This window comes from Lithobates pipiens, unplaced genomic scaffold, assembly GCF_037356315.1.
Source record: "Lithobates pipiens isolate NorthernLeopardFrog02 unplaced genomic scaffold, aLitPip1_a1.2 Scaffold_18, whole genome shotgun sequence".
NCBI classification, from domain to species: Eukaryota; Metazoa; Chordata; class Amphibia; order Anura; family Ranidae; genus Lithobates; species Lithobates pipiens.
This window is the reverse complement of record NW_027507758.1, coordinates 83,766,248-83,910,426: the sequence shown is the minus strand read 5'-3', so window position 1 is coordinate 83,910,426 and position 144,179 is coordinate 83,766,248. Positions and strand designations below refer to the sequence as shown.

Genomic DNA, 144,179 nt, shown 5'->3' with positions numbered 1-144,179 from the left:
TGCGGTCGTGCGACGTTGTACCCAAATAAAATTATGTCCTTTTTTCCCCACAAATAGAACTTTCTTTTGGTGGTATTTGATCACCTATAAATAAAAAAAATTTAGAAAAAAAAACTTTTTGCTATAAAATATCCAATAAATCAGTTTAGGTTAATATGTATTCTGCTACATATTTTTGGTTAAAAAAATCCCAATAAGTGTATTGATTTTGGTTCACAAAAGTTATAGCATCTACAAATATGGGATATTTAAATAAAAAAAAAAAAGTATTACTAGTAATGGCGCTAATCTGCGACATTGCAACATTGCAGTAGACAAATCAGACACTAATGCCCTGTTCACACAAGCGGATTTTCCGTCGGAAAAATCTTGGATGTTTTTTCTGACGGAATTCCACTCAAGCTTGGCTTGCATACACACGGTCACACAAAAGTTTGCTGAACGCCAAGAACGCGGTGACGTACAACACTACGACGAGCCGAGAAATTGAAGATCAATGTTTCCGAGCATGCGTCAAATTGTTTCCGAGCATGCGTAGGAATTTAGCATGTCGGAATTGCTACAGACGATCGGAATTTCCGATCGCCACTTTTTCCGACCGAAAAATTGTTGGTTTATTGTTTTATGTATAGAAACAAATAAAAATATTTTTGATATTAATCAAATGTCCTATGTGTTCACCAAAACCTAAGGTAGCTAGTTTTCTTTTTTCCGTCATGTAACGGTATAAATAGTGCAGATGGAGCATACACACAGTCGCATTTTCCAACCAAAAGTTCTAATCGGTCTTTTGCTAGCCAAATTTCCGATCGTGTGTACGGGGCATAAGTGACACTTTTGACACTTTTTGGGGACCAGTGACACCAATACAGTGATCACTGCTAAATTATATGCCCTGTCACTGTACTACTGACACTGGCAAGCAGGCCCGGACTAGCCATAGGGCAGACCGGGCGTTTGCCCGGTGGGCCGTGGGTCACCGGGCCGCATGTCTGTCTGTGACATGCAGGGCCGGCTGCGACCGTGGGTTCCAAAAGGCAGGGCCGGCCGCTAATGTTCTGCGCTGCATGCAGGGACATGCAGGGCCGGCCGCAGGTGGTGGGAGAAGCAGAGGCATTCTCCGCCTACTAAGCCCATCCATGACAACCCAGGCCGCCGCTTCACGAATGCGCCCGGCAGCCGACGGGCACCTGGCAACCGGAGCAGCCGCTCTGCATCTCTCGGTGTCTATATGTGACAAGGGGGAGGCGAGCTGTGTGATGTCAGCGTATCCCCCCTGCTTGCCCCCCCCCCCCCCCCCTTCTCCTCTCAGCAGAGCACAGCTCTAATCTCATTTGGCTGCTCGGCTTGTTGCCGATTTGTTTCTGGACCCATTGGCCACAGTGGAGGGCCAATCAGCAGAGGTTAGCCATGCATCATGGGACATGTAGTACTGAAGGAGATAAGCCTCATTGTTATCCACAGGCAGCAGACTTCAGCCCCCAGCATGCACTCTGCTGGGGGAAAGAGAGCCTGGAACCCAGGAAGAAGCTGAGTGGACTACTAAAGGAAAAAGAGAGGACTGTGTCGGGGAAGCCAGAGAGAGAGCCATGCTGTATCCACACCACCAGAGAGAAAGCGCCACCACCATGCTGTACCCACACTTCCAGAGACAGAGAGCCATGCTGTACCCGCACCACCAGAGAGAGCCACACTGTACCCACACCACCAGAGAGAGCCACACTGTACCCGCACCACCAGAGAGAGCCACGCTGTACCCGCACCACCAGAGAGAGCCACACTGTACCCGCACCACCATAGAGAGCCACACTGTACCCGCACCACCATAGAGAGCCACACTGTACCCGCACCACCAAAGAGAGCCACGCTGTACCCGCACCACCAGAGAGAGCCACGCTGTACCCGCACCACCAGAAAGAGAGCCACACTGTACCTGCACCACCAGAGAGAGCCACACTGTACCCGCACCACCAGAGAGAGCCACGCTTTACCCGCACACCACCAGAGAGAGAGCTACGCTGTACTTGCACCACCAGAGAGAGCCACGCTGTACCCACACCACCAGAGAGAGAGCCACACTGTACCTGCACCATCAGAGAGAGCCACGCAGTACCTGCACCACCAGAAAGAAAGCCACGCTGTACCTGCACCACCAGAGAGAGCCACACTGTACCCGCACCACCAGAGAGAGAGCCACACTTTACCTGCACCATCAGAGAGAGCCACGCTGTACCTGCACCACCAGAAAGAGAGCCACGCTGTACCTGCACCACCAGAGAGAGCCACACTGTACCCGCACCACCAGAGAGAGCCATGCTGTACCTGCACCACCAGAGAGAGAGCCACACTATACCCACACCACCAGAGAGAGCCACACTGTACCTGCACCATCAGAAAGAGCCACGCTGTACCTGCACCACCAGAGAGAGAGACACGCTGTATCCGCACCACCAGAGAGAGCCACGATGTACCGGCACCACCAGTGAGAGCCACGCTGTACTTGCACCACCAGTGAGAGCCACGCTGTACTAGCACCACCAGTGAGAGCCACGCTGTACCGACACCACCAGTGAGAGCCACGTTGTACCAGCACCACCAGTAAGAGCCACGATGTACCGGCAGCACCAGTAAGAGCCACGCTGTACCGGCACCACCAGTGAGAGCCACGCTGTACCCACACCACCAGAGAGAGCCACACTCTACCCGCACCACCAGAGAGAGCCACACTGTACCTGCACCATCAGAGAGAGCCACGCTGTACCTGCACCACCAGAGAGAGAGACACGCTGTATCCGCACCACCAGAGAGAGCCATGCTGTACCGGCACCACCAGTGAGAGCCACGCTGTACTTGCACCACCAGTGAGAGCCACACTGTACCGGCACCACCAGTGAGAGCCACGCTGTACCGGCACCACCAGTGAGAGCCACGTTGTACCGGCACCACCAGTAAGAGCCACGCTGTACCGGCACCACCAGTAAGAGCCACACTGTACCGGCACCACCAGTGAGAGCCACGCTGTACCCACACCACCAGAGAGAGAGCCACGCTGTACCCGCACCACCAGAGAGAGTGATGCTCTCCAGCACCACCAGAGAGAGAGTGCCATGCTGTCCAGCACCACCGGAGAGAAAGAAGGTCAGTGTCACTGGTCAGTGTGGGCACAATAGGAGACAGACAGTACAAGCATTGTATGGCCATAATAGGATTGGGACATCGTAATATAAAAGGGGACTGCACTGTAATCATTGCAGTGCCCCTTTACAGTGCAGTCCCCTTTATATCACAGTGTTCCTGCACATTACAGGTGGAGGAACGATACCAGCCACCCCGCGAATGTCTACTGAGGACCAACCCCCCCCCCCCCCCCCCAGTGTTCCCTCGACGATCTCTCCGGCCGGAATGCCAGGGACGCACTGCGCGGCCACTTATATAGGGCCAAGGGGTGGTGTCACATGGCTTTATGTCACATGGGTTGGTCACATGGGTTGATGTCACATGGGGACTATGACATCGTAAGGGGGCGGGGTCACCATGTGACACCAACCCATGTGACATAAAGCCATGTGACACCGCCCCTTGTCCCTATATAAGTGGCCGTGCATTCCGGCCGGAGAGATCGTCGAGGCAACATCTCCTAGAGAAGAAGAAGAAGAAGAAGAAGAACGGAAGGCGGCGGCGACAGAAGACCGGGCCACCGCCTGTAAAAGAGCTATAAGAAGGCGCGGTGGCCCGGCAGAAGAACCGAAGAGGGGGACAAGACCCCCGAAGTCGGGAGAAGAGGCCGGCGGCGAGGAAGAAAGCCGGACTCCTCCGCTAGCAAAAGAGCTACAAGAAGATAGCGGAGGAGTCCGGCGAGAAGAACCCCGAAGACGGAAGACCCCCGGAGCTGTGCAATAAAGTATTTTATCTCGTGTGTTGTGTTTTTTTTGTACTTTTATTTTACAGGTGAATGGGTAGGGGTACATTGTACCCCATACTCATTCACATAGGGTGGGGGGCCGGTATCCGGGGGCCCCCTTATTAAAGGGGGCTCCCGGATTCCGATAAGCCCCCCACCCGCAGACCCTGACAACCAACGGCCAGGGTTGTCGGGAAGAGGCCCTTGTCCTCATCAACATGGGGACAAGGTGCTTTGGGGTGGGGGGGCCGCGCGGCCCCCCCTTCCCCGAGGCACCCCCCCATGTTGAGGGCACGCGGCCTGGTACGGATCAGGAGGGGGGGGGGGCGCTCGCTCGCCCCCCTTTCCTGGCCGGCCGGGTAGCGTGCTCGGACAAGGGTCTGTTGTGGACTTGGGGGTGACCCCCTCGCCAATTTTTTTCGGCGTTGGGGTTCCCCTTTAAGTCCATACCAGGCGGCGGGGCCAGCGACGTCTCCTTCGCGGGCCCCGCCTACCTGGATACCCGCTCGAAATGAGCGGACTTTTCTCCGGGCGGGAAAAGTCCGCTCATTTCAAAAGTACGGCGGACTGGCACACACACGGGCAGATTGTCCGCCGAAATGCGAGTCCGACGGACAGTATTACGGAAATTCCGAAATACTTAGTCCGCCAGACTGCACGCTGAAAAAGTCCGCTGAAGCCCACACACGAGCGGACTGTCCGCTGAAATGTGTTTCGGCGGACTAAGTAGGCCAGACAGTCCGCCCGTGTGTACGCGGCTTTAAGCGCCTGGAAGTCCTTCCAACAGGATAAGGCAAGATACAGCATCTCAAAACTTTAAGCTGAAGAATAAACTATATTTGGTAGAAATATTGGTGAGGTGCACACTAGGTATTGACACTGCATTACTTTAAAGAGGAGGTCCACCTAAAAAAAAAAATATTGCAGCTGCTGACTTTTAATAAATGGACACTCGCCTGTCCCATGGTCCATCGATGTCAGCAGTTGAAGCCGATCAATCGCTCTGCTCTCCACAGCTGCCGCCGCCATCCTTGGTGAGGAAATTAGGAAGTGAAGCATTGCGACTTCATTTCCCAGTTCCCTACTGCGCATGCGTGAGTCACGCTACGTGTCCTAACTGGTCCCCGCTATCTCCTGGGACCCTTGTGTTTCCCAGGAGACAGCGGGGGGGGGGGGGGGGATGACTTTTTTTCCTTTTTTTCCCACAAATAGAGATTTCTTTTGGTGGTATTTGATCACCTCTGCAGTTTTTATTTTTTGCAATATAAAGAAACAAAAAAAATCAATCTATTGATCAATCTATCAATTCTACTTCATGTCTTTGGTAAAAAATAAAAATAAAAAATAAATCCCAATAAATGTACACTGATTGGTTTGCGCAAAAGTTATAGATTATACAAGCTATGGGATATATTTATTTATTTCTTTATTTTTACAAGTAATGACAGCAATCAGCGACTTGACTATGATATTGTGGCAGACAAATCAGACACTAACTGACACTTTTAACACTTTTTGGGGACCAGTGACACTAATACAGTCATCAGTACTAAAAATATGCACTGTCACTGTACTAATGACACTGGAAGGAAGGGGTTTACATCATGGGCGCTCAAATGGTTAAATGTGTTCCTAGCCTGTGCTGTCTCACTGTGGGGGGTGCTTTGACCCTTCTAACAGAACAGCGATCGGCTTTGTTTACATAGGGAGATCGAAGTTCTGCCTGTGTATTGTATAATCTGCAGGTGCCGGCAGACATCGTGTCTGTGGTACCTGCCGGGTCGCCAGCGGCACGTGCAATCCCCAGACCCGGAAGGGTCAAATTATGTACTAGGTATGAAATCTGGCACAGAGCGGCCGCCCTGCCGCACTTTATGTATGGTGGGCGGTCCGCAAGCGGTTAAATAGTCATCTCGGACCGGCGGTTGCAAAATGACCCCATTCACTTAAATGAAAGCGACAGGGGGTATAATTCCTGCAAAGCAACATTGCAGTGACATGTGTATACCCATGGCCGTTGCCCCTGCAGACAAAGAGGGTAGCAATAGGGGTGGATGTTTTACTGCACTCCATCCACTAGTGTAAATGAGCCCTAACAGATGCAGTGTGCTACCAGTATCTCACAAAATGAATACACCCCTCACATTTTTGTAAATATTTTATTCTCTTTTCATGTGACAACACTGAAGAAATGACACTTTGCTACAATGTAAAGTAATAGCGTACAGCTTGTATTCAAAAGTGAGTACGCCCCTAAGTGAAAATGTCCAAATTGGGCCCAATTAGCAATTTTCCCTCCCCCAATGTCATATGACTAGTTAGTGTTAGGTCTCAGGTGTGAATGGGGAGCAGGTGTGTTAAATTTGCCAATCAGCTCTGTCCTAATAGGATACCAGAGATGAGATTGTGGTGTCTCCCAGCACTGAGAAGAGCAGAGGAACCAACACTGGAGATACCCCCCCCCCCCCCCGAGGGGGCAGAGGCCAGGTGTGCTGTACAGGGATTGTCAGCATAGGAGCGGGTATAATAGAAAGCCTCCTTCCCCCATAGTGTGACTTTTTTTGATGACCCCCAGACATGAACAAGTCTGACCTTCTCCTATGGATGGGGTGATGGGGAAACATGTGAGAGGAGAACGTGACACCGTTCAATTCAGCAAACCGTGGGCCACCCTCATCCCAGCCAAGCGTGGTTCCCACTGTCCCGATCCACAGCATCCCAAGGGCCCATCCCACTCATCCCAAACACTCCGAGGGCCCACCCCCTCACCCCGAGAGCCCATCTCCCTCACCCCAAACACCTTGAGGGCCCATCCCCCTCGCCCCGAGAGTCCATCCCCCACACCCCGAGAGCCCATCCCCCTCACCCCGAACACCTTGAGGGCCCATCCCCCTCACCCCGAACACCTTGAGGGCCCAGCCCCCTCACCCCGAACACCTTGAGATCCCACCCCCTCACCCCAAACACCTTGAGATCCCACCCCCCTCACCCCAAACACCTCGAGGGCCCATCCCCCGTCTCCCTCACCCCAAACACCTCGAGGACCCCATCCCCTCTCACTGCCTGTAAAAGCAATCATACAGATAAACAGATGCTATGATGGCTTTTACATTGCAGGGAATCACTGGCTGAAACAAAGATACAGTATGTGGATGATGCCTGCAGCTGCACCCGTCACCCCGTTATCTCCACTGAAAGTCTAGGCCGTCATATGACAGCGACCCAGGGAAGTGATTAATAATAATAATAATATTATTTATTTTCTTTTTTTTTTTAATTATTATTATTTTTTAATTTTTTTATTTACAGGAGACAATCAGATGAGTTGTGTGCCAATATGATGACAGGAAAGAGCAGAGTGATGCTGGCTATGAAATGTTCCCAGATACCTGCAGCAGGATTCCTGTTATCAGCACACAATAGGTCGGTATACTCTGAGAGTGACCGATATACCAGTGAGAATCCTGTGTGCCCAGATGGTGACATTGGGAGATGCCAACTCCAAGCAGCAAAGTGCCTTACAGACGAGGGAAACAATCCTGAAGGGCCTATGTGATGGAACACTGCGGGATGCCAGGACCTGGTATCGTACCCTCAGTAGAGATCCCCATCAGTGTCAGGATGGCGGGGTGTCGGTGCAATATTCCTGCTGGGGGGAGTATAGGAGTAATATTCCTGCTGGGAGGGGGGGGGGAGTATCGGTGTAATATTCCTGCTGGGGAAGTATGGGTGTAATATTCCTGCTGGGGGCGTATGGGTGTAATATTCCTGCTGGGGGAAGTATGGGTGTAATATTCCTGCTGGGGGGAGTATCGATGTAATATTCCTGATGGGGGAGTATGGGTGTAATATTCTTGCTGGGGGACGTCTGTGCAGGAAAATCTTGTCATACGATGGACACGGCGAAGCTCTGTTCACACCTAGGTGTTCCGAACTCCTGCAAATCGCGGGACATGCTTGCGATTCGTTTACTTTTACCCAGGGCTGTTACTGATTAAAAATGTCGTGTTCGATTAATCAGTTTTTTTTTTCTCAATTAATCAACTAATTTCGATTAATTATAACGCACATACAGTTTTTAAAATTTTTTTTTATTAAACTTTAAGAAAATATCCACATCTGCCCCCATACTGTAATATCCACATCTGACCCCAAACTGTAATGTCCACATCTGCTCCATACTGTAATATCCATATCTGACCCCAAACTGTAATGTCCACATCTGCCCCCATACTGTAATGTCCACATCTGCCCCCATACTGTAATGTCCACATCTGCTCTCATCTCCCCCCATACCGTAATGTCCACATCTCAGATTGTCTGCTCTTTTAGGAATAGACAGCAGGCAGACCTGTCCGCAGAGTAGACGGCACAAGCAGGCGGGTGATGATAACGTCAGCGTGCCACTACTAGGCCGCCGCTGGGTGGACCAAGATGGCCGCCGCTCCGGAGCTAGGTCGAAGGGCGAGACCGCGGAGCTCAATCCGCGGATTGTCCTCAATCAAAATTATTTTGATCGATCAAAGAAATTAACTATTAATCGAGCAATTAATCGTTCACTTCCGCAGCCCTACTTGCAACATCACCCCAATCGAGGCGTGATTTTGCAGAGATTTTCACCTGACAAATCGCAACAAAATTGAAGGACTGGTTTTGGGAAACAGGCATCCCACGACTTTGTTTGCCTGATGTGTCAGGTGACAATATTGTCCTTTGATTAGGTTGCCATTGAAAGTAACGGTATCACAAGCGTGTCCCATGTTTTTCCGGCAATTCCAGTAATTCCGCCCGCGATCCGGAAGGCCTAGGTGTGAGCACAGCCTAAGCGTCTTCCATCAGTTGCTGGGTTCACTTTCTATAGATTTTGGGGGAACATTTTCTTCCACAAACATATCACACATTTGCTTCATCCTAATATATACTCAGCAATGACCTTGTATAGCGCTTTTCTCTCTGAGGACTCCAAGATGACATTGGCCGGGAATCAAACCCGGGTCAGCTGCTGGGAAGGCAGCTATGCTCACCAACGCAAGGTAGCATGGCTTTGTAGTGTGGGAGGAAACCGGAGTACCCGGAGGAAACCCACGCAAGCACAGGGAGAACATGCAAACTCCATGCAGATAGTGTCTTGATCAGAATCTGAAACAAGGACCCCAATGCTGCAAGGCTAACCCCTAAGGGCCGGTTCACACTGCGGCGCGAGGCGAGGCGACACGGCTCGCCTCGCCTCGCTCCCGCAAGTTGTCCCCATTGAGTACAATGGAACCGTTCTGAGAGGAGCGACTCGAGTCGCTCCGACTCAGAAAAAAGGTTCCTGTACTACTTCGGGGCGACTTCGGGGGCGACTTGCATTGACTTCTATGCAGAAGTCCTCTGCAAGTCGCCGCTGACCCCCCTGCAAGTCGCGGCGAGGAAGTCGGAGACGCCTCGCCGCGGCTCGCAGTGTGAACCGGCCCTTAGCCTCTGTTCTCTAAGGCCCACCCCGATGAGTGGAGTAAATCAGTTCTATCCACTTAAAGCGCCTCCAGAAGAAATCCAAACTTATCCTAAACTACAATCTATACATTTATACATATATATATATATATATATATATATATATATATGTAGCACTGACCCCTGAAGGAGTGGCTGAATTTTAGCTCGTCACTCGTTATTCTTGTCTAGGGTTCCCAGAGTTGATGACCCAGTAACTGTAGAGACCGACACTTGAATTCCCTTTTAGGATTTTTATTTGCATAAAATGGTTGAACAAACTCAGTTTGTTGGGAATAGAGGGTATAAGGGTAAAGTTTAGCTCAGGTGCTTGGAACTGGTAACTTCAATAAAAGTCTCTCTGTATATAATCCAGGGAATAGCCACTCGCAACTGGATTATTTAACTGTTGGATAAATCCTTGACCTTGGATCTAGCAGCCATCAAGTGATTCTAGCTTTGCAAAGTCTCTCTCTCAGACTTGGTTGAAAAACTTAGTTGCAAACGGAAGGATAGAGATAGGAACTTTTCTTACTGTACAAGTACATATGTTGCAGCCGGTCCGGCAATACCGTAATAAATATGGATTCAATCAATGTCCATGGCAGCTCAGCTTCCAGGCTCTTACCAAGCCGCCAGCCTCGTGCGTTGCCCTCTTACTGAAGACTCCTCCCCTGGTTGCATGTAGAGTTGCTGGGCCTCTCCAAACCTGAGACGGCACTGGAACACCTTAGAATCCTCCTTCCAGTTACTGCGCCTCGAACTAGCCAGTTCCGAGGCTCGGAAATGGATGGATCCGCACCCCAGGCAATGAGGGCCTCTGAGGGCTGGTCACGAGGACCAGGACCACAGAGTTAGCAACAACTTCTGGACCGGAACCCAGAAACACGGGACTTCAGCACCTTAAGTACCCCCTCCCGGAATACACAGCGAGACAACGCACCCACTGATTGGCTCAGAGAAAGAGATTGGTACCCAATGCGTCCAACCAGACTGCGTTCTAATGTCTCTCACAAGTGCCAAACCCCACTTATGACCAAGCAGAACCTCAATACAGCCCAGCCAAACTGATGCCAAAGCACAATTTAGAACAATTAACCCCAAAACTCAACTATAGTTTTAGCCAAAAACTAAATTTACAGAAATAGCGGGTACTCATCAGGAGTACCGGCGCTACATATATATAAACCATTCCAAAACACACCCAAAGAATAACGCACACACAACATATACAAACGTATCCTAATCTACAATATATAACACTCCTATAATAAAACACACCCGAATAACAATAAAGAGGGGTACAGTGGTCCCCAAATTAGCAACACAATGGAGCTAAATATTCCATTCACCTTTAGGCCTCATTCACACGGGAGTATGAATCCGTACCCCATGGAAGGGCCGTGTTTACCAGAATGGGGATGCACTGCTGTTCCCAGCATCCTGTGTAGGCAGTCCCAATGCTGTCAACTGGGTTGCAGCGGCTGTACCCGAATGGTGCACCCGCACAACTGCACCCACATAAATTTCCTTTTTGGGATTAACTCCCAACCCCCACACAGGGTACAGATTCATACACCCCGTGTGAGCAAGGCCTTGGACTTCTCCATGAAGGACCTCACTGGTGGGAAGAGTTCTCATTTCTCCATCAGAGAAAGCCTAAAGAAAGCTGGAAAGATTCCTCCCGCCTCTGAAGACAAAAAGAGTTCCAACCTCCCCTCATAGCCGGTCCAACACACGCCACAAAAACATACCGGCCTTCAACCTCCCCATATAGCTGGTCCAACACACGACTCAAAAACATACCGGCCTTCAACCTCCCCATATAGCTGGTTCAACACACGCCTCAAAAACATACCGGCCTTCACCCTCCCCATGTAGCTGGTCCAACACACGCCTCAAAAACATACCGGCCTTCAACCTCCCCTCATAGCCGGTCCAACACATGCCTCAAAAACATACCAGCCTCCAAAAGTGCCCCTGTGCTTCATGCAAAGTGGGGGCACTCTAATAGAGGAGGTGTGTTACAGGCCAGATCATCAAGTTAAAAACAGTGAAAAAATCCTAAGAAAAAGAAAACTAATGCAGCCACCACATCTAATGATTGGTAAACTGCAATATATTGCTTTTTTCGGTTTTGGGTTTAATACCCCTTCAACTTGTTAATGCCTATGTGTGTTTTTTTTTTCTGTGATTGTAAAGTCTTGTTTTTTTTTCTATTAAAATAACAAACATGTTATACTTACCTCTTCTGTGAAATGGTGTTGTGGTTAGGCCCCACCCCTTCCTTCTGATTGGCTAACTGAGTTTGATTGACAGCAGTGGGAGCCAATGGCGCAGCTGCTGTGTCTCAGCCAGTCAGCAGTGGGAGCCAATGGCGTCGCTGCTGTGTCTCGGCCAATCAGGAGGTCTCGGATGGCTGAGGCACTCGTAGATGGGGCTCAGGTAAGTGTTAGCAGGGCTGCTGCACAAAGGTTTTTTATCTTAAAGGCGTTGTAAACACTCGTTTTTTTTTTTTTTTTTTTAAATAACAAACATATCATACTTACCTTCACTGTGTAGTTAATTTTGCATAGTGTGGCCCCGATCATCTTCTTCTGGGGTCCCCCAATGCGCCTCCTCGAATCGGTAAACCCCCTAGGAGAAGCGCTCTCCCTGGGGGTTACCTTGTGGGCGTGTTCCCGAGTTCAGCATTCGGCGTCAATAGACACAGAATGCCGGACTCTGCTCCGCCCCCCAGCGCCCACGTCATTGGATTTGATTGACAGCAGCGGGAGCCAATGGGTGCTCTGCTATCATTCTATCCAATCAAGAGCCAAGAATCCCGGGCAGAGAGGTACAGTGCAAAGGTCTGACAAACCAATGGTCTATACAGTATGTGTGGGAGGCAAAGCCAAAGGAAATTGCGAGAGGTGACGCTAGGTGTGTATGATGAATAAGGATTGTTGTGTAAGATTGTACAGCGGGAGGTGCAGGATAGTTAGGTCAGTGCGGTGGGAGTATATTGTGATGGATATGGTACCTGAGACACTTGGTATGTATGCTGCCACTGAGATTAGTCCTTCTGCTGTTCCCTGTTAGCCGCCCACATCAGTCTGCCTCTGCCTGCTGCACTGATGTTATTGATAGCTGAAAGCCTGCTCTGAGCCTGATTCTTATTCCCTCAGTCTGTCCTGTCCTCAGCACTTACTTGCTGAAGGAGGCAGGCAGCAAGAAAGTAGAGTATATCACTCTGCCAGCAGCAGGAACTGTGAGCCAGGACTTTATGCAAGTGTGGCACTGGTTGTTGTGTAAGTTCGCCTGTACCGTAAAGGAAAAAAAAGTCCCTCTATCCTGCAGTCTCCCATGCCCCTCTGGATGAACTGAATGCCCCCCCCCCTTTCACCCAGGGAATATGATTTACCACCAGGGGGCCATGGGGGAACATTATTTGTTCACAGTATATATGCCCTTGTATACTACATTATGAAGTTTGAAGCTACCGTCTGGCTGGGCCCCCCTGTAAAAGTGGCAGCCCAGCCAGGCCTCTTACAAGAGCCTGGTGGTACCCCCCTATCAGCAGCCCCAGCTGCGGAGACACCCCCCCTCCCTGGTTATTAGATCATCTCAGGGTGGGCATATCAGCTACTATATCTATATTCAGTGGTGGATGGGCGCAAACAAACAAACAAAACTATTCCGAAAAATACTGGAAAAAAACATCAAATGCAGCCACTGTGCCCATCAATTGCAGCCAATGTGCCCCATCAATTGCAGCCACTGTGCCCCATCAATTGCAGCCACTGTGCCCCATCAAATGCAGCCACTTGTACCCCATTAAACGCAGTCACTTGTGCCCCATCAAATGCAGCCGCTTGTTCCCCATCAAATGCAGCCACTTGTGCCCCATCAAATGCAGCCACTGTGCCCCATCAAATGCAGCAACTGTGCCCCATCAAGTGCAGCCACTGTGCCCGTCAAATGCAGCCACTTGTGTCCCTCAAATGCAGCCACTGTGCCCTTCAAATGCAGCCACTTGTGCCCTTCAAATGCAGCCACTTGTGCCCCATCAAATGCAGCCTCTGTGCCTGTCAAATGCCGCCACTGTGCCTGTCAAATGCCACCACAGTGCCCGTCATATGCAGCCACTTGGGCCCCATCAAATGCCGGCACTGTGCCCTATCAAATGGCCCCTGTTCACATCTGAGCGTTTTGTCGCCTAAAGCAAAATGCTTGTCACTCAAAAAAGTACATCAGCTTGTTTTTGGCAGATTAAAAACAATTTTGGCCATATAGACTTCAATAGAAATGCCCGACTTGAGCATTTTCTGCTCAAATAGCAAGTCTTCACCCCCAATTCCTCTCCCTCTCCTCCCCCTAGTGCTTTCTATTGGCTAAACAAAAACACCTGAAGCTATAAAATGCTTGTAATACACTTCACAAAAAAAGCTTGTAAAAAGCTGCAAAACGCTTTAAAAATGCCTGTAAAAAGCTGCAAAATGTTCTTTAAAAAATGGGCAAAAACACCAGGAAATCACAACGCTCAAGTGTGAATGGAGGCTTATGCAGCTGAGATCAGAGGGAATGTGATCACTTATATAAGAAGGCAAAAAGGGTATTTATAATGATTTTATTTTTTTATATCTATGCACAAATGTTTTCCCTTTCATTTCAGTTTGAGACTGAGTTCACATTTATGCAATGCCAGACATCGCATGTGATTCGCTACCCATAGCTGTGCACATTACATGTGATGTCTGTGCGATGCAAATTCAGCCATACAGTTTGTATGGCTGAAATCGCATTCGCACCAAGATGGTGCAGGATCCATTTTTTTGTCCGCACTGGAATCTGATCGCATGGGTGCTCATACCAGTTTCCATCCGATTTCACAGTTTGCACTGCATTCTGCGAACCGATTTGGGGCTGTTCTTAACTTTATATTGACACCCGCAGCGGTTTGCAGAGAGCAGTGTGAACTGCCTGCGAGTCAGATGCGATGCAGGACTCGGCACAGGAATCGCTGTGGTTCCCACATCGCACCACTGTGAACCCAACCTTAAACCGAATGGATTGTTTTACAAGGTGATCGTTTACAATCACTTTAATTTTATTGCCATTCATATTTGTATCACTGATATAAGTCATATAATAAGAGTAATAATCCAGCTTTTCAAAAACAGTATTTGTTTAATAAGGAATTCAATTGCTTGTTTATAAATGAAACCAGTGGTGGGTATGTAATGGAACAGTACGAATGAGGAAACCAGGCAGCAGAATGTGGACACACCTTGGCTGTGTGATAAACATATTTAAGGTTATGCCAGGCGGGTGTTTTCCTGTATAAATGTGTGTGTTCTGGATCAGTGCCATGTATTCACTATCACTGCAACATTTTTCCATAGCACTTCCCACAGGATAATTACATGAAGGGATTTAAAAGCAAATAAACAATGCTCACCAATAGAGCTATATATATATTTTACAAAGCAAACTTTATTTCATATCATGTACCTTCTTCTGTTCTGTAGATCTTGACATAGGCAATAACAATGTATATGCTCAATTTTTTATGTACTTAGTTCTAAAAGAGTACTAGATGAAAGGGTCTCCTGAACGTAGGAAGACTTAAAAGAGAAGTATGGGGTTGGGATTTTTTCCAGATCAAAACTTATCTAGGTGAATGCAGCATCGGTCCCCCCGGTGCCTCTACACTGAGAACTGAGCGATCGAACACCACCGATCGCTCGGTTCTCACAGCTCTACGACTGTCAGTCATAGCTCTCTGCTCTGCCACCTCCTCGCTCATTGGAGCGCTGGGCTGTGGAGGGGGCGGCCAGCTCAGGCTCTCATTGGCTCGCTAAGGCCCCTTTCACACTGGGGCAGGAGGTGCGTCGGCTACTCTTAGCGGCGATTTATCGTTGTATTTGCGTTGCTATCCGGCCGATAGCGGTGCGGTTTTACACCCACTAGCGGCCATGAAAGGGTTAAAAACTACCACAAAGTGCCTCTGCAGAGGCGCTTTGCTGGCGGTATAGCCGCAGTGTCCCATTGATTTCAATGGGCAGGAGTGGTGGAGGAGCGGTATACACACCGCTCCTTCACCGCTCCAAAGATGCTGCTAGCAGGACCGCTAGGCACCGCTCCAGTGTGAAAGCCCCTGGGGCTTTCACATTGGAGACACAGCAGCGGCTGTTTCAAGTCAGTTTGCAGGCGATATTTTTAGCGCAATAGCGCCTGCAAAACGACCCGGTGTGAAAGGGGTCTTAGGGGCAGAGCCGGGTGTCAGTCCAGGCATCTGGCGGATCCTGACTTCCATTGTCACGATGGTGTGGAGCCTGGACCAACTTCTGTGACATCAGCAGAGAGCGAACTTCAGTCTGATGAAAAATGGGTCACAGGAGTGCAAAATGAACTGCACTCCTGTGATCAATAGAAGAAGTACAGCCAAACAAGCTTTGGCTGTACTTCTCCTTTAAAGCGATTGTAAAGGTTAAAATTAAAAAAAGAAAATCAAACATTTCTATATTTACTTCCTCTTCTTGGGTTCACCGCCGGCGCTCCTGGCCCCTCCTCTCTGTCCAGTGCCCACATGGCAAAAAAGGAATGCATTAATGTAAGAAATGTTTAGCCTTTAGAGCCACTTTAAAGCTGAAGTTTAACCACTTCAGCCCCGGAAGAATTTACCCACTTCCTGACCAGAGCACTTTTTGCGATTCGGCACTGCGTCGCTTTAACTGACAATTGTGCGGTCCTGCAAGCTTTCTTTTGGTGGTATTTGATCACCTCTTTATTTTTTATTTTTTGCGCTATAAACAAAAAAGAGCGACAATTTTGAAAAAAACACATTATTTTTTACTTTTTGCTATAACAAATATCCCCCAAAATATATATAAAAAAAATTTTTTCCTCAGTTTAGGCCGATATGTATTCTTCTACATATTTCTGATAAAAAAATCGCAATAAGCATATATTGATTGGGTAAAAGTTATAGCGTCCACAAAATAGGGGATAGATTTATTGCATTTTTATTATTATTATTTTTTACTAGTAATAGCGGCGATCTGCAATTTTTATCGTGACTGTGACATTATGGTGGACACATTGGACAATTTTGACACATTTTTGGAACTATTGGCATTAATACAGTGATCAGTAAAATTAAAAATGCATTGATTACTGTAAAAATGTCACTGGCAGTGAAGGGTTTAACACTAGGGGCGGTGAAGGAGTTAACTGTGTAACCTGGGAGGTGATTCTAACTGAAGGGGGAGGGACTAACTACAGGCAGTGACAGATCGTGGTTCCTAGCTAATAGGAACACACGATCTGTCACTTCTGTCAGAAAAGGACAGAGAAGTGTGTGTTTACACACACTCGTCCCTGTTCTGTCTCCTCGTGGTCAGCGCTCATAGCGACCGTTGACCCCCGAGCATCGGCACCCCCGATGTTCAGCGGGCGCGCGCGTCTGCTATCCGGGCCCCGCGAGATCACATACAGTAATGTGATTTTGCACAGGGGAGCCAACCCGCTGCAGTAAAACTGCGACGGCTGGTCCGAAAGTGGTTAATCTATCTATATTTTGCCTTCCTTGGTTCCTTCTTTCCCCCTTCAATAACATGCTACTGATATATTTAACCACTTAAAGCGTTTGTTAACCCAAAAACATTGGGGACCCCCAGGTCATCAGAACTACTGTCCCCATGGGAAGATGTCATCTATATTACTTTTCTTGGGATAACCCAAAAATGTGGGATTTTTCTTTTACTTCCACTTTCAATGATAATGGTAAACAGGACAAATAGGGAGGATGAATCTCCTTAACGGGGGGGGGGGCACAGACAGCAATAAAAATTGTCAGGAGTTCTAATCCATCTCTACTCTATCCAAAACTAAAAAAAAAATTTGCCTTTAGTTATATTGTAACTAAACCTATGATTAGATACATGATGAGCAGCATATCAGAGATTTTGTATTGTTACATATAGCCTTGGAAGCTAAAAGTAAATAAATAAGAAATAAACAATCTACAAGATCTAAATACTCCACTGCTGGTCAACACTCCCAACTATATACAGAATCAGCATCCCAGCATGCCTGTTAAATCCCAGCAAGGATAAATAAATATGTACATAAGCCAATGAACCCTGGACTCCCAACTTGAAGTAGAACTATAGACAAGACTTATTTTTTTAATTTTGATAGAGTTAGGGTTATAACCCCTGTCCATTTTTTTTGCCAGCTGTGTCCCATTGGGGAGATTGACCTTCACTTCCTGTCCCATAGCCAAAACAGGAAGTGAGAGAAAATCCCTGCAAATGAAGGGAATCCATTTGGCACCCCAGATGACCAGAATTAGTGGCCCCATTGGAAGATTTCCCTTCTATCGCTGTTTTGAGGACAACCCAAAAGTTTTCTTTTACTTTCACTTTTAATAATAATGGTAACCGGGATAAATATGGGCAGAGTAAGCAATAAAAAAACGGTGTTCTAATCCATTGCCCACTCTTTCCAAAACTAAAAAAAAAAGTTTTCCCTTTAATTATACTTTAAATACCATAAAGGTTTTTACTGAACAGTTATTGTGGGTACTAACAATCAGGGAACAGTAAGGCAAAGGCATAATGAGCTAGTATGCACTGCATAGTTCGTTCACCCCAAACTCGCTCATCCATGTCTTTATGGACCTTGCTTTGTGCACTGGTCCAAATCCTTTGGCAGAGGGGGGATTATGGTGTGGGGATGTTTTTCAGGGGTGGGGCTTGGCCCCTTAGTTTCAGTGAAGGGAACTCTTAAGGTGGCAGGCTGGCAGCATACCAAGACATTTTTGACAATTTCATGCTTCTAACTTTAGTTCGGGCATGGCCCCTTCCTGTCCAATATGACTGCGGACTAGTACACAAAGAAAGAATGAGTGAGTTTGGGGTGGAGGAACTTGACTGGCCTGCACCTCAACCCAATAGAACACCTTTGGGATGAATTAAAGCGGAGACTGTGAGCCAGGCTTTCTCGTTCCAACATCATTGCCTGACCTCACAAATGCGCTTCTGGAAGAATGGTCAAACATTCCCAAAGACACACACCTAAACCTTGTAGACAGCCTTCCCAAAAGAGTTAAAGCTGTTGTAGGGGTGGGCCAACTCAATATTGAACTCTACATACTAAGGCCATTAAAATTCATGTGCGTGTAAAGGCAGGTGTCCCAATATTTTTGACAATATAGTGTATATTTTATTGTGTAATTTGTTCAATTTAGGACAATACAATTATGATTCTGGTACAAAGCATGGTGAAGTTATTGTTTTGTTACAAATGTAGCAAGGTCCCAGGCCCCAGAGGCCTAATGGTGACCTCAAGGGTTAAGGAGAGCTGACATCCTTTCTTGTAGAGTGGATTACCAGGCATGGTGGGGATATGCAAGAAGAAATGATGGGTGCCAGTCACTTTTGAATGTGAGCACAAGATTTATTCCCACTACTTCCCCATCCGGCTGAACCTTCTCAACTCGGTTGGATTCCAATCCTGGAGTCCCAACCCTACACTGCTTCTCCTGCTCCTGGATAGGCCTCAGGCAGCCTGGTAGCCAGGTGTCCCTGGGATAGGCCTCAGGCTTCCAGCCTAGAAACCCGGGGGGACAAAATCCACATCGACCCAGACAACCGTCCAGGTGGCACAGAACCCCGATCATCTGACTCCACCCAAATAAATAGGCTCTCCCAACAGGCCAAGGGACTAAAAGAAACCTCCGACCAACTGGCTGAGACACCCCATCCATTTTTACCCCATCCATTCATGATCTGACCTTGCTAAGCCTCTGTCAATCTAATGTCACCAGCACAGTGCCACCTAGTGACAGAAGAAAAAAGGTGCAGCAATTCCAGAATTTAGGGAGGAATCAGTGCATCTTCTATCAATCAACCAGGACAATTACTACCTGGCAAACTAAATTTGTTAGCAACCCTGTCTAAACACCAGGGTACTACACAAATAACATAAATGCCTTTTTTTTTTAGTTCAGTGCACTTTTCTAATACAACACTGAAACATTTACAAAACTAATGAAAATAAAAGGTTGAGGATTAATTGTAAAAAAAAAAAAAAAAAACTGAAAATAGGGGAGTGGGTATTGAAGGATGAAGAGGGTGGTGCACACAGACCAGGAGCGGGCTGGGCCGGGGGGCAGGGTGGAAATTTTCCCCCAGGCCGGCGCCTACAATATGTTTAAAATATGGCTGTCTGTTCATTTCTTTTTTTTTTTTTTTCACGCTGTGACGGGCAGCCTGGGTCACACAGTGCTCTTAATGCCAGCCGCAGCCGCTGCTGATTGGCTGGCTCGATGCTGCTGTCCAGCCTGCGCTGCATTGTGGGAGTTGTAGTCCGGCTGCGTTAAAGCTCCTGGAGGTGTGAGCGCAGCAGACTACAACTCCCACCTCCCAGGAGTCTCAGAGGCAGGCCAGGTGTGTGGCACGTCAGGGGAGGGGACGCTACTGGTGCTTATGGGGAGGAGTGGCTAGCTGCAGTCTGCAGAGCAGAGAAGACTAGACCTGCTTCAGGATCATCACTCCCCCCCCCCCCCCCCCCGAAGAGTGGCAAGGACCTGGCTCAGTATCTCCAGTCCTCACTGAATCAACGCCCCCCTGCCTAAAGTAAGGCATCTGTGATAACCTTCACAAAATGGAATAGAATGGGAAAATCCACTTCAGTTGTAAATTTAATTAATAATGCATAGTCATCATGACAATTTAAAATTTTGGCAGTGGCAGCGTGTGTTTTTTTTCTAGCACCCCCCCCCCCCCACCAGCGGACTTAACACGCTCCCCCCCACCAGCGGACTTAACACCCCCCCCCACCAGCAGACTTAACACCCTCCCCCCCACCAGAGGACTTAACACCCTCCCCCCCACCAGAGGACTTAACACCCTCCCCCCCACCAGAGGACTTAACACCCCCCCACCAGAGGACTTAACACCCTCCCCCCCACCAGAGGACTTAACACCCTCCCCCCCACCAGCAGACTTATCTAACACCCCCCCAACCAGCAGACTTATCTAACACCCCCCCCCCCCCCCCACAGCGGACTTATCTAACACCCTCCCCCCCACCAGAGGACTTAACACCCTCCCCCACCAGCAGACTTATCTAACACCCCCCCAACCAGCAGACTTATCTAACAGCCCCCCCCCCACAGCGGACTTATCTAACACCCCCCCAACCAGCGGACTTATCTAACACCCCCCAACCAGCGTACTTATCTATCAGCCCCCCCCACAACGGACTTATCTAACACCCTCCTCCCCCAACCAGCGGACTTATCTAGCACCCCCCCAACCAGCGGACTTATCTAACACCCCCCAACCAGCGGACTTATCTAACACCCTCCCCCCCAACCAGCGGACTTATCTAACACCCCCCAACCAGCGGACTTATCTAACAGCCCCCCCCCACAGCGGACTTATCTAACACCCTCCTCCCCCAACCAGCGGACTTATCTAACACCCCCCCAACCAGCGGACTTATCTAACACCCTCCCCCCCAACCAGTGGATTTATCTAACACCCTCCCCCCCAACCAGCAGACTTATCTAACACCCTCCCCACCCACCAGCGGACTTATCTAATACCCTCCCCCCCAACCAGCGGACTTATCTAACAACCCCCAACCAGCGGACTTATCTAACATCCTTCCCCCCCAACCAGAGGACTTATCTAATACCCTCCCCCCCAACCAGCGGACTTATCTAACACCCTTCCCCCCCAACCAGAGGACTTATCTAACACCCTCCCCCCACAGTGGACTTATCTAACATGCTCCCCCACCCACCAGCGGACTTATCTAACACCCTCCCAGCACCCACCAGCGGACTTATCTAACACCCCCCCACCAGCGGACTTATCTAACACCCCCCCACCAGCGGACTTATTTAAGCCCCTGTACACACGGTCGGAGATTTCCACAACCAAATCCGTCGGATTCTGCCCGTCGAATTTTGTCCGTCGGATCTTGTCCGAAACTGTTGCATACACACGGTCAGACAAAGTTGGCGAAAGATCCGATCTTTCAGAACGTGATGACGTAATTTCGTTACGATGGGACTACATTCAGGCTAGTAGCCAATAGCTTTTATGTAGGAATTTGATCTGAGCATGCATGGCACTTGGTCCGATCAAAATGCTCTACATATGATCGGATTAGGTCCGACCGGCCCAGTTGGTTGGGAAATATTTCCAACATGTTGGAAAATTGGGTCTGACGGAGATTCAGACGGAATCAGTCCGATGCATACCACACACAGTCGGATTATCCAACGACACGGTCCGATAGGACACATTCCGACGGATTCTCCGACCGTGTGTACAAGGCTTAACACCCCCCCCCCCCCACCAGTGGACTTCTCTAACACCCTTCCCCCCCACCAGTGGACTTATCTAACACCCTCCCCCCCAACCAGCGGACTTATCTAATGCCCTCCCCACCCACCAGCGGACTTATGTAACACCCTTCCCCCCACCAGTGGACTTATCTAACACCCTCCCCCCCCAACCAGAGGACTTATCTAACACCCTCCCCCCACCAGCGGACTTATCTAACATCCTCCCCCCACCCACCAGCGGACTTATCTAACACCCTCCCTCCCCATCAGCGGACTTATCTAACACCCTCCCCACCCACCAGCGGACTTATCTAACACCCCCCCCAACCAGCGGACTTATCTAACACCCTCCCCCCACCAGTGGACTTATCTAACATGCTCCCCTTACCCACCAGCGGACTTATCTAACACCCTCCCCCCACCCACCAGCGGACTTATCTAACACCCTCCCCCCACCCACCAGCGGACTTGTCTAACACCCTCCCCACCCACCAGCGGACTTATCTAACACCCTCCCCACCCACCAGCGGACTTATCTAACACCCTCCCCCCCACTAGCGGACTTATCTAACATCCCCCAACCAGCGGACTTATCTAACACCCCCCCCCACCAGTGGACTCACCTAGCTGATTAAGTGGTTCAATGGGCCACTTGACTGGACTTGCCCCCCAGGCCTAAGGCTGCCAGCCCTCCCCTGACACAGGCCAATAAAGAAGGTCCCATGAGCCGCCAGTTGGACATTCCTACTCTAGGTGAGGCCAGGCCTCTCCTACTTGTACCTTGTTATTGCTACATATGCTTGGATATACATATACATGGGAGGGGGGTATTCACAGAATAGGAGAAACCAGAATCTGTAGAAGTTGTGCACAGTGATAGTAACCAATCAGCTTCTAGCTTCGGTTTGTTCAGTTTGGCTTTGAAAATTAAAGCTATAAGCTGATTGGTTGCTATGCACCTCTGCTCCAGATTCATTCTGCTCCAGTATTAGAAATGTTTTATATATAGCACAATATTTATTGCTCAGCTATGTTTGTATTGCTCATATTGCACAGCTCCAGGGAAACATGATGGTGATATACCAATCATTGCTATTATTAATAATAATAAGTTGGGTCAGGAGCAGCTCTTGCACGCTCTGAAACAGTTGTAGTGCTCTGGAAAGCAATCTTGGCTGAAGTCCCAGCAAGTGGGGTAAACAGCGCCTGTTGTTTGGACAAGAACCATCAAATGTGACTTGACCTTGTGGGTGAGAGGAAAAGCTTGTCCGGATACAGATTACTGGAAGATGGAACTGAATCTAAAAGTGAAGAAGCTATAGAGAAAAGATTTCATTTTTTAATTCTGCGCTATGGTGTTCAGTGCTCTTTCCTATAGATTCGGCTTGTGTACCTAATGGCATGTTTGCCAGAACTCCGAGATTAACTAAAAGTGGACCCACCATCAGATATATTTATCATGTTCAGTAGAGCTTGCTAAGTAATGTGGAAGTGTTAAAGTGGTTGGAACCCCACTTAGAAAAAAAAAAAATAATAACACCTGAAAGACAAAGGCATAATGAGTGATCTAGAATGCATAGCATACTAACTCATTATGCAATACTCACCTGAGATCTAAGCCCTCAGTGCGGTGCCCTTACACAGTACCGGCCGGTGACATCACTCCTGGGGGCTACTTCCGGGTATCACGGCTCTGGCGCTGTGATTGGCCATTGGCTAGTAACGGCACACTCGCTGAAGCAAACGACACATACATGCCATTGCTTCAGTGCACAAGTGCACATGTGCAGATGAAGTCGGCACATGCAAATACAGGGATATCTCCTAAACTGTGCAGGTTTAGGAGATATCCATGGAAGCTACAGGTAAGCCTTATTATAGGCTTACCTATAGCAAAAAGTGGTCTGTAAGGGTTTACAACCACTTTAAACTTCCAGGTATTTATTACCTCTTAGCCCCCATACACACGGTCGGACATTCTGCCAACCAAATCCGTCGGATTTTGTCCGTCGGATTGTGTCCGACGGATTGTGTCTGAAACTGTTGCATACACACGGTCGGACCAAGTTGTCTGATTTAGCGGTTGCCAAGAACGCGGTGACGTAAGCCGTGTACGGCGGGACTAGAAAAGGTGATCTCGTGTCTATCGCGTGTTTTAGTAGAAGTTTGGTGAGAGACGATTTGCGCTTTTCAGATTAGTGATTCAGATCGCTACCGCTCTTCAGTTTGTGCTTGTCTTTGCGTATCTGATAATCAGTGCGTGCAGTCATTAAGTATTTGCTTCTCATTGTGGACAATATCTTGGTATAGTACGCTTTGAAAGGCATTTTTTATTGTCTGCTTGCTTCTGCTATTTAGGTCGTTCAGGCCTTGCTGTTTATCGGTGCTTTCTGGTGTCCGTTCTGACCAGCTGACCGTTTTCAAACCATGTTTTGTCTACGTACTCGTCGTACAGTTTGTGCTGTGCAGGGGCTTCGTGTTGGGGTTCTTACTTTGACACAAGCCCTGTTCATGAACAGGGAGGGGAGGCGTTTGTGGACCAAGAATTGGTTGCGCCAGCGTCAACAGTTCTCGCACATGCCTTTGCTCCGTGAGATCCGCGAGAATAATCCTGATCATTTCTGGATTTTTCTCAGGATGACGGACCCCGTTTTTCACCGTCTGCTGGCTTTGCTGACCCCTTATATCAGTAGGCAGGATACCTGCATGTGGCAAGCCATCACTCCGGAGCAGAGGCTCATTGCCACATTGCGCTACTTGGCGACAGGGAGAAGTCTTCAGGACCTCAAGTTCTCTACAGGCATCTCCCCCCAGGCTCTGGGGATCATTATTCCAGAGACCTGTTCTGCCATTATTCAGGTCCTGCAGAAGGACTATATTAAGTTTTATCCTTAAACATCACATTCTATGTATTTCATGATTGCTAATGTCTTGCATTTCTTTCCTCATTCCCTAATTACCATCATTGCAATATGCTCTAATTCATATACTCTGCCCCTTTGTCCTCATGCAGATTTGCCTTACTAACTTCCCCACCATGCTCTTCTTGGACCATAAAACTATAGTCTAGTCACTTACCAATGTCTTTTGGCAGCTCCATAGTATTGCTTTCACCTAAACACCCCCTAAAATGTCTACAAATGTGATGTGTGTGCTTCAATTCATGCAGAGTGACATTTTTTTTATTTTTGGAGTTGTGCCAAACTCATTAGTAACCCCCCTCCCCCCAACTGCTACCTCAGCTGATAGCAATCTTCTATCTGATGACTTGACCCAACCCAATACACACTCTAAATACCTTTTTCATGATCACATTTATGGACGAATTCACCAAAGCATGTAGTGTAAGGGCCTGCCTCAATACTTTCAAATGCTAGTTTTATTTTTTTAACACATTAATTTTCTTGCTATGTACTAGCAGAATGTCAAAATGTCCTTCCATTTAGTTATTATGACACCTCTTACCTGTCCGGTGGGCTGCCAATAGTGTAAGGAGGGGCTTCCCAAAGTATCACACATTATTTAGGCATTCAGCTCTCAATCAAGTGGAGAGGGTTACCTGTCCTAAACATCCCCCCTCATTTTTTAGCAAGGGCCCATCAGATGGGGGGGGGGGGGGGTTATGACTCTCATAAGGGGACCTTATACTTTAGGCTTTAAATACTCAGTTCACAAAATGTTATAAGAATTTTGACCAAAAATGTGGGTGTCTAATCTGCTTGCAATGTTGATTTGTCAAATTACTAGTTTTTGTTCTTGTTTCACTACACAGTGTCCTTCAACGCCACAGGAATGGCAGACTGTGGCCTCCCACTTTGCCAGTTTTTTTGAAGTTGTGCCTTTTTCACCAACAGTGCAAACCCAAGTTCAGAGCGAGATGAGGGGACAGTCTCTTCTTCAAATAATCTTATTATGTTGTGGGTCTGCTACACACACACCTTCTTTTTGTTAACGAATGTATGTAGTGCATTACTGACCCAAATCGTGCTCATTTTCAGCACCATGGCAGGAAAATGGCATCATTGTCCAAATTTACACCTCACTGTGGGTGTCTTTTACTAAAGGCACATCCACTATGCACTACAAGTGCACTGCAAAAGTACACCTGAAACTGCACTTGGAGTGCAAAGTGGAGTTGCCTTTAGTAAAGTACACTCCTTCTCAGCACAAACTCAAATTTGACTACAAATACATTTTATGTGCAATGAAAAAGGAAGCCACACATTGTTGAGAATTCAACTTTTTAATACAAGCACATTCACATGTGCGTTTAGAAAAGGTTTTTACAACAAACCAAGAGATTTTGTGTATCCAAAACAAAGTTTAATCAGATTTTTTTTCCTTGTTGTTTTTGTGTAAACAGGCATGTATCAAACCGTAAAATACAGAACACAGGAACTTACAAAGTTCAACTTGGAAAAGTGAAGACAATATCAGACATGAGTATGTACAAACTGGGCTTATATTGCCTTCATCACATGGGGTGTCACCCCTGAAAAAAACAAATTTGGAAGATGCACACAGTGTGTCAACATGTGCTAATTCCCATCATGGGGGATCAATGTACATGCTTTGGGGCTGCAACCCCTTCATCTCAGACACTTTCCACAAAACATGTACATTGATCCCCCATGATGGAAGATAGCGCATGTGTACACACTCTTTGCATCTTCCAAATTTTTAATTTCGCAAAATACAACATTAAAAAAAAAAAAAAGCAAAAATAAAACCCTATCTAGTTTTTGTTGTTTCACACTCTCCCCAAAACATCAATGATGTTCTTCATTTTATTTTTAACATCATTGATGTTTTGTTGGACAATTTCCAAATCCCGATTGCACCTCATTATCTCCCCGATCAAGATCTGGGCACTTTCACTGGTAAAACAGGAATCTTCTTCCACATCACCTACAAAACAAAGCAAGCAAACACACCATGTAATCCAAATATGGTGATATACATTGATGAGTTTACCGGAAGCTGTGTTCTCCGACACTCACCTGTTGTGGTGACAATTTGTCCAACCTCCACGATCTCTCCTTCCTCCTCCTGCTCCTGCTCCTCTGTTTCTGCTTTTGGAAGTTGCCCTTCTTTGGGAGGGGTGTGGTCCCTGGTGTCCTCATACTTGCCGAGTCTTCTCTCCCCTATGAGAATGTAAACAAAGATTAATTAGCACACAGAGGGCAGAAATAGGAATCAGAAACATTGCTTGGAAGTGTTGTACAATTGTGTTTTTGGGCCGAGTTACAAGGTGAGAACATTATTGGGGCCACTTTGTTAAGCTGGAATACTTCCCTGCAGAACGATGTTTAATACGAACGAACGAAACCATGACCTTGAAAGTGCCCATTTTAAAATGCACAACAAGAAATCAAAGCACATGGAGCAGTATGCAAGCAAGAATAATCATATGAACACACAACTACTTACTTTTTTTAAGAACACGCTTGATCCTTAGGTACTGCTCGTGCTCCCTCAGTTTCAGGTCTGACCAGCGTTTTCTCAGTTGATCCTTGGATCGGTGTACCCCAAAATTCTTCAGAAGACTCTTCACAACTTTATTCATGATCTTGGCCTTTCTGATATTTGGGTTTGGGTAAGGTCCATACTTCCCATCATAGTCGGTCCTGTTCAATATGTCGACCATCTCCAACATCTCTCCAAAAGACATATTTGAGGCCTTAAATCTTGTCTTCCTGGATCGGGACGTTTCAGGCTCCGGGCTTTCCTCACCCTCCTCCTCGTTAGTGGAACTATTATTAGTGCGCACCTGCGTTCTCTCCGCCATGTGCTCTCCCCACTGCATGGGAAACGAAGGGGTGGGGAATAGTCTGCAAAGAACGTCAGGGGCGGGCGGAGTTTCACGCATTCGCACTGTATATAAAACACGCGTGTATCGTCCATACGATCTGGGAGGAGAGTGAGGCGCGGACGCGACGAACGTGGAAACGAAGGTAACATTTTTTACTTGTTGCTTCACTAGACTAGACTGCTTCTATCTAGGCCGATGTTGGGACAAGATTAGGAGGGTTTTTAATTGCATTATTAGTATTTGAAGGTTTGTCTTGTGTTGTGTCTTGCAGACAATATAGATCCTTTCACAAATGCAAACTTTATGGGGCTATTCATAGAACTGTACATGGAGATGCCCTGCCTGTGGCAGTTCCACAACATGTTTTATACTGACAGAACAAAGAGGAACGCAGCACTGGAGAAACTGCTTGCTTTGTTGCGGATCATGGTCCCCACGGCAGACATGGACTATCTGAATGGGAAAATTGGGGACATGAAGCTAACATATCTCAGGGAGAGAAAGAAGCACCTGGAGTCCTTGAGAGCAGGAGATCCAGATGCTGTTTATTACCCCAGGATGGTTCACTTTGACAGGCTGCATTTTCTGGAAGTCCAAGGAGTACCCAGGACACCACTCAGGCCACCACTCTCCAGGCTTCCTTCAAGGCATCCTTCACCCCCAGCTGAGGCTTCTGATGTCCAACCTGGGCCTTCCAGGCAGCAACATGTGGTGGGGCCCAGCTTGAGACAGGTATTGCATTGTTGAACATATTTCTTGTGTTACATTTAATGATGTTAAATAGATGTTCTTATTGATCAGTAAGTTGTGATTTCTCAAAGTAGTTTACTTCTCAATAGACAGTAGTGACCAAAAATGATTGGGACGGGAAAGAAAAATGCTGGGCTCAGAATGATAGTCTGTTCTATTTGGTAACATTCAATTTGCAAAAGCCAGGAGCACAAAATGGTGTGATTGATGATCAAAAAAACTAAAACTATGTCCCCTTTTCATACACAGGATGACCTCAGTCGGGGGGAGGCTGTGGCAAGTGGCAGCCAGGAGGTTGACCAATGCCCTCCTCCTCCTGCCCCAGCTACAGGAGCCCAGCCACAGCCTCGAAGGATGCCTGGTGGGAAGTGCCGAAGGAAGACGAGAGAGTGATGGCCTGGGTTGAGTCTGGTCTGCCAGAAGATGCAGCCTCTTGAAGATCTACATCCTGGGGACAGAAATGGCATCTGAATTTCCTGCTCTCTAGGACTTCGGGACCAGACTTCTCTCCCTGAGATATCTACTCCTCAGGTCACCAATTTTTTCAATTAGAATTTATTCATGTCTGCCCTGGGGGCCAAAGGCTGCACCAAAGTTAAGAAGTTTCTCCAGTGCTGCGTTCCCATTTTTAGTTTCTAGCGACCAAAATAAAGGTTTTTTTTGTTTGATGAAATACTTGTGTAATGTATTTTCCTTCCAAAAGTACAGTTTATTTGTGAGCAGGCAGGTACATTTCAAAAATACAAAGTGAAATAAATAACAAGGGGTACCAACACTAAACAACCTCCTGTTGATTAAAAAAGAAAAACAAAATATCAAAAATAGAATAATGTTGTTGTTGTAAGTTTACACACAAAAAAAACCCACAAAAAAAGGAGAAATGAGCAAAGTGTCTTTAAAGGAGATTTTTAGGGAATCTCCCAAAAAAAACATCCAAAAAAGAAATCAAAAATTGTGTAGATGTGACGCAAACTAAAATTGTATTGCTGAAATGGTTAAAAAAGAGTAATGAAATCCGTTCGGGAGAAGTGTGTGTGACTATGAGCATCAAAAGAAGTTCGTTCTTGCAGCATTGTAAAGAACAAGAGAATGCGCTTGATGAAAGAATTTTTAACATTGTAGCGTGACGAATGTGCTATATCGCTTGCGAGCAGTATTTTTACCTGAACGAGCGCTTCCGTGTCGGAATTTGAATGTGAGCATGCGTGGCACCTTCTCCGTCGGAGTAGGCTACACATGATCGGAGTATGTCCGACCGGCCCAGTTGGTCAGGAAATATTTCCAACATGTTGGAAAATTGGGTCCGACGGATATTCGGACGGAATCAGTCCGATGCATACCACACACAGTCGGATTATCCGACGACGCGGTCCGATAGGACACATTCCGACGGATTCTCCGACCGTGTGTACAGGGGCTCACAGCTATTGCAGTATTCTTCCTGGCAATGCCTTCATCTGCCTTCCTCTCCAGGATGGAGCCATCTTTGTTCAGGGATTATCCAGCATCACCACCTACTTCCTGGATTTGCTCACATATGACACAGTCATGTAAATCCAAGTGCCCGTGTAGTTTTTGGCTGTGTTTATTTTTATTTTTTTATTACAGGTACTTCTATAGCGCCATTAATTTATGCAGCTCTTTAGATAGTCATTATATATTCACATCAGTCCCTGCTTTAAAGGAGCTAACAATCAAAAGGATTCACAAACTTCTGACACAGATCAGCCCCTGCAACAGCCTCTTACCTTGTGGGTTGCTATAAAGTAAAAATGTTGCAGTCTGACCACTAGTGGAGAGGAGGCTGGGGAAATGCATCCTCTTGCCTGCAGCAGACTGAAGGAATCATCTTAGCCTAGGCAAAGTTAGTGAAGCAAAAGTCAAGGGTGGCTTTTTATTGATAACATTTGAGCTTTTCTAAAAAATGTTTTTTTTTTACCCTAGCTTCACGTGCATTTTTTTTTCTCTTTAACAAACTGTGTATAGCTGGTTGTTAAAGTGGTGTTGCACATAAAAAAAAAAAAAATCATCAAAATTCCTAAAAAAAAAGAAAAAAAAAAATATTTGGAATTTTTTTTTTCTTTAACTCACCTCTAAATGCCTGTTGCTAGGGGGTCCCTCGTAGTCTGCCTCCTTCAGTGCCTGGGCTGGTGACATCACTTCCCCTCAGCGCAGGAAGGGCTCAGCTCTGCCCCCTCCCTCCTGCCAGTCATCTGGGACCAATGACAGGTCCCAGATGACTGCACGGCCAATCACGGGGTGCAGCACCGCTCGGGCATGCACAGTGGGTGCCCGGCTGTGAAGCCACAGCTGGGTGCCCACAGTTAGAATGCCGGCGCCGGCGAGTGGAGGGTGGAACAAGCAGGGCTTCATTCCCCCGCATCGCTGGACCCTGGGACAGATAAGTGTCCGATTATTAAAAGTCAGCAGCTGCAGTATTTGTAGCTGCTGATTTTTAATATATTTTTTTTAAGGGGAACTCCTCTTTACGGAGGAGGCTGGGAAGCCAGCTGCTGCGTCCTTAAAGCGGGAGTCCGCCGGGACTCCGCGTTTTTTTTTTTTTTTAAAAGCCAGCAGCTACAAATACTGCAGCTGCTGACTTTTAAAATAGTGACGCTTACCTGTCCAGCGCGCTCGCGATGTCGGCACCCGAAGCCGATCTCTAGATCGTCTCTCGGGTCCTGCCGCCGCCATCTTGGGTATGGGAATCAGGAAATGGAGCCTTTTGGCTTCATTTCCCGGTTCCCTAATGCGCATGCGCGAGTTGCGCTGCGCAATAAGGACGGTCCCCGCTGCCTCTGGGATCTGTGTGTTTCCCAGCAGGCAGCGGGGCACTTGCGGAAAGGGGCGGGCACTTGCGGAAAGGGGCGTAATCTACGCCCCTTTCCGCAGAGAGCTATCCCGGAAGTGGGTGCAGATACCTGTACTGTACAGGTATCTGCACCCCCCTCCCCCCCTGAAAGGTGCCAATTGTGGCGCCGGAGGGGGGAGGGTTCCGATGAGCGGAAGGTCCACTTTAGGGTGGACCTCCGCTTTAAGAACCGATGAGTCATTAAATGTCAACAGACTTCCCTGCTGATAACTAAAAGTAAAAACAAGAATGGCCGGCAAAAAAAACAACAAAAAAACAGCAAGAAACGGCGTGAGGTCCCCCCCATCTAAACCAGGCCCTTTGGGTCTGGAATGGATTTTGAGGGGAACCCCATACCAAAATAAAAAAATGCAGTGGAGTGCCCCCCAAGCAACCATCCCAGACCCTTATCCAAGCATGCAGTCCAGCAGGTCAGGAAAAGGAGGGAATGAACCAGTGTCCCTCCCCCTCCTGAACCATATCAGGCTACATGCCCTCAACATAGGGGGGTGCTTTGGGGCAGGTTGAGCTCTGCCCCCCAAAGCACCTTGTCCCAATGTTGATGGGGACAAGGGCCACTTCCCCACAATCCTAGCCGGGGGTCTGCGGGTGGGGGGGCTTTAACAAGGGGGCCCCCAGATCCCTGCCCCTCCAAGAATATAAGTATGGTGTACAGTGCATAGTGCCCTACTAGTTCACCAAAAAAGTGTACAAAGTAAGTAAAGACACTGCATGAATTTTGAACAAGTCCTTTGTTGAAAAAACAAAAAAAACAATGTCTCCCGATGTAGATCCATGGTCAATCACAATGCCCACCGCACCGCTGGACCATAAAAAAGAAAAAAGCTCCACTTGTACCGAAGACTCCTTTGCCTGCTTCACCGTCTGACAGTTCTGAAATATCTATGGGACAGTTCTGAAATATCTATGATGTTGGCGGTCCAGCAAATGTTGTGTTTTTGATGCGGGTCTGCTGCAGGAAAAAAATTCCCCGACCCTTTCCAAAAACGCACCGGCTGAAATCGATTAGATGCGAACGTGTACCATAGGAAGCCATGTTGCACTGTAGTGCTTTTCTGAAAACTGGAAAATGCACTAAAAAAATGCATAAGTGTGAACCTTGTATATTTGGACATGTCAGGAATTTATTCAGAAGAGCATATCACAAAACCTATTTTTATAAAAAAAAAAACTCATTTAAAATTAAGCATTGTGCAATTACTAGCAGTCTTCTTGTATGTCACTTTCTTAGCAGCCTATGAAAATAAGCACAAATTTAAAATTAGGCTGTAAGTAAATGTGTCTACCCAGAATTAAAAAAATAAGGAGGGATTAATTGTCACAAAATCATGTCATCAAACTTTCCTGTCTCCCTATAAAACAGCGTCATATTTAAAGTGGAAGGAGCAAAAAAAACACACACCATTATTACACAAGTATTATTATTTTTATATATACTATCAATGAATGTAATAAAAGATGTCAGAAAAACATTTAAAAAATAATTTTCAATATATTTTTGTTTTTACAAGAGGTAGTTTCTCAGGCTTTCTGTTGTAAAGAAATGAATGTATTTTCCCCAATATCCCTGACCTCTCATCTATTTCTAATTCTTAACCATACACTTAAAGTGATTGTAAAGGTTTGTTTAAAAAAAAAAAAAAAAAGAAACAAAATGAAAAGTGCGAAATGGAAAGCGCAAAACGAAAAGTGCAAAATGAAAAGCGTGAATTGAAAAGTGTGAAATGAAAAGCACGAATCAACACTCACTAAACTTCTACTAACACAAAATTAGCAGAAGGAGCCCAAAGGGTGGCGCTAGAGAGCTGAAAAACAACGTAGTACGCCACTATGTTCATGTGTGTTGACTGACAATTCCTTGCCGTTTAAAGACAAGTTTGGGCCAACGCCCTTTGGACAAAAGTCTACGGTTTTGTTGGCCAACAATTCGATCGTGTGTACAAGGCTTAAGTCAGCCTACTCATAGTCTAGCATTTTCAGCAGCAAAACAAACATTTTAAGTACTGCAGAGCGGGAAGAAGAACAGCATTTAATGAACCAATATGGTTGCCAAATTTCTGTTTACACCGGTTCACTTTCAAATAACAGAAAAAGCAATAAACACCATGTCATAACTACCATCCCATAACATAGACAGCAGACAGCTTCTTGCCAGAAGACTGACAATGTTGAAAAAAAACAAAAACATTTTCATAGTTTGTTATAACATTTTGCAAATAGGTACTTTTTCTCCTTTATTGATGTGCACTGATGAGCCTGCACTGATGGGCACTAATAGGCTGCACTGATAGGGTGGCACTGATAGGTGGCACTGATGAGGCAGCACTGGTGAGCACTGATCGGGAGGCACTGATGAGGCTGCACAGAAGGGCACTGATAAGTGGCACTGATGGGCAAAGGCGGCACTGATGACGAGGCACTGATAGCTGGCACTAGTGGGTACTGGCATGTGGCACTGATTAGCAGTACTGATGGGCACTGGTAGTTGGCACTGGCGGTCACTGCTTAGCAGCAGTGGCTGTTACTATGTGGGACCGATGTTCTGTTTACGCAAGCCGGTAATTGGCTTATTTTTTCTCCTCAGGCTGACAGCATGAGGAAAACAAAAAACGAATTACCAGCTTCTGTTTACATCATGTGATTGGCTGACAGCTGATTACGTGGTAAAGGGCTGGGATTGGCCCTTTACTCCGATCTGTGATCAGCCAAGTCCCAAGGAGGACGTACATGGATGCCCTCCCAGCAATTTAAGCCTGCGTTGTAGCCGTCTTTTGGCTATAGCACGGGCATCAAGTGGTTAACAGGTTACATTTTATAAAACATTTAAAAACAATTTGACTCCTGGATGAGACTTGTGAATCCATAATTAAATTCTGCCCTTTTTGATGATTCTTTGGAACCTAGGCATGTTTAGTTTGCCTTCTCTGGTTGGGCATGTTTGAAATATGTGAATTGATGTACCGTTACCTTTGTACTATTGTCTTGTTGACATGAAACTGCCTTTTTTCCAACCAAAATAAAATATTTGAAAAAAATAAAAGATTTGACCAAACTCCTGCATTTAAAAAAAAAGTTAATACTAGATTGCCTAAGTGCTAAAAATATATTCTTTTTAGAAACTCTGCTCCATCCTACAACCAGGTCCCTCATCCAGGTTGAATGATGCCCAGTGTCATTTAACCCACTTACTGTGTGCCATGTACCCAACCCCCTGGGGGTATGCTATCATGCTGGCCTGCACTCACAGGGGAACGCTGCAGGGAACAGTGTTGAGGTCATAATATCAGCACTGTTCTCCGCAGCATTCAGGACCCCCCACCACCAAGGAGAGAATATGAAGAGGACAAGGTGTGTAACTAGACCGATGACATTAGAAAAAAAGGTATGTATACTAAATATAAAAAAAAAAAAAAACACTGCAGCTGTGGGCGAGAGAGAGGACTGGGGAAGGGGGAGGATTGGACTGGGGGGGGGGGGGGGGCAACCTGCAGTTGGTCTTTAACACAAATTTTTCCCTTAACACTAATGCCTTGTACACACGGTCGGATATTCCGACCACAAAATCCGTCAGATTTTTTCAGATGGATTTTGTCCTAAACTGGTGTTTCATACACACGGTCGGACAAAGTTGTCAGAAAATCTGATCGTTCGGAATGTGATGTCGTTTGTTTGTTAGGACTGAACTACGTTGAGGCTAGTAGCTAATGGCTTTGGTCTCGTGATTTGATCTGAGCATGCGTGGCACTTTGTCCGATTGGAATTCTCTACAAACGATTGAAAAAAGTCCGATCTGATTTTTTTGTCGGAAAATTTGAGATCCTGCTCTCAAATTTTTTCCGTCAGAATTTTCGATGGAAAAAGTCTGATAGAGCCCACACACGATTGGATTTTCCGTCAATATAATCCGATCGGACCTTTTCCGTCAGAATTTCCGACCATGTGTACAAGTCATAAGCCTTTAGACACAGCAGGGACTATGAGAAAATTTCTGGAATAGGTGGTTGCATCAGGTTGGGTTCACACTATTGTGAATTGGATGCGCATCCAATTCTCGTAGCATTAGATTGTGACAGATTCTCTATGGAGCCGGTTCACACATCTCCGGAGTGGCTCTGGTGCGAATTGCACAAGAGCCCTGTGCGTCTTTTGGTCCATTTCAGACAAAATTCAGGCTGAAATCGAACCTGAACCGGTGGATGGAGATGCGCCGGGCCCCTACTGTGAGCCACACCATGCTCTAGTGTGAACCCAGCCTTAGACAATTTCCCCTCTTCTCCCATTCCTATGTATATGGTTGCTTTTCCCATCACTTTCTGTCTCAATGACTATGGCCACCAGGACAAATAGAGAAAATCTCCACAGTGGAGATACAAACAGCAGTAAAAGTGCGGCAGGATTTTTTTTTTTAAATTCTTACTCGTGAGAACACTTCTTACTTTGAAACATCAAATAAAATAAATCAATCAGGGCAAAAAAGTTTGTTTAACCACTTCCCGACCGCCGCACGACGATGTACGTCGACAGAATGACACGGGCAGGCATATTGGCGTACATGTACGTCCCTGCCTTCCCGCGGGTCGGGGGCCCGATCGGGCCCCCGCCCGGTGCCCGCGGCGGTCGGTATTCGTTCGGGAGCGATCCCGGACGAGGGGACGGCCATTCATTCATGGCCACCCCCTCGCGATCGCTCCCGACGAATGAAAATGCTCCGTGACATCACTTCCTCTCCTGTAATGTAAACACAGGAGAGGAAGTGATGTAATCTCTCCTCCGTGTCACCCCCCCAATTACCCCTGCCCCCCAGTCACAGTGACACCAATGTAATTTTTTTTTTTTTTTTTTTGCATTGGTGTCATTTGTGACTGTAATAACTGTTAGGGCAGTTAGGGTTAGCCCCCTTTAGTTCTAATGTACCCCCCTAACCCCCCCAATAAAGGTTTAACCCCGTGATCACCCCCCGTCGCCAGTGTCACTAAGGCTGGGTTCACATTGCAGCGGTTTATGAGAACGAATGTGATTCGCACCGCACTGCAGTGCAAATCACATCCGATCTCTGTGCGATTCGAGTTCAGCCATTCGCCGCACCCGCCACACCCGCCGCACCCGCCGCACCCGCCGCAAATTCCCACGGGACCCTTTTTTTGGTCCGCAGCAGAATCGGATCGCATGGGTGTTCACACCATGCGATCCGAGTTTGCAGATCGCACTGCGATATGCGAACTGATCTGGGGGTGTCATTAACATTTCACTGACACTCCCAGCAGTTCGCATAGGGCAGTGTGAACTGCCGCCGGGAGGCATGTGATGCGGGAACCCGCCGCGGATTCGTGGCGTTCCCGCATCACTCCAGTGTGAACCCAGCCTAATAAGCGATCGTTTTTCTGATCGCTGTATTAGTGTCACAGGTGACGCTAGTTAGGCAGGTAGGTATTTAGGTTCGCCGCAGCTTTTTATAGCGCCAGGGACCCCCATATACTACCGCATAAAGCCCCCTGATTGCCCCCTAGTTAACCCTTTCACCAGTGATCACCATATAACTGTTACAGGTGACGCTGGTTGGTTAGTTATTTTTTTATAGTTTCAGGGCACCCGCCATTTATTACCTAATAAAGGTTTAACCCCCTGATCACCCAGCGGGTGTCATTTGTGACTGTAATAACTGTTAGGGCAGTTAGGGTTAGCCCCCTTTAGTTCTAAGGTACCCCCCTAACCCCCCCAATAAAGGTTTAACCCCGTGATCACCCCCCGTCGCCAGTGTCACTAAGGCTGGGTTCACATTGCAGCGGTTTATGAGAACGGATGTGATTCGCACCGCACTGCAGTGCAAATCACATCCGATCTCTGTGCGATTCGAGTTCAGCCATACAGATAGTATGGCTGAATTCGTGTCGCACCCGCCGCAAACTCGCACGGGACCCTTTTTTTGGTCCGCAGCAGAATCGGATCGCATGGGTGTTCACACCATGCGATCTGAGTTTGCAGATCGCACTGCGATATGCGAACTGATCTGGGGGTGTCATTAACATTTCACTGACACTCCCAGCAGTTCGCATAGGGCAGTGTGAACTGCCGCCGGGAGGCATGCGATGCGGGAACCCGCCGCGCATTCGTGGCGTTCCCACATCGCTCCAGTGTGAACCCAGCCTAATAAGCGATCATTTTTCTGATCGCTGTATTAGTGTCACAGGTGACGCTAGTTAGGCAGGTAGGTATTTAGGTTCGCCGCAGCTTTTTATAGCGCCAGGGACCCCCATATACTACCGCATAAAGCCCCCTGATTGCCCCCTAGTTAACCCTTTCACCAGTGATCACCATATAACTGTTACAGGTGACGCTGGTTGGTTAGTTATTTTTTTATAGTTTCAGGGCACCCGCCATTTATTACCTAGTCTCACTAGTGTACCCCTAAATTTAGGGGTGTCTACTTTCCAAAATGGGGTCATTTGGGGGGGGTTTGTGCCATCTTGGCATTTTATGGCCTTCAAAACTGTAACGCCCTTAGAAAGCCTGAAGGCGGTGCTTGGTTTTCGGGGCCCCGTACGCGGCTAGGCTCCCAAAAAGTCCCACATATGTGGTATCCCCGTACTCAGGAGAAGCAGCAGAATTTATTTTGGGGTGTCATTTCACATATGCCCATGGCATGCGTGAGCAATATATCATTTAGTGACAACTTTGTGAAAAAAAAAAAAAAAAGTTTGTAATTTTCCCGCAACTTGTCGCAAAATATAAAATATTCCATGGACTCAACATGCCTCTCAGCAAATAGCTTGGGGTGTCTACTTTCTAAAATGGGGTCATTTGTGGGGGTTTTGTGCCATCTTGGCATTTTATGGCCTTCAAAACTGTAATAGGTAGTGAGGAGTGAAGTCAAATATTTACGCCCTTAGAAAACCTGAAGGCGGTTCTTGGTTTTCGGGGCCCCGTACGCGGCTAGGCTCCCAAAAAATCCCACACATGTGGTATCCCCATACTCAGGAGAAGCAGCAGAATTTATTTTGGGGTGTCATTTCACATATGCCCATAGCATGTGTGAGCAATATATCATTTAGTGACAACTTTGTGAAAAAAAAATAAAAAAAATTAAAGTTTGTAATTTTTCCGCAACTTGTGGCAAAATATAAAATATTCCATGGACTCAACATGCCTCTCAGCAAATAGCTTGGGGTGTCTACTTTCTAAAATGGGGTCATTTGTGGGGGTTTTGTGCCATCTTGGCATTTTATGGCCTTCAAAACTGTAATAGGTAGTGAGGAGTGAAGTCAAATATTTACGCCCTTAGAAAACCTGAAGGCGGTTCTTGGTTTTCGGGGCCCCGTACGCGGCTAGGCTCCCAAAAAGTCCCACATATGTGGTATCCCCGTACTCACGAGAAGCAGCAGAATTTATTTTGGGGTGTCATTTCACATATGCCCATAGCATGCGTGAGCAATATATCATTTAGTGACAACTTTGTGTAAAAAAAAAAAAAAAAAAATTTTTTTTTTGTCATTATTCAATCGCTTGAGGCAAAAAAATAAAATATTCAATGGGCTCAACATGCCACTTATCAATTTCCTTAGGGGGTCTACTTTCCAAAATGGGGTCATTTGGGGGGGTTTTGTACTGCCCTGCCATTTTAGCACCTCAAGAAATGAGATAGGCAGTCGTAAACTAAAAGCTGCGTAAATTCCAGAAAACGTACCTTAGTTTGTAGATGTGACAACTTTTGCGCAAACCAATAAATATACAATTATTGACTTTTTTTTTACCAAAGACATGTGGCTGAATACATTTTGGCCTAAATGTATGACTAAAATTGAGTTTATTGGATTTTTCTAATAACAAAAAGTAGAAAATATCATTTTTTTTCAAAATTTGCGGTCTTTTTACGTTTATATCGCAAAAAATAAAAATCGCAGAGGCAATCAAATACCATCAAAAGAAAGCTCTATTTGTGGGAAGAAAAGGACGCAAATTTTGTTTGGGTACAACATTGCATGACCGCGCAATTACCAGTTAAAGCAGCGCAGTGCCAAATTGTAAAAAGACCTCTGGTCATTTACCAGCAAAATGGTCCGGTCTGAAAGTGGTTAACCTCTAAAGCTAATGCAGCTAGAACAAAAGATCATCACATAATCCAAACAGAATAATTTACAGAAAACGTGCAGCGCATGAATTAATTATATACTAGTTAAAACAGTTCAATATGGTCCAGCATAAAGAGAGGAGGGCTACAGATCCCAGCAATCACCAAAGAAGATTCCGTGTGTCGGAGCACACTTCGGGTAAAAAAATGGTGACAAACCCTTCACCCCCAAAGCACTCGCTTTGCTCACCTCAAATGACTGACCACTGAGCTAACAGATGGTCAGTAAAGCAGGTCCCATTAGGGAAAAATCCTCCACAAACAGGCAGGAACTCCAGTCGAATCCCCCAGGGTGTAAAGAGGTGAGAACAAAGATATATCGAAAGCCTCGACACACGATCGGATTTTCCGCAGACAAAACCTCAGACTTTTGTCCGAAGGCGTGTGCCTGCATTTTGTCTTGTATACAAACGGAAAGGAATTGTTGGCCAACAAACATGAATAGTGACGTACTACGTGGTTTTCCAGCTCTTTAGCGCCACCCTTTGGGCTCCTTCTGCTTATTTTGTGTTAGTAGAAGTTTGGTGAGTGTTAATTCGTGCTTTCCATTTCACGTTTTTCAGTTCATTTATGAACGGTCATTTGTCAACCAGCCATGTTGCGGAATCGGAGGAGATAACGTGTTATTTATTATTGGCCTTGGAGTTATTGCTTTGACCCAAGTTCAGTCTAGGAACAGGAGGAGGAGGATTTCTTGGACCAAAAATTGGTTGCTTTATTAATCGTGATTAATGTCAAATTATGTCATATGCCTTTGCTGCGGGAGCTCCAGGAGAATGATCCAGATGTTTTTCGGAATTATCTCCGGATGACGGACCCCTGCTTTCACCAACTCTTAGCATTGGTGACCCCCTATATTAAGAAGCAGGACACATGCACAAGGCTTTTATTTTATTTTTTGGTTGAATAATAATGATTTGATTTGTTATACGGTATTTTCTATATTTTTGGATGCATAGAATGCAGTTTTTGGTTAAGTTCTATTGGCATCTAGCATGTGTAATTTTATTTGTTCTCTTTTTTTTAATGCACAATACAAAAAATAGTGGAGAATAAAACTTGGCTATGTGTTTTACTTCAAATGACAGTTTGGGAGTAGGCAGTTACATTTAAAAAAAGACAATGTAAAATTGACAAGGGACACCAACATAGTTGTATCTTTGATCTTAAAAACTATGGGATAATGGTGTTATGGTAATTTGCCCCCAAAAAATAAAATAAAAAATAAAAAAGCATAATAATATTATTCTTGATATCACTAGAAATAAAAAGCCTTTGAAAATGAATTTTCAATAACTCCATCAATATCACCAGCAAAGCAGCTTCATTATTATCCCATTAAAGAAAAAGAGAATTGTGCGCTGCATTTCGAGATTTCATAATTTGCCACGTCACGAATGTTAATCCTCCATTACGAACGCTAGTTTACAAGACCGACCGCTTCTGACTCCTCTATGATGCTTCTTCATGCGTGTTTGTACGTTGGACTTTTGTCCGACAGACTTGTGTACACACGCTTGGAAAATCCGACAACAGAAAGTCTGATGGAGCATACAAACGGTCGGATTTTCTGCCAATAGCCTTCATCGCACATTTCCCGTCTGAAAATCCAATCGTGTGTACGAGGCTTAAGTGCACACTGTTGGCCAGCTTAAAACAACTTTTTATTAAAAATTTAAAAATCTGCTTCCATCTGTTAGCTCAGTGGTCTGTCATTTGAGGTGAGTGAAGCGAGCGCTTTAGAGGTGAAGGGTTTGTCACCATTTTTTTACCTGAAGTGTGCTCCGACACATGGAATCTTCTTTGGATGGGATCTGTAGTCTTCCTCTCTTTCTGCTGGACAATATTTGACAGTTTTAACTAGTATATAATCAATTAACGCGCTGCATCCTTTTGTGTAAATTTCTATGAAACATCGACTTGAAACTTGAAAGCAAAGAATCAATAACTGCATTGTGTTTATATTTCTCAACACATATATGGAATTATACAAAGAAATTGTATTACATAGAGCCGAAAGACAGACATAATTGAGTCAGATAATCAGAATCATGTAAGAAGAGAAATATTTAATGTAATATTCAACTTAGAGCTCAATGTATATTTAGCTGCCTGAGCTGGCTGTCTTGGTAGGCATTTAACACTTCCATACTCTATCCAAAAAAAAAAAAAAAAGGTTTGCAATCTAAAAAAAAGAGAAGTGGTTTAACCTTAAACTGTGTAGAGGGTTCTTTACTGTAAGAGCGGTAAAAATGTGGAATTCTCTTGTGGTTTCAGCAGAGAGCATAGATAATTAATGTAGCACTGATCCCCAAAGGATTGCTGGTTTTGCTGGGCTTACCGTTTGCCTTCTCCACCTTGAAGTTCTTGTCTAGGGGTTCTGGAGGTTGATGGCCCAATAACTGCAGAGACCGACACTTGAATCCCTTTTGAGGAATTTTTATTTGCATAAAACGTTGAACAAAACACAGCCTTTCAGTTGGGAATAGAGGGTATGGGTAGGAAAGCTCAGGTACTTGTTTGGAAAACTGCTGACACTTGAAAGGTCTCTCTCTAGATGATCCAGAGAATAGCCACTCGCAACTGGATACTTCAACTGTCGGATAAAACCTGGTTCATGGATTTAGCAGCCGACAAGTGATTCAAACTTAGCAAAGTCTCTTCCACAGACTTGGTTGTAAAACTTTAGATGAACACAGAAAGTCTCTCACAGGAACTTAGTTGTAACAGAAGGATGAAATTAGGAACTTACTTACAGTACCAGAATCTTGCAGCCAGTCCGGCGATACCATAAGAATGTGGATTTACTTGGTGTCCTTACAGCTCAGCTTCCAGACTCTTACCGAGCAGCCAGCCTCGTGCGTGGCCCTCTTCCGAAGAGTGATAACCCAGTTTAATTTTGAGTTGCTGTGCCTCCCCAAACCCAAGACGGCACCGGACCACCTTGAAATCCTCCTTCCAGTTACTGCGCCTCGGACTAGCCAGTCTCGAGACTCGGAAACGATGGATCTGCACCCCAGGCCATGAGGGCCTCTGGGGGCTGGTCAGGAAGACCAAGACCATGCAGTCAGAACATACTTGACCAGAAGCCAGAACCACGTGACCTCAGCGCCTTAAGTACCCTCTCCCGGAATACACAGCGAGACAACGCACCCACTGATTGGCTCAGAGAGAGAGATTGGTACCCAATGCATTCAACCAGACTGCATTCCAATGCCTGTCAGAGGTGAGACATGCACTTATGACCAGGTAGAACATAGTACAGTCCAGCCAAACTGATGCCAGAATCACAGTTTGGTGAAATTAACCCAAAGACCAAGCTACAGTCTTAGGAAAAAACTAAATTTACAAACATAGCGTGTACTCTTCTGGAGTACCGGCGCTACATTAAAAAAAATGTTTAGAGCACTCAAACAACCATAACATACAGGGGTATACAATGTAATATTACCATAAAAGCGCACACACACACAGGTTGGACTTGAGGGACTCTTTTTTTCAACCTCACCAACTATGTAACTAATTTTAACTTTCTACTCTTTAACTCCAATCTGAATCTCTGAAAGACCACAGACCACTGAAGGAAAACACTCCCGTATCTCACAGCACCAAAATTTCAACACCAAAAACCACTGATCCGAAATTTCCACAAGTCATTGATTCTGTGATAGTACAGCCTTAATGAGTTATTTGGTTAAGTCACGGCTGCTTCCTCCTTTTCTCTCCAGGAGTTTGTCACTAATGTGCAAACAGTGTTAGATAATCTGTGTATTTATGATTTTGAACTAGGTGACACTAACAACCAGTTATTGAAATATGTTTAAATGGATATTTGTAGATGGGAAATTTTATTTTTGACATTATAAAGTATTTCAGTAGTTGACCATCGGAGGACCATCGCCCAATTGATCATTCAGGTGTTTTGCTCCTGATGTAAATTTCCTGTGCGTCCAGGCCATCATAGACCCAGCCTTAGGGGCATGTTGCCATGCTGGCCTGGGCTCACAGTACTCCTGGACAAACGTAAGGACCACAGAGGAGAAGAGGAGGGACCTGTGATGTCAACTGATTGCAGAATTTAAAGTGGTTGTAAAGGCACAAGGTCTTTTTCCTTCATGCATTCTGTGCATGAAAAAACCATCCCCTCAAATACCTGAGTCCCCTTTTTCGATACAGCCTTGGCTCTACGAGGACTCAAACTCCTGATTGGTTTTTGTCAGCAGGGGGCAGGGACGAGCCACAGCTACATGTGTGAATGCAACACACTCTTCCCAACACACACATTCCTGTAAAAGTGTTTGTATGTCTAAGTAAGGTGACCACCGGCTGGAATCGTGAGCAATCAGAATGATGAATGCCACCAGTACAACATGGGTTTCCAAAAAAAATGGGTCTAAATCTTTATTCAGCGATCACATCATTACAGCAACATTTTGGAGCCTCGCAGGATCCCTTCATCGGGCATGTGGGTCACATGCCTGATAAAGGGGTCTTGCGAGGCTCTGAAACATTGCTATTTGCTGTATGCGATCAATAAGAAAAAAACAAAAAACAAGACTTTAACTGCTTTAGCACTTGCTGACTGCCGCACGCCAATATACGTTGGCACAATGACAGCGGTGGGCAAATAAGCATACCTGTACGTCCCCTTTAATTGGCGGGGCTAGTGGGCACATGCCCGCCGCGTACAGCATGACCATGCTCGCGGGACCGGTGGACTAGATGCCCGCCGGTCTCCCGGCGATCGGGTCACAGAGCCGCAGAACGGGGAAGTGCCTATGTAAACAAGGCATTTTCCCGTTCTGCCTTGTGACACGACAGAGATCACTGCTCCCTGTCATCGGGAGCAGTGATAGATGTCATGTGAGTTGAAGCCCACCCCCCTCCCACGGTTAGAATCACTCCCTAGGACACACTTAACCCCTTCACCGCTCCCTAGTGGTTAACCCCTTCCCTGTCAGTGTCATTTACACAGTAATCAATGCATTTTTATCTCACTGATCACTATATAAATGACAACGGTCCCAAAATAATGTCAAAAGTGTCCGATGTGTCTGACATAATGTTGCAGTAACGATAAAATTCGCAGATCGTCGCCCTTACTAATATATAAAAAAAACATTTATAATAAAAAATGCTATAAAACTACCCCCTATCCTGTAAACGCTATAACTTTTGCACAAACCATCAAAGTACGCTTATTGCGATTTTTTTTTACCAAAAATATGTAGAAGAATACATATCAGTCTAAACTGAGGAAAAAATTTTTTGTTTTTTATACATTTTTGGGGGGGATATTAATTATGGCAAAATTTAAAAATATTGCTTTTTTTTCAAAATTGACGCTTTTCTTCTTTATAGCACAAAAAAATTAAAATCGCAGAGGTGATCAAATACCACCAAAAGAAAGTTCTATTTGTGGGACAAAAAGGACGTCAATTTTGTTTGGGTGCAACGTCGAATGACTGCGCAATTGTCAGTTAAAGCAACGCAGTACCAAATCGCAAAAAGTGCTCTGGTCGGGAAGAGAGTAAAATCTTCCGGGGCTGAAGCGGATAAGGACCGCCCCATGTACATATATTGTGGAAGGGTGGCCCTTAAGCTCAAAATCAGGTACCTGTACGGGATTTTTTCCTTCGTCTTTGGGGCCTGCACGTGCGCCACCGAAGCCCCGCTCCCACTGTTATTGGGCCCATCGGGAGACAATCAGCCAATTGTTCTGAAGAGAGGCAGAATGGCAGCTCTGCCAGAGGGGAAAATGGAGATCTTGTATTTCTGCTAAGCAAAAACATGGATCTCTGTTTTCCTTCAATGAAAGCACATTCGCTCCACAGTTAGAAAGCGCCCCCTAGGGACATACTTAGCCCTTTGAGCACCCCTGATGTTAACCCCTTTGATGCCAGTGTCATCAGTACAGTAACAGTGCATATTTTTTAGCACTGTTCACTGTAATAAGACAATGGTCCCCAAAAAGTGTCAAAAGTGTCAGTTAGGTGTCCGATTTGTCCGCCACAATGACGCAGTCCCGCTAAAAATTGCTGATTGCCGCCATTACTAGTAAAATAAATAAATATAACATAAAAATATCCTATAGTTTGTAGGTGCGATAACTTTTGGACCAACCAATCAATATATGCTTATTGGGATTTTTTTTACCAAAAAATATGTAGCAGACTACATATTGGCCTAAATTGATGAAGAAATGTGATTGTTTACATTTTTTTATTGGATATGTTTTATAACAGAAAGTAAAAAATATTGTTGTTTTTTTTCAAAATTGTCGGTCTTTTTTTGTTTATTGCGAAAAAAATGAAAAAGGCAGAGGTGATCAAATACCACCAAAAGAAAGCTCTTTTTGCGGGAAAAAAAGGACATACATTTTGCATAGGTACACAACAGCGCAATCGTCAGTTAAAACAATGCAGTGCCGTATCGCAAAAAATAGCTTGGTCAGGATGGGGGTAAACCCTTCTGGAGCTGAAGTGGTTAATATCGCTTTAAGGTATGTATAAATTCATTTTTGGCAGAAAACAAGAAGGGGGAGAGGGGTTGAGGAAGCTTGGGGGGGGGGGGGAATAGAAGATGGAGTTGGCCTTCAATATATGCTTTTGCTTTGTTTCTGAATGTTTTGGGGTCACCAGGAGTTGACAAGACAGAAAGGGATAATGAAGTTAGAAAATTGCACAGGGCGGCTGTCTATTGTCCTCTGAATCCATGAAAAGCTTTCTCAAACCCTTCATTATTAATGGCTTTGTGTGAAATGTAGATCTTATTTCAATGTCGAGACAAATAGTTGGCAGATAGTGACAGGTTAGTTGGTGCACAGCAAGACCTGTTTTCCATTTTTTAAATGACAATCTTTTTTATACTTGTCTAAATCTGGTCACATGCATCACAATCTGCTTTAAATTTACCAACAACTACTGTATATGGCTCAAGGGTCCAGTGTAAAACTGTAATATCATTGTAAAGACCCATCACATCCTGGAAATATAGCTGGGAGAACTAAACAAAAGCACCCCAAAGCTACTACAAGTAGGCATCACCAAGTGTATGCCTGGCATCAAATAATAGGACGAATGTATATAACTGTTTCCCGTGACTTTAAACTTATCGGTAATGCATTGGCCAACATACAAAAAGTAAACAATAGACATGAAGCATGCTAAAAAAATAAAGTAATCTGGTGGGAGCAACTGACTGTGGAACCAGGCCCCAGGTAGGGCAGCCACTCACAAAAAATAGCAATAATAGATATGCCTAACGTGGAGGTAGTCATCCATCAAATAGGAGTATCAATAAAATTACACAATATGCAGCATTGTTGGTAAGAGAGTCAGAAGAAAAAGGGGAAAAAGGAAAAAAAGAAAAGAGGGGAGGGAGGGGAAAAGAGAAAGGCAGAGGAAGAAAGAAAAGTAAAAGTGAAAAGGAAAGAATCTTATCCATCCAGAAGCCCCCCCTCACCATGTCCAGCCACAATTAAACATCTGGTACCTGTAAATAAGAAAACTAAGGCTTATAAATCAAAAGTGCTTGTTTATAAAGCTGTAGTAAACCGCCAAAATGCAAAAAAACACTCCCTGCAAAATATTAACATGTGCATTGCATGTACCCACCTCCTCTCTTCACTTAAAGTGTTTCATAACCCAAAAAATAAAGAACCCTGCTCATTTAAACCATTTTATACACACAGTACTTGTACTGTGTGATTTGCCCCCCCTGTAACACCAGAAATGCCTGGCTGATCCTGCCAGTTTCTGCCCGACCCTTTGTAAACTGACCACGGTGTATGATGGCTGCTGAGCCCTGACACCGTAGTTAGTTTACGTGCCTCTGTCATCCGCAGCCCTCCCGTCCTCCTATGTGCTCCTGTGTCCTCTTCCCCCCTCCCCTGCCTGCCCCTGTGTCAATGCCAGCCTCCTCCGCTCCTGCCACGCTCATAACTTTTTAAAATGCATAAAATCCTGCTGGTTCTCTAATGCCAGCTGCTCCTGTCTCTGTGTTTAATGTGGTTCTGCACCTTTAAAAAATATATTAAAAGCCAGCAGCTACAAATATTGCAGCTGCTGACTTTTAATAAATTCACACTTACCTGTCCCAGGGTCCAACAAAGTCGGCAGGCAGATGACGAGCAATCACTTGACTCTCTGCTGCCCCCGCCGCCATCCTCTGCAGGGAATCGGGAAATGAAGCATTGCGGCTTCACTGCCCGGTGTGTCCTGGGAACTGTGTGTTTCCCAGAACACAACTGGGGGCAGGGCATCTGCGGTGGTCTGCAGGGGTCTTGTCCCGGAAGTGGGTGCAGATACCTGGATTATCCAGGTAACTGCACCCCCCTCCCCCCTGAAAGGTGCCGATTGTGGCACCGGAGAAGGGGAGGGATCAGATGAGCGGAACTTCCACTTCAGGGTGGAGGACCGCTTTAATAAAAAAAAAGCCTAATTTACTGTAATTCAGAACGGCTCCTCATGGTCACGTGACCGGTCGGCTCTCTCTCCTGTCCTCCTCATGTCCAGGCTGACGTCAGCCCCACCCACTACATCAGCCAGGCAGAGAGGAGACATGGCCTGTGACGTGATTGTGGAGAACCGCTGTGAAATTAGGTAAAGGAGGCATTTTTTTTTAGAAAACAAAGAGACAGAAGCTCCTGTCATTAGGGAAGCAGCAGGATTATGTACATTTGTAAGTTAACAAACACTTTAACCTTCGATAGAAATGTAACAAAGTCTTCTCTGTTATGGATGGTTCAGATATATGTATAGGGAAAACAAGCAGATTGCCAAATAATGTAAAACCAAACTTCAAGTGTTTATTTAAAAATGATTGGATACTCTTGCATTGTTGTGTGTCATGCCCAACACAAGGAGAAAAACAGCATATGTAAAACAAATTGAGCACCACTGACTTCAGCTCCATCCAAAGGTTGTAAGCCGCCAGGGGCTGATACGAGATGAGGTCACTCAGAGGATCCGCCTTACATGTTTCGATGTATTGTCGTCATCTAGAGTAAACCTTAAACTTAAAAGTTGAGTCACTCAACTTTTGTTGAGAAAAAACATTCCCCCCTGGGTGATCTATGTAATTGCAGGGATTTTAACAAACTTTGTTGCAGATTGCTACCTTTTGTTATTTTGAGGAAATCCCTGTGTGTTTGTCTGTGCCCATGTGGGAAGGTCAATCTAATGGGAGTGGTTTCATAATTATCAATCAGCTGAAGCAGCTGCAGGGCACTAATGAGGGAAGCTGCTGGGTCTGCATTCCTTTAGATGTGATTTCCTATTGGGAGTATCTCACCAAAAATGACATTTGGAAAAATCTGTGAGCCAATCACACAAGCAGGAAATTATGTTTCTGGAGGCGTTCTGTACACATTCTGTGTACAGAACACCTCCAGTTAGCCATATTGCATTGCATTTTCAGAAAATTACAGAGGCTGGAGATTGAAAAGAAAAGGTAATTTTTAATAACAATTCAATTACAATATGACTTTGTGTTGCAATTGTATACGCTATATTATTTTTTCTATATTTGCTATCTTTTTTCCCGGCGAAAGTGGAGTTACCCTTTAAGGCCCGCAACAGGAATAATGAGGATATCTTTTAATAGGGACACCAGTTCTGGTGAGGCCCTGGGATTCCCTCACTTTAGAGGGATTTCCTCTCACTTCGAAAAGCCTACAGGACAGGAAGTGAGGGGAAATCTCCGTAATGGGATACAGATGGCAAAAATAAACCTTACAGGGGTTATAACCCTTTCTTACTTTATCCAAAAGGAAAAAAGTTTCGCCTTTAGTTTTGTTGAAAATGTAAATAAAGGCTAAAAAAATTTCTTTTGGATAGAGTGGAGAGAGATTAGAACACCTACCAAGTTTTTTTTGTTGTCTTTGTCCTTGTTTGAGAGATTAACCCTCTCTATTTGTCCTGTTTACTGTTTTTAATGAGAGTGAAAGAAAATACAGGACATGGTCAGAGACTGCAGTTCCTATGAACGTTAGTAGATAATGCACGATCGGCCCTCTCACCTGACCCAGCGATACAGCAACAACGGTTCCTCTGATCAGGAGTCAGCTCATTCTAAATTGCCCGTGGCAACTCCACTGGGTAGCGCCCAGATCTGTATTCTGGCAATGACTCCGTTCCTTTCTCCACTAGGGATGGCGCTAGGCTGTGTGACTTTCCCTCTGGTGGCACAGGGGAGCATGGTTCTCTCTCTGATGGTGTACCCTCAGCACTGTGCTCTCCCTCTGGAGTCCTGGGTGCACTTCCCTGAAAGCTTTTCCAGGCTTCTGGCTCTCTCTCTCTCTCCCATTCAGCTGGGCATGCTGTATGGGCTGCAGGTTCCGTGTTACAGTGGGGCTGCCAGTCCTCAGGACTACATGTCCCACAATCAATTTATTCCAAGAATCAACGACTTTTTCAGTAAAATAATACTTTTTAAGATTAGTTTGAACTTTCCTCCAGTTAATTTGATATCATGGGGTCAACTCACTAAGAGTTAAATAGTTGTGCGCGGCGCGCAGCCAAAGACCAATATAAGGAAGCAGCACAGAAGCTCCTCTATGGCGGTAAATCATACAAGGATGCCCTGGCGGGCCAGCCCTCTCCTCAAGCTACCCCTGGAGGCTCTCCTGAGGCGGATGACACAGTTCCCTTGGAGGATGAGGATGGATTGTCTGCAGCATGGCAAACAGTGAGTACACCCAGGGACAGTGTTAGGCCTGAAACACAGACCATCCCCTCCCCAGCGCTGGAAAATGAGCCTACACTAAGGGACATATTCACCGCTGTCACCTCCTGTAATCACTCTATTGCAGCCCTCTCTGAGGACATTAAAGGGGTTAAAGCTGAAATAACGTTTGTCCGCCATGACATGCAAAAGCTCAGGGAGAGAACAGCTGCATTGGAAGGCAGACTGAGCACAGTAGAGGATGACCTGGCCCCCATGCAAAGGGATCTAAAATATAATTGCCATCTTACTGAACAGCACGCTATGCGACTTGATGAGATGGAAAATCGCATGAGACGCAATAATATTCGCGCTGTGGGGATTCCGGAACGTGTTGAGGGTAAAAACCCGGTAGACTTTATTGAAAATTGGTTGCTTGCCACCTTTGGTAAAGAAGCCTTATCACCGCTTTTTGCAGTGGAACGTGCCCACCGGGTGCCATCTCGCCCCCTACCTCCGGGCAATCGTCCCAGGCCCTTCTTGTTTAAACTCCTCAACTATAAAGACAGAGACACCATTCTTTCTAAAGCGCGGGGGTTGTCGGACAAGATGGAGATTGAGAATTCCAGGATTTCACTATTTCCGGATTTTTCAGCAGAGCTCCAGAAAAAGCGTGCAACATTTCTTGAAGTTAAGAGACGCCTTCGGGACCTTAACGTTCAATATGGAATGCTATATCCAGCCAGACTCAGAGTTACGGCACTGGGTTCAACGCATTTTTTTGATCGCCCTGCGGCGGCAGCACAGTGGCTTGACCAGGAGTACAACGCACTCAAAGCCGCCAAACTTCAAAGATCTCCCCCACGCTAACGGCACATTTAAACAGGCTGACTGGACTTCCACTTTTACAAGACCGGCAGAAGGCTGAGGTTTGTGGTTCCACTGTAACCCTACTAGAACTACAACATGTCTGCATATGTGAAACCCCGCTTGTCATCTGGGAGAGTCCTCTCTGGGTGTTTCCATGGCCTTCCCCCAGCCCCCAAGTTTCGGATGGGGCCTATTATTCTGCTATCTTCCCCATGTGTGAGCCCCATGGGCTTTAATACAGAAGACGCTACGGTTCTTTGCTGTTTAAATGTTTTTCCTTTTTTTTTCTTTTTGATTCATTTTTTCTCTCTCAGGATCGCAACGGACAAGGACTATTTTCCGGCCTGTCTGCACCCATCTGGGCGCCTCCTCCTAGCTGCGACAGCTCCTGTCGGACTTTTTTCTCTCCAGTCTTGGGACATCTCAGGTGATGCGACTTCCCAGTCGCTAGTCGCTGATAAATGTGTGTTAATTGCCTTCTTCCCCCCTGGTGGTCTACGACTGTTATTATGGTTACTCCTACTTGCACTTATGTTTTGTATTTCTGATGGCTAAGATTAGATTTCTTTCTTGGAATGTTAGGGGACTGGGCAGCCCGGTGAAGAGGCTGGCGGTGCTTAGGCACCTTAAAGATATGAAGGCTGATATTGTGTGTCTGCAGGAGACACATTTTGCTCCTGCTGGTACTCCTAGCCTGGGTTCTAGACAGTATATCCACCAATACCATTCCACATACTCTGCCTATGCAAGAGGAGTGAGTATCCTAATTAAACAGCATGCACGTTTCTCCTGCTCCCAACAGGTTATTGATCCGGGGGGGAGGTATATTTTTTTGCTGTGTAAGCTTGCTACTATACAATGCATTATTGCCAATGTTTATATCCCGCCGCCGTATTCGGCAGAGATTCTTAGGCGCCTAGCTGGGTTTATGGCACAGTTCCCTGGCATACCCCTAGTGGCGATGGGTGATTTTAACAACTATGTCAACGGTCTGTGGGATAAGATTCCAACTCCTCCGGTAGTCCCCTCACGCCCTAATGGCGATACTCCTTTTGCAGCTCTATTAGCTGAACTCGGGCTGGTGGATATCTGGCGGAAAGCCCACCCCCACTCCCGTTTATATTCCTGTTGCTCTCCAGCGTTTGGGAGCTTGTCCAGAATAGACCTGGGACTGGGAAACTCCGCCCTCCTCCCCCTAATTAGAGACTCTGGTTATGGGGTTAGACATATATCCGACCACTCTTCTTTGTGGATTGAGATGTCCCTATCTACTGACCACGCACCTAGGAGTTGGAAGCTTAACCCCTTTTGGCTTGCATTATTCCCGCAGCCTGACCCCATTACAAGTGCTCTTAAACTTTTCCTGCAGGACAATTTAGGCTCGGCAGCTATAGATGTAGTCTGGGATGCAACTAAGGCCTACCTTAGGGGACAATTTATCACTACTATAACTGATATAAAACGGAACACTAAAGCTTGGGAAATGGAGGTCGGTAGAGCACTTAGAGAGTCGGAGCAGGCCTATGTTGACAACCCCTCGGAGGACACTAAAAGGGCTTGGTTGGGAGCGCAATCTATGTCTAGACAAGTAACTTTACAACTGGCAGAAAATAAAAGGTTTTTCCTCCAACAAACACACTTTGAGGAGGGGGAATCAACGGGCCATGTGCTGGCTCTGCTGGCGAGGACCCAGGGATCCGCGCCTATGACTCACTCACTGTGCGACTCGCAGGGAGTGACCCATTCGGACACCCCTGGGATCTTGCGGGTATTCCGATCCTTCTATGCAGACTTGTACTCCTCTAAGGTGCAGCCCGGTGATGGGGAGATTGGGGACTTTTTAAATGGGTGTGATATTCCATGCTTGTCTGCGTCGGACGGAGAGCTGTTGAACGCCCCCTTAACGGAGGAGGAATTGGCTTCTGCACTGGAACATTCTCATAATAACAAAGCTCCGGGGGCGGATGGTCTCCCATCCGAGGTATACAAGCGTTATGCCGAGGTTCTTTTGCCAACCCTTTTAAAAGTGTTTAACAACGCCTTAGAGACGGGGGTCCTACCTGCCTCTATGAATGAAGCAATCATAATTGTACTTCTGAAACCGGGTAAGGTAGCAACATCACCGGACGCATATAGGCCAATCTCCTTGCTCACGACAGACGTTAAACTATTAGCTCGGGTCTTGGCAACGAGATTGTCTCTGGTAATACACAAACTGATCCATAGGGATCAATCAGGATTCATTCCCTCACGTTCCACTGCCCTAAATATTCGCCGGTTATTCTTGAACCTGCAGGTTCCGGTGGATAACCCCGGTAATCAGGCCATCCTCTCGCTGGACGCGGCTAAGGCCTTTGATAGTGTTGAGTGGCCTTATCTGTGGAAAGTGATGGAGCGGATGGGGCTGGGCAGCACATTTATTAGTTGGGTCCGACTGTTATATGCCAAGCCCACGGCTAGAATCAGAGCTAATGCGGAGCTCTCTGACCCATTCGTGCTGCACAGAGGCACGAGACAGGGGTGCCCTCTGTCGCCCCTGCTCTTTGCCATGGCGCTTGAACCACTTGCAGCCAGAATGAGATCGGCTCGGGATATTGTGGGTTTCTGCAGGCCCACTGGAATGGATGTGGTATCGCTCTACGCTGATGACACGCTTATATACCTGGGAGACACCCAGGGCTCCCTTACGGCCACCATGAACCTGATCACCCTATTCGGTACATTGTCAGGTTTTAAGATTAACTGGGACAAATCTGTACTGATGCCCTTGTCTCCTCTAAAGGCTCCCTTACCCTCTTGTGCAAACATGATCCAGACGGTTACATCCTTTAAGTATCTGGGGGTGCAGATATCCCCCGAGGTGACGGAATATGCCAAACTGAATCTTATGCCATTGTTACTTAAGTTCAGAGATAAATGTAAGATCTGGTGTAAACTACCGTTATCGGTGGTGGGCAGGGTAAACCTCATTAAAATGGTATGGGCCCCGCAGCTGCTCTATATTTGTCATAACTCCCCGACCTGGATCCCGAAACGTTGGTTCGATAAAATTGACTCTCAGTTTAGGGAATTAATATGGTGTAGAAAGACGGCCAGACTTAGTTTACTTACCTTGCAATATAATAAGGACGAAGGGGGGTTGGCACTTCCACACGCTAGGATGTATTTTTTTGCTTCGCAGCTCCAGCACCTGGGTGGGTGGGGGCTGGATGACACATTGGACCCGATCCGAAGGATACTGGCTGACACGGTCGCCTCGGACACAGCATTGTCTAGATTGGAGGCAGGTTTCCCACATATGGACAGGGGTTCCCCGACTGTTATACTACTGAATACGCTGTGGTCTCATGTTAAAAAACTGCTACGAATACGTGGCTTCCTTGCCCTCACCCCTATTTGGCGGAACGCTAATTATGGTGAACTCTTTAAGCTCAAGGGATTTGGTAACTGGAGTGGGAGTGGTCTTCAGTATCTCTCGCAACTGTATAGTGGACGGGTACTGAAGTCCTTTATGGAAATACAAGCGGAATTTGACATCCCTCGTAGGGATTTCTTTAAATATTTACAGTTACGTCATGCGTTGCAGACACAGGCACGGAGTATGCAGCTCTCCCTAACAGACCATCCTGTGGTGAAGGAGATATTTATGCAGATTGACCGTAAAGGCATGATCTCTAGGGGGTATGCTATGCTTCTTGACGCGGTGCAGGACCCGGCACGTCTTCCATGTCGGCAGAGGTGGGAGGCGGACCTGGGGCCCATGGACGCGGAGACCTGGAACCTCTGCTTGTCCTCCGCTCCGTTGGTGTCGGTATCGGCCTCCCATAGGCTATCCCACCTATATTTACTACATAGGACCTATAGAACTCCAGTTAAACTGCACAGTTGGGGTGTTAGAGGGTCTCCCCTTTGCCCTAAATGTATGCGGGACCATGGGGATCTTATGCACATGTTCTGGAGGTGCCCGAAACTAAAACGATATTGGGCGGGAATTTTTGACACTATATCCTCAGTGTTCTCGGTTGGTATCCCGCGGTGTCCGTTGGTCTGCCTGCTGGGGGCCCTGGATGAGGAATTATTGACACCCTCGGCCCATACAGCGATTATCAGGTTACTATATGTAGCTAGAAAATTGATAGCGAGACTATGGATGACCCACAGGGTTCCCACCAGGCAGCAATGGATAGAACGGGTGAACCAGATGCTGATCAGAGAAAAGATAACATACCAACACAGAAATGCACCGCACAAATTTAATGCCATGTGGGGGGGGTGGCTTGAGGTCCCGGGACTAGCTCCCCACCAACTTATACAGGACAGACTTTTACAGGGTTAACTGAAGGTCCTAGGACCGGTATATGGAGATACATAAATGGTCATGTTTCCAGGATGGGTCTAACTCTATGCATCTCCCTTGTCCGGTAATTGGACAGGGGGTAGGGAGACACCAATGGGACTGTGTGCTGGGCTGTGGGCCGTAGTATATATGTAAGGTACCTATGCGGCTGTTTCCTGATATGGAGTGGTCTATGAGAGAACGATACTTTTGTTTGTACTTTTGGTTCCTTTTTCCTTTTGCTTTACCTCCTTTCTTCTTTATATACTTTTTTTTTTTCTTCTCTTTCCTTTGATTTTATTGATATTTTCCATGTCTCAACAATTTTCAAACCGAACCTATTTGTACTTATATATTCTCTGTATACTTTTGGATGTAAAAACCAATGCTACTGTAAGACTGTACTTCACTCCTACGTTTGGTTTGTACCATAAATGTTTTACAATAAAAACTTATTTGATTTAAAAAAAAGAGTTAAATAGTTGCGATAAAATACTGCATGTGGTAACGATTGTGCATATGTTCAATTAATTGAGAATTTTGCGTTAAATACCAAATGTTGTATTTGTTCAATTTAGCGGTAACTACCACATTATTTAATGCAGTAATTACTGTATTCAGCAGGTTGCTAAGGAGCGGGCAGGGAAACCGGCTGCCGGGTCCTTAGCAACAAATGACTCATCAGCTGTTAGCAGGTTCGCCACTGACAGTTGAATGTAAAAAAAGCTGACAATTAAAAATCATGACAAAATAAAAACAGCCCCCCCAACTCATGCATTCCAGGCCCTCTGGGTCTGGTATGTATTTTAGGGAGAACCCCACGCCAAAATGAATTAAAAAATGGTGTGGGGTTCAAAATCCATACCAGATGCTTATCCGAGCTAGGGTTGCCACCTGTCCAGGATTCACCCGGACAGTTCGGGTTTGGAATCATTTGTCCAGGATTTGGACTGTCTGAAACCCGGACACATTATTTAGACTGGTCTATGGCTAGGGTTACTGACTGCAGTTGTCTCAGCTGAGAGTGTCTGTTACATTTTTTCACACTGCCCAAAGCCAACACTAACAAACCTCCCCCCAAACACATACAGAGGGCAGAGGAGAGAGGGCTCGAACTGCACCTCTTCCCCCCACCTCTCTTTGTCTGCCCACACTCCAATCCCTGGTGCTGTGCCTCAGAAAAGGAAAGTGGGGGCCGGAAATTTGAAGTCCAGCAGCCTCAGATCCATCTGGATGAGAGGTGTTGACTGCCAAGGGATGAGTGAGCTCACCATCCATCCCTGTCTGTGACTGAAGTCTTCCCCTTCTCCCTCTTGCCTCTGAGTAAGTACACCAAGGTAAATCAGGGTTCTCAGAGCACCCCTTACATCAGAGTTCCCCTTTACACCAGAGGCCACAGTGTTTCCCCTTACATCAGAATCTTCTCCGTACATCAGAGTTCTCAGTGTAAACCCTCAGTATTCCCAGAGCATCCCTTATGCTAGAGTCCCCAGAGTTCTCCCTTACATCAGAGTCTGCACAGAGTCCCCCGTTACAGTAAAAGGGAACTCTGAGTTCAGATGTAAAAGGGAACTCTGTGGATTCTGATGTAAAGGGAGACTCTTGTTATTAACTTCATATGATTAGAAATGTTATTTAGTAGCAAAATATATGTATAGTTTATACTATAAAAAAAATTGCTGTGCGGCGCAAAAGTGTTCGGGTTTGACTTGAAGAAAAGGTGGCAACCCTAATCCGAGCATGCCCTGGAAGGGAAGTCTGGAAAGGGCAGTCTGGGTTGGGGGGGTGTTGCACTCAAATCCATGCATGCTCCAACCTTAATAAAGTGAATCTATCCTTCTTATATTGTGCAGCAATTTTTTTTATACTCGGCGAAAAAAAAAAAAAAAAAACATATCTGCAATTCCACACCCCAATGAATAGGTATAAACAGCCTAATGTGGGTCTAAAATTTTATTTTATTTAAAGCTGTATTATACTAATTCACTACACTATGAAGTGTGTTACAGGCATACCCCACTTTTACGTACACAATGGGGTTTATTTACTAAAGCTGGTAAGTGCAAAATCAGGCTCACTTCTAAACCAATGAGCTTCTAACCCCAGCTTGTTCAATTAAGCGTTGGTAATAAAACCATTCCATCTTTAGTAAATAAACCCCACTGTGTACTTAAAAATGGGGAATGCCTGTATAATCTTTTCCATGTGGGCTGCTTGATTTTTCTGGAGATCCAAAAGAATTGAGAGTATTAAACTGCAGTGGAGAAGGGTGACATCTGATGGCCTCTTTTATTATTACATCCTGCCTTTTATGATCAGCTTAAAGTGGAGTTCCACCCAAAAGTGGAACTTCCGCTCTTCGGAATCCTCCCCTCCCCCCGTTGCACCTTTCAGGGGGAGGGGGAGCAGATACCTCTCTAATCCAGGTATTTGCTCCCACCGCCGAGCATAGATAGCTGCAGTATCCGCAAATATCTACGCCATGTCCAGCGACCCCCCCTCCCCCGCTGTTTTATGGGAGATGTTTTAGCACTAAAAATAGCGACTGTAAAGCATTTGAAAAATGCCTCAGTGCTTCCTGAGTGCTTTCACACTGGGGGGCTGCACTGGCAGGATGGTAAAAAAAAGTCCTGCAAGCGGCATCTTTGGGGCACTTTAGGAGCGGTGTAGGGGTATACACCACTCCTAAAGCGCTCCTGCCCATTGAAATCAATGGGCAGTGCTGTCGAAGCACCTGCAAAGCGCCACGGCAGTGGTGCTTTGTGGGCGCCTTTAACCCCTTATTCGGCTGCTAGCAGGGGATAAAAGCGCCCTGCTAATGCCTGAAAAATGCCTCTAAGACGTCAGTAAAGCGCCGCTAGTTTTATTGTAGCTTTAGAGGCACTTTTCGGTGTGAAAGGGCTAACAGTGTGAAAGGGCTCTTAAGATATGAGGCCACTACTTTGCTTATGTATTCTCCTCCATTATCGGTGTGTATCAGTGTGTATTATTCTTGGATTGCATTGGAATTTGTTGCTAGACATGGCAAGGAACTCTTGACGTTTCTCTGTTTCATTCTTGTGTTTCATCAGAAAAAGTGGTTGTGTACCTGGAATAGTCATCAATAAAAGTCAGTAGATATCACTGTCCCCTGTGATTGGTTACCATGTAATGACCCTGGACCTGGACAGCACCACATTTCACAGCTTACATGTATGAGACCTGCAGCAGGACATATTAACCATTTGTAGTCTGTCTGACTGAGGGGATGACTTAACCAGCTCCCACCCAGGCCAATTCTCACACTTCTCTCACAATTTTGTTGCTAGATAATTATTAAAACCCCCCAAACATTATATACAAACCTAAAGAATAAAATGGCGATCATTGTAATTTGTTATGTCACACGGTATTGGCGCAGCAATTTTTCAAATGCATTTTTTTTGGGGAAAAAACACATTTGAATTTATTTTAATGCAATAAAAACAATATATAACCAATTTAAAAAAAAATGTAAAATGCAATGTCACACCAAGTAAATAGATAGATACCTAACATGTCCCGCTTTAAAATTGCGCACACTTGTGGAATGGCACCAAACTACAGTACTTAAAAATCTCCATAGGCAATGCTTTAAAAATGTTTATGGATTACCAGTTTAGCGTTACATTCAGAGAAGAATCTACAGCTAGAATTATTGCTCTGGCTCTGACGTTCATAGCGATACCTCACATGTGTGGCGCAAACACCGTTTACATGTGTGGGTGTGACCTACGAATGCGTTCGCTTCTGAGTGCAAACGCGAGGGGACGGGGCACTTCAAACATTTCTTTTTATTATTATTGTTATTATTATTAATATAATAAAGGTTTTATATAGCGCCAACAGTGTGTGCAGCGCTTAACAAAATGAAGGCTGACATTACAGTTACATTACAATTTGGTGCAAGATGAATTATTATTTATTTTATTTTTACACTGTCTCTTTATTTTATTTATTTTTTGATCACTTTTATTCCTATCACAATTAAAGTAAACATCCCTTGTGATAGAAATAAGACACCAGATATCTTCACTACCCTGGAAAGCATGAGATCAAAAAACATTGATCTCTGCTCTCTAAGGGGAAAGAATAGGGTCACAGAGATGGCCAGGGACTATCCAGTCCTAGGCCAGCCCTGTGGTAACCTGACACCACCGTTGGATCAGATCTTCAGCTTCCTGATTGTATGGGAGAGCCCAGGGAGGCACCGATGGGCGGTGGGAGGGGGCACATCAATCCAGAGGCTAATAAGCCTCTAGGATGGCTTTTACACTGCAGGGAATCGCCGGCTAACAAAAAAAAAAAGATATGGATGATGCCTGTAGCTGCAGCTATCATCCAGATATCTCCACTCAGAGTCCACATCATGTGGGTGGGTAGTGGTTAATCAAAAATAAAACGTGTTTGGGCCTATATGAGTGGCCACATGTTCTGGTAAGAAGCCTGTGTGCTCAATGGATTGGATGGGGTCCACTGAAGTGGTTGCAAATAGTCGGTGTGAGATCAGCACTGGTTTAGATAACTCAGATGACTGGTAATTGTTTGCACAAGTCACTTTACAGTGGATGAGTGGTGAAGTAGCGTTCACTAGGGAGTAGGAGATGGGCTTCTGTTCACAACACACGTATGAATTTGTTTGATGTTTTAAAGGGGAAGTCCACCCTAAAACTAAAATCCCTTCATCTACAGACACCCACTATCTATCACTAACCTCTCTAGCCCAGTAAAGAAGAAATCAGTATACATACCTTTTCTGAAGTTGATTCGACCCGATCTCCAGCAATGAAAGCTCTGCAGAGGAGACAGACGACAATGGCTGTGAAATGAATGGGGAGTGACATCATTTATAGAGTTACTATGGAGCTTCCGTTGTTGGCCGTGTCCTCTGCATCCGCCTCCACAGCGAAGCCGCAGCTCAGCATGGGTTCTGGTCGGATCACCTGCAGAAAAGGTATGTATACACATTTTTTCTTCACAGGGCTAGAGAGGTTAGTGTTAGATCGTGGATGTCTGTAGATGAAGGGACTTTAGTTTTAGGGTGGACATCTACTTTAATTATACTTATGTTATTTATTATTGCACATATCAATTTTTGGGGGACTTTGCACAGTATTTATGAATTTTGTATGTATAAATATTTTCTTATGGTAACACTGTACTGATCGGAGGATGTATCCTATCCATTTAGTATTGGATTGTTTGTGTATTGACACGTATTAAAGTTTGCTGCTTTCTCAATACTTTATAAAAACATTTATTTTTTTCAATATTTGGGAAATTTGCAAGGTTCCCATTTCTTCATGTGGCTGCGGGAATCATAGAGATTCCTGCGCCGGCAGTGAAAACGCACTGCTCTGCACAAACGTGCAGGCTGCCATTCACTCTGAATGGCACCCCCACATTTGTAAAATTGCAGTGTGGATGCAGGAACTGCAGAGTAATAGCATGGTCAAAAAGACCATGCCATTTTCCAGAGGCCGTGTTTTTGAAAAGGGACATGCACTTTTTTTTTGTGGAAACTCAGCCCATTCACTTAAATGGGCTGCTCTGCCCCCGCAAAAGCACATAGGTGTGAAACTAGTGTGAGTGAAGAAGTTTACACACACAAAAGTTTATGTACACTTTATTACAGGTACATATAACGCTGTCAATTTACATGTATTATACATTCACATCATTCCCTGCCCTCAAAGAGCTTATAATCAAAGGTCCCTAACTCACATTCATATAAACACATACTACGGATAATTTATACAGGAGTCAATTAACCTACCAGCATGTCTTTGGATTGTAGGAGGAAACTGGAGTACCCCGGAGGAAACCCATGCAGGCACAGGGAGAGCATGCAAACTTTAAGCAGTTAGTGCCGTGGTTGGGATTTGAACCCAACCTGAACAACCCCAGTGCTGCTAGGCGAACGTGGTAACCACTTAGCCACTGTGTGTGTTTTCATATCTGTTTGTGTGTGATTTTGTATGTGTGTGTATACAGTGGTGGAACTTCCAGGGCCACAAAGGTCGCACTTGTGACTTGGCTCTAGGCTACCATTACTGTGGGGGGTCCCAAGAAAGCAAGAACATATGAAAGGGTTCTGCTGTGGATCAGAGGGAAGGGCCCCGAGCTCCAAGGAAAGGGCCCTGGGACTGGTGGAGGGGGGGGATTGCCTTCATGTTTTTTTTGCACTGGGGCCCTGAAAGTTCTAGGTACGCCTCTAGTTTGTAAACTCTATAACTTTCACACAGACTAAATGATATACACTGATTTGGGTTATTATTTTACCTAAGAAATGTAGCAGAATACATTTTGGCCTCAAACACCAAAAAATAAAAAATCCAGTGGTGATTAATGAGTTCCCGTCTGAACTATAGCCGAAATACGGGTACAGCACAGGCTTACTTTGTGGGTAGGGCATCTATGGACATTCTCCCCTAATCTTGCTGCCCGTGCGCCCCCTGTGGTGCAAGGGCAGCTCGCTCTGTGATCACTGCATCCTTAGGACACAGCTGATCAGAAAAAAGGGCCAATCACAGCGGCCCTTTACCAAATGATAAGCTGTGTCCGAAGACAGCTGATTACAATGTAAATACAAGCCGGTTATCAGCATTCCTTTCCTTATGCTGATAGCGTGAGGAGAGGAGAACCGATAACCGGCTTGTGTTAACTACTTCCTGACCGGCGCACGGGGGGATTACCATAGCTGAACTCATTCTAGAAATGCTATCCTGGTGTAGCTTCAGTATCTTGAATTGCTGAACCTAAGTAAATATGAAGAACTTTTGACTTTCTTGGTCAGAATGTCAGCTGGGATTTGCTGTGTAAACACAGCAGCTGGCTGTAGCCACCACTGTCAAAAACTGACCTTCTAATCAGTGTTTATAAACATTGTTCAGTGACATGCTACAAAAGTACAAAGTAACATTATCATTACCCTCCTCATCCACTGCCCCCTTACTGCCATAGAGATGGAGGTTCACCTCTCTTTTATCCACCATTTGGTCACTCAGTAGTCCATCTAGGTGTCCATGGGACATAATCTGGGGACTGATGAGAAAGATGTCCTTACATATGTCTGGAATACCTAATGAGATGCCTGTTGTATTGTAATTCCAAAGCCAAATAAAGATCAGCCGAGGTGCTCTAACTACAGGCCACTTTCCTTGCTGAATTTAGATGTGAAGCTGCTGGAAAAAATATTGGCCTCTTGATTAAAGTGGGAGTCCCCCGGGACTCCGCGTTTTTTTTTTTTTTAAAAGCCAGCAGCTACAAATACTGCAGCTGCTGACTTTTAAAATAGTGACACTTACCTGTCCAGCGCGCCCGCGATGTCGGCACCCGAAGCCGATCTCTCGATCGTCTCTCGAGTGTTGCCGCCGCCATCTTGGTTATGGGAATCAGGAAGTGGAGCCTTTCGGCTTCATTTCCCGGTTCCCTACTGCGCAAGCGCGAGTCGCGCTGCACAATAAGGATGGACCCGCTGCCTCTGGGATCTGTGTGTTTCCCAGCAGGCAGCGGGGGACTTTCGGAAAGGGGCGTAATCTACGCCCCTTTCCGCAGAGAGCTATCCCGGAAGTGGGCGCAGATACCTGTACTGTACAGGTACCTGCACCCCCCTCCCCCCTGAAAGGTGCCAATTGTGGCGCCTTAGGGGGGGAGGGTTCCGATGAGCGGTGGACCTCCGCTTTAAGACCTTTGCTCTATATATGATGGCTTAGATTTCTGCTCTATACAGAAACCTGATGGCCAAACTGAAGATCAATGGCTCTTTGTCTGAGAAGGTAATAATTAGAAATGGCACCGGGTAGGGATGTCCAGTCTCACCTCTTTTGTTTATTCTCTCTCTCAAGCCATTTATCAGGAGAGTGTCTATTAAGGGCTTCCAGGTGGATGGCAGAGAATTCAAAATTTCAGCTTATGCCGATGACCTATTATTTTATTTGTTTTTTTACAAACCCACTTTACAATCCTTAACTTATTGCAGGTCTTTTCTTCTTATGGCTATATTTCCAACTTAAATATAAATTATACTAAATCGGAAGCAATGAACATGACTCCACGATCATTGCGACAGTACATGATAACTGCCCCTTTAAGTGAGAAGCCTCAGCACTTAAAAAGGAGTTCCAGTCTGTAAAAAAAAATAAAAGTCAGCAGCTACAAATACTGATGTAGCTGCTGACTTTTAAAATAAGGACACTTACCTGTCCAGGGATCTCACAATGTCAGCACCCTGAGCCGATTCGTCAGTCGGCTTCAGGTGCAGGCGCCAGCATCTGTAGTAAGGGAAACAGGAAATGAAGCCTTGCGGTTTCACAGCCTGTTTCCTACTGTGTATGTGAGAGTTGCGCTACACTTTCTGAATATGTGCCCCAGAAGACAGCGGGGGGAAGGAGATGAGGCCGGAAATGGCATAGATCACCGTGCGTCGATCTTACCCGAAAGTGGGAGCGGGTACCCAGGGCCGCTGATAGGGCAGTACAACCAGCCCTGTTGTACCGGGCCTGGCTAAAAAAAAAAAAGCTAAATAACTACATTAACCCACTTGATTACTAAGGTATATAAGGAATATATATTCATTTCCTGGGCCTCATCAGGTTACCAGAGGGGCCCAGGAGGTGAAAGCAGAAGAGGGACTTTTTTTCCATTTTCGGGTGCAGGGATACAATTGCATGCTGTTCTCAGTATACCTGCAGAAAACGAAAGTTCTTCCTGCTCACTGTGTGCCTCCCCGGTGGATGGATATTACTGTTATACGGCTCCCTTTATTCAGTAAGTGCTGCAGCCTGAGGGACTTATCACTGAGGGGGCTGAGACAGACAGCAGCAGGAGTAATCTGGACAACGGCAGTGGTGCACAGGCAAGCAGTCCCCTGCACTTACACACAGACTGACAGGTCACACGATTGTATAATGTGCAGTCCCCAGACTCTGTGTGCTCATGGTTATTATCATTATGATGATCAGGGCATAGCAGGTGCTGTATGGCTCTGTCAGTGTAACATGGCTGTTGGGCACTGACTTTCCTGATATATGGCTGTACTGTGTGTTACAGACTATAACTCAGCACAGCCATAACAAAGTCAGTCATGTTACACTGACAGAGCCATACATCATGAGCACATAGTGAGATGCTACTTTTGCACATGTAATGGGGGAAGGGACAGTAAAAACACACAGCCAAGCTGCATTTTTACCACCCCCAAACCACACCCCTTTGATAACCTTTCACCTATGCTTTGCAATTAGGTCCTTTTTCATGCAGACCTGATTGAAAGCTCCATGTAGGTTTACAGGTATGAACTGACTTGTGTGCATTTAGATCCACCTTCCTCCGTGTCCATTCAGGTAGGAAAAAAAAAAAATTGGAAAAGAATATCCTTTTCTATTTTTCCAGACCTAAATGTGACAGATCAGAGGTAGCCTGATGTAAATGGACACAAGTCGGTGGTGTATGAAGACACAAACTGAAATTGCACAGATGTCAAAACACTGACATCTCTCCCATTCAGATGCAGTTATGAATGGTGGGGCGCTATAAATGTTACATGTTCCAGCTCCTGCCTCCAGACACCCCCCCCACCCTGACAGCGTGGAGGCAGGGGCGGAACGAGGGGTGGGGCTGTGGGCGGGGTCAAGGGGGCCCTGTCAGGTAGGCTGTATGGGGCCCCATGATTTCTAACAGCGGCCCTGCAGGTACCTGTCAAGAGCAGGTACCCGCTCCTCCCCAAAAAGTGCCAAATGTGGCAGTGGAGGGGGGTGGGTTGTATGAACAAGCAAAGCTTCCCCTTTTGGGTGGAGCTCCACTTTAAGTATCTTGGAATATGGCTGACAGCCGGCCTATTGATGATCTTTGAACGCAATTTTTCACCGCTCATTAAAGCTATGGAGCGTAATCTTTAGTTATGGCATCTTGAATATTTTTCATGGTTTGGACGCACTGCTATTGTCAAAATGATGATGTTATCAAAATTATTATACCTCCTGCGCACGTTACCTATCAAAGTACCTCATCTTTTTTTTTAGGAATCCCCAATCCATCCAACTCAAATTTATCTTTTTTGTTGCATGACATACATAAATTCTATTCTGTGCCGCCTTCTGAATACAGCGAGATCCTGTATTCCTCTTGGATGGAAAAAGACACAACCACTTTCAGTGGGCATGTGGCTCAGGAAGGCGGAGGAGCTGAATCGATTGAAAAACTTGGTTTAGACAAAAAGACAAAAACAAGAGAAATATAATATCAACTCAGAGGAGGGAAAGACTCTCACTGATGGGAATCCAAATGGTTGAAGGAATGAGGGAATTATATTATTCTTCAACCAGTCAGATTTCGGGATGGAGTATGGCATACATTTACAGTTGTTACCCCTTGGAGATGGGGGGGGAGGGGGGAGGAGAGGAGGAAAACTATTATTATGTGTTGTGTGGGTGTTTTTTTTTTGTTTCCCTGTGGGGGGGTGGGGTGAGGGTTAATATTTATTCCATGGGATTTTCCATACATACCTATGCACATGAGGGAATTTGGGGTCAGGGTTTTCTAAATACATAACCAGGGTGAGGAAATTACTTTGACTAACAAGATGATATGTTTTATTATTTATACTATAGATGACTGTGCTATCATGGATTTTCTCTTAGTTTTTTGAAACAAATAAAGTCCTTTGAAGGGATTTTGAAAGCTGTGCCACAACCCCTATTTAACCAACCAAATCAATGTAAAATACATGAATACTTAATATGCACACAGATAAATGAATAAGTGTATGATACATAAATAAATAAATAACATTGGTCTCACACAAATTGATTAAGCAAAAAAAGCATAAATAATAAAAAAACAGCTTGAAAAAAGCCAAAGCTGAGAAATAGAGTCCTCTATATATGTTCTTATAAGGACACCACGGTGAATCCACACAAAACAAACCAGTGCCCGTCACCGAGAAGTGGATGCGCTTACCAGATAGAGATCAAATTGCAGCCTTAATAGTAAATCATCTGTGTCTTTCTCCATGCATCAGACGCTAACAGATCAGCTATCCCCAGTGTGTGGCGACACCGCACAAATAACTTCCACGGTCAGTAATCGGAAGTACCACTAAAAATGGCTCAAAAAAGAAGAGGATGCCCCCATAGTGTAAAACCTCTCAGGTAATTTATTATACTATAGACAATTGCACTTACTTAGAACATCCATTAAAAACAGCACAAGAAATTGTTTTCAAAAAGCCGGCCGGCATTCAGAAGCCCGTCCTCCCCTCGTATAGCGTGGTGGCATCACTGCGTGCCTTCCCATTGGGAAGGATACAGAAAGGCCCAATAAACCGAGGTGCAAAGTTCAGTGAGGGAACAGGAAGCTGGAGGTTGCGAGATGACAGCCAGACCCTGTCCCCAACCTGGTAGGAAGGCGCAGGCAGGCGTCTGCGGTCAGCATGGAGTCTGTACCTATCATTAGCATGACCCAAAGCCTCCTGGACTTGTACTCAAGTGGAACGAAGACCACGGAGATGCTCCTCTAACGCAGGAATACTCTGCAGAACAAACGAGTCAGGCAACATGGAAGGTTGGAAACCATAATTCGACATAAATGGAGACAATCGGGAGGCAGAATTCAAGGCACTGTTGTGAGCAAACTCTGCCCATGGTAATAGGTCTGACCAGTTGTTATGGTGGTCAGAAATATAGCAACGTAGGAATTGCTCCAAGGATTGATTGGCTCACTCTGCAGCCCTATTAGACTGAGGGTGATACGCAGAAGAGAACACAACCTGGATTCCCAACTGTGCACAAAAGGCTCGCCAGAACTGGGAGATGAACTGACTGCCCCTGTCTGAGACAATCACCTTGGGAAGCCCATGTAAGCGAAAGATCTCCCGAGCAAAAATGAAAGCCAGTTCCTTAGAGGTAGGCAACTTCTTAAGTGGAATACCATGACACATCTTTGAGAACCGGTCAACCACTATAAGGATAACAGTGTTGCCTTGGGAGCTGGGCAACTCCACAATGAAATCCATTGACAGGTGAGTCCAGGGCCTCTCTCCACTGGGTATGGATTGTAGGACACCCACTGGAAGGTGTCGTGGAGTCTTACTCTGAGCACACATGGGACAGGCAGCTACGAAGGCAGTCACATCAGCCCGTAGACTAGGCCACCAGAATTTTTGGGAAATGGCCCAAATGAGTTGATTCTTCCCAGGATGGCCAGCTGCCTTGGGAGAATGGTAAGTCTGGAGCACAGCAGTACAGAGACTCTCTGGAACAAAGCAGCAGTCAAAAGGTTTCTCAGGAGGAGCATGGACTTGAGCAGCAAGAATTTTGTCACCCAAAGGAGAAGTAAGACTAGTGCGAACCTTAGCCAAGATACGATCAGGAGGAATCATAGGAACCGGAACCGACTCTGACTTGCAAGTGGAGGAAAATTGTCGTGACAAGGCATCAGCTCTTACATTCTTAGTACTGGGTAAGAATGAGACAAATAAAGGCAGCCTTGAGAGTCTCAAAGGCCTTAATGGACTCCGGAGACCAACTCTGTGGGTTACCGTCCTTTCTGGTCATATCAGTCAGGGGCTTGACGAGAGACGAGACATTACGAATAAACTTCCGATAGTATTTGGCAAAACCCAGGAAACGCTGCAGAGGACGTAAACCCACGGGTCGAGGCCACTGTAGGACTGCCGAAAGTTTCTCTGGGTCAATCGAAAAACCAGCAGTGGAAATGACATAGCCCAGGAATGTAACCTGTTCACGATGGAACTCGCACTTCTCCAGTTTACAATAGAGATTGTTCTCTCTTAGTTTCTGAAGCACACGACAGACATCTGTGTGGTGGCTCTCCAGGGACTTGGAAAATATGAGGATATCATTGAGATAAACCACCACACATAACTGCAACAAATCTCGGAGGACATCGTTAATAAATTCTTGGAAAACTGCTGGGGCGTTACAAAGGCCATTAGGCATTACCAGGTATTCATAATGGCCTGTTCTGGTAATAAACGCAGTTTTCCACTCGTCGCACTCCTTAATGCACATGAGATTGTATGCCCCTCTCAAGTCAAGCTTCGTGAAAACCATTGCTCCCTTGAGGCGGTCAAATAACTCTAATCAATGGAATCGTGTAGGCATTCTTAATCGTGACACGATTAAGATCCCTATAATCTATACAAGGTCTCAGTTCACCACTCTTCTTCTTCACAAAGAAGAAACCAGAACCAGCAGGAGACAAGGATTTGAGGATGAAACCTCGAGAAAGTGCATCAGCAACATACTCCTCCATGGCTTTATCCTCCAAGACCGACAAAGGGTAAAACCGGCCACGAGGAGGTATGGCACCAGGTTGAAGGTCAATTGCGCAATCATAAGACCGGTGTGGAGGCAAACTACCGGCTTGACCTTTATCAAAGACATCGCTAAAATCGCGGTACTCCTCTGGCAGGGAGGGGAGGGAAGAGGTGCACAGGACCTTGGATACCTTCAGGAAGCATGTCCCACTGCATTGTGGTGACCAGGAGAGAACCTCAGTATGGAGACAATCAAAAAAGGGGTTGTGCCTCTGTAACCAAGGATAACCAATAACCAGCGGAAACCTGGGTGAGGAAATAAATTGGAATTGGATTATCTCATGGTGAAGAGCCCCTACGACCATGGACAATGGAACCATCTCATGAGTCACATGGGCAGGCTGTAAAGGTCTCCCGTCAAGAGCCTCAATGGCAAGTGGAGTATCACGCAGCTGCAGTGGAATCGAGTGCTGCGAAACAAATGCAGCATCAATGAACCGGCCTGCAGCCCCAGAGTCAATTAGAGCCTGTATCTCGATGGATGACTCAGCCCAAGAACGGGTGACTGAAACCAAGGGCTTATCCTTCTGGATAACTGAGGATGAAACGTCACCTAAGGTCTGTCCATGACAGGACCTCAAGGTTCGGGCATTCCCTGGACAGGTGGGACAAGACTTCAAAAAGTGACCTGCCTGGCCACAATAAAGGCACAATCTCTCCCTCCTCCTAAAGGCTCTCTTATCCGCAGAGAGACGCGTGAAGCCCAGGTGCATGGGTTCATCTTCACTGACCGACTCGGTACCAGGAGGCATGGGAGGTGAGGGAGGCATGGGTGGGACTACAAAGCTCAGAGGCAAACATACAGGAGGCTTCCGCAAGCGTTCCTTAAGAGAAAGTCTTTCTCTGAGTCTGGAGTCAATGAGGATGGCAAACGAGATCAAGCTCTCCAGCTCAGTGGGTATATCTCGGGCTGCTATTTCATCCTTGATGGTATCAGAGAGACCATGAGAAAAAACAGCCACGAGGGCCTCATTGTTCCAAGCAACCTCTGCTGCCAGAGTACGGAATTCAATGGCGTGGTCGGCAACAGTTCTCGTACTCTGTTTGATGGACACGAGGCACTTGGCAGCAGAAGCGCAGTGTGCGGGAACGTCAAATACCCTTTTAAAGGAGGCCACAAAACTGAGGGTAACTCAAGACAACAGGTTTTTGCGTCTCCCATAGAGGGTTAGCCCAAGCCAAGGCTCTCTCAGAAAGCAAAGATATCATAAAACCTACTTTGCTTCTGTCTGTGGGAAACACCTGGGGCAGCATCTCGAAGTATATCTCAACCTGATTGAGAAACCCTCTGCATTGAACTGGATCGCCCCCAAATCGCTGGGGAAGCAGAGCAGAACCAGACATACCTCTTATAGAGGTAATACTCGAGGCGCTTGTCTGCACAGAGACTGGCGCAGCAGCAGGGACGGCCTGCGACTCAGGTTGTACCGGAGCAGCCACCGTGGGGGGTTCCCAGGAGCATTTGTAACGCCATGGCAAACTGATCCATGCGGTGATCTTGCTCATCCAATCTGGAAAAAATATTACCAACAAGTGGATTGACTGTATCTTCTGAATTCATGGCCTTCGCCTACTGTCAGAAACCAGGAATCAGACCGAGACAGAAGTACAATTAAATCACACTTGTTTATTAAATAAAAAGGTAAAATAGAAAAAGCGTAGTCAAAGCATAGCCAGAGCCCAGTAACCGGATAGAGTAGTGAGCCAGGCCAGAGTTCAATAACCAGATCGGGTAATCAGCCAGGCCAGAAGTCAGGGATCCAAGTAGAGGAACAGCAAGCAGGATAAGGAGCCAGAAGGGATGTCAGCAAGCCAGTCTCTAAACAACCGCAGGAGATGGTTTCTTGTGATGTGACCAAGACGAAGGCAGAGGAGGAGTGCGATGGACAGCTTTAAGTAGGCAGGTCAGATGAGCATGATCAGGAACAGCTGGTAACTGTGGAGAGAGATGAGAGCTGGCAATTAGCTGACAGCTGAGCAGCCAGCCCAGAGAAGGAAGGGCTAAGCCAGCCCTGACACATAGAAAAAAATAATCATTTTTGCATGACAATATTACCATAAGAAAGCATGGTTTAGGGTGAGATCCCTACTTTTGGTAAGTGCTTCCCTTTTATGGTTCTGACTAAGTTCAAATGGGATTATACTGTGTATGGTAAAATATTTAAGCTTCTAGTCCTTTGTTTTTTGTTGCCAGGAAGATTCTGAGATTTTTTAGAATTTAATTTTGAGGTATTGCATCAAATATAAAGCTGCATCTACTTCACGCATGGCGCACCATTACTCTATCTGATCCTGAAGGCATGTAAGTGGTTTTCTTTCCCTTTCTTCACTTACTGAGAACATAATACATATTCTGTGCTGCTTACCTTGCATGTTTAGGTTTAATTAATTATGTTGTATTTTCTTGGATAGGATTAGGCCTACTGTTTGTCAAGATGGTCCTGAGGAAGCAGATTGCGAAACGTGTCAGCCTCTTGTCATAACAGTACAAGCTACTACAGTTTGGCCAACTGCTTATATTTATATATGAGCCCCACTCTTAATGTGTTTTATATATGTCATTTTTAGCCTTTGTAATAAAACCTTTTGATATCATTTTGGTTGCTGCATCTCCTTCTGATACCGTTAAAGTCCGTACAGTTGTTAGTACTTCCAGCGAGAGCAGCACTAGGGTTTTTGGTTTGAATCCCAAACAGGGCACTACCTCCACAGAGTTTGCATGTTCTCCCTGTGCCCGTTTCCTCTTGGTACTCCTGTCTAAATTGGCCCTAGTATGTATATGTATGAATGTAAACTAGGGGCCTTAAATTGTCAGCTCCTTGAGAGCAGGGACTGATGTGAATGTGCAATATACTGTATATGTAAAGTGCTGCGTAAATTGATGGCCCTATATACAGTAAGCACCTGTAATAAACAAATATAAATATTACTTTATTATCCCTGATATAATAAGCCCTTAGCAGAAATGTAAATATTTCTCTGGTCTGTAAGGAGTATTGAGTTATGAGTGCAAAATTGGTTAACAGTGAAAGAAGTATAACTGGAAATGTCTACTACTGTAAATGTTATTTTTTTTAAATAATGAATTTATTTACTTATAGTACCTGCCCATTTTAGTTATTCCCAGAGCAGGGAAGATGATTTTGCTTTAATCTAATATAAAAGAACATAAAGTATACAAATAATATTAAATTACATTGATAAAACACAAATATTATCCCCTTCCCCAAAAATTTATTTCCTATTTCTTCCACAAGGTGGCACCTTCCTGCCATAATATCAAGCATGGTAAAGCAGATCTCCAGCTACCCAAAACATCAATAGAGAATTGAGCATGTATATTCAAGATCAAGTATATAGTTAGCAGCAAAAGGTGTCTTGTTTAACCACCTTTAACTCTGATACCAGCCTGAAGCCTTTCCTCTCGCTAGTCATGCGTCCTCCCCCTCACTGCCATCTTCATATATAATGCAGGACCATAAGTCCTGGATTACATATGAGGACTTTGAAGTCCTACCCACCTTTCAAGGCTAAAGTGAGAAGAGAAGAGCACTGGCTTTTTAATCCCCCTAGACTAAACAAACATTCGGTCCTTACTATAATTAAAAAGTCTTTAATAGGAGATTTTTTTCACCTGATGTAGGGTTTGAAATCATGCGAGTTCAGCTGAACATGCACAATTTCAACCCGCCATTACAGTCCGACTTCTGGGTCAATTTAACAGACATCTGTTCGGATTCCTGCATAGATGTCTGTCCCCATCTGGGGGGGGGGGGGGGGGTGCAAGGCCTAGCGGAGAAGCCTGGGAGAGCTGGGAAGGAGCTTCATCTTTACACCGTCATGGATGAAGTATTCTGGAACAGAGGGGCTGGAGAAGCTGTCAGAACGTATGTCCAGTTAAAGTTCTCCATCATGGACTCGGGGCAGGAGAAGGTAGTGAGTGAGCCACAATGGATTTCTGGATGAGGCATGCCAGGGTAGCTGGGTTCAAGGCCAGAGGAGAGACTGTGGGGAGAATGTCAGATCGCTGTGGCCTGAGGGCACAGGATTTGAAGGCCGGACTATCTGGGAGCAGTAGTCCACCAATCAACACATACTACTAAATTACTAGGCCGCCAGGGAGAGGTACTGCAGACCTCAGGCCTAGTAACAGTGCAACTAATTCTAGCCAGCCACTGGGATTGTTCAGAGTGGTCGCTTTTGTCAAAAGAGGATGATGTCACAGGAAAAGTAATGATCTACAGTGGAAGGTGGAAGTCCTGGGAGCAACAGACTCCAGGAGATACGCAGAGGGGGAGTAATAGTCTGCATGGTGTTATGCAGGGGAAGTATCTGTAGATATTATTTGTACATCAGTACTTCACGGCTCAAACTTTTGTTCTAATTCTTAATTATTATGGCAAAGCAATTGTTCTATGGGGATCCCATATTTCCTTTCCCCCAACCAAGTTATATCCCCCAATAAACAAAACAAAACAATGCAAATGACTGTTCAATGTCTCAGAAGTGATAGATGGAGGTCTGGCAACAGGGTGACATGGTGGATGTTAGTTACTAGTAGCAACCATGTGCTGCATTCAATTGCCTCCCTGTCCCTGCTGAAGAAAAGAATCCAACCACAACATGATGCTGCCTCCACCATGTTTCACAGTGGGGATGGCAAAGAAAGCAGGGGAGGCACCTCAGAACTAAAGCACAGGTGGTCACACCCACTGCTGCACTAACCACTCCCTGCCCCCCAGATCAAATGAAACAGGCCTAGCCTAAAGCATAGGCCTGCCCAAATTTACCTGTACTGACAGTTTCATTTACAAAATCCTCACCCTAGTACCTACCTATGGTAGAGGGTGCTAAATGAACATAGAGAGGGAGATGGGACTTTGTATGAGGCAGGTAGCAGCCAAATAGGGTAATACATGTATAGATGACTTAGCAATTTGTTTATTTGTCATAAAGAGGGTATAAAATCACACTAAGTATGAAATATATAGCAAAGCCATTGAAGATATACACACAATTGGATAAAGTACAGTTCATGAATACATATAAATAAGGATATAATTACATCTTCCAAACAGTTCATATACATATACACACACTATAAAAGCGAAATAGCAGCACATTCCAGTAACCCATGTATGGTGTAATACTCCGTACAGGGATTAGGAAGTAGCAGAGATTATAGAGTACAAGTAGCAATGATCATTGAATTGAATCAAAAACATGGTGCATGTTGGTGCATAGCTGAAACTCCAACTACAAAGGAAGGAGAAAGAAGATATTGAGGCTAAATAGCTTACATGGAGCTGGGATTGAGAGGTATGTACTGCTGGAAATAGAAAGGAGCCGTTAAAATAGACTGTCTGTCCCGGGAGCTGAGGAAGCTACACTGCACGTGGGGTGAACATCCAAGCAGGAGATCCCCAGGGAATGGATTCTCCATGGTGTTGAATTGGTAACATATGGTGAGGCTCCAAAGGAGTCTATGAAAAAATGTAATTGCTAAGAATATATATACAAGGAGTTCGCCCTGGGACTTTGAGTGAAGTGAATATGGTTAGTCAAAAAACATGTCATGGAAGTAAAATAATGTAGATTTATTACAATTGTTGCGCATCTGAAACACAACAGCAATAACTACAGGTATATATATATATATATATATATATATATATATATATTGGTATATATTGTTTTACCATGTATGTGGATTATCTCATGTTCACATTATATGCATATTTTATCGGCCTGTATTGAAGGAAACATAACTGAGGTGAGACCATGGCCAACAGAAGTGGAGCTTTGAGTGCGAAGTAAGTATAACAAGCATGTGTATAGAACCAAAGGTGAGTGATGAAACATTAAGAAGTAGCCAGAATAAGTGCAACCAAGGAAGGATCCGTCTGTGCAAATATAATTACCTCGTGTGCATATAAGGAAACAAGTTATGCTGTGATGTGCAGCTTGACCAGTGGTACAGGTGGAAAAGAGTAGGTAAAGGTGCTTGGTAGAAATCCAGCCCACCCGCAGGTAACTCCCAACGTCATGGAAGACAAGATAGAGGAGGAGAGGCATGCCCCTCCTGGAGTTAACGCTGTCCATGGAGAGGCGCCAGATGCCTCCCCCTATATATCAGCCGAAGTATTGGATGGCATGATGCCCTACGGCGAGCAGAACCACCGCCCCCCAACTAGTGGGCGGGGGGGATGCCAAGCGCACATCGCATCTCCCAGGCATCAGGCAGTCAGACGGCCCCCACAAAGGCAGAGCACATACACCTGAATGCAAGGGCTTCTAAATCAAGATGGAAGAAGTTGAGTGAAGCTATATTGTAAAATCTGTATGTCCCGTGTGTGCAGAACAGGTCCGTCAACCACACAGGGCATAAGAATACACTGAGATAATGGGGGAGAAATGTACATAAACTGGCCTTGTGCCTCCATCCCTAATGACTAATATAAGGGGGGGGGGGGAGAGAAAGAGGCTTGGAACTTTACGTGAATCATCATACTGTGTACTATGTGCCTCCATTCAACTCCATGCCTCCAGTAATTCAATTGAACATACAGAGGGAGCTGGGACTTTGTGTGAGGCAGGTGGCAACCAAATAGGATAATACATGTACAGATGGCTTAGCAATTTGTTTATTTGTCATAAAGAGGGCATAAAATATATACACACAAATGGATAAAGTACAGTTAATGAATACATATAAATAAGGATATAATTACATATTCCAAACAGTTAATATACATATACACACATTATAAAAGGGAAATAGCAGCACATTCCAGTAACCCATTGACAGGAGGCTATTAACCTACCAGTATGTCTTTGGAATGTAGGAGGAAACCCGCGTACAGGAAGAACATGAAAATACCGTGCAGGTAGTGCTGTGGTTGGGATCCGAACCAATGAACCTAGTTCTGCCAGGTGGAAGTGCTAACCACTTAGCCACTGTGCTGCCCAATAAATAAGAGTGTTCTTTTAATAATGCAATGCAAAGCTGAAGAAGCGTGTACAACAGTAGCGGCTGGTGTTATAACTTTATATTTTTTGGGGATCGGCAAACAATGCACCCACAACCAGCCCTGCACTTACCCCATCTAGGTCGCGGGCAGCAGGGAGCGGCTTCCCCTGCATCCCCTCCTCCTTGCCATCACGGTGGCTTCTGCTGTGCATTTCCTCCCTCCTCCTCCTAGGTGGCCAATAGGGTGACAGGTCTCAAACTTCTTGATTGGCTGGGAGGAGAATCATGAAGACAATAGCGAATATTAATTCCCTATTGTCATACAACTGGATGGGCTCGGGCGCACCCTTTTTTGGAGCCAATTAGAGGCTCAGGCTCTTATCATGTGCTTCTAAAAACGAAACAAAAAAAAAAAGCCCCATTGGAATCCATGCGTCTGACACCCTGCATGTAGATTAGGGGCCGGGCATATTGATTAGAGGGGCGGGCCGCCACTGATGTACAAATTGCGGTAGCAGCCTCTAACAACCAGATTTCCATTTACTGAAGTCATCCAAATAAAATATAATTTTTGGGTAGTTGCTGTAGGTACCTGATCTGTGCATGCAGCCAGTTAACTGGCACAAGACCGATTTTCTACTAAGTTAGATCTGCCAGCAGTGCCATATGTATTTTGGACTAAAGTAAACTACAATGACATTAGAGCTGACCTAAACTGTAGGAAGGGGGGGAGGAAGTTGTGATGACATCTCTCTACACAAGTGCCGGTTGGTTGATGACATTTCACTACACAAACATGTTCTTTTTTGTTTGATGTTTGAATTTAGCTTCAGTTTCCTTCTCCTTTTTAAACATATCTCTTCAAAGGGCAAATCCTTTACGTCAGCTTCCCCTGCCGCTGTCACTTCTGCTGCTTATAAAATGGTATTTACAGAACATTCTTGTTCTTCTCAAAGATGTCCATCAGAGATCTGAGCTACTTGCAAAAAATCTGAAATATAAAAAAAATGCCTTCTGCCTGAAAATACACTCATACAAGAAAACAGTATGAAATCAGGCATGCAGAGGGAGCCTGAAGATAACCTGTACTGGAGACAAGTTTTTTAAAGCTCGATTTTAGTTTGAATTTACCCCACAAATTACTGATTAGGGGGCACTCACAGTACATCATTGTCATCATGTCATTGATGCTTCCTGAATCATTGCATCCAAGAGAACAAACATAGCTACCTTCCAACAGTCAGATCACAGCAGCAAAAAAAAACAAATTTGGAGATTTGGAGGCAGAAGGCATGGTCCTGTTCTAAATTAAAGCGAAGTTCCAGCTGGATTTTTTATTTTATTTTTTTAACTCCCCAGTAATGTTTTTATCTAATTTAATATCAATTGCATAAATAGTTATATTGTTATTTTTTTTTTAAACAAACCTTGCTGTCCCCTCCAAGCATGCTCCCATCTTCAGTGTGGGCATGTGAAGCCCACTGGTATCTCCTTCCCGGGTACGGCGCTTATCTCCACCTTGCATTGCGTCATTTCCTATTTGGAAATAACGCAATGCTACCAGTGGAGGATGCCCATTCATGACCATCTACATCACCAACCTCATTTGCAGATATCGCCCAAATCGTCCCCTCTGCTCCTCCCAGGACCTCCTGCTTTCTAGCTCCCTTGTTACCTCCTCCCATGCTTGCCTTCAAGACTTCTCCAGAGCCTCTACCATCCTCTGGAACTCCCTGCCCCAGTCTGTCCGATCAGCCCCTACCCTGTCCACCTTTATCCCTGAAAACTCATTTAGCCTATCCCACACCCACCTAACAACTGTCCCCAAGCCACCCCCATCAAATTATTCTCTGCAGCTATTACCTTTGATACCACCACCCCCTCCCTTTAGAATGTCAGCTCTATGAGCAGGGCCCTCCTGTACCTTTTGTATTGAACTGTACTGTAATTGTGTTGTCCCCCTCCCCCCCCCCCCCCCCCCATACATTGTAAAGAGCTGCGTAAACAGTTGGCGCTATATAAATCATGTATAATAATAATAATATCCCAGGAGCCAATGCGCCCCCCGGAAATTACGCACCTCGCCGCGGAGAGGTACACCAGAAGAGGAGCAATTACCCTTTCCAAATAAGGTAATTCTACTACAGAAAAAAATAAAAAACATCCAATGCAGAATTATAAGGCAATAACGAATGGACAGGTGCAAATTTCAAAATGTATGTGGAAATCCGTTTTAAGAATACATACTTGAATTGAATTTGTTTTTAAAAATGGTATCTGTGGAGTATGTACAGTGCCTTGCGAAAGTATTCGGCCCCCTTGAACTTTTCAACCTTTTGCCACATTTCAGGCTTCAAACATAAAGATATAAAATTAAATTTTTTTTGTGAAGAATCACCAACAAGTGGGACACAATTGTGAAGTGGAACGAAATCTATTGGATTTTTGAAACTTTTTTAACTAATAAAAAAATGAAAAGTGGGTCGTGCAAAATTATTCGTCCCCCTTGCGTTAATACTTTGTAGAGCCACCTTTTGCTGCGATTACAGCTGCAAGTCGCTTGGGGTATGTCTCTATCAGTTTTGCACATCGAGAGACTGAAATTCTTGCCCATTCTTCCTTGCAAAACAGCTCGAGCTCAGTGAGGTTGGATGGAGAGCGTTTGTGAACAGCAGTTTTCAGCTCTTTCCACAGATTCTCGATTGGATTCAGGTCTGGACTTTGACTTGGCCATTCTAACACCTGGATACGTTTATTTGTGAACCATTCTTTTGTAGATTTTGCTGTATGTTTGGGATCATTGTCTTGTTGGAAGATAAATCTCCGTCCCAGTTTCAGGTCTTTTGCAGACTCCAACAGGTTTTCATCCAGAATGGTTCTGTATTTGGCTGCATCCATCTTCCCCTCAATTTTAACCATCTTCCCTGTCCCTGCTGAAGAAAAGCAGGCCCAAACCATGATGCTGCCACCACCATGTTTGACAGTGGGGATGGTGTGTTGAGGGGGATGAGCTGTGTTGCTTTTACGCCAAACATATCGTTTTGCATTGTGGGCAAAAAGTTCGATTTTGGTTTCATATGACCAGAGCACCTTCTTCCACGTTTGGTGTGTCTCCCAGGTGGCTTGTGGCAAACTTTAGACAAGACTTTTTATGGATATCTTTGAGAAATGGCTTTCTTCTTGCCACTCTTCCATAAAGGCCAGATTTGTGCAGTGTACGACTGATTGTTGTCCTATGGACAGACTCTCCCACCTTAGCTGTAGTTCTCTGCAGTTCATCCACAGTGATCATGGGCCTCTTGGCTTCATCTCTGATCAGTCTTCTCCTTGTCTGAGCTGAAAGTTTAGAGGGACGGCCAGGTCTTGGTAGATTTGCAGTGGTCTGATACTCCTTCCATTTCAAAATGATCGCTTACACAGTGCTCCTTGGGATGTTTAAAGCTTGGGAAATCTTGTATCCAAATCCGGCTTTAAACTTCTCCACAACAGTATTACGGACCTACCTGGTGTGTTCCTTGGTCTTCATGATGCTCTCTGCGCTTTCAACAGAATTGTGCCCAATAGGCAAGTGGTTAAAAAGGTGCTAAAGGCTTTTTACCTTAAGGCTGGGTTCACACTGAAGCGATGCGGGAACGCCGCAAATCCGCGGCGGGTTCCCACATCGCATGCCTCCCGCCAGCAGTTCACACTGCCCTATGCGGACTGCTGGGAGTGTCAGTGAAACCTTAATGACACCCCCAGATCAGTTCGCATATCGCAGTGCGATCTGCAAACTCGGACAGGAATCGGATCACATGGTGTGAACACCCATGCGATCCGATTCTGCTGCGGACCAAAAAAAGGGTCCTGTGCGAGTTTGGAGCGGGTGCGATGCAAATTCAGCCATACTATCTGTATGGCTGAACTCGCATCGCACAGAGATCGGATGTGATTTGCACTGCAGTGCGGTGCGAATCACATCCGGGTCTCCCAGCCGCAGCGGTGTGAACCCAGCCTAAAGGAGAAGTCCAGCCTGAGTTTTTTAGGCTGGGCTTCTCCTATGGGTCACAGGAGTGCAATTCGTTTTGCATTCCGTTGACCCATTTGCAGCAGAGATTGTTCTGAAATCCGCTCTCTGCTGATGTCAGTCAAGACACCTTTTCATCCCGACTTCCCACGCCTGGATCCGCCAAGTGCCTGGACTGATGGCAGTCTCCGCGAGCCGCTGAGCCTCTGAGAGAGCCACAGCTCAGTGCTCCAATGAGGGTGGAGGAGCAGAGAGGAGAGATGCTGACTTACAGTCAGCAGCTCTCCTCTCGGGGATCTGTGAAAACCGAGGTATCGGTGATGTTCGGTGGCTCGGTTCTCAGTGAAGAGATGGCGGGGGGACAGCTGAAGTATCGGTCTGATGCTGCAACCACATAGATAAGTATGAATCTTTAATAAAAAAAAAACATACTTCTCTTTTTTTTTTTTTTTTTTCAAAATAGTTTATTGTGGTTTTGAAATATAACAAACAGAGCATACATAAGCAAAAAGATAAACAGCAAGGTATCAGCTCAGAGACAAACAATGCAAATACATAGTCAATGTAATACCTAAGCGTAAAGATTTGGTGATGAAGCATACCTGGAACAATTATTGTTTATAAAAGGGGAGAGAACAAATAATTGAGCAATATAAGCGGGGTAATGAATTACATGGGGTCCACTACTGTCTATCATGTTGCTTAGAAGACTGGGACATAAGAGTAGTGGGCGTAAGAGTGACGGATATGAATACCCCAATCATCAGTAGGTACGAAAACCCATTACAGGCCAAAAAGGATAAAATGCAAACCTATAAACGTGCATCAAGTCTCTGGTAACGGCATCCACCCCATATGGGAGCTAACTGTGGATGAGAGTAACACACCCGGTGGAACAACCGAGGAGTTTGTGTGGAGACTTGATGGAAAACAGTGTAACTGAAAAAAACATTTTTGTTTTGAAAGAAAGATTTAGAGGATAACAAAAGTTAGAGCCCAACCGAATATAGAACGTAGAGGGGGGGGGGGGGTGAGGAGGAATGAATGGGGAGGAAAAGTAAAGGAGTGTTGACTAGAGCAAAAAATACCAAGATCATGTAAGCATCCCAATGTTTATTTAGGACGATGAAGAGGGTGGTAGGTGAGTATCGGTATAAGTAGGGGAGAGCTTGAAATGTATCCAACATGCCCAGGTGTGAGTGAATCGGGAGTGTGTGTCATGAGCTTGATGTATAAGTCTTTCCATTTCTTCAGTATGATTGATTTGTCTAAACCAATCAGTCAAGGTAGGAATCTTGGCGGTTTTCCAATGTCTGGGGATGCACATCGTGGCGGCATTTATCATGTGTAAGGCAAGAGACTTCTTATAGCTGCTCTGCGGGATCTGCGTGTGATGAAGGAGATATTGGGCTGGTGAGTAGTTCGGAGTGTATGTCGTGATCTTCACTACATTGTCATGGACTGCTCTCCAGAACGGTTGAAGTACTGGGCAGTCCCACCAAATATGTAAAAAGGAACCAATATCAGAGTCACATCTCCAACAAGTCGGGGGGATGTCTGGAAATAATCTATGTATTTTTTCAGGAGTGCGATACCATCTAGAGTATATCTTATATCGGTTCTCTTGTGCCGATACGTTTAAAGTACCCTTATGTGTATGTTCATACGTTCGCAGCCAATCTTCAGTGGTCAAGGGAGTTAACAGGTCATTATCCCATTGCAGTTTAACAGTATCCTGTGCTTTGGTGTCCGAGTGAAGTAAAGCAGTGATGGTAGAAATCAAGTGCTTTTGGGGTTCGGAGCTGTTGCATAAAGTTTCAAAGGGGGTAAGCTCCCTATTCCAGAGTGTCAGTGGTTGTGAAGTAAGGAAGTGCCTGATTTGGAGATATTTAAAAAATGGTAAATGAAGTTCTGGAAATTTAGAAACCATATGGGGAAATGAGAGGATCTCCCCGCGTTCAATGAACTGGTACGTTCTGTAAGTCCCTGTCTGGTGAGGAGGTCTATGTTCTGAGATACCGGGGGGAAAATCCGGGTTAGAGGATAAAGGAGTCATAGGCCCTAGTAGTCCGTCAACGCAGAGAGTGGCACTCGTACGGTGTAGAGCCTGTATAGTTGGGCCTATAAAGGGGTGAGTCCGGATCGGCATGGGGAGTGCTGATTTAGCTATCCATGGGAGATTGGTCAGAGGAAGTGGAATCATGTCTTGTTCTAGGTGAATCCAAGCTTTATTGTGGTGATGAACATGCCAATCCACAATTCTAGTGAGCAGACAAGCGTGATAATAGTTGTGTATATCTGGTATACCCAGGCCACCATCATGTTTGGGGAGAATTAGTTTGGCCCAGCTTAGCCTCGGGGCACGTTATCCCCAGATAAATTGTCTGCACATATGTTTATATGCACGGAAAAAAAGTTTGGGAAGAAGTATAGGGATTGTTTGTAGGAGGTATAGTAGTCTAGGAAGGATATTCATTTTGAGGATTGCAATCCTTCCAAACCATGAAAATGGGCCTTTGTGCCAGGTAACAAGGTCTTCTTGAATTTTAAGTAGCGTCGGGCCAAAATTCAGATCATATAATTTGGATAAATCAGAGGGGATGTTTATACCTAGATATGTTAAGGCCTGACGCTCCCAACTAAAGGGGAAGTTACGCTTGCAGTGGGCCAATTCAGAATCCGATAAAGTGATATTCAACGTTTTCGATTTTTCGAAGTTTATTTTTAAATTAGAGAGGGTTTGGAAGGATCGCAGGTTCCTCAACAAGTTTGGAATCGAGATTATCGGGTCTGTAAGAAAAAGCAGTATATCGTCTGCGTACGCAGCTATTTTATACGATTTACCCTTTATGTCTATCCCTCGTACAGCAGGATTGTCTCTCAACATTCGAAGAAGGGGTTCAAGGGTCAGTACATAAATGAGTGGGGATAGCGGGCACCCCTGACGGGTACCATTGGCGACGGAGAAGGCATTCGACAGACGACCATTAACTCTTATTTTAGCCGTGGGAGTAGAGTAGAGGACCGCAATCATGGACAGAAGTCACGGAGGGAGGCCAAGATGCTGGAGCACAAGATGCATGTAGTCCCACGCCACTCTGTCGAATGCCTTCTCCGCATCCAACGAAAGAAAAAAGCCTTTTTTTTTTGTGGTAGTCAGCCAATGGTGAATGTTCAGAGCTTTTGTTGTGTTATCTCTGGCTTCCCTACCAGGGATAAAGCCCACTTGGTCAGTTGAAATGATATCAGAAAGTAGGGGGGAAATCCTATTAGCTAAAATCTTAGCATACAATTTAATGTCCACATTAAGCAAGGAAATCGGGCGATAGTTGAGGATCAGTGTTGCGTCTTTACCTGGCTTGGGGATCAGTGTGATGTGCGCTTCGAGTAAATCTGTAAGTGGTCTAGTGGATGTTGAGAGGTCATTAAACGATGCAAGAAAGCGGGGAATCAATACCTCAGACAAGGACTTATAATAAGCTGCAGACAGGCCATCTGGGCCTGGGCTTTTGCCCGCTTTCAGTTGTTTGAGGGCAAGGGTGGCTTCGGACAAGGAAAGGGGGGCATCTAATGTTGTCGTATTTATGGGGTCTAGAGAGGGAGGCGCGTATTTAGAAAGAAAATCAGATATAATGTCTGTTCTAGAGCGTGTCATATCTGTATGTGGTTGGTGCGGTAGATTATACAGTGAATGAAAGTAAGTCACCAAATTTTTTGCTATAGCGTCAGAGTCAACAATTGAGTCTCCAGTTGGGGTAACAATCTTATGGATAGTATAGGACGCTTTCCGCTTCTGCAGGGCTCTGGCTAACAATTTACCAGCTTTATTGCCCGATTCGTAGAACAATTTGTGGGTAAGAGCAAATTTGCGCTTCAAGGTTTTTTGCAGTTCTTCTAGTAGCTCAGCTCTAACTGTCGTAAGCTCAGCCAGATGTGATTCAGCCAGTGTGCGCTTATGAGCCCTTTCCAACAAGTGAATGCGTTTGTATAGTTCATCTATATGTGCTTTCTTTAGTTTACGTCTCTGTGCAGTCATAGATATAAGCAAGCCGCGGACAACACATTTATGCGCCGCCCAAATGGCTGCACGGGGCACATCGTCTGTCGCATTTTCTGTAAAATAGTTAGATAGGCAATCTTTAACCACTTGCCGACCGCCGCACGCCGATGTACGTCGGCAGAATGGCACGGGCAGGCATAAGCACATACATGTACGTGATTTGCCTCCCGCGGGTCGGGGGCCCGATCGGGCCCCCGCCCGGTGCCTGCGGCGGTCGGTTTTCGTTCGGGAGCGATCCCGGACGAGGGGACGGCCATTCATTCATGGCCACCCCCTCGCGATCGCTCCCGACGAATGGAAATCCCCGGTGACATCACTTCCTCTCCTGTAATGTAAACACAGGAGAGGAAGTGATGTATTCTCTCCTCCGTGTCGGTATTTTTCGTTCCGACACGGAGGAGAGCGGATCAGTGAGTTGCACCAACACATCCCACACACAGTAGAACATGCCAGGCACACTCACACCCCCCCTTTACCCCCCGATCACCCCCCCAATTACCCCTGCCCCCCAGTCACAGTGACACCAATGTCATTTTTTTTTTTTTTTTTTTTTTTTTTTGCATTGGTGTCATTTGTGACTGTAATAACTGTTAGGGCAGTTAGGGTTAGCCCCCTTTAGTTCTAATGTACCCCCCTAACCCCCCCAATAAAGGTTTAACCCCGTGATCACCCCCCGTCGCCAGTGTCACTAAGGCTGGGTTCACATTGCAGCGGTTTATGAGAACGAATGTGATTCGCACCGCACTGCAGTGCAAATCACATCCGATCTCTGTGCGATTCGAGTTCAGCCATTCGCCGCACCCGCCGCACCCGCCACACCCGCCGCACCCGCCGCAAATTCGCACGGGACCCTTTTTTTGGCCCGCAGCAGAATCGGATCGCATGGGTGTTCACACCATGCGATCCGAGTTTGCAGATCGCACTGCGATATGCGAACTGATCTGGGGGTGTCAGTAACATTTCACTGACACTCCCAGCAGTTCGCATAGGGCAGTGTGAACTGCCGCCGGGAGGCATGCGATGCGGGAACCCGCCGCGGATTCGCGGCGTTTCCGCATCGCTCCAGTGTGAACCCAGCCTAATAAGCGATCATTTTTCTGATCGCCGTATTAGTGTCACAGGTGACGCTAGTTAGGCAGGTAGGTATTTAGGTTCGCCGCAGCTTTTTATAGCGCTAGGGACCCCCATATACTACCGCATAAAGCCCCCTGATTGCCCCCTAGTTAACCCTTTCACCAGTGATCACCATATAACTGTTACAGGTGACGCTGGTTGGTTAGTTATTTTTTTATAGTTTCAGGGCACCCGCCATTTATTACCTAATAAAGGTTTAACCCCCTGATCACCCGGCAGGTGTCATTTGTGACTAATAACTGTTAGGGCAGTTAGGGTTAGCCCCCTTTAGTTCTAAGGTACCCCCCTAACCCCCCCAATAAAGGTTTAACCCCGTGATCACCCCCCGTCGCCAGTGTCACTAAGGCTGGGTTCACATTGCAGCGGTTTATGAGAACGGATGTGATTCGCACCGCACTGCAGTGCAAATCACATCCGATCTCTGTGCGATTCGAGTTCAGCTATACAGATAGTATGGCTGAATTCGTGTCGCACCCGCCGCACCCGCCGCAAACTCGCACGGGACCCTTTTTTTGGTCCGCAGCAGAATCGGATCGCATGGGTGTTCACACCATGCGATCCAAGTTTGCAGATCGCACTGCGATATGCGAACTGATCTGGGGGTGTCATTAACATTTCACTGACACTCCCAGCAGTTCGCATAGGGCAGTGTGAACTGCCGCCGGGAGGCATGCGATGCGGGAACCCGCCGCGCATTCGTGGCGTTCCCGCATCGCTCCAGTGTGAACCCAGCCTAATAAGCGATCGTTTTTCTGATCGCTGTATTAGTGTCACAGGTGACGCTAGTTAGGCAGGTAGGTATTTAGGTTCGCCGCAGCTTTTTATAGCGCCAGGGACCCCCATATACTACCGCATAAAGCCCCCTGATGGCCCCCTAGTTAACCCTTTCACCAGTGATCACCATATAACTGTTACAGGTGACGCTGGTTGGTTAGTTATTTTTTTATAGTTTCAGGGCACCCGCCATTTATTACCTAGTCTCACTAGTGTACCCCTAAATTTAGGGGTGTCTACTTTCTAAAATGGGGTCATTTGGGGGGGGGGGGTTTGTGCCATCTTGGCATTTTATGGCCTTCAAAACTGTAACGCCCTTAGAAAGCCTGAAGGCGGTGCTTGGTTTTTGGGGCCCCGTACGCGGCTAGGCTCCCAAAAAGTCCCACATATGTGGTATCCCCGTACTCAGGAGAAGCAGCAGAATTTATTTTGGGGTGTCATTTCACATATGCCCATGGCATGCGTGAGCAATATATCATTTAGTGACAACTTTGTGAAAAAAAAAAAAAGTTTGTAATTTTCCCGCAACTTGTGGCAAAATATAAAATATTCCATGGACTCAACATGCCTCTCAGCAAATAGCTTGGGGTGTCTACTTTCTAAAATGGGGTCATTTGTGGGGGTTTTGTGCCATCTTGGCATTTTATGGCCTTCAAAACTGTAATAGGTAGTGAGAAGTGAACTCAAAAAATTACGCCCTTAGAAAGCCTGAAGGCGGTGCTTGGTTTTCGGGGCCCCGTACGCGGCTAGGCTCCCAAAAAGTCCCACATATGTGGTATCCCCGTACTCAGGAGAAGCAGCAGAATTTATTTTGGGGTGTCATTTCACATATGCCCATGGCATGCATGAGCAATATATCATTTAGTGACAACTTTGTGAAAAAAAAAAAAAAAAAAAAAAGTTTGTAATTTTCCCGCAACTTGTGGCAAAATATAAAATATTCCATGGACTCAACATGCCTCTCAGCAAATAGCTTGGGGTGTCTACTTTCTAAAATGGGGTCATTTGTGGGGGTTTTGTGCCATCTTGGCATTTTATGGCCTTCAAAACTGTAATAGGTAGTGAGGCGTGAAATCAAAAATTTACGCCCTTAGAAAGCCTGAAGGCGGTGCTTGGTTTTCGGGGCCCTGTACGCGGCTAGGCTCCCAAAAAGTCCCACATATGTGGTATCCCCGTACTCAGGAGAAGCAGCAGAATTTATTTTGGGGTGTCATTTCACATACGCCCATAGCATGTGTGAGCAATATATCATTTAGTGACAACTTTGTGTAAAAAAAAAAAAAAAATTTTTTTTTTGTCATTATTCAATCGCTTGAGGCAAAAAAATAAAATATTCAATGGGCTCAACATGCCTCTTATCAATTTCCTTAGGGGGTCTACTTTCCAAAATGGGGTCATTTGGGGGGGTTTTGTACTGCCCTGTCATTTTAGCACCTCAAGAAATGAGATAGGCAGTCGTAAACTAAAAGCTGCGTAAATTCCAGAAAACGTACCTTAGTTTGTAGATGTGACAACTTTTGCGCAAACCAATAAATATACAATTATTGACTTTTTTTTTACCAAAGACATGTGGCTGAATACATTTTGGCCTAAATGTATGACTAAAATTGAGTTTATTGGATTTTTCTAATAACAAAAAGTAGAAAATATCATTTTTTTTCAAAATTTGCGGTCTTTTTACGTTTATATCGCAAAAAATAAAAATCGCAGAGGCAATCAAATACCATCAAAAGAAAGCTCTATTTGTGGGAAGAAAAGGACGCAAATTTTGTTTGGGTACAACATTGCATGACCGCGCAATTACCAGTTAAAGCAGCGCAGTGCCAAAGTGTAAAAAGACCTCTGGTCATTTACCAGCAAAATGGTCCGGTCTGAAAGTGGTTAAGTGAGGCAATATTGGCTGTGTCCAGTAATAGAGAATCGTCAAGTCTCCATATGGTGGATCGAGGAGGACTTTGTGACAATAAAAGGGAGATTGTTATTGGGTTGTGGTCAGAGAGGAGTAACGGTTCAATCGTGGCCTTTTCTAAACTGGCAATGTCTGCTTGTGATAGAAAAAAATGATCTATCCGGGAATATTTGTCATGCGGAGGCGAGTAGAAAGTGAAGTCTTTAACCGTCGGGTGAAGTGTGCGCCAGGTATCATGCAGGGATAGTAATTGGAGTTGTGATTTGATATCTCTTAATGCCCGGAAAGTAATACAAGAGGAGCCATTAGAGGTATCAAGGGAGGGATTTAGGGGAACATTAAAATCTCCACCTACAATAAGGAGTCCAGTCTGGAATGTCGTAAGCAGGGAGAGAGTTTCTCTGAAAAAGGATACTTGGTGAGAGTTTGGGGCATAAATGTTGGCTATAGTCACCTGTCTGTTGTAGATGCTGCCTTTGAGGAAGAGGTATCGTCCTTTTTTATCACATAGCACGTCAGACACGATTAAAGGACAGGATTTTGAAATGAGTATAGACACCCCTTTCGATTTAGCGTCATCATTGGTTGCGTGATATACTAAGGGATAATTGGTGTTTTGGAGTTTGGGGATTGCGTCAGTGCGAAAATGTGTCTCTTGGATAAGGGCAATATGTGCTTTGGCTTTGTGCAGTGTATATAACAATTGGGATCTTTTTTCGGGGGTATTTAAACCTTTAATGTTTAAGGAATAACAGATAGTAGGGGAGGCAATCTGTGATAGATCCCTAGGTGCATTTGTGGGGGGATCTGGGACCTCCATAGTGCAAGGGTATCTGGTGAAATTGGGGTTGTGGAAAGGAAAGATATGGGGGGGAGAGACAAAAAAAAAAAAAAAAAAAAAAAATTTCAAAATACCACTGTTTCAGGTGGTAAAATATAGGTGACGGTGTAAGGAGAATCAGGGGACCCCACACCGGAGAGATGTGTGACCCCTTATCCACCCCACAGCGGGGTTAACCAGGACAAAGCCCAACGGAGGACTGGCAGAAAAAATTGCGAATGAACAATTAGGTAGTATACAGTATATAATATATAATATACAGAGAAACGGTGGTACGGCCCTCGGGACTAAGGAGACGGGCACAATGTTCATGAGATATAATGGGTAACATGGAGATTTGATAAGTAAACAGCGGCTAGCACACTGGTGTATCTATGGAGATAGCAAAGATATGATAGATAATACAAGTAATCGGAAAGGTAAACAGTTAAGTTACAATCTGCATATTGGGTAATGGACAGGTGGATAACTGGAAGAGTGGAGGTTGATCTGAGCTAGCTCAATAGAGGAGGAGAAGCATAACATCCAATTATGGAGGTTTACAGCTAAGGTCTGTGCAACATGCAATGCTTCAGCTTGTCGATAGGGGCGTACAATCAAGAAAGAAAATTAGGTGATATCAGAGCAGTTAAGGCCTAGAAGACATTTTGAGTCATAGGGAAACAAAAATTAAAGCATATCAAATATAGGGGACACTAAATTAGGATTAGGCTCATGGGAATACCTAAAGAGTGGAATAAAATCAAAAAGCAACAAATATTATTAGCCAGTGTTAACAAACTGAGTAAATGGAAACCTGCAGGCTGTAGATACAATGCAGAAACAGAGTAGGCAGGGTATTGGCACGCTTACTTCCTGAGATGCATAAAGGTTTCTTGGTGGTCACACGTTCGTACCTGCGCCTAAACATGGCTATAGTAAACGAACCTCAATAGATATTGAGCTGCAGAAAAGTTTAAATAGTGAGCCACATGTCACTACGGTTGATATAACCTACCAGGTAAGCGTCACATATATTACTGCAGCCCGTATATACTTAGCCCGCCAGGAGAAGAAACCTAGCAGAAGAGTAAACTTAGTGAGCAAGTCAGATAACTGTAGCTGAAACAGAATATAATCGTACCAAAAGATCCTTCAGTACGGTACGAACGACAAACTTATTTTCGTATGGCCGAAGCAACAGTCCGAACGAGGATCCGTGTAGATAAGTTGTGGAAGACTTCTCTTTTAAAAACCTTCCAATATCAGTTCCCTTCAGCCCCCTCCCTAAATACTTACCTAACTCCTCTTTCAATCAGCGCTCTACCCCTTTGCAGCAGCTTTGTTCTCTTGCTCTCTCCCCACAGAACACAAAGGCAGCAGATGGAGCCATCGGCTCCTGTTGCTGTCAAGCAAATCCTCTGAGGAGGGGGTGGGTCAAGACGTGCTGTGAATGTCAATGGACACACACAGCCTGGCTCAAGAGCAAGCCGCATGTGTGCAAGCGGATTACTAGACGGGCACACACATAGAACAAAAATAAATAAACCAAAGCGCCAAAGATAAAAAAAATAAGGATGCAATTAGACTTAAATATACAGCTGCAGTGAAAAAATTTGGTATGAAAATAAACAATATCTGAATTACTACACTGCCCTATATGCTAAATAAGTATATCAATATACAGATGACGTAGCAATTGATGCTACATTTCCATTTACATTAGTAACAGTCCCAATCCTGTGATATTTAGTGCTCGTGCTGAAAAATAATTTCCATGCTCCTTAGTGCTCAAACAAGGTGTCCCCACATGGATGTGCACTCACCCCTCGGTATGGACCAACTATCTCTAGTTTGGTCAAATAAGCATGTGGAGAGACCCCTGAAGATTCTTTTGCTGGCGGTTCCTGGGATGGATGTGCCTCATACAGATAGATATGAAAAAAAGGGCTTCATTGCGCAATACCATTTAAAAGATTTATTTTAAAACCATAAAACAATAAAATAGTCAAACTCACATGTAAGGGTGCCTGTAGCCTGGCACGAGCTGTGAATAGCAGGTGATTTATTAGGGAAATCAACCCATAGGCAATAGTAGACCACTGCCGCGGTTCTAACGCAAATTCCGTTTGAAAATGGTGTGGGGAAGTGGGTCGCGATGGCGCGATCAAGCCTCAACCCGTTTCAGCCAATATCTGTATGAGGCACATCCATCCCAGGAAGGTGTCAGAAAAAGAATCTTCAGGGGTCTCACCACATGCTTATTTGACCAAATTAGAGATAGTTGGTCTGTACACACACACAGAATGCCAGCTGACAAGAGCTCCAGCAGAGGACCCCTGAAGAGAAGTTTCAGGGTTGCTCTCTGCAATATCATTGCACAGAACAGGTAACTACGAAGGGGTTCTGATAAGTGCACTGCTGAGCCTTACCCAGAAAAAATTGAGTGAGGAAGCTGTAAATTGTAGATAACGTGTATTATTTTAAAGGGAAAAAAAAAGTGTGTTTTTATAATCACCATAAACTATAGTAAAGATCTCGGGACACCCCAGTAGTTGTCTTAAGCTTGAGAAAAATAAAATGACTTTCACTCAAATATTTTTATTTTTTTTCTGTACGCAGAGCAGAAGCCAATTTGGATAAATCCTTTAACTAGGAATGGAAAAAAGCAGCTACGTAGTGGAAACTAATTTGAATCGGTCCGGCCGCTTCACATGCCGCATGTAAATCTACACTTCTGGATTTTGAATATGACATCCAGAGCTGCCGCAATGTCAATCTGCGTGCTTCCTGTGCTAAAAGAAACACTGTGTCCTGATATGGAAACATTTTGGAAACGCACACAATTTTCTACAGGTGATTCTAAAGGCAATGGAATGAGTTTCAGTAATAGCCAATTAAATTTTAGTTTGTTATTTTTCTAGAACAAGTAATATATTACACTAGGCAATATACTGCCATTTTCAACCAGCTTTCAATCATAATAATGACTGAAAAGTTTAAAGCCCAACTCCTAGTTGAATAATAAAAAGTTAAAAAAAACATTGAAGCTGCCCCCCTCCCATGGAAGGGTTAAATACTCATTTAAGTATAGCTAAAGGCAACATTTTTTCTTTTAGTTTTGGATAGAGGGGAGAGGGATTCGATTTTTATTGCTGTCTGTGGCCCCTTTATGGAGATTCACCCTCTCGATTTGTTCTGTTTACAGTTATCACCGAGAGTGAAAGAAAATTGGGGTTTTTTGTTGTCACCAGAACTGGTATAGAGAGGAAATCTTCCTAATGGGAGACTAGTTCTAGGCTCCTGCACACTGACACTCTGTGTGCAGCATGCTTCTGAACCCCTCCACACTGTGCGTAATGCACTACTGAATCCTGCACCCTGTTCATAGCACACTCCTGAGCCCTGCACTCTGTGCGTAATGCACTCTAGAACCCTGCACCATTTGTGTATACCACTCCTAAACCCTGAACCCTGTGTGTATAGCACTCCTGAAACCTGCACCCTGTGTGTAATGCACTCCTGAACCCTGCACTTTGTACATAGCACACTCCTGAGCCTTGCACTCTGTGTGTAATGCACTCTAGAACCCTGCACTATGTGTGTATACCACTCCTGAAACCTGCACCCTGTGTGTAATGCACTCCTGAAACCTGCACTTTGTGCATAGCACACTACTGAATCCTGCACCCTGTGCATAGCACACTCCTGAGCCCTGCACTATGTGCAGAATGCACTCCAGGACCATGAACCATGTGTGTATACCACTCCTAAACCCTGGACCCTGTGTGTATACCAATCCTAAAACCTGGACCCTGTGTGTATACCAGCCGTCACTAAATGGCGGCCCGCGGTCCGAGTCCGGACCGAGCAGCGCTTCTGCCCGGACCGCCATGCCTCCAGTGTAGCAAGCGACAGCAATCACTGGTTTGCTGGGACCGCGGGTTTCCCCAGCAACCAGTGACGCTGCGCGCATGCGCCCGCCCCCTGCTCCTGGCCGCGTCTCTCGGAGCTGAAGAGACACGGGCAGTAGGGGTGTGACGTCACGTGCGCGCCCCGCCCCCCTGCTGCCCGCGGTTCCCGGGTCCTGGATCTCAGCGCGAGGCAGCTTCAGTTGTGCCCACACTCCTGCAGTTGAGGTATGTGGGCACATTAGTTATCTATTAGTGATCAGTGTTGTGCACACTGTTGGGCATATTTAAGGGGCTTTTTTTTGTAAAGGGCACGCTGATGGGAAAATTTTATGTTAAAGGACACTCTGATGGGCACATTTTATTTTAAGGGGCACGCTGATGGATATATTTTTTATGTGCACACTGATAGGCATGTTTTGTTAAGGTGCCCCTTAACAAAATATGCCCATTGATGTGCACATTAAAAATATACCCATCAGCGTGCCCCTTAAAATAAAATGTGCCCATCAGAGTGCCATTTAACATAAAATTTTCCCATCAATGTGCCCCTTAACATAAAATAAGGGTCACGCTGATGGGCACCTTTTATGTTAAGGGGTAATCCGATGGACAAATTTTATTTTACGGGGCACGCTGATGGGTATATTTTTAATGTGCACATCGATGGGCATATTTTGTTAAGGGGCACGCTGATGGGTACAACAAAATGTGCCCTACAAAATATGCCCATCGATGTGCACATTAAAAATATACTCATCAGCATGCCCCTTAAAATAAAAATTGTCCATCAGAATGCCTCCTAACATAATAGGTGCCCATCAGTGTGACCCTTATTTCATGTTAAGGGGCACGCTGATGGGCAGATTTTATTTTAAGAGCAACACTGATAGGTACATTTTATATTAAAAGGGGCACTTTGATGGGCAAATTTTAAGTTAAGGGGCATGTTTTGTTGTGTCCATCAGAGTGCCCCTTAATATAAAATGTGCCCATCAGCATGACACTTATTTTATGTTAAGGGAAATCCTGATGTGCACATTTTATGTTAAGGGGCACTGTGATGGGGACACCTGATGTAAAGGGGCACTGTGATGGGGACACCTGATGTAAAGGGGCACTGTGATGGGGACACCTAATGTAAAGGGGCACTGTGATGGGGACACCAGATTTAAAGGGGCACTGTGATGGGGACACCTGATGTAAAGGGGCACTGTGATGGGGACACCTGATGTAAAGGGGCACTGTGATGGGGACACCTGATGTAAAGGGGCACTGTGATGGGGACACCAGATTTAAAGGGGCACTGTGATGGGGACACCTGATTTAAAGGGGCACTGTGATGGGGACACCTGATTTAAAGGGGCACTGTGATGGGGACACCTGATTTAAAGGGGCACTGTGATGGGGACACCTGATTTAAAGGGGCACTGTGATGGGGACACCTGATTTAAAGGGGCACTGTGATGGGGACACCTGATGTAAAGGGGCACTGTGATGGGGACACCTGATTTAAAGGGGCACTGTGATGGGGACACCTGATTTAAAGGGACACTATGATGGGGACACCTGATGTAAAGGGGCACTGTGATGGGGACACCTGATGTAAAGGGGCACTGTGATGGGGACACCTGATGTAAAGGGGCACCTGATGTAAAGGGGCACTGTGATGGGGACACCTGATTTAAAGAAGCACTGTGATGGGGACACCTGATGTAAAGGGGCACTGTGATGGGGACACCTGATTTAAAGGGGCACTGTGATGGGGACACCTGATTTAAAGAAGCACTGTGATGGGGACACCTAATGTAAAGGGGCACTGATGGGGACACCTGATTTAAAGAAGCACTGCGATGGGGACACCTGATGTAAAGGGGCACTGTGATGGGGACACCTGATGTAAAGGGGCACTGTGATGGGGACACCTGATGTAAAGGGGCACTGTGATGGGGACACCTGATTTAACTTGATCTGGGATCACCAGATGTAACTTGACAATAAATATTGTTGAAATGCTAAGGAAATTGTACATTTCTCATGTTTTTGATAGATATACAGTTACTACAATATTTCTGAGTCGTAGCACAGACTTGAGATTCGGACCTTGGCCCAAAGAAAATTTTGGCGAGCGGACCTCCTTTAATTTTAATTCATTACCCCTGGTGTATACCAATCCTAAAACCTGGACCCTGTGTGTATAGCACTCCTGAAACCTGCACCCTGTGTATAATGCACTCCTGAAACTTGCACTCTGTGCATAGTACACTCCTAAACGCTTGCCTCTGTACATAGCCCACTCATGAACCATGTAGTTTGGTGTGTTACCCACTCCTGAACCATGCACTCTGTACATAGCGTACTACTGAATCCTGCACTCTGCGCATAGCACACGCCTGAACCCCACGCTAGCTACATAGCCCACTCATGAACCCTGTACTTTGTGTGTCACCTACTTCTGAACCCTGCATTCTGTACAATGCCCACCCTTTAACCCTGTACTTTGTGTGTTACCCACTCCTGAACCCTGTACTTTGAGTGTTACCCATTTATGAACTCTGTACATAGCCCACTCCTAAACCCTGTACTTTGTGTGCTACCCATTCCTGAACCCTACACCCTGTACATAGCCCACCTCTGAGCCATGTACTTTGTGTGTTGCCCACTCCTGAACCCTGCACTCTGTTAATAGTCCACTTCTGAGCCCTGTAATTTGTGTGTTACCCACACCTGACTCATGCACTCTGTACATAGCCCACTCTTGAACCCTGTACTTTGTGTGTTACCCACTCCAGAATCCTGCACTCTATGCACCACATTTAACCACACCCACCCTTTCACATAGTCATGAAACTTTTACATCCCGGAAGGATGGCGGGGGGGGGGGGGGGGGGGTTGATGGTAGGGTGGTGGGTTCCAGCACTTGTTCTTTGAGAAAAAAATCCCTGCATCCCCTGTAATTTTACTGTACAGCAAATTGTCCTGCATTGGCAGCCATGTTAGGCTAAGGGAGGTGATTGTCAAAATATTCCTCAATATTGGAAAGACATCTGTTCACATGAGGGTATTTATATACCTGAGGATGTTAGACTGATGATATCCTTGCAATATAACAAATCCAATCTATGAGATATTAGAGTGTTAAAACCACACATGACGTGGCTGCACTTAGGGCCTAAATGTAATACAGATCTAACTGCTGTGTTGTTATTTGCTGTGAGGTAGAGAATTTTATCTTTATGATGCTCGCGGTGTGTTTTGGGTGTGATAGACGCACTCTCCCCCGCAGTTCAGGAAGTTTAGATGAGGTCTCATCGACTTTATTTGCATGCACTAAGAAATCAAAGGTGCATCACAGGTCACACACCCAGTTTAATTAAAGTGATCTAAACCCCCACAATGAGTTTCTTCATATTTTGGTATGTTAAATCTACAATCAACAAGGTTATGCTTTATCTGTTCGAGAAGTGCAAAATATACCTGTTGATCTGCCAGAAATCTTGTGAACGGATAACTTCTTGTGCTGCATTCTTATCAGTTACATTGCTCTTAGCTATCTAACGGACTACGAAACACCTCCCTCCCTATGTTATGGAGATGAGTAGAGAAGGAAGCGTTCTGTAGTCTTGTCTACCACATCTAAGGACTGCTAAGCTGCACTTTATTACATTTTTGTTCTTGGGTTTAGGTATGTTTTAAAATGAAATCTGATGTCTCTATATTAAAAATAGCAACTCAGAAAGGCAACACCAAAAAGCTACAGAATATTGTCCTGTGACAAAGCAACACTGGCTCCAAGTGTGGAAAAAAATGTATGAATGCCATTCCGTTTACAGCAGCTTTATCTTTTTATTGTATTTACAGTAAATGTATTTGCATAGCTCCAGCTAAAGGTTCATATGAAGAGGGGGGGTTTGGGACAGACGCCATAATGCAGCCATGATGATTGTTGTAGGATAGTTGCAGTCAGGCTATAAAAGAAAATATGGGTAATAATAATTAATGTAGCAGCCACAAGGTCTGGGAAGCTATAGCCCCTAGAAAAGATTTCTAGTATGTTTTTAAAGGGAATGTAAATTGGTTCTACATTTATCTTCTTTCTTTTTTATTACGGTCAATACTTAAAAAAGATAAGAGATTTATTTTTTTAGTCAGCTAAATAAAAAAATGCTTATGTACATTATGTAATCTTCTATTCAGCCATCAGATGGCGCTGTAGTCTCCTTTTAGCTTGCTTTTCTCTGTCTTCCTACCATGATGTTGTAAAAAGCCTGTTCACAGAAATCAATAGATCAAACCCGAAATGTACATACAAGTGGCCACGCATCTGTGAGCAATGATTTCGCTGGTGATGGTGAATGTGCCTTATAATTTTTCCTAATTTTCTAAAGGGACTTAGCAATAAAAAGCAGAAAATAATTTGTGAGCCTAAAGTTTTAGGCCAGCCATACACAGTGTGAATTTCTTTCCTGCAACCTGTGGTTGCAGGAAAGAAATTCGTATGATTCTCTCATCAACACAGACAGTATTGACAGGGAAATCAGCAAATGACTGCTCCTGGCAGGGGCGAGTGGGGAAAGCTGTCTCCGCCGGGAGAAGACAATGATTATCGCTAGCAGCTATAGCTCAATTAACTTGGTACATTCAGCGTGGCCATTAACGGTTCTGTCTCATGCACACTGGACGTCATAATAACGTTATAAAAACGGCAGTAGCTTTGCAGTGAGTTTCTCAATGTTTTTCAGCGTTTTTGCAGTAGCGTTTCTTAGCATTTTTTAAAATTTTTAAATCAATGGGATCAAAAAAACATTAATTGTCGGTGAGTCCCGTTTTTGAGCGTTTTTTCTGCGTTTTTTGACATTAGAGCATTTTTTACAGCTGAAAAAACGCCTCTCACAACCCACTAGTTTTGGAGTTTTTTTTACAGGCAAAAACAGTCGATAACAGCCTATGTGTGCATGGGCACATAGGATAACATGCTGGAGGGTTTATTGACTGTAGAAAAAAAAGTCTGAAGCCAAAAACAGCAGCTGTAAAAACGTCCAAACACGTGCAGTGTGCATGAGGCCTTCAAATCTCTTCAGCAGGAACCGGCCAAGATTCGAACTGTTGTATGGTCGGTGCTTTGACAAAATGAGCAACCCGGCAGAATGTACAACCCGCGTCACATCATGTGACGTGAGATCAGCTGGAGCTCCAAACCGCATGTACTGCGCAGGGGCAACGCGTCATACATCCCTTCAGTGGCTGACGTCAGTGCACGGAGGAATTTGCCTAACAAAATGCTCGACCGACTACTGTGCACGCGCATGGCGGAAGTCAACTAACACTTACGAAATTTACGTTCTTAAGGCCATCTTAGTACACCTTACACTCAACCTCATCACACCTACAGTAAGCAGGTTGGGCAGCGGACATCTTACTACACCAAAACACATTTTGAATTAGCAAACTAATTTCAGCAATCGAGTGAGCTTATTATGTAGATAAGCTCACTTGATTGCTGAACTAAGTTTGCTATTTCAAAACGGGGTTTGAATTACATTCTGTCAGGTTACTTATTTTGTCAGAACACAGGGTCTTTAAGACACTGGATGTCTCATTAAAGAGAACCTGTCAACAAAAAAAAATCATCGCATAGGGCAGTGGTCCCCAACCTTTTTGGCACTGGGGACCGGCTGCGTGGAAGAAAATTGTGCCAAGGCCCAGCGAGGGACTGGGGGTGATGTACGCACACACGTGGGGGGGGGGGGTAAGCTAATTTTGCTGGCAATTTATCGGACAATAGCTGGTAATCGGCTGTTGGTACTTCCATCATCATGGCACCATGGTTGGTATGGTGTCAGAATGATTGAAGCGCATTATTTCTTATATTACATTGTAATATGTATGAAATAGTTCAACTCACCATAATGCAGAATCAGTGGGAGCCCTGAGTGTGTCACTTTCCATGTCGCCTGCCACCAGATGAGAAATGCCACTTGTCAGACTGCCTGTCACCAGTTGAGGAATGCCACTTGCCACATCACCTGCCAGTGCCACCAGATGAGGATTGCCACTGCATTGGTGACACTGGTTCAGTGGTCTTTCTTAAATGAGGGCAGGAGAGCAGAGATGCGGGGTGGGCAGTGAGAGATGATGTCATCTCTCTGCTCCCCGCCGCACCTCCGACATTCTGTATGCTGCGAGGGCAAGAGCGGTGATGCTAGGCGGGCAGGGAGAGATGATGTAATCTCTCTGCTCCCCGCCGACATTCCGCACGTTGTGAGGGCGGAAGAGCGGGGATGCTAGGCGGGCGGAGAGAGATGTCATCTCTGCTCACCAGCCCGCTTCTCTTATTCGCCCGCCCGCTTTCCTCTCTGATCCACCGGTGCCTCACAGCCTGCCGCGGCCCGGCTGCAAAGACGCTACGGCCCGGTAGTGGGCCGCGGACCGGGGGTTGATGACCCCTGGCATAGGGGACTTTTTGTCCCTTATGTGATGGGAAAAAAATGTTAAGTTAAATTATTATTTTTTTAATTGTAAAAAATGTTAATACACCCAAGCACATATAATACCCCCTCCCCAAAAAAATTTTTTTGAGACCCCTCACCCCCATGTATACACATGAAAGTGCACACGTCGGGGGCGCCTATGCTGATAGCAATACAAATGTTACATATTGCTGCACACACATCTCTAAACTGATAACCTATAGGGGTCTTATAAACTGTTGCACATGGAAAATAGGGTACTGAAGCGTGTGCCAATTTGACGGGCACACGTGGTTTGATATGTTGGATATCTATTTACTTGGTGCAACTTCATCTTTTAAATTTTACTAGAAATTGGGTAATTTATTACTTTTGTTTGCCCTAAAATGAACTTACGACATAAAAAATTTGGAACTACCACTATTTTCTTCTCTAGGGTGTCTGCATTCAAAAAATGTATAATGTTTTGGGGGTGGCAATGTAATCTTCAGGCCTAAAATTATTTTTTTAAGTTAAAAAAAAAAAAAAAAATTGCAAAATTGTCTCTGGCAGCAAAGGGGTTCATATATCATAAATATATAAAGATCTGCTTATATCAGGCCGGCGGACTCTTGATAAGAGTACTGATGCTGGGTGCTGTGATGGTTGCAGAAAGCTATGTATAACACCCTTCTGGCCCCTCCCACCAGCCACGATCAGCCTACATTGCATAGAGGAACACTGAGACCCAGTGATTAAATCACTCTGAGTAAAATAAAGCACATAAGGAAAAAAGAAAGATTTATTTAAAAATGTAATTAGCATGTTGATGAGGGAGAGGAAGGAACCAGGGAAGGCATAATAAAGGTGCTTTACCTTTAAGCACAATTCGGCCAAAATGTCTCTGTTCATTTCTAGCAGAACAGCAATGAAACTCCGACAGGAGTTCTAACCTTCCACTCCGTACAGAACTATGGAATATCCTGGTTAGAAATCTTTTTATATATATATATATCTATATATATCTATATATATCTATATATATATATATATATATATATATATATATATATATATATATATATATATATATATATATAGTGTGTCTGGATAGAAATCTTTGATTTAGCCTATTATATGGAGAGGTCAGGATACAGGGTCATCTTCCCCTTGTACTCTCTATGTTTATGTGGATGGATGCAGTCAGTCCAAACACAAACATTGCATGTCGTGAACAGGTTAACTTCTCTCCCTTGGTCCTGGATCCTAACCACCGTCTTCTTAAATGTAATTGTGCTCCAAGTAATTAATGCACTGAAAATATTATAGCTTTGCTTAGCAACCATGATCTAATTCCAGACTGTATTTAGGGCTTGTAACTTTATCTCGTTACATGTATTAATCATAAAAAAATCATTAAACCATAGCAACCAGCTTATGAAAAGATGCCGGCCCTGTAATCCAGGGATGCAACTGTGGATCCTAAAATAAATTTCTGTCCTCTTATCGGGTCAATTCATTTCTGGCTGCAACAGACAAAAAGATGAGTTTATATGGTTATTGCAGAAGAAGTTTTCCCCATGTGTGAACTATATTAAAACATCATGTTACAGGTAAGGACATTCTTTCCACCTATTTTTGATAAGATTGGATGATGACATCATATGTGGGATTTTAGACAATCCTACTCAATGCGATTGGACAAGTAATAAACGTAATCTGATTGCTATCGTTTACCGTAACGCTGGCAATAGATGGTTCATTTTTTTTCCTGATCTGCCAATGGGCTTATCGAAAAAATGAACGGATTCCACCATCCGCATGTGCAAGGTAGATGGAGGAATCCTCCCTGCTGTGTATTGATGGGACAAGATCATCTAGAGATCAGGGTGAACATGCCAAACTGTGCCACCCCCTCCCCCCCAGGAAGCATGAGCATTAAGTGTCAGCAAAAATCCCCCCCCCCGCGCCAAAAAAAAACTGAACACTGAGCATAAATTTCCTTTTCATCCCAGTACAAATCAGACCCTCTGCTGAAATCCCCCCCCTCCCCCCGAACAAATTTTTGTCCTCCATAACCCAAATCCGCCCAGCACAAGTGCCCCTTGTCCCCGAAAAAAAAGAAATCACCCCTCCTAGCACAAATCCTCTACCTCTAAAATTACAAATCGTCTATCTCCACTGTAAATCCCCCCCAACCCCCCTTCCTAGCACAAATACCCTCCAATCATCCCTATTAGTAAAAATCCCACCCACCATATCACCTCTTCTAGCACAAAAAGCCCCCCAATCCCCCTTCCTTGCACAAATCCTCTTCCGCCTCCCAACACATATCCCCCTAAATCACCACTCCTAGCACACACACACAAATTTCCCCTCCTAGAGCAATTCTTACCCCCTGCCGCGCCCCAAATTCCTCCTTCCAACACAAATACCCCCCCATCTCCTCATGGCCCACCACACATGATACCACAGTGCCCATGGCAGCTGCCCCCTGCCCACCCCTTGCTGCTGTGCTGGAACAAAGTAAACTAGAGCCCAGGGTAAACATGCAAAACTGTGCTATCCCCCCCCCCCCCAAGATGCATAAGCATTATATGTCAGCAAACCCACCCCCCCCCCCCAAAAAAAAAACTGAGCACCAATCTGCATGATTACCCCCTAAGCATAAATTCCTCCACCTCCCAGTACAAATCCACCCCCCTGCTGATATCTCCCCTCCCAGAACAAATCTTTGTCCCCGCATCCCCCAGCACAAGTGCCTTCCGTCCTACAAAAAACCCAAAACAATCACCCCTTCTAGCACAAATCCTCTACCCCTAAAATTAAAATGTTCCCATCCTCTACCCACACTCTAAATCCACCCACCCAGCACAAATCCCCCCCAATCCCCCCTCCTAGCACCCCCCCCCCCCCCCCCCAGGATATCACCTATTCTAGCACAAAAAACCCAATCCCTCTTTCTAGCACAAATCCTATTCCCCCATCCCCCCTCCCAATACAGATCTCCCTAAATCACCACTTCTAGCACACAAACCCAAATTTCCCCTCCGATAACATTTCTTACAATCTCCTCAAGGTGCCTTTCTGCCTTGCATGATACCACAGTGTGCAGGGCAGCCACCCCTCCTGCCCACCCCTTGTCCCAGCTCCATATATGCTACACAGTGTGGATGAATAAATATCCCCTGCCAGCCATTGCAATTTGCAAGGCTCCCAAACTGTCCCTGATTTCAAGGGACTGTCCCTGATATGGAACAAAGTCTCTCTGTCCCTCATTTGTCCCTCATTTTGGTCTGATCTATATAGTTCTTTATAGGGCTTTTTTTTCTCAGAGAACTCCTCCTTTTCTCCACCCCTACCCACCTCCAAGCACCATTTCTTGGTTCCACCCCCTACCCACGTCCCATACTGCCCTTTTAGAGAATACAGAACCAAGTATTTTGTGCTGATCAGTAATTTGTATGGAATGGTGTTAATGATAACAGAAAAAGCAGTAAAATAGGTCCACGGTAGCCAGTAACAATAGAGCCCCCTCCAGCAACAAAAGACCCCCCAAAAAACATTGGACCACCCAAAACAGAATTCTCCCAGCAGCAACAACAGATTTCCCCACAGCCAGCATCCATAGACTCTCTAGCAGTCAGCAACAATAAACCCACCCTTCAACAGTAGATCTCTCCCAGCAATAACTGACCAATATAAGATCCAGCCCCAGCAACAATAGATCCCCACCAGCAACAATAGACCCCCCTGCAAAAACAGATCCTCTCCATCTAGAATAGATCCCCCAGCAACCAGCATCAATAGACAATGCAGCACACCCCAGCACCCCTTACCATTACATACAGTCAGTGCTGGAGGTTCCGGAACTGCGTTCCCCCACGTTCCTGATGAAAAAAAGCCCTTATAAACAATGCACTATTTATCTTTCAAAAAGTGTTTCCCAGTGCTAAACCTTTCATCCAATGTTTAAATTGCTGCCTTTGTAAAAGCCAATTTCAAGGAATATTAGTGGTAAAAAAAGCGCTTAACGAATCTTTTTTTTTTTTAATGTATAATTCACCTTTAAGGGGGTGTAGCAGGAGGCGTGTCTTATGCCTACATACTTTTGCTAATAGGTATCCCTTATTAGTATTTCAAAAAGTTTGGAGGTATTCCATTGTATTGTATTGACATTGCCGTCATCCGCGACTGTCAGAATACCTGAACATTGACTGCATCTGATTAGATGCAGTCACTGTTTGTACAAGAAACCGGCCACTTGCGATCCTTCCCCGAAGTGACAGAAGGGGGATCTGCCTGTGTAAACAAGGCAAATCTCTATTCTGACAGGGGAGATCACACAGATCCTGTCTTTCTGCTATGCAGCAAGACGGATCTGTGTGTTTCCCCAGGCCCCCCATACAGTGAGGGAACACTTTTAATCCCTTGATCGCCCCTGATGTTAACCCCTTCCCTGCCAGTGTCATTAGTACAATGACAGTGCATACTTTTAGCACTGATTACTGTAATAATGTAACTTGTTCCCACAAAAGTGTCAAAAATGACAGTTTTTGGTGCCTGATCTGTCCGCCACAATGTCGCAGTCCCGCTAAAAATAGCAGATCACTGCCTTTGCTATTAAAACAAAATAAAATAATAATAATAAAAATGCCATAAATCTATCCCCATTTTGTAGAAGCTATAACGTTTGCGCAAACCAATCAATATATGCTTATTGTGGTTTTTTTTTTTACCAGAAATATGTAGATGAATATATATTGGCCTAAACTGAGGAAGAATTTTTTTTTTATATTTATTATAGCAAAAAGTCAAAAATATAGCTTTTTTATTTTCAAAATTGTTGCTCTTGATTTGTTTATAGCGCAAAAAATAAAAACCACAGAGGTAATCAAATACCACCAAAAGGAAGCTCTAGTTGTGTGAAAAATTGATATAAATCCACAGCGTTGCACGACCTCGCAATTGTCAGTTAAAGCAACGCAGTGCCGTATCGCAAAAATTGGCCTGGTCTTTAACCACTTCAGCCTCGGACCAATAAATACCTTAAGGACCAGAGGTCTTTTTCCAATTTTGCACTGCGCTGCCTTAACTGGTAATTGCGCGGTCATGCAATATTGCACCCAAACGAAATTTGCGTCCTTTTCTTCCCACAAATAGAGCTTTCTTTTGATGGTATTTGATTGCCTCTGCGATTTTTATTTTTTGCGATATAAATGGAAAAAGAGCGAAAATTTTGAAAAAAAATTATATTTTCTTCTTTTTGTTATAAGAAAAATCGAATAAACTAAATTTTAGTCATACATTGAGGGCAAAATGTATTCAGCCACATGTCTTTAGTAAAACAAATGTCAATAAGCGTATATTTTTTGGTTTGCGCAAAAGTTATAACTAGAGTACATTTTCTGGAATTTACACAGCTTTTAATTTATGACTGCCTATCTCATTTCTTGAGGTGCTAAAATGGCAGGGCAGTACAAACCCCCCCCAAATGACCCCATTTTGGAAAGTAGACACCCCAAGGAAACTGCTGATGGGTATGTTGAGCCCATTGAATATTTATTTTTTTTGTCCTAAGGGATTGAATAATGACAAAAAAAAACAAAAGTACAAAAAGTTGTCACTAAATGATATATTGCTCACACATGCCATGGTTATATGTGGAATTGCACCCCAAAATATATTCCGCTACTTCTCCCGAGTACGGGGATACCACATGTGTGGGACTTTTTGGGAGTCTAGTCGCGCACGGCATCCCGAAAACCAATCACCACCTTCAGGATTTCTAAGGGTGCAAATTTTTGATTTCACCCCTCACTACCTATCACAGTTTCGAAGGCCATAAAAAGCCAAAATAGCACAAAACCCCCCAAAATGACCCCATTTTGGAAAGTAGACACCCCAAGCTATTTACTGAGAGGCATGTTGAGTCCATGGAATATTTTATATTTTGCCACAAGTTGCGGGAATATTACAAACTTTTTTTTTTTTGCACAAAGTTGTCACTAAATGATATATTGCTCACACATGCTATGGGCATATGTGAAATGACACCCCAAAATACATTCTGCTGCTTCTCCTGAGTACAGGGATACCACATGTGTGGGACTTTTTGGGAGCCTAGCCGCGTACGGGACCCCGAAATCCAAGCACCGCCTTCAGGATTTCTAAGGGCATAATTTTTTTATTTTACTCCTCACTACCTATCACTACCTATCACAGTTTTGACGGCCATAAAATGCCAAGATGGCACAAAACCCCCCCAAATGACCCCATTTTGGAAAGTAGACACCCCAAGGAAACTGCTGATGGGTATGTTGAGCCCATTGAATATTTATTTTTTTTGTCCTAAGGGATTGAATAATGACTAAAAAAAAAAATGTACAAAAAGTTGTCACTAAATGATATATTGCTCACACATGCCATGGTTATATGTGGAATTGCACCCCAAAATATATTCAGCTACTTCTCCCGAGTATGGGGATACCACATGTGTGGGACTTTTTGGGAGTCTAGTCGCGTACGGCACCCCGAAAACCAATCACCACCTTCAGGATTTCTAAGGGTGCAAAGGCCATAAAATGCCAAAATAGCACAAAACCCCCCCAAATTACCCCATTTTGGAAAGTAGACACCCCAAGCTATTTACTGAGAGTCATGTTGTCTGAACGAAAAAAAAGAGATTGATCGGTGGGTATGCCCACCATTAGATACCTCCCTTCATCCACCCACTTCTAATGATGGACATACATGCACCATTTATATATGCTGAAGCATGGGGGCATCCTCCTGCAAAAAAGTTATGCCGCGTACATACGTTCAAACTTTTCCATGGGCAAGCCCCCTGTCGGAATTTTGACCGTATGTACGCGGCATTAGGAGCAAAATCACTCCTCCACCCCTTATGCCCCCATGCTTCGGCATATATGCTCTTTTTTAACTGTGGTGGTGAAATCACCGCCTACAGCACTGGAGTCACGGCTTTATGTATCGTGGGAGCAAACGCTGTTGCTGTCAAGATAAATAAATCCGCGTTGCAGCTGAATGGCGTACCTGCTAAGCAAATTATGGTTAACGTTAAAACAAAGTAACATCCCAGTAAAACCTTACCATACCATACCTGCAAAGCAATTGCCAAAAAAAACAGTAAAAAATAAAACATTTTTTAACACAACCTGTGCCTAAAATATATATATGCCGAAGCATGGGGGCATCCTCCCGCAAAAAAGTTATGCTGCGTACATACGTTCAAACTTTTCCACGGGCAAGCCCTCCGTCGGAATTTTGACCGTATGTACGCGGCATTAGGAGCAAAATCGCTCCTCCACCCCTTATGCCCCCATGCTTCGGCATATATGCTCTTTTTTAACTGTGGTGGTGAAATCACCTCCTACAGCACTGGAGTCGCGGCTTTATGTATCGTGGGAGCAAACGCTGTTGCTGTCAAGATAAATAAATCCACGCTGCAGCTGAATGGCGTACCTGAAAACATGAAAAATGGTTAACAATAACACAGTAAACAGTAAAGTATAAAAAATTTGAGAGAAGAGAGAGAGAGAGAGAGAGAGAGAACAATAAAACGACAACTATTTTTGGTTTTTATATTTTATATTTTTTTTGGTTTTTTTATTTTACTTTATTTTTTTTATTTTTTTTTATACACTTTTTTTTGAACTGTAAACTGTAACTGTAACGGTTCGGGTCTCTCAAAATGCGATGGCATCTTGGGAGACCCTGTGTAAGTGTGCCTAGCCTGTGAAATGCTGTACCCTACGCTAATACTTCACTAGTTCATGGTAGCGTTCAAAACACTCACCCTGACAAAGACCAGGATTGCCAGGACAGCGTGGACAATAAGAACGGGTGTCACGCCTATATCCGCGCTTGCTACAGACACGACATCTTTTTTGGGGGGCTCGTTGGGTAGGGGTACTCGGGAGGACATAAGAATAATGCCTCTCATGCAGCCGGCTTACTGCATTTGGTTGGGAATGGTGAGGTACAGAACCGTCTGGAAACAGAAGCTCTGTGACAACCTCTCTTTGGAAGAAAAGAAAGGTTAATGTTCCGCCTGAAGTTTTGTATAGCACAAAAGCATTCAGCAAAGCCAATTGAAATAAGTAAGCAGACACTTTTTTGTACCAGCGTCTGGTCTTACGGGAAGTTAGATACGGCGCTAACATCTGGTCATTGAGGTCCACCCCTCCCATATTTTTGTTATATTCGTGGACACAGAGGGGTTTCTCCACAATACCAGTCGCCGTAGAAATTTGGACCGTCGTGTCTGCATGAAGGGAGGTAAGAACGAAAACATTCTTATTATGCCTCCACTTCATAGCGAGCAAATTATTACACCGATAGCAGGCTCTCTCCCCCAGCCTAAGACGGGAATCTACAAGCCGCTGGGGAAAGCCCCGGCGATTAGGTCGCACGGTGCCACATGCTCCAATCTGATTATCAAATAAATGACTAAACAGTGGCACGCTGGTGTAATAGTTGTCCACGTACAAGTGGTACCCCTTTCCGAATAAGGGTGACACCAATTTCCACACTATCTTGCCAGCGCTTCCTATGTAATCAGGGCAGTTCTCCGGCTCTACGTAACTATCTTCACCCTCATAAACCATAAAGCTCCATGCATAGCCTGTGGCCCTGTCACAGCACTTATAGAGCTTGACCCCGTATCTGGTACGCTTGTTGGGAATGTACTGTTTGAATGACAAGCGACCAGTAAACTTAACCAGGGACTCATCAACGCAGACAACTTTTTGGGGAGTAAACAAGTCTGCAAAACGTTGGTTGAAGTGGTTTATGAGGGGCCGAATTTTGTAGAGCCGATCGTATTCAGGGTCTCCACGTGGACGACAAAGTTCATTGTCACTGAAGTGCAAGAACCGCAAGATCTGCTCGTATTGTTTCCTGGACATGGAGTTAGAGAACACGGGCATGTGGTCAGCCGGATGCGTGGACCAATAAGCCCGCATCCGCATAAATTTGTGTGTGCCCATGTTGAGGGAAAGGCCCAAAAACGTCTTAAATTCGGAAACCGTAACTGGTTTCCAATCTCTGGCAAGAGACGGCAACTGGGGATTAGCGGCGATGCGTTGACCAGCATATAAATTGGTTTGGTCCACAATAGATCTATAGAGATCTTCTGTGAGATACAGAGAATAAAAATCGAGTGGCGTAAAATCATCTGTATCCACCTGAATACCGGGTTGGGCAGTGAATGGGGGAAGTACGGGTTCTGCAGAAGTGGTGGGCACCCAATCAGGATTGGCGAATTCTGCAGGAAGGGCACTATGGGTACGACGGGCCTGTCTTTGTCTTCTTCTTGGTGGCAGCGGGACACTACTTGTGCTTGCCACCTCGCCAGCTTGAACTGCACTTATGGGACTCGCCACGTCACCACGTGATACTGCAGTGCTGGATGTACGTCCAGGGTGTACTAGGCCGCTGGTGCTTGCCAGTTCACCAAAAGGATGAGCGGCGCTAGTACTGGCTCTATACTCCATACGAGGGACTTGCGGTTCCTGCACCTCAACAACATCAGAAAATCGGGGTCGGGTACGCCTGACAATAGCAGGGACCTCTTCTTCGTCGTCAGAGCTATCTGACATGGAGGCGCTGTCCTCTACAGGTTCGTATTCTGAGCCTGAATCTGACAGATCAGTGTCTTCCTCTTCACTATCTGTCATGCTCAGAAACGTGTAGGCCTCTTCACTAGTGTACCTTCGCTTTGCCATTTTGGGCTCTAAATTTAGGGGTACAGTAGTGAGACTCACAGGTAAAAAAGCACCTAGCCTGTCAGCGACTGTATAAAACGCTACCAAAAAAAACTGTTAGCGATCGCAGGGATCAGGCCTGACTCTGCGAACGCTGCAGTTATGTGTGTTGTGTTTTGTAAGTGACAGTGATCGATCGATACTGCACTTGGGTGGGCTGGGCTGGGCTGGGCTGGGCAGAGGGGCAAAACGCAGGTGCTAGCAGGTATCTGGGCTGATCCCGCTAACAATGCGTTTTTTTAGAACCCTAAATTGCTGGGCACGCTAGTATAGATCTGATCAGATCAGATATTGATCTGTTCGGATACTATACCACTAAGGGAGGTGTATGCTTTGCGCGTGGGTGTTAGCGGTGCTGGCACTAACCTAGCACTGCCTGGGGCGACGCAGACCCTTTCTGACCCTAAAACCAAATTTATATCACCCGCCGGGTGATCAGGGGGTTAAACCTTTATTAGGTAATAAATGGCGGGTGCCCTGATGCTATAAAAAGCGAACTACCTAACCAGCGTCACCCGTAACACTTATACGGTGATCACTGGTGAAAGGGTTAACTAAGGGCAATCAGGGGTTAAAACCTTTATTGGGTATTTATATGGGGGTACCTGAAGCTTTATAAAAAGCTGACGGGGAACCTAAATAACTAAATAACTAACTGGCTAACCAGCGTCACCAGTGACACTTATGCAGCGATCGCTGGTGAAAGGGTTAACTCTAGGGGCAATCAAAGGGTTAAAACCTTTATTAGGTTATATATCGGGGTACCTAACGGTATAAAAACCTGGCGTTGAACCTAAAAAAAAACTAGCTTCCTAGCGGGACCAGTGACACTATTGCAGCGATCAGAAAAACGATCGCTTAGTGACACTGGTAAAAGAGGGTGAAAGGGTTAACTGGGAGGGCAATCAAGGGGTTAAACCTTTATTAGGGGGGGGTAGGGGGCTACCCTGGACCTAAAGGGGCCTAACACTAGCTGCCCTGACACTTTTTACAGTCACAACTGACACTAAATGTAGTGATCAATAAATAAATGAGCACTGCATGAGTGACACTGTGACTGGGGGGGGGCGGGGGGCCGATCGGGGGGGTGATCGGGGGGTGACTGGGGTGAAATGTGTGCCTGTGTGTACCTATGTGTCAGTGGACTGTTGGTGCACTTACTTGAACGTCTTCACTCCTCGCTGTCCGGTTCAAAAAGACCGCCACGAGGAGTGTGACATCACTTCCTCCTCCTGTGTTTACATTTTCACAGGGGAGGAAGTTCGTCACTGGCCAGGAGCGATCGAGAGGGGATGGGCGGAAACCAACAGCCATCCCCTCATCGCCGATCGCTCCGGCACCGAAAGGGACCGCCGTATCTAGCGGGAGGGGGTCCGATCGGACCCCCCACCCGCTAGAAGGCATTCACGTACATTTACGTGATTGTGCCTGCCTGTGCCATTGTGTTGACGTACATTGGCAATACGGCGGTCCTGAAGTGGTTAAGGGGGTAAATCCTTCTAGTCCTTAAGTGGTTAAGAGTTAACCAGAGATGTTTGACATGCTTCGTTAGGGAGAAAGCCTAAAACTAGGTATACTGCCTATACTTTAACTACACCAACATATTGGCCGATATGTATGTGTGACAAGCTCTCTAACGAGTTACAACCATTTTTGTTCCTTTCCTCTGTTACTTTAGCGGTTGCGCCCATAACACTGTGATTTTTCGTATGTCCTTTTGATTTATTTTTTTAAATGCCTATTCATTGCTAGGTCCATATTCTATAGTCCTTGCTGTTACCAATTAAAGAAGACAAGAAAGGCTACAGGAGAGAAAAGAATTGCAGGAAAGACAAATCCAATACTAGATGATATATCATTCAGCCTGTTTTTATTAGAATACATTATAGGCTGAATAGATAAGCCTGTAAAAAAGAGGATTTCTGCAGGATCCTTTTCACTGTTAGAATTGTCAAAGTCACATGAAGTCACAGTAAAGTGTCCCTGCTGGGTAGATGTACCCATTGTATTTGTCCTGGTGACTATTGTCAGGGGGACAGGAAGTAATGGGAAATACAAAGTTTAATAAGTGTAAACTTGCACAGAAAATTTGGGGTACGGTAGACTGGGGTAGCTCCCAACTGTCCCTGATTTCTAGGGACTGTCTCTCATTTTGAACAAAGTTCATCTGTCCCTCTTTCCTCCTCAATTGTCCCTCGTTTTAGTATGATCTATATAATTAAATGTTCTTGCATAGCAAGACCACTTACTGTTATCTCACATATATTATTATTATTATTATTATTATTATATAGCCAAATTTACCACCCTAACTCCTCCCACAGCTTTTACATTCCGTACACAGTAATATACCAAAACTCGTGGATTGTTCCCGATTGGTGTGCTATTACTTTATGGAACGTTTTGCCGAATGGTTCACGAAATATCGTCATCAAAATTTGTCCCATAGGAATGAATGGGGAAATGTTCAAAACTAGAGTGAGAGGTGACAAAAGCTGACAACCCCCATGATCAGCCAAAAGATTATGACCACCCCCATGATCAGCCAAAACATTATGACCATCCCCATGATCAGCCAAAACATTATGACCACCCCCATGATCAGCCAAAACATTATGACCACCCCCATGATCACTCAGCCAAAACAGTATGATCAGCCAAAACAGTATGTCTACAACATGATCAGCCAAATAATTTATGACCACCCCATTATCAGCCAAAACATTATGACCACCCCATGAAAAAAAAAATAATTAAAAAAAATCATAAAAAAAAAAAAATCTTTTTTGAAATAAAAAACTCTGCTATTTCAGCTAATGATGGGACTTCTTCACCTTTTTTACTACTATTTATACTTTTTAAAATATTAAGCTTTTTAAAACTTTTCACAGTTACTCCAGCCACTCCAACCACACAACAGTTACTCAAGCCACTCCACCCAGTTACTCCGCCCACTCCAGTAGGTGGAGGCAAGAACACTTCACATAATTTCCCCAGAAATTGTAGCTTTTCTAGTTATATATATATATATATATATATATATATATATATATATATATATATATATATATATATATATATATATATAAAATGCACTTTTTATCTTTCAGAAAGTGTTTCCCAGTGCTAAACCTTTCATCCATATTCTAAATTGCTGAATTTGTAAGGAATAGTAGTAGTAAAAAAAAGCCCTTTGTGGATTGGGGGCGAGTTCTATGCCTACATACATTTGCTAGTAGGTGTCCCTCATTCCCATCTCAAAATGTTGGGAGGCATGGAAAAGCAAGCCTAGATGTGTTGTGGATTCTGCTTTCAGCTAAACCTTTTATTTTTTATCGCCCTGGAAAAGCTCATGCTTACTTTAAAACCCTGTGCAGAAAATTCTACATCACCCTGACAGCTGTCGAGTGTTCTTTCTATGGTGTCACGAATTGTAGAATTAAGTCATATATTTATAGCGATATACAGAGACACAGAAAAGACAATATGACTGACAGCCATAATATATACAACCAGATTAATTGTCGTAAGCTGAAATCTGATTATCTAACAATGCCGTAATGAATTTTGCAGGAGGCATCATGTGCCACCCCCAGCATGTCCAGATGGCCTCACTATAGTAGCTCTTTTTTTATTGTGGACATACTTTAGTGATTATAAAGGAAACATGTTATACTTATCCGCTTCTTTTTGGGAACCCCGCTGGCGGTCCTGGCTCTTCCCCTCTGCCGGGTGCCCCCAATAGCCTTTTGCTATGGGGGAAGTCAAGCAGGCTCACTCCCAAGTGTCCATTCACAGGCTCTCTCCTCATTGGCTAACTGGCTGTGATTGACAGCATCAGGAGCCAATTGCTCCTGCTGCTGTGTGAGCCAAGGAGGAGAGAGAGACCAGTGCTCATTGCTGGATTGAGATGGGGCTCAATTAAGTAGAATGGGGGGCTGAGGGGGGAGCTGCATCCAGAAGAATGCATTAACCACTTCAGCTCCAGAAGGTTTACCCCCCCCCCCCCCTTCATGACCAGCCCATATTTGTGACACGGCACTGTGTTATTTTAACTGACAATTGCGCGGTCTTGCGACGCTTTATCCAAATGAAATGTAAGTAATTTTTTCTTCACAAATAGAGCTTTCTTTTGGTGGTACTTGATCACCTCTGCGGTTTTTATTTTTTGCGCTCTTAACCAAAAAAAAAGACTGACAATTTTGAAGAAAAAAAATCTATATTTTTTTAATTTCTTTTATAAAACATATCCAATAAAAAAATCGAATTTCTTCATCAATTTAGGCCAAGATGTATTCTGCTACATGTTTTTGGTAAAAAAAAAAAAAAAAAAAAGAAGAAGCATATATTGGTTTGCACAAAAGTTATAGCATCTACAATCTATGGGATATATGTTTGGATTTTTTATTGTTTTTATTTTTGTTACTAATAATGGCGGCGATCATCAACTTATAGTGGGACTGTGATATTACAGTGAACAAATTGGACACCTAACTGACATTTTTGACACTTTTTTGGGACCAGTGACACTAATACAGTGATTACTGCTAAAAACATATGCGCAGTGACTGTAAATGACACTGACAGGGAAGGGGTTAACATTAGGGGCAATCAAAGGTTTAAATGTATTCTTAGGGAGTGCTTGCTAACTGTGTGGGGGAGGTTCTTCTACTGTGAAAAGGCAGAGAGCCATGTTCCTGCTTAGCAGAAACTCAGGATCACAAGCTTCCCTTGTCACAGAATGGCAATCTGCCTTGTTTACATAGGCATGTCGCCATTTTGCCTGTGTCTCGATCGATAGGTGGCTCCCGACGGACATCGCATCCCCCAGATTTGCTGATTGGCTCTCCGTGCATCCAATAACAGCTGGAGCGGGTCACAGCGGCACACATACGTGCCCCAGACCTGGGAGGGCAAAGTGACGTACGGGTACATGATTGTGCCCAGAGCTGCCGCTCCGCCACAGTACATGGGTTGTTGGCATCTGATTAAGGTAAGAAACCTTGAACCTCTAGAACCACTTTAATAAAGCATAAAGTGTGTATATGTCAAAACTTTTTTTTTTATTTGCAAAGGAAAGGGTTAAAGGGGTTGTAAACCCTCAAGGTTTTTCTCCCTAATGCATCCTATGCATTAATGTGAAAAACCTTCTGTAGTGCAGCAGCCCCCCAGAGCCCCCCTTTTACTTACCTGAATCCGATTGTTCCATCGACGGGACGAGCAGAGCAGCTCCAACCGTTGTCTCAGGTCCTCATTGGATAGATTGATAGCAGCGCAGTCATTGGCTCCCGCTGCTGTCAATCAAATTCAGTGACAGGGGAGCTGGGGGTGGGGCTTAGTCCTACTGTCTGTGTCAATAGATGCAGCCGCAGGACTCAGGAGTGTGCCCGCACGAGTGTGCCCTTGGAATGCTGGTCTCCGAGGGAGCACTCGATGCTGGGAGGAGCCAGGAGCGCATCTGGGGGACCCCAGAAGAGGAGGATCAGGGCCGCTCTGTGCTAAACCCTTGCACAGAGGAAGTAAGTATAACAAAAAATGAAACCTTTATAACCCCTTTAAAACCCATAGGTTCATTGTTTACTATCTGTGCCCACTTAGGCAGATTTCTCTTTGCTTCCTGTCTTGGGGACTCAAGAGGAAGTGAATGGAAACCTCTACAAATTGAGAAGAATTTCCTTCATTTGTCCAGGAACAGGTGCCCTCATTGGAAGAATTATTCTCACCTCTGATGCCGCGTACACACAATTGGAATTCTCGTCGGAAAAAGCTCTGATAGTTTTCCCGACGGAATTCCAACGGAAATCCGATGGAGCATACACACGGTTGCATTTTTCGATGAAAAGCTCTCATCTGTCTTTTTCTGGCCGGAATTCCGATCGTGTGTATGCAGCATAACTCGGCTAACAACTGTAAAATTTGTGATTTTCCTTCACTTTATTTCTCTGTGACATTGTTTACCAATACCAATAGAAAGGGGTGAATCCCCAGAGAGGGGACACAGATGGCAATAAAACCCTGGCATGGGTTCTAACCTTTCCCCACAATAATCAATAACTAAAAGGAAAATTCTGGGCTATATACTGTATACACTTTAAGATAATCAATGCGGATTTGCCTGGAGGTAAGTTAGCATGTAGGGAACATTTTCACAGGTGTGTATTTGACTTTCACGCAGTAAATGGCTGCACACCAAAGTACTGGGAAGTCCCTCTATTCTTCAGTCAATAAAACATGGAATGACACTACAAGATGGTAGCAGAACAATAGCAGGTAGACGCGTTTCAAACAGTAACCCTGTGCTTACTTAAAAAAGAAACGTTGTCAATGGTCCCGCAGTCTTCTGGGACCGGAGACGTGTCCCAGAAGACTACCGATGGGGGGGGGGGGGTGGACCTGTCAAAAACAGGTACCTGCCCCCCCCCCCCAAATAAAATGTAATTTTCTAAAGAGGAGGGGGGAAGGAGGCCTTAAAGCAGAACTTCCGCTTCTGGGTGGAACTTCGCTTTCAATTTTTTTTGTGCTGATTAGCTGGAGGGGGTGTTGGGAATTTTTCTGTATTATTTTTTGGCTTGCCCTGGCTTTTATTTAAATATTTTCTTCTTTTTCTGGTAATATATTATTCTGCCATTTCTACTTTGTTGGATATGACACAGACACACACTGGGGGTCTTCAGTTGCCTTGAGCGTGGCTAGGCTACTTGTATTGAACTTTCCAGTTGGGAATAGGATAGTGTACCTCCAAGTCATACCAGCTATCAGTTTTTTGATCATTATATATTTATGTTTCAAGTTGGGAACTCAGATAGTTTGGAGTTAGATACCACGCTTTTCAGAGTTGCCTTCATGTGGCAATGTGGCTTTTGTGTATTTGCAAGGTCTTATGCACATGGGCAGAAAAAACACCACTTTTAGCCAGGGTTCACATATATGCGATGCGGGAACCAGCGCGATTCCAGCACCGGTTCCTGTATCGCATCCCCCTTGCAGGCAGTTCACACTGCCCTCTGCAAACCGCTGTGTGTGTCAATACAAAGTTAATGACACCCCCAGATCAGTTTGCATATCGTACTGCGAACTGTGTATTTTGACAAGCATTGGAGCGCATGGGTGTGAACACCTATGCAATGCGATTCCAGTGCAGGGAAAAAAAAGGTTCCTGCACTTTTTTTGTGCGAATCTAATTCACATTGCAAAGACATTGCATGTGATCTGCACCAGCAATGTGCGAATCACATGCGATGTCTGTGTTCGCATATGTGGGAACCCAGGCTTAAAGTCATTATTTATTTATTTTTTCATGCCTTTTACAACAATTCTATTTCAGCCAATGTGTCCAAGCACACTGTGGCATTTAGACTCATATTTTAAAGCCTCATTCAGCGGCATAAAAAAAGACCCACACCTGTGTTCAAAGAATAATTTACACACATACACAGGTAAGTGTTCATAAATGCCTGTCAATGCATGCATGTGTGCGTAAATTCATTCTAGTACCTATAGTAAATGAATATTCTAGCCAATAGGCTTCATGGACATGGTGGATTCACCTGTACAGCATAAACATGCTGCATTCTTTGGTGCCCGACATGTCCTGGTGCTGTGGCAGCCCATAGACATGAATGGTTCAAGCCTGTATACAGCCATGTTCTGCTACTTGTGTGAAGTGGCGCCTGAACACAGACGTAATGTCTAGAATGCACATTATCTGTGCTCAGAACATTATGTCTGTGCGCATGCACCACTTTACGCAAGCTGTTTGGAGCTGCCTTCACACCTTCATGTCTATGGGTGGCTGTATGGAACAACAGGACATCCCTGGGCACTAAAATACGTAGAGCATTTACAGTGCCTTAAAAAAGTATTCATACACCTTGAAATTTTCCACATTTTGTCATGTTACAACCAAAAACATAAATTTATTTTATTGTGATTTTATGTGATAGACCAACACAAAGTGGCACATAATCGTGAAGTGGAAGGAAAATGATAAAAGGGTTTCACATTTTTTTTTTACAAATAGATATCTGAAAAGTGTGGCATGCATTAGTATTCCGCCCCCTTTACTCTGATACCCCTAACTACAATCTAGTGGAACCAATTGCCTTGAGAAGTCACCTAATTAGTTAATAGAGTCCACCAGTGTGTAATTTAATCTCAGTATAAATACAACTGTTCTGTGATGCCCTCAGAGGTTTGCTAGATAACCTTAGCGAACAAACAGCATCAGAAAGGCCAAGGAACACACCAAGCAGGTCAGGGATAAAGTTGGGGAAAGGTTTAAAGCAGGGTTATAGGTTATAAAAAAATATCCTGAACTTTGAACATCTCACAGAGAACTGTTCAATCCATCATCCAAAAATGGAAAGAGATAATACTGCAAAGCTACCAAAACATGGCCGTCCACCTAAACTAACAGGCCGGGCAAGAAGAGCATTAATCAGAGAAGCAGCCAAGAGGTCCATGGTAACTCTGGAGGAGCTTCAGAAATCCATAGCTCAGGTGGGAGAATCTGTCCACAGGACAACTATTAGTCGTACACTCCACAAATCTGGCCTTCATGAAAGAGTGAACAACTCTCTCCCAGGGGATTTTTGTGATACCATCATATACCTATTTGGGATGATGCTAGATGGGTTTTGGATCCACCATATTGGATAAATAGTTAAGCTTCTACCTATGGTCTTTTTTTTTTACTTAAGGATCTTTTTAGATCTATTCATCATGGTCCATGGCACACAACATCTCCCATCTAATATCCCCCGTTTAATAAGATTTTGATGATCAGCTCACAGGTGGCCTCTATAGGTTTCGGCAGTATTCAGCTGCGTTGCCCCTGAGTTTTTTAATATGTTTTTCTTTATTGGAAACTTTTTCTGTCCAATCACTGATTGACTAACATGTATTTACGTGATCCTCCTGCAAGATAGTGAGATCCTTCTCTTCTTTGCAATATCTGTATATGTGATTTTTATCATATCTGTATATGTGATTTTTATTATTTCTTCCATGTCTCTGGTCTTTACACTCTATGTACTTTTCAAGAAATGTTAAATAATTGTTTGTACTCCCAGTGTTTGTTGTGCCTTTAAAGTCCAACCACAGGTTTTCTTTGAATTCCTTTTTTTTCTTTTTGCAGCGAAAGCTGGTTCTACAAAGTATTGACTTGAACATTTATCATTTTCCTTTCACTTCACAATTATGTGCCACTTTGTGTTGGTCTATCACATAAAAACCCCAATAAAATACATTTACGTTTTTGGTTGTAACATGACAAAATGTGGAAAATGTCAAGGGGTATGAATACCTTTTTAAGGCACTGTACACTATATGGGCAAATGTGCCTATGTGCATGAAGTCTTCGAATAAATTGTATGCTCATACACATCTTAACACCATATTCCCAAAAACGTGCATAAACTGCATAATTTTGCACCAAAATTATCACTTTTTACACTGGATTTTTCTCCCACCTCCTAACAGAAACATTCAGCGCAGATGGGAGTATCTTAATATGCCTGTATACACGTGGCCTTGTATGCATCATAAACAAACATTTTAAATAGACTTTTGTGCTGATTATAAGCTGGATGGAGTGTTATGCCGCGTACACACGATCGGAATTCTGGCCATAAAAAGACCGATGAGAGCTTTTCACTGGAAAATGCGACCGTGTGTATGCTCCATCGGAATTTAGCTGTCCGAATTTCCGCCAGCCAAAAATTGATAGCATGTTCTCAATTTTCCTGAGGAAAAAACTTTCTATTGGTAATTCCGATCGTGTGTATGCAATTCCGACACGCCAAAAATCACGCATGCTCACATTCAACTACGAGACAGAAGCTATTGGCTACTGGTTACTGAACTTCCTTTTTCTAGTCCCGTCGTACATGTTAAAAGTCACCGCATTATAAACGATCGGAATTTGATCTGACCGTGTGTGGGCAAGACAGCTTGAGCCGAATTCCGTCGGAATCCCGTCAGGAAAACCATCAGAGCTTTTTCCGACGAGAATTCCGATCGTGTGTATGCGGCATCGGGAGATTTTTGTAGCGTGTTGTGGCTTGCCCTGCCCTTGTGCACCTTTCCTTTTGCTAGTTTATAAAACAATCGGAGCAGTTGCAATTTTTTGCTTTCTTTATATATTTTACCTTTTATATATGGGTTGACTGGTACTGATACTTCTGCAATTCTTCATATGCTCAGTTTAAACTTCCCAGGTTTGGCAGATTTATTTTAAATGTGACACTTACTGTATGTGACACTTATTTTACTGATTCACTGAGGGCGGGCAATTGTATGGCAACTGTGTTCTCATTAGGCAAATGTTTTTCCATTGTGTAAACTTAGAACTTCAGTAATACAGGGATTATAGTCTTATTCTTATACAAACTAAGTCTCAGGCTTGTTAGACACTGTAATGTTGGGTATGAAAAATAGGGCTCTGTGAAGTACGGACTGGGGACCTCATGACAATAAAGCCAGAATATTATGATGATGTGGATTTACATCTTGGTAATACAGTATTTGTTCCATATTGCTTGGCTCTATCTATACTGTAGACCAGAGGTTGTGGATGTTCAAATGGCCCCATGGCCATAAAGGAATGTTTGCATGGCACTGCTCAGTAGCCTAACATGAGGAATAAAACCCGTATTTTTGCAGTGTGTAGTGGAAGCAAGCTTTGGATGTAGCCAGGCACTGGCTAGTCTGCCTGTGTCATTGTGGGACATTCTTTAACAAAGACTGCCTTGTGTTTGTTTGCCTCTAGTGTTCAGCCTGGGCATTGTGACATCATTTCCTGAAGGCATAGAGAGAGAGAGAGACCACTACTGAAAGCAGGTGTCGTGGGACATGTGGTCCAGAGAGCTGGGATTTCCATGGACCCAATGCTGCTGTAGACTACACGTTTCAGCTGGCTGGAGAGAGAAGAATGCTGGGTGAGGAGATATATAGCCTGGTCTTGGGAGGAGCCCTTCCTCTTGGGACCACGGGCTTCAGCTGAGGGGGGGGCGGGGGATGCAAGCAGGCGGCGCAGCCTGCAAGTAGGCGATGCGGCCTGGATGGTGGGGAGAGTCTTCAGCAAGTGAGCCAGCCACCTACAGGCGAATGCGAAATCGCCAGCTCCCTGTCGCTCGAGTAACTGTCAGGGGACACTCTCATCGCCACCGTTACAGACCCAGCTGAATCCATTTCCTCACCATGTGCACGGCCAGGCACCCTTCACTAGTTGCAGATTCTTCAAGAGCCTGCTCTGGGACATCCTATTCCCTTGAGCCTCGGTATCATCAGGTGTGGTAGGTGGGCAGAAGTCCACCCTGAGTAAATCTTACAGGCACCTTTACCCCATCTCTTTACACAAAAGGTTCTAGCAGGAAACACCTTGTATATGCTATCTACTATTACTGGTTGTTATTGCACAGCAACCTCTCTGGGCTCTTGTTGAGCTAGATAAGGATTCTAAACAGCTATGCTACAATGACTCCCCCCTAGGGTTGCCACCTGTCCAGGATTCACCCGGACAGTTCGGGTTTTGGAACCATGCGTCCGGGTTTCAGACTGCCTGAAACCCGGACACATTATTCAGACTGGACTATGGCTTCCCAGCAGGGTTGCTGGCTGCAGTTGTCTAAGCTGAGAGTGATTGTTACATTCTTTCACGCTGCCCAAAGCCAGCACTAACAACCCCCCCAAACACACACACAGACGGGAGAGGAGAGAGGGCTCGATCTGCACCTCTCCCCCCCCCCCACCCCCTACCCCTCTGTATCTGCCCACACTCCAATCCCTGGCGCTGTACTTCAGAAAAGAAAAGTGGGGGCTGGAAATTTGAAGTCCAGCAGCCTCAGATACATCTGGATGAGAGGTGCTGATTGCCAAGGGGTGAGTGAGCTCACCATCCATCCCAGTCTGTGTCTGAAGTCTCCCCCCTTCTCTCTCCTGCCTCTGAGAGAGTACACAAAGGTATATCAGGGTTCTCAGAGCACCCCTTAAATCAGATTTCCCATTTACACCAGAGGCCACAGTGTTTCCTCTCCATACATCAGAGTTCTCAGTGTTCCTCCTTAAATCTGGGTTCCCCGAGGATCCCTTATGTCAGAGTCCCCAGAGTTCTCCTTTCCATCAGAGTCTGCAGAGACCCCCCCCCCCCTTACAGTGGATGGGAACTCTGCGAGTTCAGATGTAAAAGGGGAACTCTGCGGACTCTGATGTAAAGGGGGACTCTTGTTATTAATTTCATATGATTAGAAATGTTATTTAATAGCAAAATATATATATTGTTTATAATATAAAAAATAAATAAATAAATTGCTGCTCGCCGTTAAAGTGTTCGGGTTTGACTTGAAGAAAAGGTGGCAACCCTACTCCCCCCCCCCCCCCCCCCCCCACACACACACACATAAAGAACTCAGTTCTTTACACAACTTGTTGTCTTTTAATTTGTGCTGTTTATTTTTTTATTTTTGGGCCAGTGGCATCGAAATTATAAGGGAGTGGTCAGATATAGAAGGCCTTTCTTCTCCCTTTTATCCCTGGGTTCATAGGTCCTTGCAAGGCCTATTGGTTATTACTCAGGGGTCAAGTCCTGGGGAAAAAAGTGTGGGAACTCCCACCCAAGATCCACTCACCCACCAAAAAAAAAAAATGATGGGACACTATTCCTCCGACTGCCACTCTATACACCTAAGCTAGCTGTGGGGGCTATCTTACCAAAGAAACACGTGTGTGTGTGTGGGTGTGTGTGTCACTTCACTCAGCAGAGCCACTAGGTACTCACGAGTCTGCCGTTCCTGGCCGCCATAGTCGCCACCGCATCAGTACAGGCTGCAGCAACTTCCAATCCAGTCCTCACGTCGGCACCTGGCCCTCTCTCTTCACAGCTCTGCCTTTGCAATTTGTAGAGTGTGCCAATGCTGGGACAAGATCATCCAGTGCCCAGGGCAAACTCCTCACCCCCATATGCCCCCTTCTAGCACAAATACCTCCCCCTCAGCACAAATACTCACTCCCCATATCCCACCTACAACATAAATCCACAAATTCTCTTACTTCCAATCCCCCCTCTCAGCACAGACCCCTGTCCCCTCCGTCTCCCCCTAGCAGCAAAAATCCCACCTTTCAGCACAAATCCTGACCCTCATATAACCCCTTCCAGGACTAATTCCCCTTCTCAGCACAAACCCTTGCCTTCACCTCCTTTCCTCGGACACATCCTCCCCCATCTCCCCATCCCAGCATAAATTCTCCCTTTTATCACAAATCCTCTCATCTCCCCTTCTCGGCATAAATTCTCTCTCTCATCACAAATCCTCTCTCATCTCCCCCTCCCAGCATAAATTCCCCCCTCTTAGCAAAAATCATCCCCCCTCTCCCCCTCCCAGCAAAAAAATTCCCCCTCTCAGCAAAAATCCCCCCCCCCCCCATCTCAAACCTGTGCCTCCTTCTCTTCTCTCCCAGTACAAATCCTCCCCCTCCCAGCATATATTACCCCTCTTAGAAAAAAAAACCTCCCCCATCTCCCCCTCCCAGCAAAAATCCCCCCTCTCATCACAAATCCTCCCCCATCTCAAACCGCCTCCTTCTCTCCTCTTCCAGTACAAATCCCCCTCCCATCTCCTTCTCCTGTTCTGTAAGAGCAGCCTGATATGCTGGGACTTGTAGTGCCCTGGATTATAGGGGACTTAAGAATGGCAGCCTACTCTGCTGGGACTTATAGTGCCCTCTGTGGGGGACTGAGGATTCCTCAGTCCACCCACAGTCTAGGGCACTACAAGTTCCAGCAGAGTAGGCTGCCACCAGTCATCCAAACACAGCATGGGGAGACCGCACAGCCTTTCACCCCCATACACTTCTCCCCATTCTCCCCTTACAATAGTGTCCTCGGCTTCTGGCTGCCCCTCTTCAGAGTCTGGGCGGCATGTCAAACTGCATGGTGGGGCAGTGGGCGGGATTTCCCCTTGTCAGACACGTCCCCCCTCCCAGACTCCGGCGCAGCAAACAAGGCTGGAGATCACTCCGGCACCGCTCACACACCTCAGTAGCTGTGGGCAGCAGCGGCCGGATCTACAGACTGGGCATCGGCAGATGCGGCTGCCGACTTCCTTCCTGCACTGTGTCCTTATGTCCTTCACTATGCGGCGATGCTGGACATCGGCGCTTAGTAAAGGATCGGCTCGGGCGGCTCTAGTCTGCAAAGGGAACGGCGTTCCTGCTGTGAAAAAAGTGCAGGGACGCCATTCCCACGCGTTCCCGCAGGACTCAAGCCCTGTTATTACTGTTGATTTATTGTGAGTTCCCTTGCATTGTATATCCTCAGTATACTTGCTAATACTAAACTTTGAAATTCAAAAGATATCTGCATTAATACTACTTTCTCTCTGCTGACTTAGGAATCCTTAGTAAAATACTAATTTGCTTTGCTACAGTCTGACTTTGAACTATGTCCAAACCCAGGGTGTCAGAGGTGTTGGAAGGCTTGCAGGGCCAGGGTATGCTTTGGGGATAGTCATCTTCCAGCGGCCCTTACAGGGGTGGCACTACATGTAGATCAGCATATATTCAATGCATTTTGAGGACTTCAACAGTTCCCCTTTTATCTGGGCTTATGAAGATACAAAGAGATTAAAAAAACTGGTCCAGAGCAAGTTATTCTGAAAATGAATTGTTGATACCCTGCAAAGGTACCTTTCGGTCATCGGTATAACTTGAACAAGCATTTACAGTACATTGGAAAAGGTGTTTTTTTTAAGGCGATCTGTTATTCTTCAGCTTTTTTACTCTTCGTATCTTTATACACCTCAATGAAGGAGGACTGTTGAAGCCTGTGAAACCAGTAGCGGCCCGTCCATAGGGGGCGCCCACAAAAAAAAAAATAGTTAAAAAAAAATGTTAAATATGTATACCCTGACTCTACGTCGCAGTGCTGGCACTGTCGGGCGGATTTGGCGGGGTACATTCATATGATTTGGTCTTGCCCCGAGGTGCAACACTACTGGTCAGTAGTCCTCTCTTTTATTACTGAGCTAACAATGATCCCTATACCTCAGACAATGGAGATGTGTCTGCTTGGTTTAGTGGATGCTTTGGTTCCCTCGCGGGCAGTCCGTACATTACTGGGATTGTTGCTCTTCTATGTAAGGAAACTTGTCGTGCTCCGGTGGAGAGCCCCCACGGCAGCCCTCACCCTGAGTGCATGGAAGTCATTGGTTAACCTTGCAGTACCCTTGTACAAGGAAGCATATTCTATCCGGGGATGCCCTCAGAAGTTTCAGAAGGTTTGGAATATATGGTTAGAGTCTGAGACAACAACTGTGGAGCAGGAAAACCCTGTTGGATTGTCAACCCAATCTATTCAGTAGACAACTCTCTAATAAGCTTTGTTTGGGGTGGCATCTGTGCTGCCCAAGTGTCAGATCGATACCCACTCACAGGCCTTTGTTTTGTAGACTGCCTGTAGTGCATCACTAAGCTTAAGTTGATAACTGGGAAATATATTACTCCTGTCAATTTTAGAAGCAAGCTACGGGGTTGGTTTGATGTATGTTCTTTGGGTTAGGTAGTTTTTAGGTTGTTATGCCTTACCTACTGTTTTGTATTATTCGAGCCGGGGAATGCCCCAAGGCTCTGTTTTGTAACTTTTCTTTTAAAACAAATAAAAAGAATTTATAAAACAAATATATATATATATATATATATATATATATATATATATATATATACTGTATATATTTAAGCATGTTAAATTAAATTAAATGTCTTTATGTGCACTGTGTCCTGGCGCAGTGCAATATGGGAAGCGCCACATCTATGCAATCACGAGATTGCAGACGCGGCGCTTCATTTGCCCCAAAAAACTGGCTCTGTGGAGCGGTCGATCGTGCCACAGCTTCCGGCACAGTGTCCTAGACTTGCACTTTCAGTTCTAATGGGCAGTGCTTCCGACGTCACTCCAGGAAATGACGTTATGACATATGTGCGATGTACAGGTTGCAGATATGTGCGATATACAGGTTTCAGAATGTAGTGATGTGCGATTTACAGAATGCAGATATGTGCAATTTACAGGTTGCAGAATGCAGACATGTGTGCGATTTACAGGTTGCTTTACTAGAGCCCCGTGTATAATGTGCAGCCTGGTATATGATGTGGATACTATAAGGGGCGCGGCTTGTGAGAAGTGGGAGGAGCCACATCTTTAGGGGTGGGGTCTTGTGCCCCCCATCCTAAAACTTCACCAGCCGCCACTGTGTGAAACACATACTTTTCGAAAATATTCTAACTTCAAAAATGAACTTGACTTTTAATAATACTTGTGGCACTTCATCCAGGCCCACCAGTCTCCAAAGAGCTGTTGCTGTTTCAAAATTGGAGCCATCTATACTGAGGTCTAGAACTCACCAACACTTTCGATTTTAAGAAGGCTCTACTGTACTTTAGGCTGGTTAGTGAGGGCTTTTTGGTTCCTTTTAAGCCATTTCAACCTGATTATAATATTGAGTTTTGAAGGTTTTGACTGCTTCTTTGCCCATGACTCTGGCTTATCCACTGATTTCTAGTTTTTTTTTCTGTTTTTTTTTTAATCCATTGACTCTTTGCATGATACTTTTGCTTCCAATGTAACTCTTTTTGATTCCTACTTTAATCTTCTGCCTATGTTATGACTCTGCCTGAATGCCGCCTGTCCTAATGTCTGCCTGTTTTTTTCAGATTACATTCTCGCCTATTGATTTGACATTTTGCTTTATTTACCTTTTAGGCTGGTCAAGTGTCCCAAGGATGTCTGCCATCCAGGAAAGTCATATAAGGAAAGTCAAATCTTCTTACGGTAAGTCCCTATGGTAGACCTGGCCCTTGGGGGTGTACTTCATCCATATCTACCTATGATGGTCTAATCTAATCCACAAAAGGATAATTCAGTTGACACAAATCCACTCCAAACTTAAAGCGTAACTCCACTTTTGTTGAGAAAACAGATCTATGTACATTACAAGGATTATAACAAACTTTGTTGCATATTCTGACCTTTTGTTATTCTGAAGAAATCCCTGTATGTTTCTCTGTGCCCATGTCGGAAAATTAATCGAATGGGAGTGGTTTCATAATTATCAATCAGCTGTGGCACCTGCAGAGCACTAATGAGGAAAGTTGCTGGGTCTGCATCCCTTTAGACGTGTTCCTATTGGGAATATCTCACCCAAAAAAAAATTTTTTTTGCAGGGGATGCCTGAAATCTGACTTGTATCTTAATGCAGACTTCTGGGAAAATCAATGAGCCAATTACACAAGCAGGAAATTATGTTTCTGGGATGTGTTCAGTACACATTCTGTGTAGAGAACAACTCTAGGTAGCCATATTGCATTTCATTTTCAGTAAATGACAGTGGTTGTAGATTGAAAAGGAAAGCTTTTAAAAACATTCAATTACAATACGACTTGTGTCGCAATTGTTTACGCTACATTTTTCTCTTTATTTTCTATTTTATTTTCCCCATGAAAGTGGAGTTACCTTTTAAATATAATAGGCTGACCCTTTATAACACAACAATAACTTTCCTATGACTTTAGGGAAAAGTTTAACCATGCAGAGAACATTATTCTTTGCATATGAGAACATTAAAACAATTGACTGCTAACAGCTTCCCATTGTTCTCTATTCAGCTGGTGGTTCCTTCTATAGCCATTGATTAGCCGTGTGGCCTATCCTTAGGAGTTTGCCTTCAAAGTGCAGCCAGCAGCTTCGAGAAGCACAGTCATCACTTTAGTCTCTGTTCTATTAAAGCGCGAGTCCGCCGGGAGTCCGCGTTTTTTTTTTTTTAAAAGCCAGCAGCTACAAATACTGCAGCTGCTGACTTTTAAAATAGTGGCACTTACCCGCCCAGCGCACCCGCGATGTCGGCACCCGAAGCCAATCTCTCGATCGTCTCTCGGGTGCTGCCGCCGCCATCTTGTGTATGGGAATCAGGAAGTGGACCTCTGCTTTAAATGTGAAATAGATTCATCAGCTGTTATCTCCAGCTTAGCTGTGAATCAGGAGACAAAGGGTAGCAGGGGATATATTCTCATACAGAGGCAATTAGCGTATGTGAGCTGTACCCGAAAACTGGAATAAAGTGGGGCAACGGGACTTAGGCTGTAAAATTTCATCTGACATTTAACAAATTCACAAACCGTGTGCTACATCTGCCTGACCTCAGATGAAATGCAGAAAACTTTTTACAATGATGAGAACTTGAGCGACATCGCATGATGATTGGCCAAAGCATGCACCTAACCTGTGCTTTGTCCAATCCCAGCGCCCTCTGCTAAAAGAGCCATAATAGGTCAAAGGCAGGGTGCCTTTGGTCAATCGTGGCTCAGGGGGATTAGTGTGTAGTGTTGTTTGTGTGGACGGAGAGATAGCTTGATTTATATTAAGCAGGCAGGTTATTCAGTTAGTGGCAGTGTATTTATATATATATATATATATATATATATCTATATATATATCTATATATATATAGATATATATTGATATTATTCTGCATCCAGTGTAGCCTATATCTACAGTTCATTCTGTGGTGTACTATTTCTAATATATATATATATACAGTCTCGTTTATATATATATATATATATATATATATATATATATATATATATATATATATATACTCTGCATCCAGTGTAGCCTATATCTACAGTGAATTCAGTGGTGTACTGTATCTACTACACTTCTGGTGGTGTACACAGTACACAATACAGTGCAGCCGTAGTGCAGTTACTACTACTTTTCTGGTGGTGTACAAAATACAGTACAACCTTAGTGCAGTTGCTACTACTTTTCTGGTGGTGTACACAATACAGTGCAGCCATAGTACAGTTACCACTAAACTTCTGGTGGTGTACACAGTACACAATACAGTGCAGCCATAGTGCAGTTGCTACTACACTTCTGGTGGTGTACACAGTACACAATACACAATACAGTGTAGTGTGGTGTTGCAAAACAAAATATACATCATGTCTGGAAGGCCACCAAGAAGAGGCAAATGCTCACAGGCCACTAAAAGAGGGCAAGCAGCCTCTGTGTCTATAGTCAACAGTGCTGGTCGTAGACATGGTGCATGCTTTTTACAAGGTACGCTTTTCCTTTTTTTCTGCTGCTGGCCATGTTATTGAGCCAAATCATGCAGAAGAGTTGGTGGAGTGAATAACAAAGCCGTCCTCATCCTCTTCCTCCTCTGTCACTCAGGCTCAGAGAAGTTTGCCTTCATATGCAGCTGCCAAAGTGGCCTATTCCACCGACTCCTGTGACAGTCATTCCTTCTGTAGCCCCACCATCATGCAAGGATTGCCCAGAACTATTTTACCACAGTGTCGGGTATATGCTGCTAGAGGATGCGCAGCGATTTGAAGGCTCTGATGTTGGTTCCCAGGTTGAGGAAGGGAGTAACGCAAGCCTAGAGAAAGGGGGTGCCCAAGAAGGACAAGAAACTGGCAGTCATGTTCACCCAGCTACAGCATACTGCTTAGTTTGCTCCAGTGATGAGGAGGGAGGGGATGATGAGGTCACTGACTCTACTTGGGTGCCTGATAGAAGAGAGCAGGAGCAGGAGGAGGAGACAGTACAACTCCAATGAGGCAGAATGTCCTCTAGGGGGCAGCTTAAGGGTAGCCACCCTACTGCATCACACCGTAGAGCTCCACAGGTGCAGGGCACTGCTGACTCCCTGCTGATTTTGAAAAGTTCCTTGGTGTGGGCCTTTTTTGACACGTGTGCAGCAGATCGCACCATTGCTGTTTGCAACCTATGTTTGAAGCGGCCCGAACAGCAGCCGCTTGGGCACCACATGCTTGACCAGACATATGATGACCTCCCATGCAGTCCATTGGCAACAGCACTTGAAAGACCCACATCAAAGAAAAAGGCAGACTTTTCCTTGCTCCTCATCTGGGATCTCCAACCCCACTATAAATCCAGTTCTCTCAAAAACCTCCACTGAAAGGAATGAAGGTATAGCAATAGGTGTCCCAAGTACTTGCAGCCAATCTGCTAGCAGTACACCACCATCTGATTTTAGCAGACAAATTTCCCTACCCCAGTTTTCAGCTGGTAGACTCTGCCCCTTTTCGTGAATTTGTGGAATGTGCTGTACCTCAGTGGCAGGTTCCAAAAAGCCATTTATTTTCATAGAAGGCCATTCCGGCTCTAACGGCATGTGGAAGGCAATGTTTTGGCCTTGTTGGAAAGGGCGGTCAGCAGTAAGGTGCATATTACCACTGACTTGTTGTCTAGCAGGCATGGCTTGGGAGGTTACCTTTCCTTCATGGCAGACTGGGTAACTCTGCTGGCAGCTGGGAAGGATACAGGACAGGGTTCAGTATTGTTAGAGCTTGTTCCACCACCACACCTCCAAAATGCTAGTGGTGATACTGCCACAGCTATTTCCTCCATGTCCTCCTCTTCTTCTTCCTCTGTAGCCTCTTCTGCAGATTTGTCCTCTGAATTAGCGGTGCTCCGCAAAAAGATGCCATGCGGTGCTTGAGTTGGTCTGCTTAGGGGACAGGAGCCACACTGAAGCAGATATTCTGTGCAGGGGTAGGCTCAGAGGTGGTTGATGCCATGCCAGCTTCAGCCAAGAATGGTTTTATGCGACAATGGCACCAACCTTCTCTCTGCCCTCTGACAGGGACACTTGACCCATGTTCCATGTTTGGCACCCGTCCTGAATTTGGTGATGCAGTGGTTCTTGAGCAGGTATCCAGGCTTACAGGATCTCCTAAGGCAGGCCAGAAAAGTCTGTGGTCATTTCCACCAGTCATACAATGAGTGCTCGGCTGGCTGACATTCAAAGGAAATGCAACCTGCCCACCAACCGCCTCATTTGCGACATGACCACCAGGTGGAACACAACATTGCCAATGCTGCAGCGGCTGCACACACAGCAGAGGGTTATCAATGTGTACCTGTGTGAATATGGCACCAGGACAGGGGCAGGGGAGCTTGGCTTCTTTTCGCCACAGATGCATGCACTGTCCTGTCACCATTTGAGGAGGCCACGAGGATGGTGAGCATTGATAATGCATGTGTCAGTGATTCTGTCCCTCTTGTCTTCCTGTTGGAGCACACGCTTCGTGGAATAATGGACAGGGCACTTGAGGCAGAACAGCAGGAGGAAGAAGAGGACTTCCTTACCTCTCAAGGTCCCCTTTATCCAGATAGTATTATCAGGAAGAAGAGAAGGGGGAGGATTGTGTCAGCATGGACGTGGAGGATAAAACTATAAAACTCAGCAGCAGTCTTCAAGGGATGGTTTTCAGTCCCCATAAACCCAAGGAGTTGTATGTGGCTGGGAGGAGGTTGTTATGGATCATGTGATCCTTAATGATCCAGAGGACTCAGAATCAAATGCGTCTGCAAACTTACACTGCATGGCCTCCCTCATGCTGCAAAGCCTGCAAAAGGACCCTAGAATTTGTGGTATCAAGAGGGATCATTACTGGCTGGTGACCCTTTTTGATCCACGTTACAGGGGTAAGGTTGCAGAACTCATCCTGCCTTCACAGAGGGAGCGGAGGATGAAATATCTTCAGGAAGCCTTAAAGAAAGGTTTGGGCAATGCATTTACAGACCTTGGAAGGTTACAATTTTCTGGTGCTAGACAACTTGTTGCTGAGGCTTCGTTCGTAAAGATCACTGCTCCTGAAAAAACTGCAGTTTTTAAGACTTTTTTTGCATTGATACATGTTGCCTGGGGCAGGACCTGTGTCCCCAAATGCTTTTTATGGCAATAACTTGCATATAAGCCTTTAAAATCAGCACTTTTGATTTTTCACGTTCATGTCCCATAGACTTTAACGGTGTTCGCGTGTTCAAACAAACTTTTTGCATGTTCAAATGTTCTGCTGCAAACCAAACCGGGTGGTGTTCGGCTCATCCCTAATGGATAGATTCAGGGACAGAACTAAAAGCAGCAGGGGGTCTCTTAGTATATCATATTAAAACTCTTCAAAATCTTGTTCGGCTTTTTAACCTCTACAGCCTGAGTACCTCTCATGGTCAGCGGTGCATTTTGCGGCACCATTCATTTTACGTGTCACCCCAATGCAGTGCACTTAGCAAATGCAACCCAACAAACCACTGCATGTAAAAAGTACAAGTCTAGTTTTTATTTTTTGTAGTGCATTGCCAGATTCCCTCTGGGAGTCATTATTTCAGAGACCTACTCAGCTATCATTCAAGTCCCGGAGAAGGACTATATTAGGGTAAGTTTTTACATTTAAGATCACATTCTATGTATTTATGTTTGCTAATGTATTGTATTCATTTGTTGCTTACATAATTTTTAATATTGTAATATGAAGAAAGGGGATAACTAATGTACAAACCTACACTATACCAGAAAATAAATAAGAGTGGCTGCCAACATGGAAGTTGTTCACAAACAAAATGAAATGAAAAAACAAAAGGTATGTGGCGCTGACTCAGCTAGATAAAAAAATATAAATTGGTATAAAAAGAAAAAAAAATCAATATATCTAAACGTACAATAAATCCTAAATAGATAGCACTTCCGTGACCGTGCTAAACTAGATGAGTGCAAATATAAAGTGCAAACAATGTTTCAAAGTGATAGAAGTGCATAGATAAAGACCACTACAAAAAAATCTCCAAGTGACAGTTCATATGGAAAAAGTGCATGTGCAAAGTAGTCGACAATAACAGTTCATCCAATTGCTTTCACCATCCGATGTGCGCCACTCATTTGCCCCAGCCTCTCAACTCACAAGAAGACCCCTACAGGTCAAGTCAGACCCCTATATGGATAGACGCTGGATCCTCAGCGATCGATCAGCTCCTACAGATATCCACAATAATCCCAGACCAAGGAGGATTTCAGGCTCATGGAATGGAGTGTTATCATGCAATAAAGAAGGGGACTCCATAGTGTAGTAATTCAATACACTTTAATACAAAAACAAGTAGTAACTTACAATTCAGAACACTCAGTACAGCTTAGTATAAGAACTTCCGGTCTCGGCCGCATCCGGAAGTGATGACACCCGACTCCTCCCTGACGCGTTGCGTCACTAAACACGTGACTTCATCAAAGGGTAATTTTGTGAGGTGAGAGGTTGGGGCAAATGAGTGGCACACATCGGATGGTGAAAACAATTAGATAAAGTGGAATTTATTGTCGACTAATTTGCACATGCACTTTTTCCCATATGAACTGTCATTTGGAGATTTTTTGTACTGGACTTTATCTATGCACTTCCATCACTCTGGAACATTGTTTTCACTTTATATTGCACTGTGAAAGCTATTATTGCAATGTGACATATACATTGTTGCGCATGTTGGAATTTTTGCACACTTTATTTTTCATCATCTAGTTTAGCACGGTCATGAAAGTGCTATCTATTTAAGATTTATTGCACATTTAGATATATTGATTTTTTTTAAATACAAAATTTATATTTTTGACCTAGCTGAGTGAGTGCCACATACCTTTCTGTTTTCAATATTGTAATATGCTGTGAATGTCCTCCTTTATCCTGTAAGCTTTTCCTGCTCTTTTTTGGCCTACATGCATTATTTCCTTCACTAACCTCCCCAGCATACAACCCTGGGCCCATACACACCTAGCCTAGTAACTTAACAATGTTTTTTTGTCAGCTACATTTTGGGGCTTACCCTAAACAACCCTGAAATGTGTACAAATGTTACTGTTGTGCTCAAATTGAGACAGAGTGCAAGAGGCCATTTTTGGGGGCCCAAACAAATTTTGAACCCCCCAATATGCTAAGTCAACAGATCCAAATACTCTGCTGCCAAACCCATACACACTATCCCTCTTTTGTGTTTAAGTTTTTGTATAAATGCACCAAACCATGTAGGGCAAGGAACTGCCTGATTACCTACAAATTTAAATATATTAAGTTTTTGTCTCCTATTATATTGATTGGTTAAACCATAATGTCAAAATGTCAAAATGTGCTGCAATTTGGACAGTGTATATCCAGATTTTTAGATTATGACACTTCTTACCTGTCCACTGGGCTGCCAATAGTGTAAGTAAGGAGGGGCTGGCCAAAGTATCACTGATTATTTATGCAAACAGCTCTCATGGAAGTGAAGAGGGTTACCTGTCCAAAACATCTACCCATTACCCCCCTCTAAAATTTGTCTAATGCCATGTACACACGATCAGACTATCCAGCGGACTTATTCTGGCAGACAACCCACCAGACTTTGCAGCAGAGGTCCGCCGTACTTTCTGAACAAGCGGACCTGCCTCCTGACTATGGCAGGGGTCCGCCGGACTTTTGAAATTAATGAACTTGCCCACTCACGGAGAAAAGTCAGAGGAAGTGAATGTCGCCGCCTCCATCGGCGAGATTGACACCTCGCTAGCCCCGTCACCTGATACAGATTTAAAGGGGAACCCCTACTCCGAAAAAAACAGCATGGGGTCCCCCCGAAGTCCACAGCAGACCCTTATCCGAGCATGCAGCCCGGTCGGTCACAAATGGGGGTGGGGACGAGCAAGCACCCCCCTCCTGAGCCGTACCAGGCTGCGTGCCCTGAACATGTTGATGAGGACAAGGGCCTCTTCTGATAAGCCCCCCGCCTGCAGACCCCGACAACCAACGGCCAGGGTTGTCGGGGTCTGCAGGCGGGGGGCTTATCAGAATCCGGGAGCCCAATTTAATAAGGGGGCACCCAAATTCTGGCCCCCTACCCTATGTGAATGAGTATGGGGTACGATGTACCCCTACCCATTCACCTGGGGGAAAATGTGTACATAAAAAAACACAACACAGGTTTTTAAAATACTTTATTAGACAGGGGACTTCTTCCATCTTCACGCCAGACTTTGGGGGTCTTATCCCGGACTTTCTCCTTTGTCGACGCCGCTGTCCGGGGGTCTTCTTCTGACTTCAGCGTCTTCTTCTGACTTCAGGGGTCTTGTCCCGCTCTTCGGTTCTTCTTGCTGGGCCTCCACTTTCTTCTTCCAGCTCTTTTACTAGCGTTGGCCTGGTCACAAGACCCCCGAAGTCAGAAGAAGACTCCTGGACAGCGGCGATGACGAAAGCCAGCGAGAAGACCCCCGAAGACGGAAGAAGACCCCCGGAGCTGTCTAATAAAGTATTTTAAAACCAAGGCCCCCCTTCCCCAAAGCACCCCCCCATGCTGAGGGCACGTGGCCTGGTAGGGCTCAGGAGGGGGGGGGGCGCTCGCTCGTCCCCACCCCCTTTCCTGACCGGCCAGACTGCGTGCTCAGATAAGGTCTGCTATGGATTTTACCAGGTGATGGGGCTAGTGAGGTGTCAATCTCGCCGATGGAGGCGGCGACATTCACTTCCTTCGCTAGTTCCCTCTACCTGGAGCCACGTTCAAAATGAACTGGACTTTACTGCATGTGTGGGCAAGTCCGTTGATTTTAAAAGTCTGGCGGGCTAGCACACAGACGGGCGGAATTGAGTCCAGCGGACAATTTTGAGTCAAGACTTCTTTCTAAGTCCGCTGGACTTTTGGGAACAAAAAGTTTGCCGGAACCCACACATGGGCAGATTGTCCGATCTGGGGTACACGGCATTATGGACCACCCGGGGGGAGGAATCAGATAAGTTGACCTTCCACTTTTGTCTTTAAATACTTATTCAAGTGTATCCTTATGTTGGCTAAGCATGTTTGTGTCAAATCTGCTTGAATGTTATGTGCAGAAGTAGTAATTTATTTTTTATTTTTTTAATCCACAGTTTTCTTCCAACCCAGAGCAATGGCACGACATTGCAGCCCAGTTCCATCATCAATGGTATTTTCCCAACTGTGGTGGTGCTATTGATGGCAAGCATGCCTGGATTGTACCACCACCCAACTCTGGCTCCTATTATTTTAATCATAAGGTCTTTTGCAGCATAGTCATGCTAGCTGTAGTGTCTGCCAACTACATTCTTGTATTTGGATGTTGGGAAGAACGGCCGTAATTCTGATGGAGGAGTGATTATGCAGTTCTACAAACGGCTCCAGAATGGCACCTTAACCTTGCCACCTGCTGAGGAGAATGTTGAGGGCCTCAATTTTGTTTTTGTGGTAGATGAGGCCTTTGCTCTTGGAACATCTGATGAAGCCATTTCCTATGAGAAACTCACCCCAGAGCAGAATATCTTCAATTACAGGCTCTCTGTAAGGGTGGTGGAAAATGCCTTTGGCATCCTATTGAGTCATTTCAGGCTGTTTTTTACTCCAATCAACCTGCCACGCTACAAGATAAACCATGTGGTCCTGTGCTGTTGTATTCTCCATCATTTTTTAAGGAGGAATGCTGCTAGCTACCTTGCTGTGTGCGTGCTGACGGTTATTGAAAATTCCCGTGCTGGATTGCCCTTACAAATTGCCTGTGATTAAGGGCAGAAATACCTGGAATATTTTGTGGGTTGAGGGGCAGTGGCTGGGCAGCAAATTGTAGCTGATAATTTATAATTTTTTTGTAGATCATAAACTCCTATTTCATTTGAACTACTATTGTCTGTGTTTCTTATATATAATATGTTCCCAAATGGGCTTTTATTTGGCCACTTCAACTGAGAGAAGGGGTGGATGCAAGCAGGCGGCGTGGCCTGCAAGTAGGCGATGTGGCCTGGACAGCGAGGAGAGTCTTTAGCAGGTGAGCCAGACACCTACAGGTAGATCTGAAATTGCCAGCTCCCTGTTGCCCGAATGACTGTCAGGGGACACTCTCAAAGTCACAGTTACAGGCCCAGCTGAATCCCTGCGACACCAGGTGCACGGCCAGGCACCCTTCACTGGTTGCAGATTCTTCAAGAGCCTGTTCTGAGACATCCTATTACCTTGAGCCTTGGTATCATCAGAATTGGTGAGTGGGCAGAACAAAAGGTTCTAGCAGGAAACACTTTGTAAGCCATCTACTACTGGTCACCCATTGCACAGGAACCTCTCTGGCCTCTTGTTGAGCTAGCTAAAGATTATGAACACCTATGCTACAAGAACTTCTCCCCCCCCCCCCACATAAACAACTCAGTTCATAAGATCTGTGCACATTAAGGGGAACTCTGACTCAGAACTAGCTTATTGCATTCTTTACAGAACTTGTCTTTTAATTTGTGCTGTGTACTTTTTGGGCCCGTGGCATCAGGATTATAAGGGAGTAGTCAGATATAGAAGGCCTTTCTTCTCCCTTTTATACCTGGGGTCATAGGTTCTTGTATGGCCTATTGGTTATTACCATTGATTTATTGTGATTTCCCTTGCTTTGTATATTCTCAGTATACTTGCTAATACTAAAGTTTGAAATTGAAAAAATATCTGCATTAACACTCCTTTCTCTCTGCTGACTTAGGAATCCTTAGTAAAATACTAATTTGCTTTGCTACAGTCTGGTGTCTTTGCAATTGTATTCTTTCTTTGAACTATGTCTAAACCCAGGGTGTCAGAGGTGTTGGAAGGCTTGCGGGGCCAGGGTATCCTTTGGGGATAGTCATCTTCCAGCGGCCCTTACGGAGGTGGCACTACATGTAGATCAGCAAATACCCAATGCATTTTGAAGGCTTCAACAGTACCCCTTTTATCTGGGCTTATGAAGATACAAAGAGGTAAAAAAAACTGCATTTACATTAGAAAAGGTGTTGTTTTTTTCAAGGTGGTCTGCTATTGTCCAACTTTTTAACTCTTTGTATCTTTATACACCGCAATGAAGGAGGACTGCTGAAGCCTGTGAAACACATATTTTTCAAAAATATTGTGACTTCAAAAATGAACTTGACTTTTAATAATACTTGTGGCATTTCACCCAGGCCCACTGGTCTCCAAAGAGTTGTTGCTGTTTCAAAATTGGAGCCATCTATACTGAGGTCTAGCACTCTTACCAACACTTTCAGTTTTAAGAAGGTTCTACTGTACGTTAGGCTGGTTAGTGAGGGCATTTTGGTTCCCTTTAAGCCCTTTCAACCTGATTATAATATCCAGTTTTGAACGTTCTGACTGCTTCTTTGCCCATGACTCTGGCTTATCCTCTGGTTCCTAGTTTTTTTTTCTGTTTTTTATATCCATTGACTCTTTGCATGATACTTTTGCCTCCAATGTGACTCTGACTCCTACTTTAATCTTCTGCCTAAGTTATGACTCTGCCTGAATGCTGCCTGTCCTAATTTCTGCCTGTTTTTCAGATTACATTCCCGCCTATTTATTTGACATTTTGCTTTATTTACCTTTAAGCTGGTAAACTGTCCCAATGATGTCTGCCATCTAGGAGAGTCATATAAGGAAAGTCAAATCTTCTTACTGTAAGTCCCTATGGTAGACCTGGCCCTTGGGGGTGTACTTCTTCCATATCTACCTATGATGGTCTACTCTAATCCACAACAGGATAATTCAGTTGACCCAAATCCACTCCAAACTTAAAGCGTAACTCCACTTTTGTTGAGAAAAAAAAATCCCCTCTGGGTGATCTATGTACATTACAAGTATTATAACAAACGTTGTTGCATATTCCTGCCTTTTGTTATTCTGAAGAAATCCTTATGTGTTTCTATGTGCCCAGTGGGAAAATGAATTGAATGGGAGTGGTTTCATAATTATCAGTCAGCTGTGCACCTGCAGAGCACTAATGAGGAAAACTGCTGGGCCTGCATCCCTTTAGATGTGTTCCTATTGGGAATATTTCACCAAAATATATTTTTTTTTTTGCTGTGGATGCCTGAAATCTGACTTGTATCTTAATGCAGACTTCTGGGAAAATCCATGAGCCAATTACACAAACAGAAAATTATGTTTCTGAGGTGTGCTCAGTACACATTCTGTGTAGAGAACAACTCCAGGTAGCCATATTGCATTTCATTTTTATAAAATTACAGTGGCTGCAGATTGATAAAGAAAGGTAATTTTTAATAACATTCAATTACAATTTGACTTGTGTCGCAATTGTATACACTACATTTTTTATTTGCTATTTTTTTTCCCCACGAAAGTTGGGTTATCCTTTAAATATTTTAGGCTGACCCTTTATAACACAGCAATAACTTTCCTATGATTTTAGGGAAAAGTTTAACCATTCAGAGAACTTTATTCTTTGTATATGAGAACATTAAAACAAGTGACTGCTAACAGCTTCCCATTGTGCTCTATTCAGCTGGTGGTTCCTTCTATAGCCATTGATTAGTCGTGTGGCCTATCCGTAGGAGTTTGCCTTCAAAGCGCAGCCAGCAGCATCGAGAAGCACAGTCATCACTTTTGTCTCTGTCCTATTAAATCTGAAATAGTTTCATCAGCTGTTATCTCCAGCTTAGCTGTGAATAAGGAGACAAAGGAGAGCAGAGGATAGATTCTCATACAGAGGCAATTAGTGTATGTGAGCTGTACCCGACAAAGCGGCCTGCAGGCTGGAAGAAAGTGGGACAGCGGGAATTAGCCTGTAAAATTTCATCTGACATTTAACGAATTCACAAACCGTGTGCTACATCTGCCTGACCTCAGATGAAATGTAGAAAACTTTTTACAACAATGAGAACTTGAGCTAAATCTTAGAGAAAAGGAACATTTGACACTCCTACATGGATAGATTCAGGCATGGAACTAAAAGCAGCAGGGGGTCTCTTAGTATCTCATACAAAAACTCTTCAAAGTCTTGTTCAGCTTTTTAACCACAACAGCCCGAGTACCTCTCATGGATCAAAGCAAATGTTACACTTCCTCTATGGGCCTATTGATTTGTTATCACATTGGATACATTGGCAACAGATATATTGATTTTTAAAACTCAACAAGACTTCCTTTTGGAAATATTGTTTTGCAAAAATGGTTCTATACCAGCATCACACCTTTGTGTTGTGGCAACGTGCAGTATACTGATACCGCATGTTAACACATGGTCAGCAGTGCATTTTGCGGCACCATTCATTTTATGTGTCACCCCAATGCAGTGCACTTAGCAAATGCAACCCAACAAACCATTGCATGTAAAGAGTACAAGTCTAGTTTTCATTTTTTGTAGTGCATTGCCAGATTCCCTCTGGGAGTCATTATTCCAGGGACCTACTCAGCCATCATTCAAGTCCTGCAGAAAGACTATATGTCAGGACTGGCTTAGCCCTTCCTTCTCTGGGCTGGCTGCTCAGCTGTCGGCTAATTGCCAGCTCTCATCTCTCTCCACAGTTACCAGCTGTTCCTGATCATGCTCGTCTGACCTGCCTACTTAAAGCTGTCCAGCTCACTTCACCTCTTTCTTCGCCTTGGTCACATCACAAGAAACCATCTCCTGCAGTTCTGTTTAAAGTCTGGCTTGCTGACATCCCTTCTGGCTCCTGATCCTGCTTGCTGTTGCTCTACTTGGATCCCTGACTTCTGGCCTGGCTGATTACCCGATCTGGTTATTGAACTCTGGCTTGGCTGACTACTCTATCCAGTTACTGGCTCTGGCTATGCTTTGACTACGCTTTTTCTATTTACCTTTTTATTTTAAAGCGCTGCGTAAATTGATGGCGCTATATAAGTAACTAAAATAAACAGAATAAAAATAAATTTTTATTAAACAAATGTGATTTCATTGTACTTATGTCTCGGTCTGATTCATGGTTTCTGACACTATATTAGGGTAAGTTTTTACCTTTAAGATCACATTCTATGTATTTATGTTTGCTAATGTATTGTATTAATTTGTTGGTTACATAATTCCCAATATTGAGATATGCTGTAAATGAGCATTCATTATTTTCTTCACAAACCCTCTCAGCATGCAATCCTGGACTCATACACACCTAGCCTAGTAACTTAACAATATTTTTTGTCAGCTACATTTTGGGGCTTACCCTAAACAACCCCTGAAATGTGTACAAATGTTACTGTTGTGCTCAAATTCAGACCCCCCCCCCCCCCCAAATATGCTAAGTCAACAGATCCAAATACTCTGTCTGCTGACTTTGCCAAACCCATACACAGTATCCCTCTTTTGTGTTTAAATTTCTGTATAAATGCACCAAACCAAGTAAGGCGAGGACCTGCCTGATTACCTACAAATTTAAATATATTAAGTTTTTGTCTCCCATTATATTGATTGGTTAAATTATAATGTCAAAATGTACTGCGATTTGGACAGTGTGTATCCAGCTTTTTATATTATGACACTTCTTACCTGTCCACTGGGCTGCCAATAGTGTAAGTAGGGGCTGCCAAAGTATCACTGATTATTTATGCAAACTGCTCTCACGGAAGTGAAGAGGGTTACCTGTCCAAAATATCTACCCATTACCCCCCTCTAAAATGTGTCTAATGGGCCACCGGGGGGCGGGGGGAGGGATCAGATAAGTTGACCTTCCACTTTTGTCTTTAAATACTTATTTAAGTGTATCCTTATGTTGGCTAAGCATGTTTGTGTCAAATCTGCTTGCAATGTTATATGCAGAAATAGTAATTTACTTAAAAAAAATTTAATCCACAGTTTACTTCCAACCCAGAGCAATGGCAGGACATTGCAACCCAGTTTAATCATCAGTGGGATTTTCCCAGCTGTGGTGGTGTTATTGATGGCAGGCATGTCCAGATTGTACCAACTCCCAACTCTGGCTCCTATTATTTTTTATATTTTGTATTTGGATGCTGGGAAGAATGGCCGCAACTCTGACGGAGGAGTGATTATGCAGACAGAGTTCTACAAGCGGCTCCAGAATGGCACCTTAAACTTGTCACCTGCTGAGGAGAATGTTGAAGGCCTCAATTTTGTTTTTGTGGCAGATGAGGCCTTTGCTCTCGGAGAACATCTGATGAAGCCATTTCCTATGAGGCACCTCACTCCAGAGCAGAGAATCTTCAATTACAGGCTCTCTCGTGCCAGAAGAGTATCCTATCGAGTAATTTCAGGCTGTTTTTGACTCCAATCAACCTGGCACTCTACAAGATAAACCATGTGGTCCTATGCTGCTTTATTCTCCATAATTTTTTAAGGATCAATGCTACCAGCTACCTAGCCTCACTGCCAAGTGACATGGACCCTGCAGTGGCAGGCCCAGCTGAAGAGGCTGCAGCTTGTCTATGGGCGTTCTGACGGCTATTGAAAATGCCCGTGCTGGATTGCCCTCACAAATTGCCTGAGATTTAGGGCAGAAATACCTGGAATATTTTGTGGGTAGAGGGGCAGTGGCTTGCCAGTAAATTGTAACTGATCATTTACATTTTTTTGCAAATCATAAACTCCTATTTCATTTTGAACTACTGTTGTCTGTTTCTTATGTCAAATATGTTCCCAAATGGGCTTTATTTTGGCCACTTGCTCCAATAGTGCAAAAGGTACCTAATTGCTACTTGAGGTGACAATATCTTCTTCAGCTAACTATTATAGTGTGCTGTGGGTCTGCTACACACACACTATGTTTTTGTTCTTAATGGATCTAATGCATGAGGTTCAAAAACATTATGTCTTTACAACTCCTTTCATTTCTTTGAGTCCTAAAAATTGCAGGAGTTGTCCACATATAGGAGCAACTTACTAAATACACTGGTATTGAGCAATTAAATAATTAGCCACACATTGTTTAGTAAAAAACATTTTACTTAAAGCACATTCACATGTGAGTTTTAAGGTTTTAAAACAAACCAACATCTTGGTGTATAACATATATGTTTTGCATTATTTCTCCTTTTTTGTGGCTAAACAGACATGTTCTAAAACATTAGATACACGTTCCAAACTCAGTAACTTACAAAGTTCGAGTTTGGTAAAGTGAGGGCCAAACGAGACATTAGTAAGACTGTGTGGATGTTGCTTTCCTCAGATGGGGTGATCTCACCCCTCTAAAAGCCAAAATTTGAAGCCACGTACACGTAGAGGCATAACGATTAAATGTCCGTTGTGATCCCATGCCTAAAATGTGTGTAGTTACAAATATCTATTTTTCTAAACCCATAAAACACACAGTGTGTCAACATGTGCTATCTCCCATCATGGGGTATCAATGGACGTGTTTCGGGGGTGCAACCCCTTCCTCTGAGCTACTTTAATTATGAGTAAGGGGTTGACACCCAAAACACGTCTATTGATACCCTGTGATGGTAGGTAGTGCATTTTGACAAAAAATTTTAGGCATGGGATCATGGAGGGAAATAAGAATGTTAAGCCCCAATTTGGGGGCATCTTAAAATTTGGGGTTTTAGATTATAAAAAACACATAAACATTACAATTCACATTAGTTAGAGCAGTGTTTCACAACTCTCCTCCTCAATATGCAAACCCTGGTCATGTTTTCAAGATTTCAAGATGAATTTGGCAAAGGCGATGTCATTTTCCCTGTTAGTATTTCGCACAGTCATTTTAGACTGAGGAAAATTTAGAAAACAGGACCTGGTGGTGCACCTAGAGGAGTGGAGTATAGAAACACTGAATTCTGTACCTAAAATTTCACATTTAAAAGTCATAAAACATCGTGCTTATTAAAAGGGCAAACGGGAGCCAACAAGTGGAACAATAACCTTCAGACCAGGTAAGAGGAAATAAAAATTTGGCAAGCATGTCCACAAAATCTCTTATTCTTCGCTGTAAAGCAGTGATTTGCTCCAGGTCCTTCAAACAATGCAACATATCTGCACTCATTCTGCCAATAGTAAATCGTGGAAGCTCATGACCTAGTAAGAAGAGTAGAAAGGTTTAAGGGAACGATGGTCAAGTGGCTTAGTGCAGTTATAGTTAAGTTACTAGTCAAATTCAGGAAATACTTACCTACCCAGTCTATTGTTGCTTGCAACCTGCTTGCCCTTCAGACATCTACACTACTAGGAATGTACAAACTGCAACTACTCTAATCTTGACCCTGGTGCCTGGGTCTTCCAAACTCGGGTACCTAGCAACACTGCCAGCTCCTTCCACCTCTTCCTTCTCCATGCTAATGTTAAGGCACTACATACTTTGGTTTTTGCTCCTGACTAGTGGACTCCACTGTGCTGCACTCTGGTTTTTGTACTGTGAAAAATACATAGAAAAGGAAAGGTGATGGCATTTTACAGAGGGCAAAAAAAGTCGACAAGTGCCAACACTGAAAAAGTCCTGCAGTTGCCCCCCCATCCCTCATGTCTCCTATGGGATACGGGATATATGATGACCATCCTAGCAGACGTGACTCTGTGTGACTGGGAGCCCCCCCGGGGCCTCTCCTCTGCCCATATTTACACAGGCAAGGCTGCATTCATGGGGACTGATGAGCCAAGCAGCAACCAGAAAGTGTTCTTTACCCCTTAAGTTCTGCCCTAAGCCCATGGCCTTTGGCCCATCTAGAAACCCCCCTGTTGGTGACTAAATGAGTGTGTTTGAAGTTGGCACTTACATTTTTTGGGGGGGGAAGATGGCCTTGTTGCCTACCATGTTCTGTCCTCCCCGGGCAAGGGTAGCCTCCCTTCGTTCCTTGTGGTGGCTTGGCTGGAGCCTCCTTTTTTGGTGCCTCCCTGTTGAAAGAAGATAAAACAATAAGGCCGCGTACACACGGGCGGACTGTTCGCCCAACCTTGTCCACTGAACAGTGTTTGGGCGGACAGTCCGCTCGTGTGTGGGCTTTATGCGGACAGTTTCAGCGGACAGTTGGACGGACAAAGTTTTTCGGAAATTCCGAAAAACTGTCCGCTGAAACCGTGTTTGAGCGAACAGTCCGCCCGTGTGTGGGCCTGTCCGCTGTACTTTTGAAATGAGCGGACTGTTCCCGCTCGGAAAGTCCGCCCATTTCGAGCGTGTGTACAGGTAGGCGGGGCCCGCGAAGGAGACGTCGTGGGCTCCGCCGCCTGGAATGGGCTTAAAGGGGAACCCCAACGCCGAAAAAAATCGGCGTGGGGGTTCCCCCAAAGTCCACACCAGACCCTTGTCCGAGCACGCTACCCGGCCGGCCAGGAAAGGGGGGCGAGCGAGCGCGCCCCCCCTCCTGAGCCGTACCAGGCCGCGTGCCCTCAACATGGTGGGTGCCTTGGGGAAGGGGGGGCCGCGCGGCCCCCCCACCCCAAAGCACCTTGTCCCCATGTTGATGAGGACAAGGGCCTCTTCCCGACAACCCTGGCCGTTGGTTGTCGGGGTCTGCGGGCGGGGGGCTTATCGGAATCCGGGAGCCCCCTTTAAGAAGGGGGCCCCCGGATACCGGCCCCCCACCCTATGTGAATGAGTATGGGGTACAATGTACCCCTACCCATTCACCTGTGAAATAAAGTACAAAAAAAAACACAACACAGGGAAAAAATATTTTATTGCACAGCTCCTGGGGTCTTCCGTCTTCGGGGGTCTTCTCGCCGGACTCCTCCGCTATCTGTGTGTAGCTCTTTTACTAGCGGAGGAGTCCGGCTTTCTTCCTCCCCGCCGCCGGCCTCTTCTCCCGACTTCGGGGGTCTTGTCCCCCTCTTCGGTTCTTCTGCCGGGCCACCGCGCCTTCTTCTAGCTCTTTTGCAGGCGGTGGCCCGGTCTTCTGTCGCCGCTGCCTTCCGTTCTTCTGTCGCCGCCTTCGGTTCTTCTGCCGGGCCACCGCGCCTTCTTGTAGCTCTTTTACAGGCGGTGGCCCGGTCTTCTGTCGCCGCTGTCGTCGCCGCCGCCGCCGCCTTCCGTTCTTGTTCTTCTTCTTGTTCTTCTTCTTCTTCCCCAGGAGATGTTGACTCGACGAGCTCTCCGGCCGGAATGCCAGAGCCGCGCTGTGCGGTCACTTATATAGTGACAATGGGGCGGTGTCACATGGTATATGTCACATGGGTTGGTCACATGGGTTGATGTCACATGGGGACTATGACATCGTAAGGGGGCGGGGTCACCATGTGACCAACCCATGTGACATATACCATGTGACACCGCCCCATTGTCACTATATAAGTGACCGCACAGCGCGGCTCTGGCAT

General features: G+C 45.0%; 1 long non-coding RNA gene across 2 annotated transcripts; it reads left to right on the top strand.

Annotated features, from left to right (window-relative positions):
• Positions 1-60,073: 60,073 nt before the first annotated feature.
• LOC143987259 (uncharacterized) lies at positions 60,074-134,836 on the top strand. Of its 2 annotated transcripts, none has more exons than XR_013276618.1 (3): positions 60,074-60,127; positions 125,087-125,155; positions 134,077-134,836. It is a non-coding gene; the product is annotated as an uncharacterized LOC143987259 (long non-coding RNA). The 2 variants fall into 2 exon arrangements; XR_013276617.1 differs by lacking the exon at positions 60,074-60,127 and adding an exon at positions 90,812-91,041.
• Positions 134,837-144,179: the final 9,343 nt, after the last annotated feature.